The 144179-nt window shown below is 32.7% G+C and overlaps 7 protein-coding genes and 2 pseudogenes across 12 annotated transcripts; 3 read left to right on the top strand and 6 right to left on the bottom strand.

Moving 5' to 3' along the window:
- Positions 1–970: 970 nt before the first annotated feature.
- LOC114189119 (uncharacterized) lies at positions 971–1878 on the bottom strand. The gene has a single exon (XM_028077824.2). The coding sequence runs from the start codon at positions 1759–1761 to the stop codon at positions 1228–1230; it is 534 nt and encodes a 177-aa protein (XP_027933625.1). The 5' UTR covers positions 1762–1878; the 3' UTR covers positions 971–1227.
- A 3804-nt stretch (positions 1879–5682) lies between these two features.
- Positions 5683–13545, bottom strand: LOC114188431 (putative disease resistance protein At4g19050; annotated as a pseudogene). Its single transcript, XR_014995892.1, has 7 exons — positions 13406–13545; positions 13174–13291; positions 10104–10148; positions 9150–9448; positions 7210–8515; positions 6089–6841; positions 5683–5910 (listed from the first exon to the last, which is right to left on the bottom strand). The product of XR_014995892.1 is annotated as a putative disease resistance protein At4g19050 (transcript).
- Positions 13546–35508: 21963 nt separating this feature from the next.
- Positions 35509–42910, bottom strand: LOC114188246 (DEAD-box ATP-dependent RNA helicase 53, mitochondrial-like). 3 transcript variants are annotated; one of them, XR_003605392.2, is made up of 8 exons: positions 42428–42910; positions 41316–41443; positions 40781–41192; positions 38544–38642; positions 38134–38358; positions 37557–37718; positions 36030–36518; positions 35509–35848 (listed from the first exon to the last, which is right to left on the bottom strand). XR_003605392.2 is itself a non-coding variant. In XM_028076818.2 (7 exons), the coding sequence occupies exons 1-7, from the start codon at positions 42779–42781 to the stop codon at positions 36129–36131; spliced, it is 1770 nt and encodes a 589-aa protein (XP_027932619.2). In that variant the 5' UTR covers positions 42782–42910; the 3' UTR covers positions 35509–36128. The 3 variants fall into 3 exon arrangements, 1 of the variants encoding a protein (XP_027932619.2); XR_003605393.2 differs by having other exon boundaries at positions 35509–35841; XM_028076818.2 differs by having other exon boundaries at positions 35509–36518.
- Positions 42911–62699: 19789 nt separating this feature from the next.
- On the top strand, positions 62700–67891 carry LOC114188230 (uncharacterized). The gene is made up of 2 exons (XM_028076797.2): positions 62700–65874; positions 67263–67891. Exons 1-2 carry the CDS (start codon positions 63243–63245, stop codon positions 67598–67600), a joined length of 2970 nt encoding a protein of 989 aa, XP_027932598.2. The 5' UTR covers positions 62700–63242; the 3' UTR covers positions 67601–67891.
- Positions 67892–71977: 4086 nt separating this feature from the next.
- AGT (alanine:glyoxylate aminotransferase) lies at positions 71978–77477 on the top strand. 2 transcript variants are annotated; one of them, XM_028074633.2, is made up of 6 exons: positions 71978–72129; positions 72979–73238; positions 74372–74656; positions 75565–75931; positions 76192–76402; positions 77193–77477. In XM_028074633.2, exons 2-6 carry the CDS (start codon positions 73034–73036, stop codon positions 77328–77330), a joined length of 1206 nt encoding a protein of 401 aa, XP_027930434.1. In that variant the 5' UTR covers positions 71978–72129; positions 72979–73033; the 3' UTR covers positions 77331–77477. The 2 variants fall into 2 exon arrangements, with proteins under 2 accessions (XP_027930434.1, XP_027930432.1); XM_028074631.2 differs by having other exon boundaries at positions 71994–72152.
- A 2381-nt stretch (positions 77478–79858) lies between these two features.
- On the bottom strand, positions 79859–83830 carry LOC114186703 (cellulose synthase A catalytic subunit 1 [UDP-forming]-like). Its single transcript, XM_028074678.2, has 7 exons — positions 83660–83830; positions 82692–82887; positions 82425–82609; positions 81857–81941; positions 81189–81369; positions 80948–81104; positions 79859–80257 (listed from the first exon to the last, which is right to left on the bottom strand). Exons 1-7 carry the CDS (start codon positions 83813–83815, stop codon positions 80195–80197), a joined length of 1023 nt encoding a protein of 340 aa, XP_027930479.1. The 5' UTR covers positions 83816–83830; the 3' UTR covers positions 79859–80194.
- Positions 83831–97950: 14120 nt separating this feature from the next.
- Positions 97951–99777, bottom strand: LOC114188762 (uncharacterized). The gene is made up of 4 exons (XM_028077397.2): positions 99599–99777; positions 98546–99521; positions 98266–98457; positions 97951–98135 (listed from the first exon to the last, which is right to left on the bottom strand). The coding sequence occupies exons 1-4, from the start codon at positions 99775–99777 to the stop codon at positions 97971–97973; spliced, it is 1512 nt and encodes a 503-aa protein (XP_027933198.2). The 3' UTR covers positions 97951–97970.
- Positions 99778–103428: 3651 nt separating this feature from the next.
- LOC114187671 (MIF4G domain-containing protein / MA3 domain-containing protein) lies at positions 103429–108459 on the bottom strand. 2 transcript variants are annotated; one of them, XM_028075979.2, is made up of 8 exons: positions 108251–108459; positions 106691–108036; positions 106391–106580; positions 105519–105622; positions 105301–105403; positions 104902–105200; positions 104093–104398; positions 103429–103914 (listed from the first exon to the last, which is right to left on the bottom strand). In XM_028075979.2, the coding sequence occupies exons 2-8, from the start codon at positions 108026–108028 to the stop codon at positions 103570–103572; spliced, it is 2685 nt and encodes an 894-aa protein (XP_027931780.1). In that variant the 5' UTR covers positions 108029–108036; positions 108251–108459; the 3' UTR covers positions 103429–103569. The 2 variants fall into 2 exon arrangements, with proteins under 2 accessions (XP_027931780.1, XP_027931779.1); XM_028075978.2 differs by having other exon boundaries at positions 106691–108062; positions 108251–108453.
- Positions 108460–115541: 7082 nt separating this feature from the next.
- On the top strand, positions 115542–118865 carry LOC146885721 (uncharacterized; annotated as a pseudogene).
- The last annotated feature ends 25314 nt before the right edge of the window (positions 118866–144179 follow it).

Genomic DNA, 144179 nt, shown 5'->3' with positions numbered 1-144179 from the left:
TGTTTGCTCTTTCTCGCATATAGACCTAACCTCATACATTCATCGAGTTTATAGCCTCTACAACATCAACAAACTGGCCTCCTGCCTGACGTCGTCCTCCCCTGACGACATGACCCAATTTTACAAATAAATTTTTAACCAACCTAATTTTACAAATTATTGGTCAAAATGACCCAGAAATACAAAAAAGCCGTATTCATCCCTACTGATTGATTACCTATGCCGATCACGTTGGCAAAACATCGTGCAGTGATAAGGTAAGAAAATAATTTTATTTAATTAACACTAGTGTAACACAGGCGCGATAGGGCCTGTGTGTATACATTTTTTAAATATGTGTGATATTATATTAGTAGATGATAATATTATAATGTTATTAAGTTAATATATATATTAAAATTATATTTATTAAAAATAAAGTGAAATATATCAGAACAGATAAAAAAATAATTATTGATAAATAAAGAAGAAGAGAAGAAACAAAGACATCTGATTTTATAAAAAATTTGTAAAAATAAATACAAAAAGGGGAATCCCTCTATATATTGTTATATATTGTTATAGATGTTCATTCTGTATCTTTTGGATGGACGTTAATAAATTCGAGACACTAGACAACAAGTTATTGTTTGCGTTGGTAAAGTGGTGATGTAAAACAAACTAACAACTTTAATTTACTGACAACCATTACTAGATTATGTGTCTAGATTTTTACACATCCCTAATGGAACAATATATATATATATATATATATGATAAAATGTTAATGATAGTTTTAAGATTAATCAAATAACGCATTCTGATTCGAACTGAACCTTTTCCATTCTGATTTCAAAAGTAAACTTCTAATTGCACGTTTAAGAAAGATGATTCTCAATCCATTATACCACAGTATCAATACAAAGAAAGTTCTAATTAAATTCATTGAAATGTGTAATATAAATTAAAACTTATATCAGTTCTATTAGTATTAGCAAGTAACATTTCTTACTCATTCTTCATCATTCAACACAAGTGTTACAAAGAACCTATTATTCTATCAAAAACTCATAAATATCATCATAAAAGTAAAAAACTTAGTAGATCATAGTATGATACATCATCATACATGTTTTCCACACCTATATAACAGATGCAAGTTTATTTACATACATACATATATTTGCATATAATTACGATATATGCGTCATTATAATCACTCACACAAATTCAGTTACGTCGTGAAAATCAGAAGAGGTTCAGGAACTTGCGAATCTTCTTGGCGAACGAATTTTCCTCGCGGTGCTGGTGGTGGTGCTGATTCTCGCCGCGGTGATGGTGTTCGTGAGCGGAATCGACGTGCTCCTCGGTCGCCAGAACCCGCGGCTCGGAATCGGCGTGAACCGTGACCCAGCGCGGATGGATCCGGCGAGCGGCGGCGTTGTCAAGGACGATCGCGTCGTTGCCGTAAGGGATCTGGAGGCGGTGGCCGTGGTGGAAGCGGCGGCGGCTGGAGCGGAGTGACAGCGGCAGCGTCGACTCACGGAAATGGTGGAAGTGGCGGTTGATCGGACGGAAGCGGAGGAACGTCAGGGGAACGGGATCGATGGTGTCGACGGTGAAGGCAACGGTGCCGTGATGAGTTTTAGGTTCGGGAAGGTTCACAGGTTCGGAGTGAGGTTGGGGTTCGGAAAACGGGTTTTGGAGATCGCGGGCTACTGTGAGGGTGAGAAAGAAGAGAAAGGAGAAGAAAACGGTAAGGGAAGGTACTATTCTTGCCATGGTGAAGGGCGTGTTTGGGTGTAAATGTGAAACGGGAAATGGAGGGAGATAAAAGGGGTTGGGGGAAGGAGAATTTTCTTGCTTATGTCGTAAGAATCACGTTGCAGCACGACTTGACTTTGTTCGAGGTAAAATCATCAACACTATATCATACTTTATTTTATTTTATATATTTTATTTTTAGTGGGTTTTATGGGTGTTGATGTATATAGGTAAATAAAATAATGAGCCGTATGAGAGAAGGTTATGTAGTTTAATATATTTTTTACTATTTATAATTTTTAACAAATAAAAAACAGTATTAGGAAGCGTGGGTTGCTGACCCATTCTAAAAATATGTAAAGATTTTTTAAGTAATGTAATAAAAAAAAAATATTTGAAAAGGAAGTAAAAGATAAATAACTGTACGTGAATAATAACTCAATTGAAATTAGTAAGGTTATCATCGAGTGTAATAGTTAATTAGCATTGACTTCTCTCAATTTAATTACTGATCATAAATTATATTTTCTAGTTGGTGAAAAAGTTACATTGTAAGTATAATGCAGATTTTTAATATTATAATTTATAATTTTAACAAATAAAAGTATTTTTCATCTTAGAGAATTATATTTGAGAGAATTATATTGTAACATGTGTAAGAAATAAAGAAATTTTGGGACGAGATTCATATAGTAGAGAAGGACACGTGGTTCATGAGTTGCAACAAATGGGTTAGACAAAGCATAAGGTTCAGGAGAGAGAATATAATGTTGAAGGATTAGACGTGTTGAAGTTGGTGGGGGGTGAACCTTCTCTTTGAATTCATTCTTTCTGAATTTCTTTGATTTGCTTCCATTCCTAAACATTTTCTGGTGTTTCATTGCTGACATTGATCGCAACGTGAAGTGCCAGTTTTTTTTATAATCATTTCTGGAATTTCCTTATGTTGTTCGTTGTAAATGCAATACTATTCTTCCATAAAGTGTTTGGCTCACTTATCTCACCAGGATAGATTCTTCTTTCTTTCCTTGCATTCTCAATTTTCATAAACAATTTCAAGAGTGTGTTTTTCTTTTTCTGCTTAGTTCCTAATCCAACCATATCCAAATACTAATTTACCTAAGACATGCATAATTGATTATCAAACAACTAATTTAAAACAAAATTTAAAAACTAAAATTGAAATTAAAGTGCAAAAAAAAAACTATTTTATTGGTTGACGATGGTGGTGGCTCCTTCGCTTCTCTTCTAGCTGATCATTTGCTAAATTTTCAATTTTAGGAATTGTCTCATCATTTCCCTTTCTAACATTTACCCCATTTACCTCAATTTATATTGTCTCCTCCTTTTTTCTTCTCCTCTTTGTTTCATATTCTTTATGAATGGTGAAATAGTCTTTAAGGTCGGCAACAATGTCGTTGGTGTTATCAAATTAACGCTACTCAACTAAAGTAATTTTAATATTGTCGAGCTAGTAGCCAACGAATTAGAAAAGGTAAAATCCACTCTAAGTCGTCTCCCAACAAAATTGATTTTTACAAATTAGTTTATATAAAATAAAATAAAATCAATAGTAGAAGATTAAGATAAACAAAATAAATAAAAAGATTGGATAACAAAATAATAAATGAAAGAAAGAAATAAAATTTTAAGAAGATTAAAAAAAATAAAAATAATAACAAAGGAAATAGGTTGATTTCACTCATTTTAAAAAATAGGATTCATCATTAGTTTTCTAAATATTATTGTTATTGATATCTAATCTAAGATTTCAATTTAATCATGGTAACTTAATTAATTTGTTGGCATCTTCACTTTTAATCATATAGCTTCTCATTAAAAAGCAAGAACTTTTTAGATTAATCATAACAAATTTAACCAAAGTAACTTCTCAATTAAATAGTATTATACCTAATCATGTCTATTCATTTACTTCTTATATCAAGTGAAAAGTTAATTACCAAAGTAACTTCTCAATTATTAGATAAAACTAATTCAATCACATGAAAATTTCTAACTTTAATGAAACTAACTTCTCTATTAAAATTAAAAATCCTTGGATTCATATGATTGTTATGTTATGTAGATTTAACATAATTCTAACTTGCTACAATGTAAAAAACATTACCTTTACTTGATTGAGAGACAAAAGACATGGATAAAAATAAATCACAACAGGAATGAAAAGAACAAACAAATTTATTCCATCTAACCTCAAAATCTAGTTAAGAAATTATAGCAGAATCAACCTCAGAAGTTTAACATCCCATGAATGGTAAACATAACATATAAATAGAAGAAAAGAGAGCGAAGGACGTGGAAGATGATGAAGAGGTCAAAATTAGGCCCCCTAAAGCGTTCTTAAGCTTCCTTAATGAATTTCCTTAAATTTCTTTGTATAGAAATTGAACTGAGCTTTTTTTCTAGCCCTTTTGTTGTTGAAATCTCCTTTCTGATAATGTAATTTCCTTTAATTATCTTCTAAATAAAGTCAATATCCTCAAGATATATTTGGTTGTTATGGAGATTGAAAATTTATAAGATCTTACTAGATTTTAAAAAGATTTGGTAATTATTATCTTATTATATTTTTAGATATAATTAAATGAGATAGTTATTCAAATATATCAAATAAAATGGCTAAAGATATTTGCCCCGAATTATCTATTATCATAAATATTATTGAATTATCAAAGGCCTTTTTGTGGAAAAAATAAAGAAAACTACAATGTCCAATTTGTATTGCTTGTTCCCTCTTCTTAGCTTAGCCAAATTCAATTTGGCTTAGTCAAACTTTTTCACTTTTCATGCTTTTCTTGCATTCTTCATGCAATGCTTGCCTTGAATTTTTGTGGTTTTTATTATTTGATATACTTGGCTTTATCTTTAAGGTGTTATGAAGCTTTAATCAATTTATTTCCATATCTCCATGAGCTTAATTTAGCTGCAACTGAACTAACACACCTCAAAATATCCAAAGAATATTTATGCAACTAAAAAGTTATTTTTAACATGTTTTTGTATTACATGCTCAATAAATCAAATTAAAAAAATCCTAATTTAAATAATCTATTAGCATAAAAACAATGAAGAATCCAAGATTAAAGGCTAGATGAGGGCATAAATTTGCAATCATCAATCACTTTATGGAATCAAGATTGAACAAGTTGAATTGAGTTTTGTACTGATCATTTAAAGTTTCAAATTTGTTATTCTCTTCTTTAATCTCAGTTTTACACTTGATGACTACAATTTGTGTTTTTTATTTTATAAATAAAAATAGGAACCGATTGAATATTGATTTGATGACTAAATGCGAACTAGATTGAATGATATTTTTATTTGATTTGTATAATCAGTTTAATTATTTAATTGATTTGGTTATTTGTTCAAATTTTGATATAATTCTTTAAAGAACTTATAAGAATAATTGTTTAATTTTAAAAAATACGAACTGACATTTTCATTATTTTTTCATTATATTTTGTTTTAATTTTTTATTTGTTTTGTATTTTAATTATGATTCAATTCATATGTTTTCTTTTTGAATCTCTAAATCCCAACTTTAATTTGTATGGAAGCAATAGTAAAGATTGAATTCTTAGCATCTTTGATTTTAAGAACAAAATTGAAAATCAATTTTCATACCTAATTTAAAATGTAAAATATTACTCATACTTGTATTTATACTCAATCAATCAAAATCAGAAAGAATTTGAATAATCTCTTCAAAATTAAATGTATTTGTTATCCTATTTTAAGTTCATGTTATATGATCAAACATTCCATGTAAGTTAAATCTCTATTATTTTTTTCATGTCTTCACATCCTATAATAACCAACCTACATGGTCAAATTCACATTTGAAGCATGACTTGAGTATGTAAATATAAAAATTAAGTTATTAAGGAAACATCCATTTATATTGGGAACTTTTTCCAACACATAATATATTATGTTCTGTAACATCATTCATTACCAATCTTTGTACAACATGTGTTCCTCCTAATCCTTAAAGTCACATGAACAAACTTTCCAAAGATGTGTTCAATGAAGAGGATGACAAACTCCATTTCATTTCAGGAGCATGTACTTGAGTTTATTGATAATGTCATTCTCACGACGCTCATGAAGGAAAACCAAACAATTCTGCAAAATGAAATTTTCCTGTACAAATAAAGAGAAAACATAAATTTAAAAAAAAATCTTATTGGAATAGATTTAAAATAATAAACAAATAGTTAAATAACGTGTTTGAAAGTTCCTAAAAGAATGTTATTAATTAAATTAACCACATAGTAAAATACTTTTCTATGTTTTGTGTATAATATCTAAATTTACATACCTGGATTGTTGCTTATATATGATAAGGTCTTGTTTAAATTTCCTAGCCAAAGTTTCTTGGCAAATGTTACATGTATTGATCTCAGCAATGGGGTGATAACTATACCTTCTGAAAAAAATTTTATACTTGGAATATTTCTTGCCTGCACAATTTGTATGTTAGGTAAATGAATTGTTCCATTTTGTTGATGGAAACTGAGCAACTTTGGAAGATCCTTGAGTACAAGACACTCCATTTTTGGAAAACTAATTGTCATGTCTTCACGATTATCAATAAATATTACCTCCTCTAATTTGTCACAATTGCACAATTTCAATGATTTGAGATTCTGAAGATTTTTTGTAGAAGAAATCGAAAATAGACTTTGGAGGGTTCCACAATGAACAATGTGAAGTGACATTAAATTTGGGAAAAATGAAACTGAAGGTTTGATGTTCCAAACACAAGTGAAACTTCTTAGATAACTCAATGCCAATTCCTGCAATCGAGGAAGAAGTTCTTGGATATTACCCGTTGACTTATCATCTTCAAGATAAAATATCTCAGTCAATACTTCGCATTGTTCCAAAGTCAATTTTTTCAACTTGTTAAGTCTTATGATAATGTTAAAAGAGATGACATTCAATAATTTGTTGTTGTTACTCAAAGTTAGATATTCCAATTCACAAAATGATTTGGAAGGACAATTGTCTGCCAAAGCTTCTCAAAATCTTGATTTTTCATGTACAACATCTTTAATGTTTCCAATGATAACTGCAAGGAAGTAATGAACAAACAATAAGTTTCAATGGTATGAACAAAGATTATTAACACTATACACCTCCCTATATATAGAAAATCGTTCTTTTATATATATATATATATATATATATATATATATGTATATATGTATACATATATACATATATACATATATATATATACATATATACATACATATATATGTATATACATATATATATATATATATATATATATATATATATATATATATATATATATGTATATACATATATATATATATATGTATGTATAATCATCTTCTCTATATATACACATATGATCATGAGTATCATTTATAACTTTAAATCTAAACTTGCTGAATTTAGGAAGAAACTTACTGAATCTGGGAAGAAAATATTTGAAGTAGTGGGTTTTGCAAGATCTTTTAGCTCCTTAGACTCTTCAACAAAAGTGGTCAAATTGGGGCAATTTGTTATTTTCAATTCTTCTAAGGAGGGAAATTCAGATGTAAAAGGGAAAAGACTATACAAGTTTGTCAAGTTTTTGAGACAAACAAACTTTAACTTAAGAAATGTGTTTTTTCCTCTTGTTCCTTCATCTTTATTAGTGATCATAATTTTCTCCAAGGCTTCACAATTTGAAATTTCTATACTTATCAACATTAAAGACACTGGTAGCCATTTAAGTAACTTACATTGCTTCACTTGTAAGCTTTGCATGCTTTCACAAAACCTAACAAACTTTTTGTTGATGACATAACTTAATTTAGGTAGATCAATCAAAATCAATTCATCTAGATGTTGTAGGAGATTTGTATGATAAGATATTTCATCATGAATGTTGAATACCATTTCCAATGTGTTGCAATGGCTCACAATGAGTTTCTTCAGATTCTTCAACTCTTGCAATGCCCTAGAAGAGACTGCACATACTAACTTGTGGCATTTATCTAACTTGAGATCATTCAACTCAAAAAATGACTTGTCATTAGTTATTTGTGAAGCATTTATAGTTGCAAACCCAGTTGTAAATTCTTCTAGCTCAGGACATTTTTCTATTATCAAAGATCTTAGTTGTGGGAATTCTAGAGGATACAAGTAAAAGTGAATCAATCTTGAGAGAGACTTGAACTCCACCTTATTTAATGTTGGGAATTTAATTGTTTCAGTGATACCAATATCAATAACTTTTTGTAACATTTGACATGCCTCTAACTTTAGTTCATTTAGTTGGCTGAGTTTCTTGGCTGTAGAAGGAGTGAACAACTTATGCAGAGAGGAACAACTTATGCAGAGAGGAACAACTTATTATGTGTACCATTTGCAAATTTTCAAAGCCAAGAATTCCCACTGGATCCTTGTTCCATATGCATTTTAGCTGATGTAGTTCTATCAATATTAATGCTTTTATTTGTGTAAAATATTTTCCATGTCCATCATTGTCAGGGGTAAACTCATTGAGATCAAACAAATGTTCTAAAGTTTTGCATTGCACAATGCTTATATCTTGAAGCTTGTTTGCTCTCTTCATCAAAATAGACAAAAAATTGTTTAGCCTTTGATCACAATATTTTATCGAAAGTCTTAGCAAGTTCCTAAAATGTGAAGGTCGAATGTTATCTATTGCCTTTCTTAATTCCTCGTTGTCATCAATAGGGTACTCCTCCATTGTTGAGAATCGATCCTGTAAAATTTTGCATTCAATTTTTATAATATTGACTTATTTTTATACTCGATCATTCATGTAATATATATATATATATATATATATATATATATATATATATATATTAATAATAATTATTGTTATCATTTTAACATGAATATAAATTTTGGCTTTCTGGATTTTCTTTATAACTTTTAAAGTAAGTAAATTTAGTTTTGATATAGGCTAATTTTCTTTCACATATTCAAAATAATTTACTTTTTATTTTTATGTTTAAATGTGTGAAAGTTTACTAGTTGTAGTTATAAAGTATTTCTAAATTTTTTTTCAAGAGAAAGCTAGGGATAAATTAATAAAATTTGAAGTAGTTTGTGGATTATTAAGATATGATTTGAAGAAGGAAAATTTTAGCGTTTTTATTTATTTATTTAAAATTAAATTTGTTGTTTTAAGGTCAGTGAGTTTTCGATAAAGGTGTGAAATTATTTTGAATTCCTATAAAGATTTTTTGGTAGGAAACGAAGTTTTGGGTAGAAGAAAATTAATGGAGACAAAATTTTTAAAATTTTCAAAGTTAAAAGCTTAAAAATCATGCATAATTTAAAGTAGAGACCAAATATATAACTAATTAGTATTTTGAGGGAGAACTAACCGATAATTCAAAAAGATGGAGAATCTTGGTATCAATGCCAACTTGTTCTTGATTTTCTAAGATGAATCTCTTTAATTGCAATTCTTTTATTGTTCCCAACCCAAATTTCTTCAAGTTAGGACATTTGTTCAGAATCACATGCTTCAAAATTGGCCATTCAACCATATCTCCACATGAAAAGCCCCTTAAATTATGTAATTCCTCAAAATGTAATTTGCTTATTTCAGAAAATTCAATAGGAATTGTAGTTTCTTTTGCATCTCCAAGTTGTCTTGATGCTAATCGTAGTGGTGCAAAAACTAATGATTGTTGGATGCAAAAAATAAGTTAACATTAAAGGGGCAAGGGAATAAATAAAATAGAAAACTATTCAAAAAAAAAAAGTAAACAACACTTACTTATATTATTAAATCACAAGTGTGTATTTGTTAATAAAAGAATGTTACTCATACCATTCTACTATTAAATAAGTAAACAACACTTACTTATACTATTAAATCACAAGTGTGTATTACTAATGTTCATGGACTGATTTCTTATAACACTCATTTAGATTGCATCTATAATGGTCCTAATATCAACCCTAATGTCTTTTTGTAACGGTGTAACCATAGTGGTGGAATACGAATAAATTTATTTATCTAATGCTAGATGTCACAAATAATACTAACAAGACATAATCTTTAATATATTTTGCATAAACTAATGATATAATCAAATGATAATATATAAGTTATGGGTAAATATTACTTTACAAAAAATGATTTTATAAGATTAAGTAAAATATAAGTTCATTAACTAGATGATACTAAAAACATATTATGTAGATAAGTTATGTGTAAATATAAGTAAAATATTTATTTATTTATTTTTGCTTTTTTCATTTGATTCACATGTAAGAGACATAGAAAAGAAGATATAAACTTGCATGGTATTAAATGAGTATTCCCTTACTTGAATAAAGGTGTATGTTGGACGCCGAATACTCTGGTGGCCAGACTGCATATTAAAAGAGGACTTTGAAAATGTATACACACAAATTTCCTAAAAAATATAAATTTAATTTTCAAATTGCAATGTTATTAAATTTGATTAAGCTGACTTTAATATGACATAAAAATTATTTTTTAAAATTTGTTAAAAATATAAAATTATTTTTAACTTTTCCAGTAAATAAATATTTATATTGATATTATTTAGAAAAAAAGTGTAAGACCCTTTTTTTTCTTTCTGCCTTATAAGTTTAGGGCTTGGCCTTTTTAGTGGGCCTAAAATCAGCCCACTTAGGGACTTGAGAACCTTAAACATCCTTCCACTTCCCATTCTACTCTCACTTTGCCAACAACTCACTCCTCAAGCACTCTCTTCTCTATTTACAGAAGCTCTGGTAGGGTTTGGCTCTCGTTCCTCGTTGAGCTAGAGAAAACTCCATTCTACTCCATGTAAGTTGGTTCTCGACTCATGCTTTCTATTCTTCCGCTTGTCTTTCGTGGTTCCAGCTAGGGCTCATCGTAGTAACCTAGTCTCTGTTCTGGTGTTCGTGTTTTCAGCTCACAAAGTTGTTCGTAGAGCTGTGGTGCTCACTGTTGGGTGTTTACTATTGTTCAATAGCCTTTGTCCAAGTAAGGGAAGCTAGGGTTTCACGTTTTTATATTATTTTTCCGTTGTTGGACTGTTTTGTGTTCCTAAATGCTTGTATGGTATTGTTGATGGTGTGAAAAATGTATGGTGTGTGCTTCTCGTTTGAATCTAGCTTGCATGCGTGAAACAATGGCGAGAACTAATATTCTCACCCAAGTGAGCCTATCTCGCCTAGGCGAGAATAGCAGAAGCTAGTCCAGGTTTCTGCTTGAGCTCTCGCTCAGGCGGAGATCTTTCAGTTTTAGCGATGAAGTATCTCGCTCAGGCGAGAGGGTCTCGCCTAAGCGAGAACTCATGGGAAGCTTGTTGTGGTTCGCTTGGTTGTAGCTTAGGCGAGAGACCTCACCTTTGGGCGAAGAGTAGTGTCGCTCAAGAGAGGAGGTCTCGCTCAAGCGAGAACTCGCGAACACTACAGTGCTCTATGTTGGCAGTCTCTTCTAAGCGAGGACTTGTAGCTTGAGTGAAAGACCTCTTTCACCTGATCGAAGGTCCATAGCTTGAGCGAGACTAGTGCAGGAATTTGTGTTCTTTTCCACGTTTTTGGTTGTTGGTTGTATGCTTGGTTGGAGTACCCTATTTAAAGTATGAAGTATGTGAATATGCATGTAATATCTGATTGTATGGGCTAGAATTGATGAGTTTGGTATGATCTTTTGTATGGAATATGATTAGATGGTTGGTTATAAATATTGGCATGAGATTGGTATGCATGATAACTCTATGTTTGGTTGGTGAGACATGATTTTGGTATGGTTTAGGACATAATTCCATGAATCTCACGGTGAGATCTCATGGTGGTGTCTCATGGTTAGGATGTAATTCTATGACCCTCTTGGTGAGAGCTCATGGTGGTGCCTCATGGTTAGGACATAATTCCATGACCCTTTTAGTGGGAGGTCATGGTGGTGCCTCATGGTTGGAACGTAATTCCATGAACTTGTTAATAAGGTTTCGTGGTGGTGCCTCAGTATATAATTAAGTAAGGATTGCATCCTGAAACTCTAAAAAGTTAGTTAGTCTCATGTAGAGCGTACTGACTCGAGTGGTGAGAGTAATAAGAGGCCCTAGTCTTTGGCAGGATAATGGCCTTAGATGTTTGAAGGCTAACCTTGTGCGTGGTAGGGTGAAACGCATTGGCAATGGCTCTGCAGAGTAGTAGAAGCCATCACAAGTGCAAGCATCCAATGATTCCGATTGATTATATGTATTCGAATAATTGAGTCTTAAAGTCTTACTTTTTGGTCATCACATGCTTGGTTGATTTATGTATTCTTGACTTTTAAATTGTATGTTCAATTGTATGATAAAAACCTTTTTACTTTAGCTTACCCTTTCTGTTTGCTTGTGTGTTCTATGTGTGGTTTTCTCCCTTTGCGATGATCATCTATTTATTGGCGTGAGCAGATGTGAGAACCCCTAATGGTCGTCAAGGTGATGGAAACTTCGCTGCGTAGCTATTCTTGGGTTGGATTCCCTGCTCCGAGTACTCTTAGGGCACTATGGCCCATATACTGTCTTTGCTCTATGAGCCTATATTTTGGATAACTGTCAACCGTTTATTTTTATTCTTCTGTTTTGTTAATGACATCATGGTGTGCCTTAATTTTCTCTCCGAATATTTTGGACAATTGTAAGGAGTGATACTTATACTCCATAGTTTCGTTCTTTTTGGTATATCCCATATGATGTTTCATTTAATTAAACGTATTTATTAAATGGGACGTTTACAAAAAGAAACTAAAATAAATATAATGGATGTTAAGTAAAATAAATATTAAAAGTAGACTAGCTAAAATAAATATTAAAAATAAATTAATTAATGACTGTTTAATAGACACTAACTAAAATAGTTATTAAAAATATATAAGTCAGTGGTAATGTAAACTAAAATAAAGATTAAAAATAAATAAATTAAAAGACATAAATATAATTTATTTTTAATATTTATATTTTATAAATTTGTATATATTTATCAATTTATCTTAGAGATATGTTATACTTAGTACTTAATCTTAGGATGAACTGATACTTATAATCAGTGATTAATTAATGCAACATTTTTTTGCAAAATAATAAATGTAACTCATGTTTGAAATGAATCCATATAAACCAATGTTTTCATTGTTGTTGCCTAAGTATCATTTGATAACAAACATTTTGCTGTAGCTTTCAGTTATTTATGCGACGCTAACATTTTATTAAATTCCAGCTTTTAATAATATTTAAATTATCTATCATATATTTATATTATTTATTTTTAATATTTATCTTAAATATTTTTATTTTTCACCACTTTTTTACCCAATATAACTAATTAAAATAACTATAATAGGTGAATCAATAAATTTTAAAAGCAAAGATAAGGAGGCGAATGAGTTCTCACGATTTTCATAATAATTCATTCTCCTTTTCGCTGAAGAAACATCATCCTCAGGGCTACTTGAATAAGCAAAGCGATGATGTTTGATAAACCGTGGCATTTTGAGGAAATTTGGATGATGCTGAAAGTAACACCAAAATCATATATCAAATCAATTCCAAATATACATTTTCTCAGTGTAAAAATATACATAATTCTAATCAAATTTATTTACATGTTCTATTGCAATGGTTACCTTAAGAAATTGAACTGGCTGATCCAATTAAATTCTGAAAACAGAGACAGAGAGCCGAATAAATTGTGACCAATTAAACGCGATTGAAGTGGTTGTTTTATGGTGAAAGTAGCAGCACCACAATTGTATATATAATAACATGACCATTGACAAATGTGGTTTCTATTCCGATGCTCTACTTCAAATGGAAGAAAAAGAAAGTAGATGATGATGAGCTTTGTGTAGTGCCAAGGCAAGCACATGATCCATTTCTTCATCCCTATTTCGATTATTACTTCATTTTTAGGTCTACTCTTCCATATCTCACATCTAAATAATACTTTCATCCTAAACTTCTCATACACTTACTCAATATATATGAAGCTATACATTGTAAATTAATGAGCGCTTTGCTACAAAAATAATTATTTTTAATTAAAGTTTAAATTTGGTGTTTTTAGAGGTTTTAACCCATGTTAAGGCTTTTTGTGTGATTTATCATTTTCCTGTTAATAAAATACCTAAGATTTTTAGCAATCGTTAAAATAGTACAATCTACCAGCAGTTTACAAAACCTCTAATACTGTCTAAGGTTTGAAACTCCTAATTCTACTTGTGATTTAAAATCCCTTGATTTGCCTGGGATTTGAAAGTCGTGATTGATACTGGTTGGGGTTTGAAATCCCTATCATATCAAAAGTCGGCCTAATCTTTTTCATTAAGATTTCTTGTTTTGTTGATTTCATATTTATTAATAACACATAAATCCTGAAATAAAAGAAAAATTGTAAAAGGTCAAGATTTTAGATTTTTTATATTTATAATTTGCATATAATATTAATAAAAGGAACAAAGAACAAAGTCTACAATTTTAATATTAAATAATGCAAATGACAAAGAGTAAAAATTAAAATTAGTAAGTCATTATAGTATCATTTGTTCTAAATTAGAAGAATAGACATCGCAAAAAATTAAATAACATTCTTTTAATTGGGTGGTTGATGTTAATAATTTGTTTCTTCATTAGGACAACGTCCATGATCAAATACTTAACATATAACAAAATAATGATAATTGATAATTTTCTAAATAATAACATAAAACATATATTAATATAATCAAGATTTAAATATTATTATTGATGCATAACAAGTAATAATATCACAAGAAAACTTTCCTTGATAATTTTGTACCAAAATATTAATCATTATCTTCATTTCATTGAAATTGAATATCATTATAGAAACCTATTTTAAAATACAAATTATCAATAAGAGTAAAAATAAGTCCTCTTTTCTACCCTTAAAAAAAGTGGAGATGTTTTGACAATCTTAAAATTTACATAGACAATCGGACTTACAAAAAAAGAAATTTGTTTGTTTATTTAGTTACTTGTTTCATACGTGTTGATTCATTTGGATGATTATCTTTGATCTCAAGTTCACACTTTAAGAAAACTAAGAACATATCAATCGCAAAAGTAATAAAAACTTCGCTCAACAAATACAAAATTAAAGAAAATGGAAAGTTATGTGCTTCATTCTTCCATACACCCAAGTCAAAATAGGCCAAATTTGCCATATGTGCTTTTTCTAACATTTGATTTCTCTTAATTTCGTATCTGCATAAGACTAAACTAAAGCGATTAGGCTTTCTGCTTTTCGTTTTTATTTTTTAAATTTCTACTAAGATAATTATTATTATATTTCTAAAATTTAATTATGTAATTGTATTTAAATGTTGTAATTATGTATACTTATGGATATAATATTGAAAAGAAGAATTTAATAATATGAAAAAAATAATAATAATTTTTTTTGTAATATATATTAAAATATTTCATTATATATAAATTTTTTAATAGTAAAATTTATAATAATAATTAAATCGATACATATTCATGAATTTATATAATTATTTTTTTTGTAATATTGAAATAAATGGTTAAATAAAATGAATGCTTGTTATAATTAAAATTTATATGTTCTTGAAATTTAATATTTAAATATTCAGTATAATATTTATATTTAAGAATTTAATGTTTTTAAAAAATGTAGATGGTAAAATTTGATAAAATAAATATTATTTGATGTTGTAAAGTTTATTAGATTCAGTAGTTATATATATATATATATATATATATATATATATATATATATATATATATATATAAACAAATCATCAGCGGCATAAATCGGTCGATATATGGTCAATATATTAGGTATTTTATTCATACAATATATGTTTGTCTAGTACAATTCATCGCCATAAACAAATTTTAAATATTTGAGGTAAAGTATCTATAATTTAACTATAATGGATGACGTATCTACTTAAATATTAAAAAAATAATTCCCCAAATATCTCAATTTAGTATTTTGACATCTATCCATTATTGAGGTTTTTATGTCTTGCAGCTAGGGATGGCAACGGGGCGGGACGGGGACGGGTTTCACTATCTCATACCCATCTCCGCATAAAAAATTCATCCCCATCCCCATACCCAAACCCAACGGGTATCAAACTTTTTTCCCATCCCCATCCCCACCGGGTAACGGGTATAATCTCGTACCCATACCCGTACCCATGTTCTAACTACTTCAATATTAATTTTTATAAAAGAAAAAAAATTACGGTAAAGAAAACATAATATTATGAAATATTCAATATTATGAGGATTTTCTTCGATGCCAAATACAATAAAATAAATTATAATTGTTTATATTTTATATTAGAATACCAAATAAAATTTTATGTGAACCAAAACATTTATTAAATTTGCAAATTACAACATTGATGAACTTAGTTGATAAAATTAAAGAATAGTTCAAAAAAATATAAAAGGAAAACAAATATTCAAATTAAAATATATTTTAAATGTTTGTTTACTTCAATTTTTTAAATTCTAATGAATCTCTTTTTTATACACTAATAAAAGTTATAATATATCACTTGATCAAAATGATACAAAGAACAAATATTCAAATTAAAATATATTTTAAATATTTGTTTACTTCAATTTTTTAAATTATAATGAATCTCTTTTTTATACACTAATAAAAAGTTATAATACATCACTTGATCAAAATAACACAAAAAACAAATAATAAACATAATAATAAAATTTTGACATAGATTTTGTATCTTTTGAACTTCAATATATGTTGCATAGTGACAAAAAAATATTCATAGAAATTACATTAAATTTTTATATTGTAGTAAATAAAAGTTATTTATACAATTAAATTAAAAAAAATTACAGTATGATTAATAGTGAGTTATAAAATAACAAATAATTAGATAGAATATATCGAAATATTTTATTCTACATGATGAAAATAAACAATAAATAAAAATATTAAAAAACTAACAAATGTGTGTTTTAGAAATAATTTGAGAAACTATCGAAAGAAATCGCACAAAGGAAATCAAATGTATAATTAAGGTATGATAAAATGAAAAAAACCTTAGAGAACTAATTATTAAATTATGTTTGAAGTGGTTAAAAATAAATAGAAATATCATTATGACCAAAAAATTTGTCATTAAATTACAAATAAATTAGTAATTAAATTGGTCACTAAATCAAGTACCGATTCGATCATTGAATCAGTCACTAATTTAGACAATAAATCAACTACTACCACCAATGACGAAAAATAGTGACTGATATGGGTTACTGACTAAATCAGTCACCATTTCATTTTTTCTTGTAGTGAATTATCATATACTATTCCTAAATATCATTATATATATATATATATATATATATATAAAAAATTTTAACCACTTCAAACAGGATTTAAAGTGAAACAATTACATTATGATATATTATTCTACATGATGAAAATAAAAACAATAAATAAAAATATTAAAAAACTAACAAATGTTTGTTTTAGAAATAATTTGAGAGACTATCGAAAAAAATCACACAAAGGAAATCAAATGTATAACTAAGATATGATAAGACGAAAAATATCTCAGAGAACTAAGAAAACTTTTCAAATATCAACATATATACTTAATGGTTGAAAAATAACGAAAATTATTTTAATGAAACAAAAGAGTTCTTCAAATTAAATAAAAATTAATGATAATAATAATAAGTAAAGAATTTTTTTTATATTACCTTAAATTGAGAGTATAAACATTCTCATGTGAAAGGAAAATTTATAATAAATAAAAATATTAAAAAATAATATAAATATTCAAATGTAAGGCATAATTTTTTTTATTAACATACATTATTTTAACATAATTACATAAAGGTTATGATAAGATAAAAAATATATTGGAGATGAGAATGAGTTTAATGACAAATGAAATAATTAAAAGAAATAAAAAATAGAATATATATATATATATATATATATATATATATATATATATATATATATATATATATATATATATATATATGGGTTACTTGATTAATTGTGAATGTTTTAATAATTTAAACGAGAATGAAGATATGGCGGGGACGGGTATTATGGCGGGTATATGTACATCCCCATACCCATCCCCATACCCAATTGAAAAAGTCGGGGATTCCCCATACCCATACCCATACCCAGTCAATGCGGGGATTCCCCGTCAAAACGGGGACGAGTTCGGGCAATACCCACGGGGACGAGTTTATTTGCCATCTCTACTTGCAACTTTTATTCTTCATATTATTATTATTATGCCTTTCATTGCCTTTTAAATCAAGAGCACGTGAAGCTTGGTTTTTGTATATTTGCGTCTCCCGCCTCTGCACTCATCCATTCAACTCTTCCATCTCTATAATTACTCACCTATCAACACCCCATTTAAAAAAAAAAATCATCACAACCCTTTTTCGATCTTCTCCATTTTCAACTCGAAAATTCTCAACACGAAAAAACACTCCTTTATATCAACATTTCTATTCTAAAATGACTTCCAGAACTCTTTTCTTGCAATTTTTTTGTTTTCTTTTAATTAACCTTGAAGAAAGGTAATAACTTTTGAGTGGTTTTTGGTTTGTTCTTTTTTTTTTGCATATGTATTGTTATCCGTGTTGTTATTTGAAGGTTTATTTTGATGTTTCGGGTTCATTTTCATAAATCTTTTTAGGTTTCTCAAGTGTTTCGTAAACCTATTCTTGGGATGAAGAGAAGTTAATAATGTTTGATTTTGTATATCTTTGTTTTTTGGGTTTTAGGAATTTTTTTTACAAAAATTATATTTACAATTTTTTGTTTTGTAGTGTGTGGTGTTGTTCATCAAACACAAATAACGGGTACTCTGAAAATGTGAGTTTTTAGTTTTTTAGATTTTGTTTGGTTAATTTATTTTATGGTATATTATTCAGCTCCATCCAGTAACCAAAATAATCTAATTCGTCTTTCAAAAAAAATTTGATGATCTTACGATACTTTATTATTGGTAAGATCACATATCTTCAATAATTTTACGGATATAATAATATTTTTTGCCTTTATTTGAAGTAACAGGTGAGATTTTAGATCTTCAATAATTGTACTAATATAATAATATTTTTTGTCTTTATTTGAATTGTTGCAGTGGTAGCAAGAAAAAAAGAAAGGAAAAAACTGTGTTTTGCTTATATTGTATTATGGTTGCAACCATACTGGTCTCATGTTAGTTAAATATTTGTTTTCCTTATCGTGGTTGTCATTTGTTCTATGATGTTTGGTTTGTAACATGTGTATGGAGTAAAATTTCTTGTATTTTTACTCTCTTCAATTGTGATTATTGCAGTTCAATTGTGATTATTGCAGGTATCTACTTTACAAGATTTTCCTACACCAATCTTGTTTTGTTCGCTACAAAAATTATATTTGGCATTTTTGTACATATTTAACATTTTGGGTTCTAAAAATGTTTTACTTGAAGTTAGTTTTTCCTTTAATATTATTGGCATTGACATTATTGTATGTTCCGCAGGTGTTGGTTATTCTTCTTCAAAGTTAAATGTCTTTTGAATAGTAGAAGTTTGTATTTTTTGTTTAAATATAATATGATTTGTGAATTGATGGATGGTGGTGAACAGTGATGATATGAGTAGGGAGGTTCATATCCTGTTACTCTCGTGTGGGGATATAATCGAGGTAGGTTCGTATGTTTCGTGCTCACACTTGAGAGATGCTGCGTGCGGGGAGGTACGTAGCTGGTGGATCACGTGTGTTAGACTACGGGCGGGTAGGTCCGTAGAGCAGGACTACGAGCGGGGAGGTTCATAGAGGCAAGACCATGAGCGGGCAAGTTCGTGTGAGCATCATAAATCCTGAGTTCATGGCTAACTGTTTGTGTGAATTGAAGGTTGAAAAGCCTTGGGATATTAAGGTCTTGGCCAAGAACTAACTAGATGAATTAGATGGGTGTATTTTTTTTATCCGGTTATATTATATGTTATTAATTATTTATAAGCTCACCCTTTCTGTTTGTGATTGGCGATGTTCGTGTAATTCTTTATACGGGAGCAGATGATGCTACAGGTAATGATGGTGATGCATAGAGACAAAGAGAAGGCTAGCTTGGGGGCTCTTGAGATAGGGATTTTTATGATGTTATTTCATTATGTTGGATTTTAAAAACTTGTAATACAATTGTTATTTAGTTATGTTTAAATTATGTCGCATTGAAAAATATTTTAAAATTTTCCGCATTTGGGAATAATAAAAGTGACGATGTTGATTTCAATTTCTTATTTATTTATTTTTAATTAAGTCATTTCCAGTAGGGATGTTACATTTGGTATCAGAGCGAAAGTTTTAAGTTTTTGGGAAACTTGGGGAGTGAGCTTGTCGCGTTTTGTCTGTGAATATGTGTTGTGTTATTGATTGATAGGAATTGATTATTTTGTTATAATTTAAGTTGTTTATGTTAACAGCTGAAAAATGTGGCGTGCACAGGCAATGGCAAATATGAGGCGCAGAAATACCGTTGGGGATGACGAGATTGCGAATGCAATCCATAGGATGGTGGACACGATGCAGCCTGTTATAGCGCAGCCGAGGGCGATGATTCCACCAGTCAGACCGGTGACGATGGAAGATTTCATGCGTCATAAGCCAACGAAATTCAGTGGCAAGGCCACCCCGGATGAGGCAGATGCATGGTTGCGTGAATGTGAGAAGATATTTTGGGTGATTGAGTGTATAAAGGCCCAAAAGCTTACTTTTGCCACCTTTTTGCTGGTGACTAATGCAGAGTATTGGTGGATGGGGATGCAGCAACAGATGCAGACCCGCGAGGAGGAGGTGAATTGGGTCAACTTCAAGAAAAGGTTACAGGAGAAGTATTTCCCCGACAGCGCTAAACATGAGCGCAAAGCTGAGTTCCTCACCCTGCAACAGGGGACTATGTCAGTACAGGCATACATGGAGCGGATTGAGTATCTGGCGAGGTTTTACTCACATGCAGTTATTGAGGAGTGGCGCTGCAAGAAATTTGAAGGCGGCTTAAAGCATGAACTGAGGCACTTCATTGTACCGTTGAGGGTCAGGGAGTTTCCTGTCTTGGTCGAGCAGGCCAAGAGCGTTGAGCAGCTGGAGATGGGGCCCAGCAGGGTCAATCGACCCCAAAAGACCAACACTAAGGCAGACAACAGAAGAAGCCCTAGAGTCAACCCCAGTCAGCTTCGCAAAAGTTACGGTGCTATAACTGTGGAGGAGAGCACTTGAGGAGAGATTGTACTCAGTCGACGGACAGTGGGGAAGCAGTACTAGCACTCACAAGTGTTATGCTTGTGATCAGTCGGGGTACTTTGCTAACAAGTGTCTTAATAAGAAGACTACTACCGGAGCACGACCTCAGCTACCCTCGTTAGAGAGGCCTAGAGCAGCAGGCCAAGTCTTTGCCATGACCAGCATAGAGGCCACCCAATCAGGTAGTCTTATACTCGACTATTGTATATTGTTGGGTAATCAGGTTTTGGTCTTATTTGATTCAGGAGCTTCACACTCCTTCATATCTCACGACTGCGTGAAGAAGCTGGGATTGTCGACTCGTGACTTGGGATGCGAGTTAATAGTCTCGACACCAGCATTTGGACAGGTTTCAACAAATTATACCTGTGTTTGATGCTCGGTAGAAGTAGAGGGTAGGCGATTCAAGGTGAACCTTATATGCTTGCCTTTGGAGGGACTGGACGTCATATTGGGAATGGACTGGTTGTCAAGCAATCACATAGTCATTAATTATGGACGGCACAGAGTGGTGTTCCCAGAATTGGAGGGGATTGAGTTGATCTCAACTCACAGAGTCTTGAAGGAGATGGAAGATGGAGCTACTTGTTTCATGATAGTGGCTCAAGGAGAAAAGAAGAGTACCACCGAGTTGATCAGAAGTATTCTAGTAGTGGAGGAATATGTCGACATATTTCTTGATGAAATACCCGAGTTGCCACCAAGCAAGGACATAAATTTCTCTATTGATCTAATCCCTAGAGCGGGTCCAGTGTCGGCGGCTCCGTATAGAATGGCACCAGCAGAGCTAGCGGAGTTGAAAAAGCAGATCAAGTGCATCGTCATGGGGAGCTCTTGTGTTATTGGTGAAGAAGAAGGATGGGAGTTCGCGGCTATGTGTAGACTACCGGCAGTTGAATAAACTGACGATAAAGAACAAGTACCCATTATCGAGGATCGATGATTTGCTAGATCAGTTGAGAGGGGCAAGTGTGTTCTCTAAGATCCACTTAAGGTCTGGATACCATCAGATCTTAGTCAAACCAGATGACGTCCAAAAGACAGCATTTCGATCGAGATATGGACATTACGAGTATGTAGTAATGCCATTTGGAGTAAATAGTGCTCCAACAGTCTTTATGGATTACATGAATCGGATTTTCTGCCCCTATCTGGACAAGTTTGTGGTGATGTTCATGGATGATATTCTCATCTACTCCAAGAATAGGGAGGAGCATGTGGATCATCTGAGAGTTGTTTTGGAGGTACTTAGAGAACATCAGCTCTATGGCAAGTTATCCAAGTGTGAGTTCTAGTTAGAAGATGTACATTTTCTAGGGCATGTCATCTCTGCACATGAAATTGCGGTGGACCTAAGCAAGATTGATGCAGTGTTGAAATGGGAAAGACCGTGGACTGTGACAGAGGTACGAAGTTTCTTGGGATTGGCTGGATACTACAGGAGGTTTGTAGAGGGATTCTCTAAAATGGTGAATCCTCTGACTCCACACACTAGAAAAGACCAACCATTCTCCTGGACAGAGAAGTGTGAAAAGTGTTTTGAGGAGATGAAGAAGAGATTGACTACAACTTCAGTGCTAGCTATACCAGACACAAGTAAGAAATTTGAGGTGTATTGCGATGCATCCTATCAGGGTTTGGGGTATGTACTGATGCAAAAGAAGAGGTCAGTAGTCTTGCTTCTAAGCACTTGAAAGTGCATGAGAAGAACTACCCCACGCATGATTTAGAATTGGTTGCGGTAGTGTTCACTCTTAAGATTTGGAGGCACTACTTGTATGGCTCTCAATTGCAGGTTTTCAGCGATCACAAAAGCATGAAATACATGTTTGACCAGATGGAGCTAATATGATGCAGAGACGATGGATGGAATATCTCAAGGATTACGATTTTGAGCCACTTTACCATCCTGATAAAGCAAATGTAGTGGCGGATGCCATGAGTCGGAAGAGGATGCACATGTCGGCAATGATGGTGAAAGAGCTGGAATTGATTGACAAGCTCGGGGATATGAATTTGGGTATACAATTGGGAGAGGATTCTATCAGGTGTAGTGCACTAACATTGACCAGTGACATCTTAGGGATGATCCGAGATGAGCAGAAGAATGACGCTGAGTTGCAGCAATTTGTGAGTTGCCTGGGTACTCAGAAGGGGAAGGATTACAGGATCGTATCAGATGGCATCCTGTGATTCCGAGACAGAGTATGTGTACCGGGCAATTGGAGGTTGAGGAAGCAGATTCTAGAAGAGAGTCATAAGACACATTATCAGGTTCATCATCAACACGATACAATCAATTGAATACAGTCTCAATTCCATCTAAATATCTAGAACAAAATGTTAAAGACTCTTCAATCATGTATCCTTTAGCTATTGACCCTTCTACTTGTGCTTTATTACGAACATATGACTTCAATTTTCCTAGATACCTCTCAATGGGATACATCCACTGGTATTGGACGGGTCCTCCAAGCTTAGCATCTTCCACTAAATGCACAATTAAATGAACTGTGACTATAAAAAGGAAAGAGAAAATAACATCTCCATGTGACACAATGTGAGAACAATTCTACCTTGTAGTTGGTCAAGTTCATCCATTTTCAAAACTTTATTACACAATTGTCTAAAAAACAAACACATCAATCAAAATTGAGCAAACTTCATTAGGAAGTTTCTTTCTCATTGCCAAAGGTAGAAGTTGCTCCATCAAAACATGTGAGTCATGACTTTTTAATCCTCCAAGCTTATGTTGTTTGACATCAACATCTACTAATGTTACTAGAGTAGCCATTTGGAACTATTATGTTCTTCAAAGTTTTGAGAAAGATACCTTTATTTGCATTTGTTAATGTATATATATTAGGGAGATATCTACCATTCTCATCAGGCCAAAGATCAGGTCTAATATCCCAAAGTTGTAAATACTTTCATGCTTTTAGATTGTCTTTACATTTATTTGAACTATCATTCAACAATGTAAACACAACATTATCACATACATTTTTTTCAATGTGCATAACATCCGAATTGTGATGCAATAAGTTGTCTACCCAATAAGGAAGTTAAAAAAATATACTCTTTTTTCGCCATTGTTGAGTGTCTAACTTAGCATGATTAACTCCCTGGTGTCTTTTGGCCCGTTCTTCAAGTAATGGTTCTTTCCCAAATTCAACATTAAGATTTTGAACTTGTTGTAACACATCGTATCCTGAGACCGCCAAACGTGGATTTCTATTTTCTATAGTTCCGTCAAATCTAATTCTAGCTAGTCTAAATCTATGTCTTCCATCTAACCAACGACGATGACTCATGAAACAAAATTTACCACCTTTAATAAGTTTCTTAGGAGTTGTGTCAAAACTACATCTAGGACATGCCAACCCAGTATGTGTGTTCCATCCAAATAAGGTTTCAAGACCCGGAAAATCACTAATGGTCCACAATATAGCTGCATGCATATCAAACACTTCATTTCCATATGAATCAAGTTTTGATACCAATGCTCCATAGCTCTTTCAACTCTTCTATTAATGGTTGTAAATATACATCAATATCATTTCCTGGAGCTCACTTTTCAGGAATGATCATGAGAGAATGAATGAACTTTGTTCCATACACATCCAAGGCGGAAGGTTGTACGATATGAGTACAATTGGCCAAATATTGTGGCTAGTGCTTAGATTACCATATGGATTAAACCCATCTGTAGCCAAACCAAGTCTCACATTTCGAGGGTCTGAGGCAAATTGAGGATGCTTAAAGTAAAATGTCTTCCATGCTTTAGAATCTCTTGGATGCCTTAAGATGACTTCATTTGTACTTCCCGATGAATGCCATCGCATATGCTCAGCTATTTTGGAGGACATAAACATCCTCTGTAAGCGTGGCTTCAAAGGAAAATACCTCAACACCTTTGCATGAATCTTTTTTCTTTTATTACTTGTAGCACCAATTGTACCTTTTCTTTTTGCCTTCCATCTAGATGTTTTACATTTCTTACAAAAGTCCCTATTTATGTCTTCTCCAAAGTACAACATGCAATCATTCGGACAAGCATCAATTTTGGTGTAATGAAGACCAAGCTTGTTAATGATTTTCTTTGCCTCATAGAATGAGCGTGGAATTTTAGCATGTTCAAAGACATTTGCCAACAACTCTAGTATCATGGACATTCCCTTGTCACTTATTTTGCAAAGACATTTGATGTGATACAACTTGATCAAGAATGAAAGTTTAGAATATTTATCACACCCTTCATATAAACTTTCTTGACCATCTTGCATTAACTCAACAAAATCTCCAATATCATCATTCTCGACATGGCTTGACTCTGGACCTATTTCCTTATTATCCACTGTGTCATTGCTATATTGATGATACCCAAATGCATCATTAACCATGTCACATTCATTATCTTCTTGTGGCATTACACGTGTTTCATCAGTCACATTTACTCCTCTTCTCTCCCCATGTTGAAGTCACATTGTATATCCTTTTGAAAAAGGTTTAAGTATCAAGTGCTCATACACTAATTCACGATCCTGCCATTTGTTAAAGTTGCATTTTTGACATGGACATACTATTTTCCCCTTTACACCACTATAGCAAAAGAAAAGTCAAAAAATTTGTTTAAGCCATCCATATATTGAGGTGTGTTTCTTGGCATGTCTATCCAAGATTTATTCATTGGAAATAGGGTCTGTTCAAGCCAAAATAATTCATACATTATTTTAGGATAACAATAATGAATATAATAAAGGAGAATAATGAATTCTTCTTTCCTATCTAAAGTAGAAATTTGTTGAAAAAACCATATGTATATATTATTTCAGAGACTTCCTACTGACAACTAAGCATCAAGTAATATACATCCTAACAAAGTGTATATTTCTTACAAGTTTAATAATGTTTAAGTTTCTATCTACTAGTACAACTAGTCAACAGAAATGATTAAAAATATTTAATATATAATATCTAAAGCTAAGAAAATTACAAGACTAAAGTTATTTTTCTGCAGTTCACACAATATACATGAACATCAAAATCATAAAATCAATTGCTTTACTACTACTTTTTATGCATCCAGTATTATTTAAAACTTGTTAATAATTAACCAGAGGCAATGCAATTTGTGATTATTTGATATTTATAAAAAAAGTATTAACATAACAATAAACACTAAATCCTATCCAACCATTACATGGAGATGCCCTCTTTGAATCAATAAATGAATATGAAATGAGTAATGAATAGTTTAGCTTAAGCATATACTTATTTTTGTGTGAAGAAAGCAAAGGTGAGAGGCAGAAACCTGCAGAACTATTATTACTGGTGTTATTGTTAGTAAATATTAAGACCAAAATGGCTAACTAGTTGTACTGGTAGATAGAAACTTAAACATTATTACAAATATGGAATGAATTTGGAATATATAATAAAATAGAAGGATAAAACATAATGATTAAACTATAATACATAATATATAAGAATAAGAAATTCTTACATTAACTTTACTTGCAGAAACTGAATTAGTTAGTGAATTTGGAATGAACCTTGCCCATTGTCAATTAGTTGTGCAGCATTTTCTATACATCTTTATCTCACATACCAAACTTGGATTCAAAATAATTTATTTCCCCATGTAAATCATTCTTACTTGCTCATAAAGACAAACAGGAACCTAAATATAACCACATTTTAGGCATTCATAGATAGTTATCTATCTAGGCTAAGGTTTGGAGCATAATAAGAAGTGTTCTCTGTTTTTCTGTCTCTGAATTCTCTGTTTAGGTTAATGTTCACATAGGCTTTACATTTACAATTAATCAATCGAGTAGAATGTTTTACCCAAAGTGTGATAATTTAACCTTACATCTCACCACTGGCACTGGGAACGGAGAATGGGTAGGAGATAGGTGCTTTGTGCTGCTGGAAGCTCGAGTTTTCTTGGCAAGATATGGAAAACGAAATTGAATGAGATGAAAATGAAAGCATGTGATGAAATTGAAAGAGTAATGACACGAAATTGAAAGTAAAGAAGAAATTGAAAGCATCGAGAACGGTGAGGCACAATCGAAAGATCGATGACGAAATTGAAATCTAACCCTGAGCGAACACTAGGAGGAAGAAATCAGAGAAAAGAAAATCAGAGAGAAGAACAATTGCTTTGTCTTGATGAGAAAATTTGATGGCGAAGATGGCGGTGAGGCATTGCGTCTTGATAAGAGACACGCGAAGATGGCGATGAGGCATTATGTCTTGATGAGAGGCATGCAGAGATGATAGAATGAGAGGGAACGTGAGCCAAAGTTTCTAGGTTTTTGAGTGAAAATAAAAAATAAAAAAATTAGAAACTAAATTTTACTGGGGTTTCTTATAAAACCCCTAAAACTTAAAGAGGGTTTTTAAAACCCCCATTATGTTTATATCTTAGTAAGGGTTATTACAACCCCAAATAATAAACCCCTATTAAAATTATACTTTTTTGTAGTGACCTTTCTGTTTCAAAATAAAATTAAATTAAATTAAACTAAACTTAATATTAATGAACACTTAATTCAACTTGATGAGTTATTATTTCATGTTTTTATGACTAGATACAACGGATTTGTCCTCTATTGTTTATAAATTTCTACTAATTATTTATGGTAACTTTACCTTCCATGTCACATCTCAATATATACACACACAAAAAAACTAACTAAAATTAAATAAAATTCAATTAATTGACGTTGTTACTAGTCATGACGACTTCAGTTCAACTGCCATATACAAAAGAGGTCATGATTTGTGACGACTTTGCATTCTTAAAAAATTACAGACAAATTGTCCACACTTATAAGACTTCACTACAGAAGTCAACATCCATCATCCTTACGACTTCACCCCTTTTTGTAAATTAAAAGTCAACTAACCCTTTTAAAAAAAAAAAACCCAAAAAAAAAGAAAGAGAAAAAGCATGACATGGTTATGGACAATAACACTGTTCAACCACTATAAGAGCAACCACTGCAATTAGTACATCATCCACAATTTACCCAACGGTTGCACTTGCAGCATTTGCACATGCAAAGGTTGCACTCTACCATTCCTAACTCTGCTTTGCCATTCTTCTTTCTCTTTCTCTCTATTTTTTTTCTTCCTTTCCAACTAACTATAGAAATTATATTGTGATGCTTTCTAATTTTACCTTCTTTTCTGTAACGTCCCTACTGAAAATTACTTAATTGAAATAAATAAATAAATAAAGAATTGAAATTCAATCGTCGTAAATTTATTATTCCAACACGCACAAAAATTTAAATAAAAATTGAGTAATAAAGTGATACAAGTTCCAAATTATCCATTATACGAGGATAAAACATAAGAAATAAATCTCTAATGAAAGATCCCCTCTTATCTCTCTCTCCGGATCTACGCATCAACAGCATCATTTGGATTATCATCTACTCCCGTATGATAAATCACACGATCATCGCCAAACACAAACAGAAAGGGTGAGCTCATAATACATTAACACATAAGTTAATAAAATCAAAATACCCAACTAAATTATTCTAGTTAGTTCTTGGCCAACTTAATACCCCAAGGCTTTTCAACCTTCAAATCACACAAATAGTTAGCCTTGGATTCAGGATTTATAATGCTCACACGAACCTTCCCGCTCGTGGTCCTGCCTCTACAAGCCTCCCCGCTCGTAGTCTTGCTCTACGGAGCTACCCGCCTGTAGTCCAACGCACATGATTCACCAGCTACGTACCTCCTCGCACGCAGCATCTATCAAGTGTGAGCACGAAACATACGAACCTACCCGCTTGTATCCCCACACGAGAGTAACTGGATATGAACCTCCCCGCTCATATCATCATGTGTTCACCACCATCCATGAACCTACCCGCTCATGGCACAACATCTCCTGATCCAAGTCAGCATCAATGCGTACAAACAACACACGCGGCCAATACCTGCAGTATTATCGCTTGGCGCAGCCTAAGCGCCGTCAGGCGAAATGCCTGTGTAGACCGCCTAGCGGGACCTCCTCACCGCCAGGCGCCAGGCCTCTCACAAATCCATTGTTGTAGGGTCTATCGCTTGGTGGAGCACACCCTCCCGCCAGGCACCATGCGGTGCAGGGACTCCCTCACTGGTCATATCGCCTGGTGAGCATCAGCAGGCCGCCAAGCGCCACACCACTAGCACAGATTTTGCTGATTTTATGGCACCCATCAGACTGCCCTGCACTTTCGAAATACCTCTTAAGGTATTAACCTACTCTCATTCTTCAATGTCAAAATCGTGATAACATGTCACCATCATATAATTCAAGTACCTAAAATTCACAATTCTCAATCCCTTTATTCAAGGCCTCTAATTTACCAAGTATTTTAACATTTTCATAATCTCTAACTCTAGCTTATAGGAAAAGACTCCAAATTCAGTACATTAAAATTACACCGCCTACTTCTGCTGCACTGCAATGATACAAAATCCTTCACTCATTACCTTCCAATTAAGTTACACAATTTTTGGTGAATTCCCTAACCTGTCACATTAAAATTCTCCAACGTCTCTAAGTCTAGTATACACAGAAATCATATCTTCTCAGTTTCTACCGTTCCAATCATCAATATTCTTCATTCTGGTTTAAATTCTATATTCCTATCGACTTTCCCTTCACCTAATATGAACATTCTTCATACACTATCAATTTCTGGATTTTAATTCATTAAAACTTAAGCACAAAACTTTCATCCCTCCAAATTTCACTTCACGGACCAGATCCCAAAACCACAATATCCAGTGTTGCCCACTACCAAACTGGAAATCCCAGCTATCGCCTGGCGGCAGATCATGTGCTGCCAGGCAGCGTATCAAGTTTTGGAAAAATATCCCCTTTCCTTTCTTGCACGAATCCTCCCCCCTTTTCTCCTTCGTCATCTCGTCTCGCCATACACTAATTCGAATTCAAATGCATTCCCAGAAATACAAATGCATGAATAATGCCAAACTTAAATAACTCTTAGAAGTTGCAATCAATTTCCTAATTACCCTCTTTCTACCCTTCTCATAATCCCATGATCACCCATGCACCCTTGGTCCAAGGTTTCATCATACACTCAATCTCATTTGGATTAAAGCATAATTCATCACACACAATGTACATAAACAAATTTCCAGAAATCACAATGACTCATGAGCCAAACAACACAAAAAGAACCAGAACAGCTTCGCGTTGCTTGGCGGAAATTCATTGTCCGCCAGGCAGTTCATGACGCAACCCAATAACTGGGTCACTACTGACGCGTCGCCTGGCGGCATCATCATGCCCGCCAGGCAATTTCTAGGCGGAAAGCCAGAAACTTGCGAAAAATGACGTAAAATTGGGTAAACTCTCGTGCAATTATACATGGAAAAGCACATTTATTCATACACAAATCAAAACACAATAAACAACTCCCCTTACCTAGTAAATCCTTGCTCCTAATGGTCTTCTAGTCTTTGCTTTAAGATACCCAAGAGCCTCCTTTTTTCTACTCCCAAAAATTCAGCTATTCAAAGTCCATTATGGCTATTGTCTAGCTCTCTTGGCTGCCACTTTTTGCAACTAGGATTTTCTCTACCCTTTCATATTCATGTCAAAATAAAATTTGGCAAAAAGAGAGTTTAATTCGTTCTTAGCAAGGTTTGAACCCACAACCATTCAATCACAAAGCAAATGCACAACCAATTCAACCAATTCATGTTTTATGATAATTTTTATGATTTTAGGATTACAATATCACTAGTCACATATAAACATAACATTAAAATAATAAACATATTAAAATAACATACCATTGGCATACATAAGACTCAAATTCAAGTCCTCTCACACAATTAAGTACTCTCAACCATTTGAGCTAATACTTTTTCACGTCATAACAGTCTACATTAAATGTTATAAAGGCTCCTACTATCAGCATTTATTAAATAATTATTTATTAATTATTTAAATTTCCCTTGTCTTACATTTTCTCTCTTAACTTATATGTTTTTTTAGATAAAATAACAATAAATTATATATATATATATATATATATATATATATATATATATATATATATATAATGTATATATGGGTAGCTCAAGAGTTTGGGAGACCTAAAGCAAACTTAAAAAATGAAGTCTTTTATTTAAAATTTCTTTTTCAAACTTTTTATGTAAAATTATTTACTAAATTGTCATAATTAATTTCATTTGACGGTGTAGTACAACTCAACTTCTTAAGTCATTATCTCAGCTCCTACAGTCAAGATCCTAGCTTTTACAGTCCATACCTCAGTTGATGTACTCTATACCACATCTAGTGTCCGAGTGGATCCCTCTTCATCTCTCCTTCATATCATGATCTACCTACTGAGGAGGTTGTACTTTATGACAGTGGCAAGATCATTGTGACATCCATTTGTAAAGGATAAGTGTATACTATTATTTAATTTTTTTTGTAACTACTAATTCACTTATGTTCATTGATCTCTTTTCTTCTTTTTAGACGAGGCCTAACCACCATGCACCTAAGGCAATTGTGTGATTCTACATGAAATGAAATTTGGGTCAGAAATAAATAAATTGCACTAGTTATATCCAGTTGTTATTAGCATCGATGATGAGTGCTCATTTTATGTATTATCCATATGCATTTTAGCACTTATCTTGATTAATTACATTGCATTTATTGAGGATTTTACTCCATTTTGATTAGAATTTGGGAACATAATTCGGATATGAACATGTGTGGTTAATTCATGTTTTTTTTTTTTATGAATTTCTGCAGAATTAGAAGAAAGATAGCATAACAGATTAAGCCCTAGAATCAAAGCTTAAGCAACTCAAAGGTAGTTTCAAGAAGATCCAAATTCTACTTCCACAACTTGAGTAGAGAAGATAGTGACCAAGCCACACGAAGAAAACTTCACCATGAAACAGCCTCAAACTTCACCTTTGAAGAAAGCTCTGTGATTGAACAACACAAAACATGTTTAAGCTAAGAAGAAACCCTCAATTGAATGAAAGATCACAAGATTAGAAACCATGTTTGGAGCTGCAACCAACCCCCAATTTCATATAAATTAAGGGGAAGAACCCATGTTTTGTATCCAAAATTCCATTATAGATTATAGTTTCTCTCTCTAGAGTCTCTCTCTTTCCCACTTCATTTGTAATATCCTAAGTTAGAGGAGACATGATGAAGATGCAGTTTCTTCTATGATTGAATGTTAGAATCATCATAAGTTGTTGAACTTCCTTGTGTTGAGATTAGATGTAGTTATTCTGAATTATTGAACTAGTACTATTTTACTATTTTATTCACATATTCTTTCATGTGTTCGTGATTCAATTCGTATTTCATGTGTATTGAACTTATCAATCATTTGTTACATATATAACTTGAGTTAGGCGAAAGCTAATTCACCTTATAGATCCAATTGAATCATCTAAGGATGTTAAAAGTTAGACATGTCGCTATATGACTTAGCTGGCTAAAAGAGTCTTGATCTTAATGCAAAAGCCTCATCACTAGGACGTGGAGAATTCATCCTAAGTTAGAATGATTTTAGGTCCTAGTGTTGCAGAAAATGACCTAGGATTACATTAGTGTACTTCCATGAACAATAATTGTGCATATAAAAAGAGTAGTGAAATCCAATCCAAACACGTTTTATACACTTGAATTAATTTGTTCTTAGTTCTGGATCACCATTACTTTACAATCAAAAGTGAAAATCACAAATCCAAATAATAGCAGTTGACCAAATCCATATGGATATGACATTTGGTACTATAGTCGAACCAATGCACTTGATAGTGTGATTGGTTGCGAACTGGGATGTCATCATTCGACTAGCCCACGCATCATTTAATATATTAAATTATTTTTCCTACTTAGCATCGATTAGCCTACACTTCATTCGAATACTTAAAAATATTATTTGCTAATAGCGTTGTCCAACCCACATACATTTTAATATTTTAGCGTCATTAATAATTGGCATTATCATGTTTTTATTTTTGTTTATTTTTATATTTTATTGTTATTTTATTATGTTTTTGAATATTTCAAGTTTGGTTTAATAAAATTGGAAAAGATAATATTTGGTTTATATTTTGCAAGTAAGTAGAAATCTCAGAGATTTAAGAATATTATCAATAGAAATAGAATAATAGAAATAGAATCAGTAGATATTACTAAATATTAAAAGAATATATCAACAAAATAAGTTATACATCGAGTTGGTTACTTCAGTTACAAATCATAAGATTTGATTTATATATCAAACATATGAAATCTTCGAAGATATATATAAAGGATTATCTATTACAATTTATTCAAATACAATATGAAGTCCTAATTTTAGGCCTAGTGCAATTATTAAAGTCTATAACTTGAGGGCCTGACAGAGGTCAAAACACATTTTGGAGAGAAAGAAACTTGATCTATATACATTTGACCGATAGAAGGACATTCTAAAGGTTGGGGGCATTTAGTTTCAACATCAATCTAGTATTCAGTATGTCTAGAAATAGCCAACTCCCTCATTCATGGGGTTAGGTGTAATATATTCTTAATTCTTCGTGGATTCATCATCCAATATAATTATTTTCCATCATATCTTATGTTTTATTCTTGTTTTAACTACATAGTTTATGAATAGTTTGGGAAACATGATTATGATCTTCAACTACATATTCTAGATATGGTGCATATGTGGGAGTACTAGTTGATCCAAAAGATAGTTTAGGAAATCTGAGTAGCATAAAACAATTAATTGATTTCACAGGTTAGACATAGATGTGGTCATTGGTCATTCTTAACATAACATATAGTTCATTAATGAAAACTTAATAATAAAAATTGCTAAAGTTTTTATTACTCAAGTTTAGTTAGATGAGCCTAAATATACACATTAGATGAGTACATTCATACACTCATCAAACGAGTCTAACAACACATATTAGACAAATTTGTCAATACACTAATTACAAAAGTCTAACAATATACGTTAAATTATATGAGTCTTGTAACATACATTAGACAAGTTTGTTCATATACCAATTAGACAAATTTAACAATACGCATTAAACGAGTGTGTCCATATACTAATTACATGAGTCTAGCAATATATATTAAATAAGTTTGTCAATATATTGATTAGACGAATCTAACAATACACATTAGACTAATCTATTCATACATTTATTTGTATCTTTAACGAATTTAATCTACATATTTTTGAGTACCTTTTATATTTTTAAAGAATCTACTCCATTTTTGGCAAATGATTTATTCTTTTTTTTTTACACGTTCTACTTTTTAAATTTTTATAGACATGTTTATTTTCTAACTATAAATCATTTTTCAAGTTAATTTCGGTCAAAACTTAATATAAACTTAAATATTTATTATTTCTTTCAGCAAACTTTAAATATATTTTAATAAATATACAAATAAACATCAACCCATACATAAATACGAATTTAAAAATAATTTAAAATTTAAATATAAAATAAATACATTATGAGATGTTAAAATATTTTCATATCTAAAAGTATCTTTCAATACACCTTATTCACAAATTATATAATGTTTATACAATTCAAATGTTATTTTCAGATCTGAAAATATATTTCAAAATTAACATTTCAGAATATAGGTTTTAAATATATTTTAAAATATATAATCCAAAATATGTTTTCCAATCCGCAAATATCTTTCGAATTGCATGAGTGCAAGAATAGAGGTAATTTCGGATTTATGTATTTTATGAATTGCAGGAAAAAAAGGGAAGTGCGGAAGAAATAGCCTACAATAAGACATATATGTCGGTTAAATGTCTACTTTTCTTTATTTACAAAAAATACACGTAGAGTAATCAATTGTAACTTTCCACATTCTCTGTAATCTCTACTTCGATTTAGATGACTTTTCTTCAAACAAGAGATCTCATAATTATATTTATATAATTTTACAAAAGTAAAAGTATTACCCTTTTCCAAGCATATATTATCTTTCTGTCTCGAAGCAAATACAATTATTTTCGTGGAACATAAAATCTAGGTAACTTTCAAATCTACCATCAACTTCTTCACATCCTCAAACTTCAAATTTTATCCACCACAGACAACATAATAATAAAAATAGCTGTAAAAAACCATAAATTTAAGACGAATAATCATTAAAACAACAGGTCAGTCATTCTTAATTGGAACAATTCAATGGCAAATGGAAAACAAGAAATAGTACTGGCTATCAAGTTATAGGCAATTGTTGATCATCAAATTGGATCATCCATTTAGCAACATAGAGTTCATTATAATTCAATGCAGTTCAGCAATTTTTGTTCCTAATACACTAAATCACTTTTTCGGGTGTTCTTTAATCAAACAAGATGCTGTTGAATATTTCATACATTTCGGTAAGTGGCCCAGAATGCAACTAAAAGCATATGGTTGAAAATATATTAATATTACAGTAGTTATAATGAGTTATAATATGAGAAATTCCTTGTATCACAACATTGTGATAATATAAACAGGAGAACACCTACCTGTTTCGAAAATTTTCTATCTTTGACCATTATGAATTTTGAAGAACGCATTAAACAAATAGGAGCAGCTGCTACAAAATTTCCAAGGCCTTTGCTATGATAGGCAGAAGCTGGATCATGGAGATGATAAAGGCTTTTGCTATGGCAGGAGTGACCAAATAGAGCTGAGTTTTACCTGAAGACTAGTCACGAGAGAAAATACTGAAATGCCTCCCAAAATAGAATGTTATTCTTATTCCATATTACATTTTCCATCTCTAAGATACGGGGAAATTGGCAAGATACTGAACATTTAGATAAAGACGGTAAACTCACTTTACAAGAGCCAAAAACTAAATAAGAAATGAATACGGCTCTACTTACCAAGTTGATGAAGTGAAAAAAACCTTTCTTCTATTTGTAATTATCACTATTTAGGGTATTCCCAAAAGCACCGAAACCACGCCATGTGCTGTTCTGGCTTCACTTTCTATCACCAAAACCACCAGATTGAGCCCAACCAAAACCACCAGATCGATCTGAACTACCAAATCCACCAGATCTATCGGAGCTACCAAATCCACCGAAACCTCCTCCTGACAGACTTGAACCAGGGCTGCCAAAACGGCTAGAGCTTGGTCCTCCAAACCTTCCTGTCTCGCTGGAATTTCCATGGCTAGATCGGCCAAACCCGGAGTTACTGTAACTGCCAGAACTGGAATTTCCATAGCTAGATCGGCCATATCCAGGACTACGACCAAAACCTGTACCTCCAGACTGGCGATCCCTCATACCTCCTGAAGAACCAAATCGACCACCACTCCATCCACCAAACATGTCTGCTGATCCACTCTGAGCATTAATCTTTGCTAGCTGATAAACAAGAATATTGGAACAAGATATGAGCAGTTAATCACTATACAACGTAAAAGTAACCTATAATATAAAATCGTATGAAGGGTTAAAGAATTTCAAGGGCAAGATAAATAATTACAGCCGAAGAATTTGGCCTTTCACATCTTGAAGATCAAATAGGTGCATAGGTAGAATAAATTGTAACACGACAAACACAAAAACAAAATTCAAATAAAAGATTCAAGCACTATCAGTCTACAATGACTCAATTTTCTGTTAATCCGATTTAGTTAAAATGAAAATCCATAACAAAAGAACTCCTGCCACTCCGTTATTAGTTACTAAGAGTATGCCGGCAAAAGCTTTGAAAAATGTACATAAAGCGAGGACAGTTATTTCCACTACCAAAATTGACAAAAAATATTCACTTTCCTCTTACTCATAATTCAACAAACAAAGAACTTCAGGATTTCTCATCAAATATTTCCCATGAACTCAGTTCTAGATCAGAATCCATGTTGTAACATTTACTTTCACTTAACATTTTACCCTTCATGAACCAAGAACATACAACTAACAGGTTTAAAACAAACTTTAACTTATATTTCAATATTATTTACTAACTAAACCAAAGCTAGAGCCATGGACGTATATCGATAATTGAGAATGAAATTTGATAGAATCTTGTGATAAGGAAATGTGCAATCAGCATTGCAGTATCAAATACTAAAACTTAATGTCTTATCTAATTGTCATCACCCTTTAATGATTTGAGGTATTTTAGTCAGAATTTGCAGCTTTTCCCCTACCTGCTCGATGTTATGAACATCAAAGGTAAAATAGGTAGGTTAAAGACAGTCTTTCATAACTCAATCACAAACTAGGAAGATATTCACCACAAAGCTCCCTAACTTAGAGAGGTACCACATTCCAATGCCCCTTTAAGGTTAACTGGATTGGATCTATGGAAAGAGAATAGGCTACCCATCTTGGTGCCCCAAGGACTAGAACAATATAAGCAAAGAAAGCTACCATATGGAAAAAAAGAAAAATCACCTCAGTAAATTTGCATCCAACATCACGCTCAATAGTCCTCAAAGTCCTGAATTGATCTTCTGAGTAAATAAGAATAGCAGCTCCTTTCTTCCCAGCACGGCCTGTTCTTCCAGATCTGTGAACAAATATCTCTGATGAACTGGGAAGATCATAATGTATCACCTGTATGAGAAAACCAAGTACAAATGTATAAACAGATTGAACAACAGTGTATGTAAATGTGTTGGCATATACACAGAATATATTACAGTAACGCATAAAAGCTAAGAGTGAAAAAGATACACAAACAAGCAATTAATAGTGAAAATGAAAAAATAATACAAGACAGGTAATAGTGAAGACAAGCAGTTAGAAAGGAAACATCACCCAGTAATTTCCCTTCAAACTCAAAATTTAGGGGAATCCAACAATTAAAATATGATAAACATGATCATGTCCCCCCTCCCCTAATTTATTCGACAACAATAAAGGAAGAATTACCATGTAGAATGTATAAGTTTTTCTTGAACCTTAATCAACTATCAAAATCCAAGGGTAATACAACAATTTCAAACATGTTTAGTAAAATAAAACTTACGAGATCCACATTTGGAACATCAAGGCCACGTGATGCAACGTCAGTTGCCACTAAAACATTGAAATGGTTGTTTCTGAAACCAGCAAGAGTCCTTTCCCTCTGAGTTTGTGAAATATCTCCATGCAAAGGCTCACATTTAAGGCTTTTAGCCATTACATATGATAATCTATCAGCATCACGTTTGGTTTGAGTGAAAACAATACACTTTCCTCCATTTGCATGTTCCTACCAAAGTATATACAATTAGGAAAGGCATACAGAAGCCTGTCTAAGACCCAAACATACTGAGTTGCAATCATTTTAGTAAAAAATATAAAATATAAAATAGATTCTTATAATAAAATATCAATCATATCACTAATTACAGCTGATACAAACGTAAGGAGAAAAGATTGAATCTAAAGTCATACTGTTATCAGGGGTGCAAGAATCCCTGCTTTAGTGCGCATATCAGATGCAATAGAGTACAGTGAAATTCCATCTGCCAACTTCTGATCAGAATCTCCAACCTATGGCACCAAATAGTTCCCAAGTAGAGAATTACAAATCAGCAATAAGGATTCTGCAAGTTAATCTCAACCGTTCTTATTTCTTTTCCTCCTTACAAAGTAAAATTCATGAAAAAATGTGCAAAACTGAATAAAGATCTCATGCTGCCGTATGATTCCAAATTCTATATAATACCTTCTACAATCATATTTAAAGATAAAATTTATATAGAACCACTGCTTAATTTATATAAACATGTCATAGAAAAATAGTTATACAGGCACAAATATAGAAAGCTACAATTTCTTCTGAAGGTTACACATCTACTGCCACCTGCATATATACACACATTATATAATATTTATGAGATCTATATGCATAAAATTTCTTGCTCAAAAATTACCCTAGACAATCTACAACTTTTACAACAAGCCTGACTCTGCACTTTAATTTTAGGAACACAGAAGAGTTCATAGTCCAACTTGTGGAGTCCAGTAAATGTATTTATCCCAGTTGCAGTGAAAAGAATGTGATAGGAAACCTATTATGCCAGTTTCAGACTGACAGACATTATATAATATGATAAATTTGTCTGTAATTTCTAGGTATTTGCGTGCCTTAATGTCATTTTTTTTAAGATTTTGTATGCCCTTTGGTAAAAAAAAAAAAAGGTGGCGTCAGTAAATAGCCATGCTAGAATGATTCTTCATATGGGACATAAACTGCCTTAGTTCCCCAAAAAATTGATTCGTTTCGAATTTCCAAAATAATTTTAGGGCCTTTCTGCTATGCAAATTCCTAGGATAGGGAGATTCTTAGTTCTGTAACTCAAAGGGAATGGCAGCTAGCCTTAAAGATTATATCCTGTCTTTGTATTTCATTTCATCATAATCACAATTAGACACCACAAGTTGTAGCTCTTCTCATGAGAGTTTTCTGCATACAATAACTTTACCTTGAATCCTATCAGATAGTCTAATACATATAGATCATTTGATATAACAAACACTTTATGTGTTATTGAAATCGTATTATAAATATAAACCTTCTAACATGTGTTTTGTTCCAGCTAAAGAATTTACAAGATTTCTCACAACCTACAAAGAACACAATGAATACAATAAACCTTAGAAAGATATATTGTTGGTGTGTGTTCTTCAACCTTGACTGTTACTTCTATATAAGGCAATATTTGATCTTGCAATGAGTATGTGTAGAGACTAATGACATTAAGCACTTATGCTTGACTACACTTAAATAGCTATATATTATTTGAATTGTTTCCTTAAGCAGAATCAAAGATATAAATGTTGTGAAGAACATATCAAAACATTCCTTAACAATTGCTCACAATCATAAAGATAAAGATGGAGATACAACTCAAAGTCTCCACACATAATCGTTGCAATATCAAATATTGCCTTATATAGAAGCAACGGTAAAGTTTCAAGAAGCTATATAAAGAGATCAAGTTAAAAATTGAAGAACACACCAGCAATATATCTTTCTAAGCTTTATTGTATTCATTGTGTTATTTGTGCTTGTAAATTCTTTACACTATGATGTTTTCCCAAGTGGGCTTAAAATGTACTATCTGTGAGAATGATTTTCTTTAGGCTCGAGAGTTCTTATTCTTGGAGGGAGATTAAGAAGGTATAACCAAAAGAGGTTTGTGTATTCGTTGTAATTATTTAATTGATTAATGAAATCTCTTGAACAATGTATTTACGGGAGAACTGAACGTGGTTCGTGAGTTGGGGTGAACCAATAGAAAATCTTTTGGGTACTTGATTTATGTTTACTATATGGTCTAGTCTAGAATTGTGTGAAAAGAGTCTAAGGCTCTATTCAACCCTCCCTCTTCTAGAGCCAGTTGTTCTATCAGAAATCACTCCAGCCCTTATGTATTGAAATTTATTTCGCCATAGATCAAAAAATCCTAAGCTTCAGAAGATTTCATTGATTAAATTTGTTAGGTATCTTCTAATTTCTCCTCAAAACTCTCTTTGGCCCATGTCATACTAGATTCGACATAATTCCAACAGAAATTAAATTTGAAAAATTCATTAGCCTGACTTGGCATAATTCCAACAGAAATGACATTTGAAAAGTTGATTAACATTTCTTACTGGTGCCTAAAATAGATGTGTATACTTACGAGGTCAATGGTAAGGGGATTGTTTAGGTAATTTCGGGTGATACTCTTTATCCAAGATGGCATAGTTGCTGAGAACATAAGAGTCTGACGATTTGGAGACAAATTTTGCAAGATGTTCTCCACAGCTTCTTGAAATCCGACTTGAAGCATCTGATCAGCTTCATCAAGAACAACAAACTTCACATCCTTCAAATTCAGTGCCCTCCTATTGAGAAGATCAATAATTCTACCAGGTGTGCCTACTACAATATCTACACCATAATTAAGCTGCCTCATTTGTTGTTGGATAGGCATACCCCCATAAAGACAGATCGTGTCCAGTTTAGGTGCAGCTTCATTAAATTCCTTCTCAACCTGCCGTGCAAGTTCTCTAGTCGGAGCCAAAACCATAGCCAAAGGATCTTTTCCTCGCCTGCAATGATCAAGACAAAAATTTGTTTACTTGAAGAAACAAATAAGGTTTAGATAGGACCATTACCGAATCCTACTTCCAGCAGAAAACAAGTAAAATGTACGTGTAACTAATATAAAGTACCCATGCTTAGCATTTAGCTGAATAATCCTGTCTAAGATGGGTATCCCAAATGCAAGAGTTTTCCCAGTTCCTGTCCTAGCTCGACCAATCATATCACGTCCCTGCATTGCAGGTTCCAGCACAGCTCTCTACAACAACAATAAATAATTGAACACCTCAAGATCAGAGATAATAAATTTTGTAAACACGACGTATCTAAATATAAAATATATTATCCGAACTTAAATCAATTCTTTTCACCACAAGTTTCTAATAATAATACATGAACTCACGCCCAAAGTATAGCAACAAGGGACCTTTGTAAAATTTCTATTAACAAACACGTTTGTCTTCTGTTTAAACCAAACTAAGCCAAATTCAAACAAATTACCTCAATGTAAATCAAATCATTTCTCCATGTATAATGGCAATAATAATAATAATAATAATAATTATTATTATTATTATTATTATTATTATTATAAATTTGAGTGTTCAACTTCACTGTACAAGAAGTGCATGTTCAAGAGTCATTTGACATACCTACCAAATTAAATACATTTGTCTCTATATCAAATTCATATATCCAGAAATAAAATGTCTTCGTCTAAATAATTTATCATATAATGTCCTCCTCAATATCAAAAGTTTTATCACTCTAAATTTTATTAGATCTAATATATTACTCATTATTAGATAGTTTCGTACCATAACATGCAAGTACACAACGACTTCATAAATGACTGTTCCTTATTTATCAACACATGACCATGAGTCTTCTGTTTTAAGAGAAGATTCACTATTTATAATACTAAAAAAAACACTTCCGTGATGTGCTTAATTTCATCATTATTTAGTAAATATGATATTTTGTTTTACATATTTTTTTAAAATATTCAAACTTTAAAATGTCCTTACAATATACGAAAAACTTCTAGTTGCTACAACTAAACTAGTAAACTGATTTCGTAAAATTTTCAGACAACCAGTTTCAAGCTTTTTACCATTTCCCTTCTCCCAACTACAAATCAAATACGAACCTTACAACATTAATTAACGAAGCTAAAAAACTAAAACCAGAAAAAATTAAAAATTGTAAAGAAAAGTGAAAACAACAGTAAATCGACGTTTACCTGAATAGGAAACAGCTTTGCGATCCCTTTCTTGGCTAAGGCCTCCACGATCTCCGTCGAGATCCCGAGCTTCGCGATCTCGAGTCCTTCGTCGCAGTTCGTGCCAGAACCTACATCTTCGTTGGAGTAGTCGCGCTCCACTGCGAGCTGCGCTGCGCAAGAAACCGGCGACGAGCGGAAGTTCAATGGTCCTGATATCGCGTGCAAGAACCTGATTCCAACTCCGTCGTTGGAGCCACCGTGCCGGAGGGCGGCGAGCCCGCTTTGGCGCGAAAGCGGTTCGACGGTGGCGAGAGTGGCGAAGAAACGGCGCGAGATTACGGAGGAGGATCTTCTGAGGATCAAGCTCGTCATGTTGATGACACTGACTGGTGAAGAGATTGAGGTTTAGGGTTTTGTTCTTCCAATCGATGAAGAAGGCTTCGAGAGTGCGAGTGTGAAGTGGTTGAGAAGGGTTTTAAGTTTCAGGGTTTTAGGGTTGGAAATCCTGTGTGGACAAGTCTACACACCTTTTATACTTCACATTAATACTACAAAAAAACTTCACATTAAATTTAAAATTAGTATAACAGATAAATTACTTTGTAAGAAGAAAAAGGAAGAAAGATTCACATATATTAACAATTATTAGTTTATGGATAAATCAATAATTTGATTTATGTTAATTTAACTTTTAAAAGAATAAAATATTAATTTTAATATACAAACAAATCTTCACATTATATTTTATTGTTAAACCTTTTTTAGGATTATTTATTGATAAAAAGTTTAAAGGTTAAATATATTTTTTTCATATAATTTTTAAAAATTGTATTCTATTTCAAACTAATTATTTAAAATTTTAACAATTTTGTTTATGTAATAAGAGAAAGTTATGCAAAAGAAACAGCGTTTACAAGTTTGTTAGATGAGAATCTCATAATATTATATAGGCAAAAGCACTATTTTTATGTTTTTTTTTAAATTATCGAAATGGGATAAGTGCTAAAAAAATTGGGAAGGTGGATAAGTCGTATTAACGAGGTAAGATTTTAATGTGAACAAATCTTCTTAAGATGACACAATTTCATTGTGAATAAGTGAAATTGTGAATAAGTGAAACGTTATAATATTTCAAAAGATTGGAATGTTGCACCCGCTATAATTTTGTACCGGTGTAACTTTGGTTTTGGTGCAATATTATGTTTTCGTTTTGATTTAATGATTAATGCAAGAATTATGATTTATGACTATCTCAAGCACATTGCAAAATTGGTTTTGAACGTTGGTGAGCTTTATGGATTTCAGCCCATTTTTTCTCTACACATGTAAATAGGTGGTCTAGTGCTTTCCAGAGACACCCTCTCATTTTCTTTTTTCTTCTTTCTTCGAGCTCTCTTCTATCTCCTTTATTTTCCTTCTAGTATCCTGGGTTACTTACCCTTTCAAAAGTACTTTGTTGCTAATTTTTAGATCCTCGGAAAATCTGAAAAAGTTTTTATTGTATCCTAGGAGCTTGTGCAACACACTGTGAATAAGTCCTTAAGGATAATGAATATACACACCTCAAAAAGTGCTCTTTTATTCGTGATTTATTGGATAAACAACAATCTTAAGGCCTTATGGTTGACAACATCAACAACTCTACTCTGGAGAATTAAAACATTTTCGGAACTCAGATTATCTTTGCAAAACCATTTCCGGATGTATCAAAAATTGAAGTATTCTTTAGACAAAACTTCTGACGCTGACAAGAACGTGTATCTACCCTTTTAGACATGTATGGAGTAGCTATGACTCTCTCAACTTCAAAACCTGACGAATTCAGTAGTCTAGCAAAACAAATTGAAGATTAGACTCATGCAAACAAGGTATGCCGACAGACCTTACTTATTGTCACGTTTAATGATTTGTTCGATGTGTACTGCTCATATAAGAAATTTGGGATTCGTTGATTTTCAAATATATTACTGAAGACATTCGACAAAGATTCGTCATAGGGAATTACTACCGTTAGGAGATGATTGAAGGAAAAGACATTAAGATTCAAATCAACGAATATCACAAGCTACTTAAAGATATCAAAGTAAAGAACATACTTCTGTATGATGAGTTTGTTTCAGAACTTTTGATCAAGAAAGTGTTGTCATCTTGGACTGACTATAAACAACAACAGAAACACATGCACGAACAAATGATGCTTCAGGAGCTCATTACACACATCATAATTAAAGATACCAATAGGAAATAGTGTGCTATAGTAAGGGCCAAAGCATTATCTACAAAGGCAAACGTGGTAGAAGATAAACCTGTTTCAAAAAGGTACGAAAACAAATTTGATCACAAAAGGAAAAATAGTTTTTGAAATTCCCGTCCCAATGGATCTAACCACACCTTCAAGAAAAAAAGTAATTGCTTCGTATGTGGGAATTCAGACCATCATGCACCTCAGTGTAGGCATATAGCAAGAAACGACAATCCTCCTAGGGCAAATATAGTCCAAGAGGAAGATATTTTAGTTGCGGTCATTGCACAAGTAAATCTGATGACCAATGTGAGCAAGTGGGTGGTAGAATCTAGTGCTACCAAGCACATATGTGCAAACATAAGTGTTTTTACCTCCTACACTAGTGTATGAGATGGATAAGAACATGTTTATCTTGGTGATTCCATGAAAATTGTCCTAGGAAAAGGAAAGGTTCTTCTAAAACTCGTATCTGGGAAGACTCTGGCCTTGAGTGATGTGCTACATGTGCCCTCTATCAAAGTTAATCTAATCTTAGTAGCACTATTGGGAAAAGTGGGGGTTAAAATGTCATTCGAATCTGATAAGATTGTAATGACAAAAAATAATATTTTGTGAGGAAGGGATATTGTAATCAACGTCTCTTTGTACTCAATATTTTAAAAATTAGTAATGAATCATGTTCTTCTGCTTATATCGTTGACTCGTATGATATGTGGCATGCTAGATTAGGACATGTGAATTCCTCGTATAGTATGAAATTGCAACGACTAGGATTAATTGGTATGTATGATAAACAAAGTGGTAAATATGATGTATATGTAGAATATAAAATAACAAAGAAAACATGTTATCATGTAGAACGTCAAACTGATTTGTTAAGGTTAATTCATACTAATCTAGTTGATTTAAAACAAACCATGTCAAGAGGTGGTAAAAATTATTTTGTAACATTTATAGATGATTATTCTAGATACACCAAAGTGTACTTAATCAAACGTAAGGATGGGGCCTTTGATGTGTTTTTAACTTATAAAGCGGAAGTAGAAAATCAATTGAATAAGAAAATTAAGAGGATTAGATCAGATAGAGGTGGTGAATACGTATTATTTAATGACTTTTGTGTAAAAGAATGTATTATCCATGAAGTAACCCCACAATATTCACCTGAGTCTAATGGAATAGATGAGAGAAAAAAAAATAAAAGAATGATGTGCTTATTAGTTCTAGAGTACATGATAACCTTTTGAGAGAAGCCCTTTTTACTGCATGCTTTTTACAAAAGTATAATACCTCATAAGAAAAAGGGTAAAACTCCCTATGAGTTGTAGAGAGGTTATCAACCTAATCTTAAATATATGAAAGTATGGGGGTGCCTAGCTAAAGTAATAATACTTGATCCTAAGAAAAGGAAAATAGGCTCTAAAATCATTGATTGTATGTTCTTAGGTTATGTTGTTGAACATAGTGCTGCTTATAGGTTTCTTGTTCTTAAAAGTAATGTAATTGAACATAATACCATTGTGGAGACAAAAAATGTTGAGTTTTTTGAACATATATTTCCTTTAAAGGTTACTGATACATCTAAACAACTTATAGATAATAATAGTGATGCCATGTGTGAGGTTTTGAGAAGAAGTAAAAGACAAAGGAATGAAACTTCTTTTGGAGATGACTTTTATACATATCTAGTTGGAAATGATCCAACAAGTTTTTTAGAGGCTATTAGGGCTACTGATGCAAAACAGTGGGATAAGGCTATTAGGACTGAAATTGAATCAATTGAGAAAAATAATACTTGGACCTTAGTAGATTTGCCTAAAGGAGCAAAACCCATGGGTTGTAAGTGGATCTTTAAGAAAACGTATCATCCTGATGGATCCATAGACAAATATAAGGCAAGATTAGTAGTAAAAGGTTTTACTCAAAAACCCAACATAGATTACTTTGATACTTTTGCCTTTGTGACTATGATTTCCTCTATTCGAGTTTTGTTAACTCTAGCAACTATCCATAAGCTAGTGATACACAAGATGGATATTAAGACTGCTTTTTTGAATGATGAATTAGAGGAGGAAATTTATATGACTCAACCTGAAGGGTGTGTTGTCCTTGGTCGAGAAAACAAGGTGTGCAAACTTTTAAAATCTTTGTATGAGTTAAAACAAGCACCAAAACAATGGTAGAAAAACTAGATAATGTGTTACTTTGTGGTGGTTTTTGTAACGTCCCTACTGGAAATTACTTAAATAAAATAAATAATTGATACTTAAAAATTTCAAACGCCATAATTTATTATTCCCAAACGCGGGAAAATTTAAAATTCATACAATGCGCTTAAAATCCAAAATAACAAAATCCATAAAAACTATAATCGTTTACAAGTTCTCCAAATTTAAATAACTGAACTAAAATCATATATAAATGTAATTCAAATCCCATGCAAGCCCTCTTTCCGTCTCTAGGCATCATCAGCATCACTTGGAATATCATCTGCTCCCGTGTGACAAGTCACACGATCATCGCCAAACGTAAACATAAAGGATGAGCTCATAAACAAATATCACATAAATTGATAAATAAATATTCACCCAAGTTACTTTAGTCTAGTTAATTCTTGGCGAAGACCCTATTGCCCCAAGGTTTTCCAACCTTCAAGTCACACAAATAATTGACTATGGACCTAGGATATATGATGCTTCCACGAATCTGTCCGCTCGTGATTCTGCTAAGACCTGAGAAATTTAATTAATTAAATAAAAAATTAATTAATAAATGCGGGTAGTGGGAGCCTTTATGACATTAAATGTTGACTTGTATGATGTGGAATAGTACTAACTCAAATGGTTGAGAGTATTTGATTGTGTTGAGAGGACTTGGGTTTCAGTCTTATGTATGTCAAATTGTGTGATATTTTAATTGTGCATTTTTTTGATAATATAATTGATCGTGATGAGTGATAATAAAATTCTAGATTTATAAGAATTATCATCACTACTAAAAAAAACTCATATTTCTTACCAATTTTGTTTTGATTTTTTTTGTAGGAAATACTTATAAATTTTGTTATGAAAAAAAAAATTGCAGGAAATTCCTGCCAATTTTTTTTGCAAAATATTTTGTATAAAACACTTTTCGCAACAAATTTTGTAGGAAATATTTGTGAATTTTATAATTTTGTAGAAAATAATTACCCACGAAGGAATTACCTACCAATTAAAATTCTTAAAAAAAATAGCAGGAAAAAGTATTTTCTTGCAAATTTTTTAACAAATTTGCAAGAAAATTCTCATGTAATATGAGAATTTTTAGTAGTCATGAAACATGAATTGGTTGTGTATTGGTATAGATAATTGAATGGTTGTGTGTTCGAACCTTGGTCTACATAAAATAACTTTTTTTTGCCGAAATTCTTTTTGGCATGACTCTGAAGGAACAGAAACCCTAGCCGCCTAAGAGGGCAGCCGAAAGGAATTATAAAACCACCATAGAACCAATATTGAATAACCATTTAGCTAATTTTATTGGAATTTTCGTTTTACTATCATTAGGGTTTATCAAAGCATAGTTAAGTGACCAATTAAGGGTGAAAGAGTGGTTTGTTGGGGCTGCCATTGGTGCATACTGTGAGCAGAGAAGTTTGAGAGTAAACACAATGTTAGTGAGAGAGATAAGGAGCTTAACGGAGGTGAGAGCAAGGAAGGCTTCGTGGATCAAAGAGCTAGCTTAAGTGTTGCAATTGGAGCAAGGATTACCAGGTTATGGGAGTTGTTATTGGTTTTGATGTAATTAATATGTATTGCATGATATGTTGAGTATTGGTTATGTTTAAATTCTACAATTTCGTGATTCCTATTCGGGTTTCTGGAATTTTTCCAGAAACCGCCTGACAGTGTGGAAGGAACCGCCAGGCAACACATGTGTTTACATAGTTTTCTAGGTTTTTCCCAAAAACTGCCTGACAGTACAATTGGCCCGCCAGGTGACTCATCCTGCATAACCCAGTTTTCTGGGTTTTATATGAATGACCTGGTAGTGATGGACACCCGCCAGGCGACACGAGCTACATTGCTTTATTTTTTATGTTTTGCGCATTCTGGGAATGTAAAGGACTCATGAGAGTCTTTATGAATTGTGATATTAAGTACCTTGACAAATTGGGTGGGAGAACCTATGATTTCTACAAACGCGATGAATTCAAGATTTCATGGATATTAGGGTTGTGCCAATTGAGGAATTTTGGGTAGCATGATTTGTATTGCAATTGATGGAAAGTTCTTGGTATAATCGATTGGTAATTATCTATCTGTGGAACGGAACGCATTAAAGAGTAGTTATAAGGAAAAATTGATAGAATGATATGACTTTTGGAGAATAGACTTCGCACAAGTGCAAAACCAAATCTGGAATTTTCCAGAAAGTGATGCACCACCCGGCGGCTCGTAGGTTGCCGCCAAGCGATAGCGAGGAAAGTGATAGTTGAGGTTGATTTCTGTGTGGCTCGAGTAAGGGGTGCTGTTAGGGGTTCAAGTCGAATTAAATAGGAGGAAAACTAAGACTACGTGCATGAGAAATAATGGAAGTAGGTAATGGTGGGGAGTATGTATTGATCGTAAATGGTTAAGTAATAAGCATGAATGGGTTGTGTGATTGGTGTGCTTTGGGTATAGGCGCATTGAGGTCAAATGTAGGATTAGAAGGGGGGCACTTGATGCAAATACCTATAGATATGAAAGAGAGATAGGACTACTCGATAAGATAGCAGTAACATTAAGGATTACACTGTGGATACCTAGCTTTGCCATAAGTTAACAAAATTGCACACCTTTGGGTTATATGCTTAAATTATAAAACTAACAATTGATGTTTATAATATGAAGTATGATGAATGGATATGTGGTTGAAGGTAGCTAATGATGTTGTGGGAGATCTGGATGGGAATGGATAGGGATTGGCTGCCTTAGGATTCATTCAGGATTGACTAAAAACCAATACTACACAAGTATTGGTGTAGCACCTAACAGTGGTGTTTGACCCGCCAGGCGATAGTTACAATCACAGTGGGCTACTGGAACGTGTGGCGCTTAGCGGCGAGGATAGTCCCACCAAGCGATGTCTGCAAGGTTAGTGGCTCTTAGGACGTGCAGCGCCTAGCAGCACGAGGCTTCCTCTAGACGGCCTGAAACTGGATTTCCCCTGGCGGCTCTGGAGCAGCATAAGACGATAATGCAGGGGTAGCACGCTTGTTTGCTTTGGATGTTTGTGGTCTACAAGACTTTGGTGATACCTTAAAGATCGACTTGCTAGAGTGTTTCTTGAGTTGTGGCTCGTAATGTATCTCTTGAGTTGTGGCTCGGGATAGGGGTTAAACACGTGGCATTCCTTGAGTTGTGGCTTAAAATGACATCTCTTAAGTTGTGGCTCAGATTGGCGAGTGTTGTCAGTATGAGTGTGCAAGTTGTGGCTCGTACGGATGGGTTTAGAAGATTGCCCTCCTCAATAGTTAGCTGACGAGTTTGGTAGTCTTAGGACATTACGAACGATGTTCGTATTGGGAACTCCACCTGGTGTTACAGAGTGTGGTCCATAGCAGGTTTCCCGCACGTGTTCTACAAGTTGTCGCTTGTCGGTGTGGCAGCAAAAGTATCTTGAGGTATTCATCTAAAGACGTAAAACATGGATAACATGGTGGTGGCCATGTGGCTTTGTATCAAAGGATGGAGTTTCTTTGATGAATGTATGTTTATATATATTTGAATTATTATATGTTTCTGTTAGCTCACCCTATCTGCTTGTGTTTGACGATGATCGTGTAATCCTTTACACGGGAGCAGATGATGTTGCAGGCGGTTCTGGTGAGGCTTAGTATCGGAGAGGGGCTAAACGAGAAACATTTTCATGGAGTTTATGTTTTATGGATTTTAGTTATCGCTTATGGATTTAAATAATTTTTGTAAACCTTTTGATATTGTAAGCGAGTATTTTTAATTGTAGTTTTTCGCGCATTATTGATGTAATAAATGTTCTAAATTTTCCCACGTTTTTGGGAAATGAACTTTTAATAAATGAGGTATTATTCATATTTCTTTATTGTATTATTTAAATTCGTAATATCTGACCGAGATGTTATACTGCCTCTAAAAACCTCCTCGCTCGTAGCCCAATTCTACGGACCTCCCCGCTCGTAGTCCAACACACGTGATCCACCAGCTACGAACCTTCCCGCTCGCAGCAGCTCTTAGGTGTGAGCATGGAACATACGAACCTCCTTGCTCGTATCCCCACACGAGAGCATCATAAATAGGTGGTCTATCCAGAAACATACCTCTCCTTCTTTTCTCTTCTTTCTTCAAGCTCTCTCTCCTTTATTTTCCTTCTAGTATCTTGAGTCACTTACTCTTTCAAGAGTACTTTCTTGTTAGTTCTTAGATCCTCAGAAAATCTAGGAAGTTCCTGTTTCATCCTAGAGGGCTTGTGAAACACATCGCGGATAAGTCTTTAAGGGCAGTGAATATACATGCCTCAAGAAGGGCTCTTTTGTTCGTGATTTGTCAAATTAACAACAATAAGTCGTGTTAAGATGGCATGATTTTATTTCAAAGTATTTTTAAAGTTGAAGTTATGTCAAGTTGACACTAGTTGAGCTTAGAGCATTTTAATCTAAAGTTATGCCAACTTAGTACGTTTTTTACCAAAATTGATCTAAAGTCGTGTTACCTTGACATGACTTCAAGTTTAAAATACACTAAATTGAAGTCGTGTCAACTTAACATAACTTCTATCAAAACGGAACTAAGGTTGTGTCAACTTGACACATCTTCAATTTAAAATGCAATGAATTGGAGTTGTGTCAACTTTGCATGACTTCTATCAAAACTGAACTAAAGTTGTGCCAATTTGATATGACTTTAAGTTTTAAAATGCACTAGTCTAAAGTTCTGCCTACTCTTTGCATGACTTCAACATTAAAAATGTTTCGAACTAAAATCATATCACCTTGATATGACTTTTTTCACAGTGAAATTTTGTCACCTTCACACCACTTTCATAATTTTTTGAAAATCTCAATCATTTTGATAATTTTGAAAACAAAATTGCACCTTGTCTATATATTATAATATAGATTTTAAAGACAGAATATTATATATATATATATATATATATATATTTTATAATTTAAACAAAACATAAAATTTAAAAGTAAATTAGAAGAAAAGTAAATGTAAGTTAATTTCACAATAAATTAAGAATGATAATACAATAACAATAAGTTAAAAATACTGGTGTTAACGAAGTTGATTTTGTTTTATATTTAGAGATTAAAAATTAAATCATGAACAAATTCACTATACACAAATATATAAATATCAATATATTATTTATATAAATAATAAATTTTATTTTATTTTGAAGAAAAATAATATTATTTTATTTTAAAAAATTGAGATTCAATTAAATTATATATATATATATATATATATTTATTTATTTATTAAAAACTAAATTAAATACAAGACAATAATATTTAACACTAATCATAACCGGTGATATAACAATGTTATGTCTCATATCAAATGGCCTCACACATGGACATTAGTAAATTTTATACAAAGAATTAACAAAAATTTAAAAAAAAACATTATAAACTGACGCATGACATCTTTATTATCACTTGGAAAATACTAACAAAAATAGCTTAACCGGGTAAATTTAAAAAAAATTAAAACTTTGAGAAAACAAAAATAAAAATGAGAACCTTCTTGTAACTTTTTAACATATGAAGATAAAGAGTAATTAAATATTTAAAAATCTAGTTAAAAATATATATGAATAAAATGTTTATTTAACAAATATTCCAAAAGGAAATAATTATATATATATATATATATATATATATATATATATAATCACTTCTTTCATGATTTAAAATATTATTCCATATTATCTAATTTAAAACTATATTTTAAATTCTATAATTTGAAATCTGAATTGTACAACTTTTTAAATTGTATAATTTAGAAGTACATTTCAAATTGTTTTAAAGAGAAATGAGTGTTGATCCTAGGACAAAGGTTGATCATACAAACCGAGGAATTTATTTGTTCAGGATTCTTTCATGTTCAAATCAGTAAAAATATAAATTATAATAAGACAGAATAAGTATGAAAAGAAGTGCATACTCCTTGTAGTTAGGGATGGCAACGGGGCGGGGCGGGGACGGGTTTCGCTATCCCATACCCATCCCCGCATAAAAAATTCATCCCCATCCCCATACCCAAACCCAACGGGTATCAAACTTTTTTCCAATCCCCATCCCCATCGGGTAACGGGTATAATCTCGTACCCATACCCGTACCCGTGTTCTAACTACTTTAATATTAATTTTTATAAAGAAAAAAAATTACGGTAAAGAAAACATAATATTATGAAATATTAATATTATGAGGATTTTCTTCGATGCCAAATACCTTAAAATAAATTATAATTGTTTACATTTTATATTAGAATACCAAATAAAATTTTATGTGAACCAAAACATTTATTAAATTTGCAAACTACAACATTGATGAACTTAGTTGATAAAATTAAAAAATATTTCAAAAAAATATAAAAGGAAAACAAATATTCAAATTAAAATATATTTTAAATGTTTGTTTACTTCAATTTTTTAAATTCTAATGAATCTCTTTTTTATACATTAATAAAAGTTATAATATATCACTTGATCAAAATGACACAAAGAACAAATAATAAACATAATAATAAAAGGAAAACAAATATTCAAATTAAAATATATTTTAAATGTTTGTTTACTTCAATTTTTTAAATTATAATGAATCTCTTTTTTATACACTAATAAAATTTATAATACATCACTTGATCAAAATGACACAAAGAACAAATAATAAACATAATAATAAAATTTTGACATAAATTTTGTATCTTTTGAACTTCAATATATGTTGGATAGTGACAAAAAAATATTCATAGCAATTACATTAAATTTTTATATTGTAGTAAATAAAAGTTATTTATACAATTAAAGTGAAAAAAATTACAGTATGATTAATAGTGAGTTATAAAATAACAAATAATTAGATAGAATATATCGAAATATTATTCTACATGATGAAAATAAACAATAAATAAAAATATTAAAAAACTAACAAATGTGTGTTTTAGAAATAATTTGAGAGATTATCGAAAGAAATCGTACAAAGGAAATCAAATGTATAATTAAGGTATGATAAGATGAAAAATACCTTAGAGAAATAATTATTAAATTATGTTTGAAGTGGTTAAAATTAAATAGAAATATCATTAGTGACCAAAAAATTTGTCATTAAATTACAAATAAATTAGTAATTAAATTGGTCACTAAATTAAGTACCGATTCGATCATTGAATCGGTCACTAATTTAGTCATTGATTCAGACAATAAATCAACTACTACCACCAATGACGAAAAATCAGTCACCATTTCATGTTTTTCTTGTAGTGAATTATCATATACTATTCCTAAATATCATTATATATATATATATATATATATATATATAATTTTAACCACTTCAAACAGAATTTAAAGTGAAAAAATTACATTATGATTAATAATGAGTTATAAAACAAAAAATAATTAGATAGAATATATCGAAATATTATTCTACATGATGAAAATAAAAACAATAAATAAAAATATTAAAAAACTAACAAATGTGTGTTTTAGAAATAATTTGAGAGACTATCGAAAAAAAACAAATCAAATGCATAACTAAGGTATGATAAGACGAAAAATATCTTAGAGAATTAAGAAAACTTTTCAAATATCAACATATATACTTAATGGTTGAAAAATAACGAAAATTATTTTAATGAAAAAAAAGAGTTCTTCAAATTAAACAAAAATTAATAATAATAATAAGTAAATAATTTTTTTTATATTACCCTAAATTGAGAGTATAAACATTCTCATGTGAAAGAAAAATTTATAATAAATAAAAATATTAAAAAATAATATAAATATTCAAATGTGAGGCATAATTTTTTTTAATTAACATACATCATTTTAACATAATTACATAAAGGTTATGATAAGATAAAAAAATATATTGGAGATGAGAATGAGTTTCATGACAAATGAAATAATTAAAAGAAATAAAAAATAGAAAATATATATATATATATATATATATATATATATATATATATATATATATATATAGGGGTTACTTGATTAATTGTGAATATTTTAATAATTTAAACGAGAATGGAGATATGGCGGGGACGGGTATTATGGCGAGTATATGTACATCCCCATACCCATCCCCATACCCAACTGAAAAAGTCGGGGATTCCCCATACCCGTACCCATACCCAGTCAATGCGGGGATTCCCCGTCAAAACGGGGACGGGTTCGGGCAATACCCACGGGGACGAGTTTATTTGCCATCTCTACTTGTAGTATTGTGACATATTTATAAACTTTTTTGAACCTTACTAAAATATATAAAAAATAAATAAAACATATTATTTTATCACAAGATTTTTGCCTTTCTTTTATTATTATCATAAGTGTGTGAATAATTTCCTGAATTATGGGGTAGCAGCAGATTTGGTGAATATATTATATTATTTGACTAGATACTGTATTTATGGGTTATTATTGTCAAACTATATATTATATATTATTATTTGTTGGGTGTTAATTGGTAACACGGTCATGGGAATAAATCTCCAAACTCGGAATTCACGAATTAAAATATAATATAAATTTATCATGACAGTTATAGGTTGTTGATATTTTTCATATTATGGGAATGGAATAAAAAAAATGGAGTGAGGAAAAAAAACTAATTAAATTATTATAAGTTTTTGTTTGTTTGTTATACAATACATTATATTCTTTAGTTTTAGTTATTTACTCATAAAAGTAGAAAAAAGAAGCACAAGTTAATAACTAAAAAAAAAAAGTAAAAACTCAAACATTATCTAAAAGCTAAGATTTAAACATGATAAAAAGAATCATATAATTACCACTAACACAGAGACCATTAACCAATAAATCTTAGTAAAAAAGCACGTTGTCAGATTGAATTATGTTGATTCTTTCCTTATTTATCTTATGTAGGTTGCGTAAAACAAGTCAAAATAAGTTGGTAAGTGTTACTATATATACATTAGAAAATTAAAATAAAAAATAAAATGAATTATTTTATAAGATTAAATAAGTCATTTCATATAATTTTGTTAAATTCTTATTTTAAACTTAGGTAGATATTAATTTTAGCATAGCATATTAAACAGGTTTTTTTCTTTCCCAAAAATAATTTTAAAGAAACATGTCCAAACAAATCATAAATATACTAATTTGATAGGTATATTTAAAGTTTTTTCCATAAAAACATCTACAAGAAAAATATAAAGAATTGGTATTAGTTTTTTCAAAAATTAAAATTAACTTATACATTAACTAATTTACAGAAAATATATCATACAATTTATCTAAATTTTAATTCTTTTAATCGATACATATAGTAATTTTAACTTAAAAAATTATTTTATTTTTTCTCTTCTATAAATCCTTATAAAAATAAGTCATCCAAACCTAATCATCACCCCATTTTATCACTTTTTTCTTACTCCTTTACCAAACATAGATTTTTTTTTTTCATTTCTAAAACAAATGATGAAGTGTTTTTCACTCTCTACTTTTTTAGGTTTGCAAGGGAAAAATAAAAGAGGGAAGAGAATCATGTGTGCAAACTTGGAGAGTGCAAAACCCTAGAAAAAGACCAACAAAAAGTTGCTCCTATGTCTTTGGTGTGCAAACTATTATCCACTCAATGGACCATATTTTCATGAAAAACCAAAACATTTGTGAACAAAAACATGTTGAAAGGGCATGCGCATGCCAATCAAATATGATTAAAACTTTATGCACATATAGTTTCTCTTATCATTACCTATGATTCCCTAATTTGATTTTGAACTAACTAACCAAACATATCAACCCACTTAAAAGATGTGTTTTTTTACAACAAAAGAGCTAATAATCGAACCCTAATTTGTGAAGAAAGTTGTCTAAAGCTAATAATTAAGGTGATCCCATTTCCTTGTAAAGATATATATAACAAAGCAAAGACCTATAAACTATAGGATTATTGTAGGTTAGGAGAAACATGATTTCTATGCATTTCAATTTCAAACACTTCAATAATTTTATTCTCTGTGCCACCACCACCATGATCTTTCTCCCTCTCACAAAAACAAGAGGTGGATAAAGGGAAGCTCCATTATGCAATTTTCAATGTACACACACCTATATAGGGTGCTACCTAAACTTGATCCATGCAATGCATTGTTCTATTGCACACACACAACTTTATTCATTAGTTTTTGCCTTTTGCCACAAATTTTGAATTTATTATTATTTTGCTCTATTCTTGAAGTGAAGAGAAAGTGTATTTTTCTTAGGAAAAGAGACAATGCACCTAAAGTACTTATGTTGAGTGGCAGATGGCAGAAATGGGCCATAATATCCACCATCCAAAACAAAACAAAGAATTCACAGAGTGGGACCCTCTTTTGCAGCAATAAATCTTCCAACTATTATGCTTTGTCTTCAAGCATAGATCATGCCAAGCTCAGGTTACAGCCACGGTGGCATTCACCAGTTTTAGCAGGTAATAATGATGGAGAAACAATTGTGGTAAAATGAAGAAAAAGGGTAATTTTAATGTATGATCATTGCCAATTTTGACATTATTATCTAATTATGCATAATGTCTAAGTTAAAATTATGTTCAATGATGTGTGAACAAAGTATAAACACTTTACATTGACCATGGAAGAAATGAATTAAGCTTAAACATGTTTTTAATACTTGTAAAATGTAATTAAAATGTAATTAAAATGGGTGAATTTTAATTTTGAATCTAAAATTGAGAGGTTTAAGAAACATTGAGATGGAAAAAAGAAGAAGCAAAAGTGAGAGGGTAATTAAGAGAGAGATGCATGGGGTGTGTTCATTATTGTTGTTGTATAGGACACAGTGTCCTTTATTCATGTGCAAGGTGGTGAATAAGAAGAAGGAAAGAGGGTCCAAAAGGGGCCACATGAATCAACCTCAAAAGAAAATATTAAAATTTGTGGAGTTTATGGGATGACCTAGGTTGATTTCATGTATACTTATATCCACATTATTACACTTCCTGCCTTGTCCTTGTTGGTTGCTACTCCCAACTCAATGGATATGAGATCAACTTTAAAATTTTAAAATTTTAAAATATTAAAATAACTGTTTCATGTCATTTTTGTTTATTCTATAATGTTATATAATGTTATGATCTTTGATAATTGTAATATTCAAATTGTTGCCTACTTAACTAATAAAAAGTGGAATATAAATATTCTTTTTTTTCAAAAATAATATATTTTCATATTGTACAAGTATCACTGTAAACAAAATCATTAAATAATACCTAATTCAAAGACAAAAAATATTAATCACTATATTACTAAGTTATACACTATTTTATAAATTAAAAATTATTGATATCTAAAATAATTTTTATTATTAATAAAAATTAATTATTAGTTAGTGAATCAGAGTTTTATAAATTAAAAATTATTGATATCTAAAATAATTTTTATTACTAATAAAAATTAGTAATTAGTCAGTGAATCAGAGTTTAAGTCAGTTTCTAACATTAGTTATAATATAATTGTTTTAGTTCAATTTTGTCATTTTAGTCATAATATTTTTTTTTTCAAATAGGTCTTAATTTTCGTCAATTTTGTTCAATTTGATATTTTTTTTGCTAACGCCGTTTAAATGGTTACCAATAATAAATCATGACTACCACGTGTCATTTCGTATTTTTTTAAAAATTTTTTAATAAATGTCTACGTGTCAATCCAACAATGTGTCACATGTCAAAGTTAATGTTTTAATTCAATTTAATTCTTATATTCATTATTTTTGTTCAATTTAGTTCCAATTTTTTTAAAATGGAACAATTTTGTCTCTCTTCAAATTTAAATTGAGACCAAATTTAATTTTTATATAAATGTTTATAATCATGATTTTAATAAAATTCACATTTTATTAAATATTTTGTTTTAGGAATATAATTAGTTTAAAATTAGAATGAAAATGGTAAAGATGAGAACTAGGTAAGGAATAATAAGAGACACCAAGTGATGCTCTTAAAAATAATTTTGTAGACAATTTAAACTAATATTCCATTAACCAACAATAAAACTACAACTATTCAACAATTTAAAACTACTTCCATTGTACCAAATCATTTTAAATTTCACAACTTTCATATTCATATATTTCTACATTTCCAAAATACAATACAACAACTCACATCAATGAATTTTTCTTACATAAATTTACAGGTCGTAACCAAGTCACATCTTATATCCTAAGATCAGTGGCAAATCTAAGATCCTAAGTTAGTAGAGTCAAGTCAAGTGGTGTATTTGTATACTTTCAACTACACACAAATATATCATAGAGTAACAACCATCAGATTCAAATATATAAAATTAGGAGAAAGAAAATATTTTTTTTTTCTAAATATATAGTAGTAATTTAAACAAAACCAAAGAGTGTACCTACATATCCTATCGTGATGTATATCCATCACGACTTAAAATGTTATCAAATTTTAACTAACTTCTCTCACCCCAAACTTATAACTACTCAAAAAACTTAGTTTCACATAGGAAACTCAAACATACCTATCTTAGTCTAGGAGAGAGTCATGTTCGTCCATCAAACCACACATGCAACACAATTTCCTATGCATGCAACCATTCACATGCAATCAATCCCACACATAGAGATACTTACTCTAAACTATATTTTTTATATTATACCTGTTCTTCTGTGTGGTAGTTTTATTATGACAGATTCAAATCTTGAAAAGGATAAAGAAAGACGTTTTAGAGATAATAACTTGTATAAAATAAATTTGAATAATATTTTTTTATATATAAACCTTTTTTACTGTAATTTATTTTGTTTTATGGGTATAAATTATGTAATTTTCATTTTTTTTAAATTGAGTTCTAAATGATTTTTTTTTATCGAAACAAGTATGAAGACAACTTGTTACATGAATTGATAACAAGTCTGTTATGTAAATTAGTTAACTAATTCTTACAAATAGATGTAATTGATGGTTCAAATAATCTAATATTTTTGCTTTACAAGCTTTTAATGTTGGACTTTCTTATTTGTTTACTTTATGTTTGGATAGGAAATTTTATAATTTTTAAAATATTCAAATACATTGAATTTGAATTGATATCATTTAAAATTGTTTATTTTTTAAATGTTTTGTTTGAACAAGAGAATTCATATTTAGTGAATTTTAATTTTTTTTATTTAGATAAAGTAGTTTAATTACCATTAAATTCAAAACACTATTTAAATATCAAATACTTGTTAAAAAAAAAAACAAATATCAATATTGACAATATTTTGTAGTCAATCTTGATTATTGTTCTCAATTTTTGTTAAACAAGATTATTTTCAAGATATGAAATGTGATATTAAACTATATCCAAGTAAGATAGTATCAGGTTGGGCTCATGCAAGCTCGGTCGAGACAGTTCAAGCTAGAGTCAAGCCAAGTCAACCCAAGCTCAATATTTGAGTCTTGACAATATTGGCCCAACTTAGGCCAAGTAAGTCAGAGTTTCGATCGAGCCAAGTTGGTTTAGTTCTAAATCAAGTCGAGTTAGCCTAGGTCTAGGTTGAGATCATTCATCCTAGGTCTAAGTTGAACAGAGTTGGTTCAGACCTAAGTTGAGTCAAGTCTTTCTAGGCTTAAGTTGAGCCAAGTCAGGATAACCACATTCTGTTGAGTCGGGATAAGTCCACATTTATTTGAGTTAGGCTGACTCATGTTAGCCAAGTTGGAATAGGTTCAAATAAATTCTAGTTCGATCAAGATCAAATTGGACCTAGTCCGATCAATTTAGGTATTTAAAATTATTTAATTCTAAGTAAATCAATTACTCTAATAAAATTTTAGAATTTTATATTCATTTAAAATTATTTGTCCAAACAACATATTTTGTTATAGAAATTTTAAATTCTCTAAAATAATAAATTATTCTCTAAAATAATCCAAAATTTGCAATTTTTAATGGTATGAAATACAAAATAAATTTACAAATTGTAATGGACTGAAATACATAAAGGAATTGATTTGATGGTTTCACGATTGATTTATGAAATGATAGTGAAAATTGTATTCCACATTAGTTAGAATTTTGAAACCTTGTTTGGATGATGTCAATAAATAAAGTATAAAATTCAAAACCTCCATGTATATTGGACTTTTATGTTATTATATAATTTTTTTTATATTATGTTTTTAATACTATATATTTAAATATGTTCATAGATTTTATAAAATTAGTGTGTTTTTATAAAAAAATATTCTTTGTTTTTGATCCCTCTAGAAGCGTAAATAATTGTTTTTTAATTTCATGAACAGATGTAAATTTTAGTTTAATTTATATTAAATATTTTTGTGTACTTTTTATTTTTCCAAATTTTGAAATCTCTAAGTTTAATCTTTTAACATGCACATTGGGGTAAGTAAATAACATCACAAAATTTTCATTCTAGCCATTTTTGAGTTGTTGGTAATGCAGTAATCTTTAACCTAAAGTAAAAAAACACATAAGAAACGAAAGAGAGAAAAGTGGTAAGAAAAATGTTTGGAAAAGCTCAGTGTATACGAATCAAAATAAAAACTCATAGTATCACATTAAAAGACACATCGATTTTGAAGTTTAAATATTATTAGAAGATAGATATAAATTTAAAGATACTTGTAAAAAAGTGATTGCCTTAGTTGTTTAAAATTACGTTAGTTCATATTTTAAGGTGATTTTAGATCACTCATGTTAATGATTTTTCTCTTTACACTTTATTATTAAATGAACCTTGATTCGTCTGTAGCAATCAACTATTTAATTACATTGGATCAGGTTTTGAAAAAAAAAAAGGTGATTTTGATAGCTAAACACCAAACTTAAGAAATTGAAAATTATTTTAGAAAACTATTGTTTTAAAATTTTAATATTTAGAGACTACCATATGTATTTTTTTAATTTGAGGAAGTATAATTTTTATTTTAAAATTTGTGAAACTATAACCAGATTTATCATACGTTTCAAAAACCAAAAATGTAATTAACTCATAATAAATTATGAAAATTGAGAAAGTAAAATTATATGTAGTGTTGATTTAATTAAAGTAGGTCGAAAATCTAATTTACTTATACTCCATAATAAAATATACGTTACTTTTTATTTTATTTTACACATATCCCCATTTCAGAAGCAAAATCCCACAAAATCTATCCATTATATATACACCACACTAATCGACTTTTACCTTTTTATAATTAACATCTAATTATTAATTATGATGCTAATCATGTGCAAGATCCAAGAATTTGATTCCTCATGCACTTTAACTTATAGAGGGCAATTATGATTTCCATAATAGAAAACTAAAAACTGTGTGTGCAAGTTAAATATCCATCGCATTTAACAGATATATAAGGGGGTACTTTGTTTAGACAGAAAACAAGTGCTTTTAAAAAAAAGTGATTTTTATAAAAGTAGAAGTTGTTTTATGCTTATTTTGTTTATGTGTCTACTTATTTAGATAAACAGTTGAAAGTAACTTATCAGAATAAACAGGTTTTAATTTCTGCTTACTTTAAAAGATTTAAATAAATATATAAAAAATTGTAATAATAGATAAGTGAAAACAAAACATATCATAATGTCTCCAACTTTTGCATTAACTAACTCATTTGATTTTGTGACAAACACAACAGTGATTTGTTATGATTGAACCCCTTTCAATTTCTTCTCCATGTTCTTCTTTTTGCTTTTCCACGAAAAAGTTGAAGTGTGTTTCCAGACACACACCTTGAGCAGAAACAAAAAACGCTTAAATTTGTTGTAAAAGTTGTATTCTAGACCATGACGGGTACTTAAAGATGTCCATGGATGGTTTAATCATGTCACTAGAGCTGCATGAAAGAAGATTCCAAATCTGAATCAGCTGCCATGTTGGACCCTCTCATTCACAAATCAGAGAGAGGAAAATTATGTGAAATGAAAAAGCAAAGGAAAATGGTGAAACTGGTTTCAAAAACCGACACAAAGTGGAACACTAAACATTAATTGGGTGATGAATCTGTCTGTGGTTAATGGTTATCCATATACAATTTTTTTTTTCTCCTCCAACAACACTTTTGCTTTTGCTTTTTAAAAGCTAAAGATGACACCAAAGCAGTGTGTGTAAGTGTGTGCTGTGAATGTGAAGAAGAAAAAGTGTTGAGGGAAAGAAAGAGAACAACAACATTGGATGCTGGTAGTGTTGTTTGTGCTAGCTTTCTATGCTCTTCATTAGACAATTAATCTTATCATTCTGTTAGTGTATAACCAGATAAACCTTTTAAGGTCTATGAAATGTTGTAATTGCTGGTGTATTTGGTTTCTTTCATTCATATTCTACTCCTCTAAGCCACTTCTCTCTCACAAATGGCTACCCTTTCTTCTTTCAGTTTTGTACCCTTTTGCATGCTCTTGTTCCTTGTGTGTCTCGCTGGTCCTGTTTGTGTTTCTTCACTTCAACTTTCCCTGAGAAGGCAAGCTTCAATCCTTGTTTCCATGAAGCAAGATTTTGGAGCTGCTAACTCTTCTCTCAGAAGCTGGGACATGTCAAACTACTTGTCCCTTTGCAGTTGGTATGGCATTGAGTGTGACCATGAGAACAGGTCGGTGGTGTCAATTGACATATCAGATATGAATGTTTCAGGGTCAGTTTCAGCTGCCATCACAGGACTCTTGAGCCTTGAGAGTGTGTCACTCCAGGGAAATGGCTTCTCTGGGGAGTTTCCAAGTGAAATCCACAAGCTACCAAGGCTCAGGTTCCTCAACATGTCTGCAAACATGTTCAGTGGGAATTTGAGTTGGAAATTCTCCCAGCTAAAGGAGCTTGAAGTGGTGGATGCTTATGACAATTCTTTCAATGGCTCACTTCCTCTGGGTGTCACTCATCTCCCAAAGATCAAGCACTTGAACTTTGGAGGGAACTACTTCTCTGGGGAAATCCCTCCAAGCTATGGAAACATGTGGCAGCTCAAGTACCTGTCCCTTGCAGGGAATGATTTGAGAGGATTCATACCAAGTGGGCTTGGGAATCTCACCAACCTCACTCATCTTTTCTTGGGATACTACAATCAGTTTGATGGTGGAATCCCTCCAGAGTTTGGTAAGCTCACCAATCTGGTTCATCTAGACATTGCAAACTGCAGCTTGACAGGTCCAATTCCTGTTGAGTTGGGAAACCTGAAGAAGTTAGACACTCTCTACTTGCAAACCAATCAGCTGAGTGGTTCAATCCCTCCCCAGCTGGGAAACTTGACTAGATTAAAAGCTCTTGATCTATCATTCAACATGCTCACAGGAGGCATCCCTGATGAGTTCTCAGCTCTTCAAGAGCTTACCGTCTTGAACCTGTTCATAAACAAGCTGCATGGAGAAATTCCTCACTTCATTTCTGAGCTACCAAACTTGGAGAATCTCAAGCTTTGGCAGAACAACTTCACTGGAGTGATTCCTTCAAATCTTGGCCACAATGGCAGGTTGCTTGAGCTTGACTTGTCAACAAATAAGCTCACTGGTTTGGTGCCAAAATCTCTCTGCCTTGGAAAGAGGCTGAAAATTCTGATCCTGCTCAAGAACTTTCTCTTTGGATCTTTGCCTGAGGATCTTGGTCAATGCCACACACTCCAAAGAGTCCGTTTGGGTCAGAACTACTTAACCGGGCCATTGCCACATGGGTTTCTCTATTTGCCTGAACTTTCACTTGTGGAGCTTCAGAACAATTATCTCAGTGGTGGCTTCCCACAATCAACGAGCAGCACACCCTCCAAACTAGCACAGTTGAACCTATCAAACAACCGCTTCTCAGGGTTTCTTCCAGCCTCAATTTCAAATTTTCCAAACATGCAAATTCTTCTGCTTAGTGAAAACAGATTCTCCGGAGAAATTCCACCAGTTATAGGGAGGTTGAAAAGCATCCTCAAGTTTGATATAAGTATGAACAACTTTTCAGGTACTATTCCACCTGAGCTAGGTAACTGTGTCTTACTCACCTACTTAGATTTCAGCCAAAACCAGCTATCAGGTCCCATTCCTGTTCAAATTGCTGAAATCCACATATTAAACTATCTCAATGTCTCATGGAACCACCTAAACCAAAGCCTTCCCAAGGAACTTAGGACCATGAAGGGCTTAACTACAGCAGATTTCTCTCACAACAACTTCTCAGGTTCAATACCTGAGGGGGGACAATTCTCAATCTTTAATTCCACATCCTTTGTGGGTAATCCTCATCTATGTGGCTATGACTCCAAGCCATGCAACCTTTCTTCAACATCTACTTTGGAGTCTCAAGAAAAAAAGAGTGCAAAACATGGTGTCCCTGGGAAGTTCAAGTTCCTGTTTGCATTGGCATTGTTGGGGTGCTCATTGGTGTTTGCAACCTTGGCCATAATCAAGAGTAGAAAGACAAGGAGGCACTCCAATTCATGGAAGTTAACAGCATTCCAGAAGCTGGAGTATGGAAGTGAGGACATCATAGGGTGCATAAAGGAAAGCAATGTGATAGGAAGAGGAGGATCTGGGGTTGTGTACAGAGGAACCATGCCAAATGGAGAGGAAGTGGCAGTGAAGAAACTCTTAGGAATCAACAAAGGATCTTCCCATGACAATGGCCTCTCTGCAGAAATAAAAACATTGGGGAGAATCAGACACAGGTACATTGTGAGGTTGCTAGCATTTTGCTCAAACAGAGAGACCAATTTGCTTGTCTATGATTACATGCCAAATGGAAGCTTGGGGGAAGTGTTGCATGGGAAAAGAGGTGAGTTTCTCAAGTGGGACACTAGGCTCAAAATAGCCATAGAAGCTGCAAAAGGACTTTGTTATTTGCACCATGATTGTTCCCCTTTGATCATCCATAGAGATGTCAAGTCAAACAACATACTTCTGAACTCTGATTTTGAGGCTCATGTTGCTGATTTTGGGCTTGCCAAGTTCATGCAAGATAATGGTGCATCAGAGTGCATGTCTTCCATTGCTGGTTCCTATGGCTACATTGCTCCAGGTACTTATTTTAAATATTCAACTACATATAATTGGAGAATCATGATTGATAACTTCAAGTTATATCTTCTGCCTCAGTCAAATTTTCTAGCATCACTTCAAGTTGAAGACATTATTATTACCTAACCCCCTCCCTCCACTTAATAAAATATATTGCATACTATATTGCTAGCACACATCATCTGAACAATTTTTACCTGAACATGAAAAGTTTATTAGCTCTTCTTTTAAGCTGAAATTTTTTAGACCTAAATCTACTTTTGGTTCTCATCATGTCATTTTAATTCCTAAAAAATATATATAATTACGTGTTTAATCCTCAAATTACAGTACCATACTGACATAGAAATATGAGACCATGTAAGAGTTTTTCCCTCCAAAAAACTTTTGGAGAACATTGCTGTTGAGTAACTAAGTTTGGGCAAATGAAATGAGTGAAAATGCTAGCATGCAACGGGAAGAATGATTGTAGAGGCTCTTTTTCCCAAGGTTAAAATCAAATTTTTCATGTGTTAAATACACTTGTCATTTATTTTTTGGGTACAGAAATGTTTTTTCCCCTCCTTAGCCACTGTAGCATGATACTTGGTCTTTTTTATGGGACCACAGTGTCCAACACCATGTACGTGGATTCCTAGACTGAACAGTAAAGGCTCCACTAACACAGAGGAAATTCTTTTCACTTTTTTTTCCACGCTAACTGGGTGTGTGCTTGCTTTTTTGCATGCCTTGAAACTACAAACCCTTAAACCAGAACAAATCACAGCCCTCCCTTTTTGACCATCTTCATATCAGTAACAGTCACTCAATGCACATTAACCAAATGCATATATTTTACCCCCCACAAAGTTTCAGATCGAGATCCATGATTCACTTTCTCAAAACCCCAGATGAAAAAGAAACGTGAAGAGTTTAGGCACAAGACACAAGTTGGTCATCTTTTACAAATCTAACTTGTTACTTTGGAAAATTAAAATGAAGCTTTTCCCTTTATCTGTAAAATAATGTTGGACTAGTCTTCCTTTAACTCACCCACTTTTTCTTCATTTATTATCATGTTAAATTAATAATTTGATCCTTTTACATTGTACCATTCTATTGCAACATTTAATTCCTATTTCAAAGGACAACCACGCAAAATCTTACTTTCTGGTAATTTGGCAATTGACAATCACTGATTTATCAGTGTCTGTCATGTAAAATCTAAAATATAGTGTTTTCTTATGTAGGACTAAAATCAGTGACATGGATAATGACCATTTAACATTATTATATATCTGTTTGTGTAAACATTTAACATCATCATATATGTGTGTATTATAACAATCTAGGGCTATTTTAACTATTGAAATCCTGCATATTTTTTACTGGTTTTTCCTTATGTTGCAGAATATGCATACACATTGAAAGTGGATGAGAAAAGTGATGTTTACAGTTTTGGAGTGGTGCTGCTAGAACTCATAACAGGGAGAAGACCAGTGGGGAACTTTGGGGAAGATGGATTAGACATTGTGCAATGGATCATGATGCAAACAAATGGGAACAAAGAGATGGTGATGAAGATCATTGATGAGAGGCTACATCACATTCCTTTGGCTGAAGCAAAGCAGGTGTTTTTTGTGGCAAAGTTGTGTGTTCATGAACACAGTGTGGAGAGACCAACCATGAGAGAAGTGGTTGAAATGCTTGCACAAGCAAAACAACCAAACACATTTCAGATGCAGTGATCTAGAAAAGTAAAAAGAGAACAATTCAAAACAAAAGGATGAGTTCTTCCTTCATACATATGCTTTGTATTGGTTTCCAAACTAGTTTGTCAAATGAAATTTTCATGTTATTTTTCTTTGCCCTTTTACTTTACTAGCACCTCTTCAATGGGTGCAAGAGAGTCACTATAGTTTATATGTTATGCATGGGAAAGGTAGAATTAATGTTAAACTGTCCATAGCATGTTAAAAGTTTGTATAATACATAGGGATTTTGTTTGGAATGAGTAAACATTTTATATTTTTACTTAATTAGTTTCTTTATACTTTTACTTTTAATTGATACATAAAATTAATTTTAATGGGGAATATAAAAGTTGCAGCTTTTATACAGAAGATACTTTATAAAGCAGCACTATAGTGTACACATATACAGATATATTTAAAAAACTCTTGTAACTTTGTTGTTGCATGCAAATACTTAAAGGTCAAACAAAAGAATCTATGTGTCATTTTGTGTGATGCTTCTTTCCAAATAGACTATAAGAGAGTAGAGATATTCCTATGAAGAGAAAATTCAGGGAATGTGCATATATGCATAAATTATTGGTGACAAATATAGATATAAAATTTATAGTGAAATTCATCATATTAAACATTATTCAACCAAGTATGTTCAAATTGGATTTCTCATTATCCGAATATTTCTCAAAATAATTATTGTTCTGAAAAAAATAAGGGGAGGACAGAATTTTGCTAGTTGGTGGAGGCAGAGAAAGTATATGCCTTCATTGCTCTCAAACTTGGGGCAGTTTTGTTGACTTCATTTATGTGGAGTTTTTTGAATTTTCATAACATGTAGCTCAAAACTTTGACAAATATAAACAAAACTTGGGAGATTTCTTTTCACACCCATGCTTTCTTTCTACACCTCCATAAATATTAAAATTCCTACTTTACTCTTGTTATAGAGCCATGAAGGAGTTTAGGAAATGGGTGAATAATGAATGGGAATGGGAATGGAAAGTAAAATGGAGAAGAGAATGGTTTGAGTGAGAGTTGTCTCAAGTAAAAGAATTTGTACACCTAATACAACAAATAATAATAAAAAAGGATAAAGAGGATGAATGGAATTGAAAAGATAAGGAAGGTACATATACTGTCAAATCTGGATAATATACAAAACCCCTGTATTGGAGAAAACTCATATTTATACAAAATGTTATGGAGTGTAAAGGTAAAATCCCTATGTATGATTTTTTGCTTGGAAGGCAATTATGGATAAGGTACCAACAAAGACAAATCTTAAGAGGAGGGGAGTGCAATTAAGTGATGTAACTTGTGTATTGTGTGGGTTGGAAGAAGAGACTAATACACATCTATTTCTTACCTGTAATATAGCACATAAGATTTGGAACATTGTAGCGAACGGGTAAAAGTGAGTATAACGCATCATAATCAACTAAAGAATCACTTTGAACTTTTTGATTTACTAACCCTTAATAGTAAAGGAAATAAGTTATGGAAGGGTGTATGGTTTGCAATTATAAAGAATATATGGGATCATAGAAATAATAGTGTTTAGGCAAAGGAAAATGGATGCAAATGGAATCTTTTCTTTAGCACAACTAAATGCTTGAGTTTGGATGAAACATAAAATTGGTAATGTTAATTTTTTCTATTCTAACTGGATCCTTTGCCCAATTGAGTGCATTCAATTTGTCACATAGAAAATATAAACTCAACCACATATTGAGACCGAGAATGAACATAAATACCTATTAGAAAGCATGAATTTGGAAGTAAATATCTTTTCTTTGCAGTTTAACCTGGCTGGACCTTTAGTCTGGAGTTATATTTGTCTTTTGCAATAAATTTAGGATGAGTATGGCCTAAACAAATTCAACAAATATGAAATGCAACAAGGATGGTATAAACATAACATACAAATAGTAAAGAATTGCAATTAAGCAACAACATACTTCTTTCAAGGTTCATTAGGGAAGCAACAATTGGAGAAGCAAAAGTAATAATCAATTAAGACAATTTTACAAGTTGATCTACATCAAACTCACAAGTGAAACATCTGGATTTTGATAAATCTGGTTGTTGTACTTTAAGTGTATTATGTGGCTACTTTGTTTTGGCAAGTGGTATACATAGGTAGTTTCTAAGACTATATAGTTCTGATTTGGGAAGGTATAGTGAAACTTCTATTAAAGATGTGCTAAATCTTTCTAAGATATTTTGTAGTACTGTTTAATTACATATATTTTTATGTATATGGGTTACAACACCCCTAATATTCTATTATATATAAATATATTCATTGACTGCCGGTAAAAAAAAAAATAGAAAAGATTTGTGCAATTGATAATAGACTTTTTAAATGACTTTTAGATATGGAAGTCACTTCACATGGTTTAATCAAAAAATGATTATAAAAATTTTAAATTACACAATCCATAAGTTAAATTTTACAATCTAGAATAAGTTTTTAAGTTCGGAAGTTACTATTGAATTGTATGATTTCAAAATTTTACTTTAAAAATAAACATAAATTTTACAATAAGTAAAAATTTCTGGATCTCGTGTATATCAGAAGAGAGAAATACTTACACAAAAAGTGGGAGTCAAGGGGTTAATTTTATCGTGGGCATTTCTTTGTGTTCCCAATTTTTCTTGTTGCACCTCCAACTTTTACAAATTTTCTTTTATACTTTAATGTTTTATTTTGACTGAATTTAAAAATTTTAAGTTGATAATTATATTTTTTAAATTTAATTTCAAAATTTTATATATTAAAATAAATATCATAAAAGTAAAATTTTATTTTATAAAAAAAATTTAATTATTTTATCCAAACAAAAAATTAAGATATTAGATATTTTAATTATTTAATTCAAATAAATAATTTAAAAAACAAAAAAAATTAATTATAAAAAATTTAAATACAATATATTTTAATTTTTTAGAATTATTGAAACAATATTTACCGTCTATCGTTATTAAAGACCTCCCATCTTTTAATGATTTTACTAATACTTATGGCAGTGGATCGTCTATCTAGGGATAATCATTTTTCTCCATAAAAAATATTCTAAATCTAATAAGCAAGTGGTTGAACTATTCATGAAATCAGCATGAGTTCTTTGAAAGTGATAAGATTTTTAAAATCAATTTTGCAACATGTCTTTGAATGGAGTAATACGAAGTTGAATATGAGAACACCATATTATCCGCAACCTGATGTACAATCTAAAACATTAAATCAATGCTTAAAAATGTATTTGAGATGTTTGACCTATCACAATACTAAGAATTGAATTCAATTGCTTTATAATATTTGTTACCACAACCCTCTTCGCGTGAAACCATTTAAGGTTATTATTGGATAGTCTACGTCAACTCCTCAATTCTTAATTCTTAGTATGCCTTATTTATCTATTGAACAACTACTTAATACATGGACTTTACTCACAAATAACATAACTAACAACAGTAATTATACTTTTAGTAAAAAAATTCTTAATATTAAATGCAATTTGGATTCTCTATTAATATTTCGGTATTGGTCCTTCAAAATACACTTATTTACATTCATTGTAATAAATATATTTTAACAAGAAAAAAATTAGAAAAGATTTTGAACTCTATGAAATGAGTAACTCTGGTTGGTAATAATTTTTCATACATAAATAAAACCAAAAGCAAAACTAAAACTAAAACTTTGATCGAATACAAATTGAAAAAATGGTGATGAAGTGGTAAAATTGAAAAAACAGAGTGATTGCGGGAAAGGTCTTACGTGGAAACTTTGGACGCACGAAAACGATAGCTACCACCCTCATTTCCCACACCTCAGCTGTGGCTCATATTGTTTTATCTCTTTATCTTTCATCCTCCTTTCTTAGCCTCAACCTTCATCATTCTCATATTCATATTCTATGTTCTAGTAAAATACCCTCTTATTACCTATCTTTACACTCACATCAACTTCATTTCACATTCTAGATCAATCGTGTTATCATCAAATAAAATATTAATAACTAACACTGATAATTAGATATTATGCATCAAATGATACCATCAGTGCCTTTTATTAGAACCTCTGATTGTTTAAAAACCAAAGCAAAACTATTTCCACACTGATATCGTGTGAGATTGGTTGTCTTACAAATATATTATGTGAATGATGATGATAATGATAAAAATTAGAAGGCAATGAAGGAGCAAGAAACTTGGAATATGGATAACCTTTTGGCTTTTAGAGATGAAGCTAAATTGTTGATATGATGTGCCATTTCAGAGCAAATCCAAGCCAAAACTTAGAGGTTCCCTCTTCATCCATTCTCAGCCTCAAGGTTCAAAGTTTCTCCCTCTTATCTTCTACCTGTGACATGACCTGGCCCCACCTTAGCACTTCATTGCTTCACCACAGCTCTTCATCATAAAAAAAATAATTTTCCCATTTATACTTTTATATAATAACCTTCTAACAACACCAGACACAGCTCTTACTTGCTTCTGCCACATTCCACAAAAACTCTGTAAAGCTCCTCCTTCTTCCCACGTATACTCACTTTTTCTCATTCTCTCTTCATCATATACATACATATTATGTTGTGTGTGTGCGTGTGTTTAGTTGGCTCTTTCAGTTGAATTTTCTTAAGAACGATCTTAAACTCATGCTCTGTGTTATTATCTTTACTGTAAAATTGGCTTTGGAAGTGGAAAAACCAAGAGGGGTGATTGGTAATCACAGTTTCCTTCATGTGTTGATTTAGTTACTGGTGCTCAAGTTTCAACTCAGAGCATGTCTTTCCTCTTGTTCTGTCCACCGATATATTCTGCTGTGTTTTCTTCGATATACAGTTTGTTTTGTTACAATCTTTTTCTCAGTGAATTTTCTGAAAGCAGAATTCAGTTGTGTATCAGTTCTAATATTTTAAGCTGATGATTTCAGCTTTTCTTATTAATTGCAGAAAAGGGTGTCTGAAAGATAGACACACAAAGCATATTTTAAATGATAACTATAAAAGCACAACAAAGCTTTTGATGAAAAAGGATACTTTTTATTGTGTTTTTCTGATATTATGTTACTGTTAAAGGTCATCCATACAGTTGCATAATGATAACCAATAACATGTACACTTTAAGCAGTTTCTGTTCTGTCCTTGAGACCAACTTTGTGTAACTTACCTTCTGAACTAGGTTTTTTAGCAGTTAAACATGAATTTCCTGTGTTATTAGTTGGCAAACTCATTAAGGTTCATGTTTCTGTCACAAATCTCCTGAACCAAGGAACAATGAAACAGTAAATAGCAGTGCATGCAGAAAGTTTATGATAAAAGATTCAGAAGGTGGTTAAAGCTGACTTTTTGATGGATTTTGTTTAGAGGACTCTTTGTGGGAAAATCCAAAAGAAGTGGTTGAAATTTGAAGCAAGAGAAGATGGACTATTTCAATGCACCAGGAAGGAACCACCTCTTTGTTCCAGGGCCAGTTAACATCCCTGACCAGATCATTAGGGCCATGAACAGAAACAATGAGGACTACCGTTCTCCAGCTATTCCAGCTCTCACAAAAACTCTGCTTGAAGATGTCAAGAAGATTTTCAAGACCACTACTGGAACCCCATTTCTCATCCCTACAACTGGTATGCATAAACAAGCTATTATGATCTTAGTGTTCTTATGATAATACCTTTTTCAGTTTCCTAAACTCAAGGTATGAGTGACTTTGTCCTAACCTTTTAAAAGGGTGCATTTCAGTCCTTAACATTTTCTGTGTATGCTGAAAATTAATGAAGAATCTATCCTGTATGCTTTGAAAATGTTGAGGATGAAGTGCATGTTTTTCATATCAGGGATTAAGTTGTAAATAACAAAAATTTAAGGGTGTGTTTTGCAATTTTGAGAAAATCAGTTAGGTTATATTATTATCTTAATAATGAGGATTTAATGGTTATACTTTTAGGTTAAATTAACCAGCAAGTCCTTGAACTATTTGAAAATTTTAATTACCTTAGCAGAGTAAAAAGTATAATTAGATATTTGATAGTGATATTTTTTTTTTCAGTTTAGGCCATGGATTTGTAAAACCACCACAAATTGTCATTTTCTTGTAGTTCCAAACCTTCGTAAACTAATTCCAAAGATCCAACACAAAAATTCTTCCAAGATCAAGGACTCAGTTATAATAATTTTTTTGGAAAATAATACTTTGACAAAGTTTTTTTTACAATCTTTGACAAACAACCATTTTTGGTAAAAAAAATCCTAAAACTTTATTACTTTATTTTCTTAACTTCCATAAAAAGATAAAAAGTTACTCTATTTGGTAACTTTGTCATTGTCAAAAAAATATTTTTCAATTTTTTTAGTCAGGGACCTAAATAAAAATTTCCAAATGGCTTGAAGACCTACTAATTAATTTAACCTAATTTTTACATAGATATCTTAGATGCATCCAACTACAAACCTAATCAGCTCTGTTAATCATCCATGCTGAATTTACTCCTTATATTATATACTTTTTACATTTGATTTGAAGGTTTACATTATATATTCATGAAAATATTGGCAAAACTCCTATATGGTAATCTAGAATAATGATAGTATTAGATGTTCTTTTTCTTTTATATCTTTACTGTTCTTGTGTGTGTGTGTGTGGGAGTTATTACAAGCATAGAGAGTAAGGTGGTTTTACAAGAACAATTACTCTATTATTCACATGGTAATGGTTTTCTAGTTTTGTTGTTGTTGAGTAATGGTTTTGAATATGGTTCAGGTACTGGTGCTTGGGAGAGTGCTCTCACAAACACACTGTCTCCTGGGGATAGAATTGTATCATTTCTGATTGGCCAATTCAGCTTGCTTTGGATTGATCAGCAGCAACGTCTGAATTTCAATGTTGATGTTGTGGAAAGTGAATGGGGCCAGGGTGCTAAGCTTGATGTTCTGGAAACAAAGATTGCTTCAGACACTGCACACACTATAAAAGCAATTTGCATTGTTCACAATGAGACAGCAACTGGGGTCACCAACAACTTGGCCAAAGTGAGACAAATTCTCGGTGAGTGTTTCATTTAATGGACTAAAAATCATAACTTTTTTCTCATTGAATCTCCACATGTGTACCCTTTTATTCTCTGTACACTGAAACAGCCCAAAATCAACATTTTAGACTAGTTTCTCCCTAAGTACTTTAAAAGGGAAAGTTAAGAAGATAAAAATGAAATAGGTTACTCCACAGTACACGACAAAAAATTCTAAAACTTTTTCTCCTAGAAGTGTTTATCTATGATCAAAGATATTATTGTTCATGGCTGCTCTTGGTTCCATTGGACATATTTTGGTTGCAGTTTTAGCTGTTTTTTTTCTTTTGTCCTATAACATCTATTGTACTTTGAAGGACTACTTAGTTTAGTACTTTGTCCAAACACATAACTGCTCTGCATTCACTGAATGCAAGCGTAACTGTCAAACTGTTTCTGTCCAATCAGAATTCATAGTGAGACATCTGCTGCATAGATCATTAGTATTTAACTTGACTCTTGTGATCTAAGTATGCATCTGAAACTTTGCCAAATTATTCACATGCAACACCACAAGTGAACTCAAATACCATGTTTAGTGACAGATTTAAGACCCTGAGTCAGTGGTGACAAATCGAGTGTTGTATTTGTACACTCTCAATTACACACAGATCTATCATAAAGTAGTGATCACTGGGTTCAAATATAAAAGATTAGAAGGGGCAAAATAAAATTTTTTGAGATACTAAATAATAATTTTAACAAAACCAGGTGCATTGGTTTACACATAGTTCTACCATGGCTATATTGACATAAATTCTGTCATTATCTGATGAAAATGAGTTCCTAGTGTCTTTTCCAGGTCTGCAAATGCAAATGTATCAAATCATTTAATGTTATTTTCTTCTTCATGAAAAACTTCTCACATTTTTCTTTGGACACTCAGATTCCTACAGGCATCCAGCACTGTTAATTGTTGATGGAGTGTCTTCAATTTGTGCTCTTGATTTTCGCATGGATGAATGGGGAGTAGATGTGGCCATAACTGGCTCTCAGAAGGCCCTTTCCCTTCCCACTGGGATAGGTATTGTGGTTGCAGGACCTAGAGCTATTGAAGCCTCAAAAACTGCTAAATCACTCAGAGTTTTCTTTGACTGGAAAGACTACCTGAAATTCTACCAGTTAGGAACCTATTGGCCATACACTCCTTCCATACATCTGCTGTATGGTCTCAGAGCTGCTCTTGATCTGGTTTTTGAAGAAGGACTTGAAAATGTGATTGCAAGGCACAACCGTTTAGGCACAGCAACCAGGTAAGCCATGATGACATGCTAGTCAAAGAATGGTTGCTGTACCGTACAGTCGATCCGTCTATAAAGAACCGATTGGTACTCATGGTTCTTTGTAGACGGATCGACTAATACGGTATAGTTACAATGAAATCCAATGTATGTGTTAATTTATGATTGAATGATATCAGTGTTTAGTTGAAAAAGTTACTGGTTTGAGAAATGATCAAAGGTTATGTGTATAAGATAATGAATATGATAGGTGTTGAATATGGTGAATGCAGACTTGCTGTAGAGGCATGGGGTTTGAAGAATTGCACCCAAAAGGAAGAGTGGCACAGTGACACAGTGACTGCTGTTGTTGTCCCTTCTTACATTGATAGTGCTGAAATAGTTAGAAGGGCATGGAAGAGATACAATTTGAGCTTAGGTCTTGGACTCAACAAAGTTGCTGGCAAGGTTTTCAGAATTGGACATCTTGGCTACTTGAATGAGGTAATGTTGATTCCCAATTTGTATACAAAAATAAAGAATAATCATTGAATAATCAATATACATATTCTATACAAAATTTCATTGGTTAGCTACTCTGAATCGAGTATCTAAAGGTACATATGTTAAAAAAACCATAAGTGTTTTGTTTTTCTTGATCTTGGTTGTTGGATGTATTACATAAAATATTGCCATTTTAGCTTTGATGACTTTCTGTCCAACTTCAATCTTGAAAGCTTCAAAACTGTGATAGGGATAGTGCACAAAGAAACAATATCAAATTATGAATGTGGAACTGGCTTTTCTGAAATCAATGTAGTAAAATGTAGAAGACTTGTCTTTTCATTAACTTAAAGTTTCTTACTTGGACTTCTGATTCTTTACCCAATGTGATAAATGTTCATGTGATGGAAAATTATTCTTGAAGTTGTAGAGTACCAACTAAGTTGGTGAGAAGTTTTTGAAAGAAGATTTATTGGGAAAACACAATACCAATCAGAGATGAGTTTTTGTTTATATAAAAAATTGATACTGACTTTGATCCAAAACCTCTAAGACAATAGGTTTATAGATCTTCTTCTTTATATAATTGTTTGATTTTCTTGTATTTACTCAATGTAAAACTTTAACTCACGTTTAGATTTTCATATATATGCTTATATATGCTGAGATGCAAGAACTTGATCGTAATGTCTAACATGATTTATTAAAATAAGAAAAAACTTGTTTGCATTAGTTCTTAGTTCCAAGTTGCCTAGATTTAAATTTGATAATCGTTGTAATATATTTTCAGTTGCAACTGTTGGGATGTCTAGCTGGTGTGGAGATGATACTGCAAGATGTGGGTTACCCTGTAAAGCTTGGAAGTGGAGTTGCTGCTGCCAGTGCATACTTTAAGAACACTATTCCTCTCATTCCTTCAAGGATTTGAGTCACAACCTATTTATTCTCTTCACTTCCTTTTCTGCTCTTTCAAAAATTCTGTAAAATATATATATTATCCTCTTTTACACTCCTTTCAACATCAACATACTCTCTACTTTCAACTTTAATGCATTGTTTCTTTCATTCTCTTGTATATCACAAATAATTGCATCTTCTCACCTTATTTCTCACTCTCTCATCCTCATCAAATTCACCACAAACCTTTTTTTTTTTTTGAAAAAAAAAAAGACTACATATTCTATTAATCTTCTAAGTAAATTGTTAAGAATTTAAGATAGACACTTAACAGTATAAAAGTATTTAGGAACTGGGAATTGTTGTAATGGTTATATAATGTCCAAGAGGTGATTATTCTTAATAGTTTTGGAATTGACATACATCTTAGTAAGGTTGATTTCTATGTTCTTATTTTTTTTTTAGCTTCCTTCACCTTCTCATTGGTTTAAATGTAATATTGATGATGTTATTAATGGTTCTCTTGATGTATTTAGTTGTGAGGGTATTTTTATATATTATCATGTTTTTTCTTCATATCTTGTTGTTCTTAATGATCTATATGTCGAGGTGATAGGTGTGATATTTTTATCAAAGGAAAAAGTTAATAATGATATGATATGGTATGATAGAAAGAAAAAAAAAATTAAAAAAAGGTAACATGTGTATAATAAATGTTTGAAAAAAATAGCTGTTTAAAAATTATTATTCATTTTTTAAATTTACGAGAGAAAATTTTGAAAAACCTTTTTTTACACACTCTCGTGAGTTGAAATTTACTAGAATAATAAGAGTCACTTCTTATTATTGATTTTGTACTAATTTTTTAGTTTTAATAAATTCCAACACAGGCTTGTCTAAAACAATCGTTACAAAATGTATTCCTAACACTTCATATTTGTTAAACAAGGGATACTTTGAAAAAAAATTCTTAACAAATATTTCATTTCAAACTAACACCACAAGGATAGTCAAATTTAATATTTGAAGAGAAGAACAATGAATTGTATAATAATTTCAATTTTTGTGCTTTCATAAAGACTTTGTTTCACCAATTAATTGCTACAAGAGATTACTGTACCTATAAGCTATTTGTTGTAATTTATGTGTGGGGATAAGTTAGGTATTAGGCTTTTTGTGATTGTAGTTAGAATTGGAAGAATAGTTTGTTGAAATCATGAACCTATGACAATAAATATGCATCAATTTAAATTTATGTATGGTCCCTTTCACAAACCTAAATAGAAACCAAACAAAGCATAAATCTTCAACTCACATTTTACATCATATTAAATATCATACTTATTTTTTCTTAATTTTAGGGTTTAGGACTTTTTTTATCACTAATTTCTGTCAAAAAAAAAATGTCTGGTGTTTTTAACAGAATCTGGTCAACCAGTCACTTGAATTAGAATTTTTATTTTAGAGAGATAAGTATTATTTCTCAAATATTTACACTTACAATACTTAATAACCTTTTCTTTTTTCAAAATTCAAACATTGGATAAGTTTATTGCTTTATTACCTTACCTCCATCTCTTGTTTTATCATATTAATCTTTACTAAAGTACATTTTTTTTCCATGATATAATGTTATAAATATTGAAGTAGACTAAATATATAAAATAAGATTTTAATTCTTTCTCGTAATTTCAATAAGTGTTAGTCATTACTTTACTAAAAGGAAATTTCAAACTAAAATAATATATATTCAGAATAGACGTTAAATTAATTATTTTATTGGCAATACACCGGTAAAAGTTAAATTGAAAATCTAGAACCAAATTCCAAAAAGTAAAATCGAAGTGTCAACTTTTTAATGAAAATAATTGTCAGTTTCACCCCATCACAATCTTACTTGAAAAGAACAGAGTAAAATGATTACAAATACTCACCTTCTTCCTATGTAATAGTTAACACCGAAATGAAATATATTTTTATTTCTTAAATTTTATTAGTTTATTTTTGAAATTTTAAACCAAATTTTCATCTTTATATAAATTTAGTTATTTTAATTAAATGTCAGTAAGTTTATTTTATATTTCAAATAATTTTTTAATTAATATTAAAATTAAAATATGTCAAATAATATAAATAATATAAATATTATTATAAAATACATTTAAAACATCAAATAAATTTAATAAAATTTAATTAAAAAAATTAAATTTAAACATTTTTAAAATTTAAAATTTTGAAAAAAATTAATTTTAATTTTTTTTAAAAATTAAAGGACTAAAAATATATTTAATAATATATTTAATCCAGACACAATAACACTCATTCTTAAGATTTGAACTATAGGATATTGATTTAACTAAAAACCTTATATAGATATATTCACATTTTCAATGGCCATCCCCCATTAACTGATAGTTGCTAAGCCAATTAAGTAGTATAGTTACATTTTAACCAATTATCAAGCCAACTCAAGCACATATTTATGCTTCAAACAAGTAAATCAATATCAGTCTCTTTCAAAATTCATTACTGATTTAATTAGGTGTATATGACAATTGATTAATGAACCTCCTCACCAAATGGTGCATAACCATGATGAGTAATAGAGTAGTTTGATGATTATTTAAAATACAAGGAGACTAAAATTTTTTGTATGATAATTACATTACTCATAAACAGTGGAACATCAGATTACAATATTTTAGGATAAAACATGTCTTGAGGATCATCCTTTACTTCACTGTATTCCAAAAGCACACCTAGAAAAGAATCATCAAAACTAATGTTTAATTACTTCTTTTTGCTCTTTCTTGCTAATATACTCTTTTTCTTGCTAATATACTCTCTCTAAATCTACTCCAGCTATAAATTTTCTGTCATCGTTTGCCATTATGTTCATTCAGCATTATTGGTACCACTATTGCTCCCTCTTCTGCTTGCTGTTGTATTCTTCAATATCTACAAAGAGCAATTACATGATTCAGTAAAGGTAAAACCAAACAAAAATGACACAGCAATGCATGAACTTTTTTTTTCCTGCCACAGATTTCTCCCAACCAAAGACTACTGATCTCCCTTGGGATGTTGTGATTATCATTAAAGACAAGTTTTCACACACATTAGGGATAAACTATGCAAATTTGGTAGTGAATTCTAGTAAATAAGTACCAAAAGATGTCTGCTATGAGCACATAGGATAGGAGAAATTACAAGCTTATGAAACCTTGGTATTTTTTCCATGTGCATATAAAACAGGAATAAAAGGAACATGAGCATAAATTAGCTCATGCAAAGAATAATTTAAACTTGTGAAGAAATTAATTTCAGTTTTTTCTTCTTATTTATTCTCTCCAAAAGCTTTATGAAGAAACTCGTTCAATCAAATTGAAAGACTAAACTGATATTGATGGTTTCATAAACCATGCATAAGCTAACATGAATATCCCCTTTGTTCCTTTGTGAAATAAATTTTAGAGTACACAAGTCAAAAATGGGTAGAGCAAGTAATGAATCAATTTTATCAAATGTAACTTCACATAGCCCATTCAAAGAAGAATAACATCAGACATTGATGATAATGAGTTAGAGACATGTATATATTGTGATAATGTTGATCCCATGCTAACAAAATAAGCGAAATTAGCATACTTGTCTAAGCATTTGGTTCTCATTCTGCAAAGTAGAAAGTCTTTCCTTGAGCTCTGAATTCTTCTTCTCCAAGTCTTTGACTCTTGTTTCCAAATCAATCAAGTAAGCCTTCTTCCTCTCCCTTGCTTGTTGAGCCGAAACTCTGTTCCTCAATAGCCTATTTCCATTTCAAATTCCCTCAGTAAGTCATAGGAGAAAAGGTTTCGGTAGAGGCTAGACAGGACCAAGTTTATATGTATACCTCTTAAGCCGCTTGCTTTCTTTATCAGCTGGACTTCTCCCTCTCTTCTTCTGACCCTCTCCGGTCCCCTGAGCACGTTCTGCACCGGCATTTGAACCACCATCCGGCCGAGAAGCTGCAGTTCCAGCACTTTCACCTCCAATCTCCGGCACTCTCCTTATCTCTTCGTCACTTTCAGGACCTGGATTGTGCCAAACTCACAAGTTCAAACCCACAATAACCATTTTTGTCTGTTATCATGAAACCGACACAATAAGAATGGTATATTGAGTCATGAAACCTTTTCTAAACATTAATTATTTTCTTTAATTCATGTTTGCTCTTCAGTTTTAGAGAAAGAAAAACTCCACAAAAGGAAAACTCTTATACATAGTACAACATTTATAACAAAACTGAAAAGGATACTAGATATTGAAAAAGGATGTTTCATAATTTATTTTTAAAACGTTTAATCACATACAGTCGAGGTATTTTGCAAAACATAAAAGTTCACAGATTTTATAAAGAAAATTTTCTCTTATACAAATTTCAAGCAATCGAAGAATTTTGAATTTTTTTGCAAGATTTAAGACTCATAGGAACAGTTATAAAAAGACACTTTTCATTCAAAAATGTTGAGATAGCCATAAAATGTGATATGGTGCCAGCACTTCTGGTTAACTGCATACCCGGTTGCTTTGTTGTAGCCATAGGACCTGATGTAGTTTGCATAGATTGAGCCTCAGAAGTAGCACATGGAATATCACCAGACATCTAACCATAAAAGAAAAAATTAGTTTATATTAGTATTAGTATTCAGTGTATCATTGATGCATAATGATGTACCAACTATGATGTCAATGAAGTCTAAGTAAAATACATACATTATTTCATGAAATATAACATACAGAACACTTGTTACAGTAAATAATTACAAAGTTCAAACAAAATTAGTAGCATACTTGTCTATATCTAAACAACCTAAGCTACACAAGTGATACATACATAATTACAAGCTAGAAATAAATTGAGCATATAACTAAGCGTATCACAACATTAAAAGTGAAAAACATAAGAGCAATATCTTCGAGGTTTTCATAATTTTCAAACTTTACTCAAGCTTGTACAACTTCCAGTAATTGAGTCTGAGCATGCATAACTTCAACCAATGGGGCGTGTACAAGTTCACACATTTTTGCTGGTACACTTGTGATTTAACCCCAATTGAGAAATGACAGAATCAGGTAAATACTTTACCGGTTGCCCGTTTGGTAGATGGGGATTTGGTATTTGAGAATCATGTCCAGAAGATGAAGAGAAGTCAGCATCTTCTTCCCATTGCATCCCTGCCTTGGAATTGTTTTCTTGGCCATAGTTGATCTCATTATCTAGATCATCAGCATCTTCTTCATCATCATCATCACCTTCCACTCCAGCGCCCTCTGATATCCATATTCATCTTGTTCATTGTAAATTCTGATGTGGGAAAGACCAAAAACAAAAAGCATTTATGCACAGGCTAACCTTGCTGACTTGTGAATCTAGTCTTGCACTGGGGACAAGATTGGCTCACATTTTTCAGCTCATACTCGTAACAAGAATGACAAAGTGGGAAGCCACACTCGTGACAAGCAACAAAGACATCACCAGTAGCCGTTAATCCAATGGTATCACCACATATTTGACAAATCTTACCATTTAAATTCTTCAAGGGTTTAGACTGCAGAGTATAGAGATTATAAAAGTCAGAATTAGAATTCCATGACCAAAATTTAAGTCTATGCGGATCAATCTCTTGCAAGATCATATGCAAAAGCAACAAACCCAATCCATATAAGTTTAGAAGAACACAAACATGTAAGATTCCATCATGACAAGATTTTTCAATGAATTTGCATTGAAATCTTTTGTATGATCAGGATCCAACAATCAACTACAGTTAACAACCATTTTTCATTACCAACACCAGAAACCCGCAATCAAAATTCTTTCAAGTGCCAATGGCCTCATCATCCAAGAGATGATTAGGCAGTACTATTTCAAAGAAAAACTTCTCAGTTATCACCTGCCAGATGTTGATTCAAAACCACACACTACATGTAATTTAAAAATTCAAATTCAAATTCAAATTCAACTCCTAAACAACACCACCAATGGGGAATCACACTAGCAATCAAATACATCAAGATCCAACCATCCTACCAACACCACGAAACAATGTTTAGCTAACCGACCAAAAAAATGCAAAAAACAATCCAACCCAAACCTCCATGCAAGGAGAAGAAGAAAAACAAGCCACTCCAACACACTCTCAAGAAAGAACACAACTTGTAAGACCCATTTGCATTGCAAGCATATAAACTTAAACTATGAAGTCAATCGCACACAGTGAAAGAACAAAACTCTCAGACGCAAAAAGAGAAACAGGAAACACGGTCTTCATGAAAAGTCCAACGAAGAAAAAATGTCGAAACAGAGCCAGAAGAACGAACCCCACTATCGGAACCATGTCTAACTCTAACAAGTTCATTCCTTTCATGCGACCCTGTTACCATCCCACCACTTCGTTCCATCTTCTTGAAAACCTTCACCAACCCATCTCTCTCTCTCTCTCTCTCTCTTACTTCAGCTCTTGTTCCCGCTGCCATGTTCTGTGGTTCTAAACGCAACTATGGCCGTTGGATCTTGAAAGATCTGACGGTATACAAGGGGTAATCGTGGAGCAACGTGAACCATGTCGAATTCGTGTAATCAAAGGCTGGTGTGAGAGATCGTGGACGGTTTAAGACCGTTGGATATTCATGCATCGGAGGGATGAGAATTGGGATGAGGAAATTGAATGGGGACCACGTGGCATGTGGGGTGCTGTTATTCTCTTTCTGGAAGAAAAAACCTAATAAATAATGGGTTCTTGGTACCAATGGGTTCCTCCATTGTACCTTTTGGGAAGTTCTAGTTTCTCACTCACATTTTAATTAGTTAGAATTAAAGTTTAATTTGTTTTTAAAAAGTATTTCAACCATGGTATTTTAGTTCATTATTTATTAATTCAGTTTATGTGTAATTTTAGTTCTGATATTTGGGTCATTTAAGTATTATAATTGTCATTTTAGTTCCAAACATATCATAAATAATTATAATTATATATGCTATGATATTTCTAATTATGATTTTCAAAAATTCAATTAATAAAATTGAAATAATGGAAACTAGAATATGACATTCCAGACTCTTGAAGGATTCATGTGACAATTGGAACTTAAAATAATAAAATCAGATCTATACTTATACCTATATACTAAAGCCACTTGATAGATAGTAGAATTTTTTTTGTCATCCTTTTAGGATTTTTATTTCCATTCAAAACATTATTTTTCTTTTTAATCGGTCACATCACTTTCTAATAAATGATTTTTTTTTTCTAAATCAACTATGCTATTCCTTCCAGATTCCCTTAGGCTCTGTTCACTTAAGAAGATAAATTTGAAAGAGAGTATGAAGATGAATTTGTGTTGATTTGTGTAGATGAATATGTGTGTTTCTTTGAGTGGATTTAGAGGGTGAAGTGAATGGATTTGAAGATGAATTTTGTGAAAGTTAGTGAGTGATTTGAGTGATGTGAATGATAAAATAAAAAGTTATAATAGATAAAATTTGAAAATTACTAAAATATCTTGATGATAAAAATATATGAAATAATAAATTAGTTAAAAATATTAAATTTTAAAAAATATTATTAAAAAAATTTAAAAAAAAATATATTAAATTATTATTATTATTTTTATAATAACTACTATTATTTAAAATTATTATTAATTTTATATATATATATATATATATATATATATATATATATAAAAGAATCATATTTTAGCTGTTAAGAGGCGAGGATATAAAAGTAAATTTATTCCTCATTCTCTCAAATCTTCACTAAACCGAAGGATGTGTTTTGAATGGAATCCCGTAAATTCATCTTCATCCATCTGTGCAAATCCTCTAAAACGCACACAACTTTTTTTTATAATCCGTCGTCGTGAATCAGTGTATTAAATCAATCCTTTGATACGAATAGAGCCTTAAACTTAAACCCCCCATTACAGATTTTAATTAAATGACATTTATTGTAATTATTTAATATTTTTTGAGTTTCCTTTCTTTAATCCAATATTATTTTTATATTCTATGCATTGTTTACATTTGCACATTTTCTTAAACCTTCTCCTTTTATTATTTAACTTTTCCCTTACAGAATTAATATTTACTTACCATGAATGGATAATATAAAAAAAAAAAATCTTTCTTATATAATCTTATGTTAAGTTATGCTATGCAAGCAAATGAATTGCGTATAACCTGTTTCACTAATATTTTGTACAATATTTTTTTTCCTTTCAATGATTGGAAATAATATTTAATATGACTTGATTAAAGATGTAAATATTAATGCTGGTGACAAAATTCGGAGACTAAAAAGTAAAAGTTACGTGTTAGAGAAGATCTAAAAAATAATACACCTTTTTTATTATTTTCTTACTTTTGCAAGGGTTAAATATTTATTTTTAATAGTATCCGAAAAATCATTAATAAAAAGTAATATTTAATGTTGATCTTTTCATTACTAGGAAGGAAGGTGGTGGTGCTAAACTTATAAATAAGAAATAGGTTTTTTATTTTTTATATTAATTAAGATTTTATTTATAATAGAAAATATTTATCATAGCATTTGGATTTCTTTTTTCCTTTTTTCATTTTTATAGCATTTGATTTTTGAAAATGAGATATGCCACAAATTCTGAAGTTCAATGTTCAAAATGACATTTATATGTTTGACTTTTTTTTTCTTTCACAATAATGATGCATACATGCTTGATTGTCCAGCCTATTGAAAAGTATGAAGAATGAATTTGGAAAATTTTAGAGAATTGAGACAACCATGCACATGCAAGTATGTTGTTTCTCACAATTTCCTCTCAGGAGGTTAAAGTGAGACATTTGTGAGATACTCAAAGCTGCCCAGTTTGGCATGTTAGGAAAAATGAATGGAGAATATAAATCTATGAAAGTTAAGGACAAGAAATACATTACCCTAAAATTTGCCTAAATTAACCATTGTGAAAACTAAATTAGTCATTTTTCAATCAGAGTGGACTTTGCTGAACTTGTAACGTGACCAGGGGTTAAAATGGTTTAGAAAGAAAGGGTATAAAGGCTCAAATAAAATATTTGTGAGTTTTCATTTTTGGCACAAGAATTATCAACCTGATGTTATCTTGATTATCCTAAAAAATTTGATTATTTTTCTTCTTTTTTCATTTTTCTACTTTCTTTTTGTATATTTTCCTTCATTTTGCCACAACTTTATAACTCTTTTTTCATATTTTATCATCATCATCTTTCTTCTCTCCTTGATCAATTCGACTTCATATTTTTCTTATTCATTTGATCTTGAATCACATTCGCTTTTCAATCTTTCTTTTTGCATTTTGATCATTGTATCTTGAGGTGATCTCATCATGCTGTTAACCCTTGTATAGGGATAATATGAAAGAAAGTATTGCTTTTGGCCCAAAGAGGGTACAACGGATATCTTATTTTATTGGAGAAGGAAAACGACCACTCATCTATTTGAATCTTGACTGTTTATTTTTACAAAGATTAATCTTACAATGAAATTAAGGGTAACACAAATTACTTTTCTTTATTTCATCCACTTTTGCCTAAACCGTCCTTTCGGGTTTTTAGTCTAGCGAACTCTTCATTTTTCTTTTTCTTTTATTTCTTTTCTCTTTTTTTTATTTGCCTTGATGGATTCAGGGATAACCTTCCAACACAAGCAAGAAAAACTCAACAGATTTGCCCCAGTGTAAAACTCATGCTTATTTTTGGGCTAAGATAGTGTCATTAAGGCATATCCTTTATTATTTTAGGAATGGCAGAAGGAAAAGGTTATCAAGCAATGCATACACCACTGGTTTCAAAAAAGTCAACTACTTATTCTTGATTTAAACATTCAACCATAGAAAAAATGTGACATCCTTTATTATTCTCTTCCCTTTTATTCATTCATCTTTTGTTTTTTTTTTGAAAAAAAAAAAATTTGACAGTTTGCAATAAACAAACGACTCAAAACACCATGATCTTGTTTTTGCTTTTCTTTCATTTTTTATTAGCATGGACCTAATGATTGTAGAGACAAATGCATGGAGACTCACTATGTGTATATAAACAATATCAACCTACAAATGCATTATACAATAGTAATTCAATATGCATGTTATGTATATGAATTTATGTACATCGTATTTTGAATGAAAATTGAATGTTTAATGCAAATGCATATATGTGCCCTAAAAGGTACTTATTCACATGAAATGTTAATGAAAATTGTGATGCATTTATTAAAAACATGCATTATATGGGAATAACTTATGCAATGAGATGCAATGTATGTTTATGCCTTAAGAGGCATTCATCCACATGATATGTTGGTAAAACAGTCATGCACTCAATAAAACATGAATGATATGCAATGTTAATGACATGCCTAAGTCTAATGTAAGATGCAATGCATGTTTGCACCTTGAAAGGTGTTATTCATATAATATATTGATGCAAACATGATAAATTTGAAAATCAATTATATAGTATCATCAACAATAACAGGATTGAGAGATATGGAGTTCTAAAACATGCTCCCGTTTTGTGTCCTATTAGGTGTGGAGAAACCTATTTTGGGTCTATGGACTTTTATATGATTCTTCCATGGATAGCTCTAAATAATCTCAATGGCCTTTATTAGAGCTAAAGTCAACCTCATGACATAATCCACAATGATAAATGACTTAACAGATGTGGCATGTCAAGAGGAAGCAAACTCCAGATGAAGTCTTTACAATAGCCAAGTAGATCCGAGATCTAACATGACAATCGTTGGACCTCCACTCCCTATGGCTCACTCAGGCTCGGGTATAGGGCCTTAACATCTCAATGAATGAACTAGCCTAAACAATGTAGTGTATGTAGGGAGCAACCTAGCACTACCTAAACCCAGTACCTGCAAAATAACCTAAAAATTTCCCAGGCAGATATGGACATATTTAGTAGTTATCATCTATCCTAGGGTTCTATGATTTCACAAGATAATCAAGACGTCAGAGTAGAGTATGACATCAATGCCAATACAAACAAAGACACTTATTCACCATACACCTATTGACAATCACAATACACATGCTTCACAATCACTTGTTCACAATTTAATTGGAATATCGGATACCAAGGGATTATGGCATCAAAATATGAGTAAAGACACATGTATACAATGCACTTGTCCACAATATAATTAGGATACCAAGGGAGTAGAGCATCAATACAAATATGAATAATAATCCCGTTTACAATGCACATGTTCATAGTATAATTGGTATACCAAAGGGGTATGACATCAACACAAATATGAGTAAAGGCATTTGTATACGAAAGTCAATATAAAAAAATTGGGAAAAACAAATATTTAAAACAACAAATATTTTTCACACTCAACTAATAGGGTCGACTCTTGAAAGTTCCTAGTGGAGTCGCAATCTATCACAACCTCAGAAAAAATCGTGACGGGACGACAAACATAAAAGAAAAACATCTATTTAAAATATAATTTTTACAAAGGGGAATCGCCATCATAGTTTTTGGGAAACTATGAAAAACCTAAAAAAAATGGTTTGCGAAACCGGATCAAGTCTGGGAGTCGGTTACCTGTGGCGAAGGTATTAGCATCCAACACGTTCGTCCTAAGACGGTTCCCTTTAATCAAGTGTACAAAACTAATGTAATTTTAAAATATTTATTTTTCCAAAAAAAACAAACAAAACATACTAATATGAATGAATAAAACATTTTTAAAATTTTTATATTTGGGTCTGACAAGGTGTTCTACCTTCTTATACAAATACAAATGAGAAATCAAGGTTACGTAGTTCTCTTTTGAAAACAAATTATTAAAAACTTCAATTTGATTAATATCCTTTTTTATCATTATTATTTTTTATTTTAAATTTTAATGTATATGTATTATTTATCGAGTCAATCTAAGACTCAACATGTATTATTTATCAAGTCAATCTGAGACTCAACATGATAAAGATTTACCATCAAACAAGTCTGAGACCAGACATGATGATTAAAATATATTTAAGAAAAATATTTAATTATCAAGCAAGTCCGAGACTAGACATGATAATTAAAATTTATTGAAGAAAAATATTTAATTATCAAGCAAGTCTGAGACTATCAAACTTTATTTAAGAAAAATATTCAATTATCAAGCAAGTCTGAGACCAGACATGATAATCAAACTTTATTTAAAAAAAACATTTAATTATCAAGCAAGTCCGAAACTAGACATGATAATCAAACTTTATTTAGAAAAAAACATTTAATTATCAAGTAAGTCCGAGACTAGACATGATAATCAAACTTTATTTAATAAAAATATTCAATTATCAAGTAAGTCCGAGACTAGACATGATAATCAAACTTTATTTAAGAAAAATATTTAATTATCAAGCAAGTCCGAGACTAGACATGATAATCAAACTTTATTTAAAGAAAACATTTAATTATCAAGCAAGTCCAAGACTAGACATGATAATCAAACTTTATCTTTATTTAGTTATAAAAATTGGTTCAAAACTTACATGAAAGAAATTAGGAGCTAAAACTACTATAAGTATATAAAAAAAATCTAACAACGTTAAAAATAAAAAGGGTCCAAAGTTTTGGTAAAGAAAAACAATTAAAAACTTCGGGTACAAACAACATATTATTATGAGGTGCAAATATTAAGGTGTGAGGATGCATATCACATAAATCAAGAATAGGCTGAATCCATATCCAATTTTATTTTGATTTTCTTATTTTTCCTACTTATTACTTTTTTATTCTTCAAATGTATATTTTAAAACCTTTATACTCCTTTTAATTCTCATATGCAAAACATGAAAATGAAACCCTACCCAATAAAAGTCATAAAACACATCTTTACGTTCAACAATTTTCTAATAAAATAATATCCCAAACTAACTTTCACAACCCAAGAATCAAGATAACTCCAAATACAACTAAAACAAACATTAAAGACGTAAAATACAAAAACACCCATAAATGACGTAAAATACAAACATAATTCCCAACTTAATTAATTGACCCTTATTTAGTATCACCAAAATTGAATTCAACTCCTTTGCCATCCCCACCAATCTCCAGAACAATCCATGATTAAACAAAACCTAAACAACTCGAACTAAGCATTTATCACCTGTTAAATCCATCCAAAAACAAAAATACCTCTACAAAATGAATCATGAAATCCAACTTCTTATGGCAAAGATATTATATCACACATTCAAATCGAAAATAAACCCAGAAACAGTAGCAAGATAACACATTCATGGACTCGAAATGAACAGAAAAAAGTAATGCACAAACAATCACAAATGGCACCATCAAATAGAAGGAACAAAGCAAATCTTGAAACTATGAATTCAATTACATTTTAACTAAATGAATAAAAAATAACGAGATGGTTACATACCCAAATGTATACATGGTTAAAATCCAATTCCCAAACAATCATCAAAATTATTTAGACAAATCACACAATTTCATTCAAGAACCGGTATCACCATAAGCTCTATTTGAGGTATCATAATTCCTCTGCAAGTTCAGTCACAATGCCCACTTCTAAAGGAGACGCAAATCAGCGACAAAAAACCTAAAAATCATAAAACACAAACACACCATTTATCGATTTCTAACCATAGCAACAACACACACCCTAAACAAATTTGTGGGCTTATCAACTCAGATAGGTGTAAACACACATAATCTGAAATGAATTACAATTAATATTTAAATTTATGGGTCTAGAAATAACCCAAACGGACACAAAGGAGAGAAACAAGACTGAAATATTTTATGCATTATATATATATATATATATATATATATATATATATATATATATATATATATTTGTACGTACTATAAGATTTTGTACGTTATATATGTCTTTGTACGTACTATAAAGTTTTTGTACGTTATATATGTTTTTTTACGTACTATAAGGTTTTCTGCATTATATATATTTTTATACGTAATATATGTTAATATAAATTATATGTTCAGTATAAAAACTCATGTATATAATGACGTTTTTAATATGATAGTTCTTTAAAAATGTCGTTTTTTACATTATAATACGATATTTTAAGAACCGTCATACATTATTTTTAAAACACCACATTTTTAAATGTCATACTATTATTGTAAAATATGTCATTTAGAAATGTCTTTTCTTAATTAATTTTTTGTCTATTATGAAAAATTTTTATGAATTTAATTTTTGTCTCCCTTTTTTTTCTTTTGGTGATTAGAAACTTCCTCCATTTTCCAAAATCTCTTCTAGCACATTCACTTCACCTATAAACCCCCTTTTTCTCTCTTCTGGTTCGAAGTTCATTTCCCACCATATTCAAAATCTCCTTTACTATTTAGTCATTCCACATCGATTTATTCATTCCAAAGTAGCGGTCCACTTCAATTTTCATCCATTCCCTTACCGTCCCCAAATCTATTCATTTCCCTTGCCAATTTGGAATTCGTGGCCTCCCCAAATCGTGTTGTTCCCTAGTATTCCCCAAATTGTTCCCTGCTGATTTCGTTGAAGGTAAGTTCTTCACGCAAGGTAAGATGACATAAGGTTCAATATTTGAGTGGTTCCCTTAAGGTCGCGTGTTAGGGTTTTAAGGGTTTTAGCCTTTTATAACCATTAAAGTTGTTTTTGATGTAGGGAAAACTAGAGACGTTCTACCATCAAGAATTAGTAAGTAGACCACAACCTTTTTATTCTAGTTGTCTTGTTATGGCTCTATGTCGCTGGGCGAGTGCCTTTGTCGTTGGGCGACTATGTCTTTTTTCTGATATGCAATTTTAGTAAAATTAACTTTCCTGACTCGTTAACAGTTGAATCGAGCTGAAATTTTAACAGCTGATCCTTAACACCTAGTTCTTGACTTTGACCGGTCAGATCGTGAATCAGAGCTCTGTAGTGAGAGCAGTTTTTATCGCAAGGTCCCTGTAGTTTGGTTGTTGACAGCATTGACCTTCGTTGCTTGTTTGGTGCATAAATATCTCTATAGTTATTCAATTAAGTTGGTTCTTGTTGCATTTGGTTCTTGATTCAATCATCTTTAATTTGAATATAAATACAAAATTTTTGGAGCTTTACACAAGCTGCAGTTTTATTTCTAAAATCCCAAATCGTTTGCATAATATGTTGTTATGTAATGAGCCATGACTTGGTTGGGTTGGACATTGGTATGCATTTATAAAGCATGAGATTGAATGGAATCTTCTTATGTTGTGTATGAAATGGAAAACATGATTTTATGGTTGGTGGTGGTTTGGCATGAGAATTGAATGCTTGATATGGCATGTGGATTTTGTTGGTAAAAGAGTTTCAATGGAAACTCTTAGTGATGGTGGTTAGTGTATACCTTGATATAGGAGATGTCTAGATAAAGGAAGGTACGCTGAACTCTAAAAATTATTCACGCTCACATAGAGTAGAATAATTTATGTGGTGAGAGTGACAAGAGGTCCTAGTCTTGGGACATATTGGGCCCAAGACATTAGAGGATTAACCTTGTGTGTGTTGGGTGATAACCCATTGCGTCTAGACTCTGCAGAGTTTAGAAGGCAGCACAGGCGCATACTTCCTTTAGAATTATGTATCAAGAGTATGATTCGGATATTGAGTCATAGAGTCTTCAAATTGTTTGCTTTCACATGATTTGTGTGCCTACTGTTTTGTTTATGCATAATATGATCTGACTATTGATTTGCTCTATAACATGATTAAAATAATTTTTGCTTTAGCTTACCCTTTCTCTTGGTGTGTGTTTCTTTGCTTGGTTTTCCTTTTTACAATGATTACTAATACTATTGGTGTGAGCAGATGTGGAAACCCCTGGAGGTTCTCAGGGTGGTGACGATGTTGCGGTGTAGGGTGGTTCCCATGGTCTGGGTTATGACTCACTGTCGAGTCCCTTTTGAAGAACTTTGTGTTCAGTTTTAAATTCCTTGCTCTATGAGCAGTATTTTGCAAGACAATAGTACTTTTGTGTTCTTTATGGCATCGTGGTGTGCCTAAACTTTCTTTCCGAGTATATGATGGATAACTGTAATAGTTAGTACATGTATGTTTCATGTCGTGTGCTCTTTTATATTATAATTATGTGATGCAAAATTTTAATACATTACTCTATTAGAAATGGGATGTCACATGTAACACTTTTATAACAAGTTTCAAATTTGATAGATGTGGTTGGATCATATTTGGTGTATGAAAAAGAAATTATTACAAATGGTCAAACTAAAAGAGGATTATACTTGAGTAAATGGTGATATTATAATAAAATATCAAATTTTACAGTTTTTCTTTTTCATTATGTTGTCTTTGCGTTTTTAGTACATTGTAGATTTATGAAAGAATGTATAATTTTCATGGCTATGATGATGAAGTAAAATTTTGTTTACTCCTCAAGAAGTGGATAATGAGTTGGTTATTCAGTTTATTAAAAGGTGGTAGCAAGTGGTTCTTTAACCATCAACTTTCTAAATTATTGAAATCAAGAAATGGTTAACATGCATTTTGGTTTGTGTTTTAAATTTGTTAGTCACACTTTATATTTTACTCTTTATTATTATATTTTTTAGGTATATTGAGTCATTGAAATCTTCATTTCAATGTATTAAAGATTTCAAATTGACTAGAGGTGAAGTTAACTTCTAGTACATAGGGTCTTGGAAGTCTCACATCGACTAGAAATAAGGTAATTTCATAGTATATAAGTTGAGTGTAAACCTCACTTTACAAGTCAGTTTTGTGGGGTTGAATTAAGCTTAAAGTTCACTCCTAACATGCTTGTCTTAACAAGATTTCTTGGATATTTTGTTCCATCCGTTACAGATCACCATAAGTGAGGTGCAAACCTTAACTTACAAGTTGATAAATTTATTTGTTTTAAGAGTAATCAAGCACATTTTTAGAGTATAAGCTAATGGTATCTTGGTATTTTGTATGTATCAAAATATGAATCCTTAGAAGATCATTTATAGATTTTTTTTTTCTGTTAATTTTGAATTCTATTACTCCATTTTAAATTGCATATACTTATGTTGCTTTCTTTTTATCCGATACATAGGTAATGAATTGTCACATATTGAATGATGATAACTTAGTTTCTTTCTAATAGTGTTTCTAAGTGGTCTTTTGATCGAAAAAGTTTTTTTTTTCTCAACAAAATACTGTATAAGTTTTTTATTTCTCAATTTATACTGACTTCACATATAAAATATGGTCTCACTATTTTTAAAACATGTTTTCTTTTATACGTAGCTTTAGTTTGAGAAAGGACTTGCAGCAATGGAGACTCTTGGGGAGATTTTTTCTTTTTTTTCTGAAGATGTAGTGAGGGAATCAAGGCTGTTTCTTCCTGCACCTATATATTTTTTTCCTGCACCCCATCATTTTGGATTATTTTTTTGGAACACACTAAGGGGGCTTCTCCCTGCACCTCCAAACAAATCTCCTGTACCCCCAAAACATACTTTATTTCCAACGTTGCCCCTGGTTAAAAAAAACTTTACTGTGCTTTTCTCAATTTTACCGCACTGCACCCCCAAACCTGCACCCCTCACAACCAGTTAATGCACTGCACCCCCAAACCTGCACCCCTCACAACCAGTTAATGCACTGCACCCCCATAAAAAGCAGATTCCCTCTGCACGCACTGCACCACTTTTTAGAATCTTTGACCTAGCCTCCCACAAAGCATTATTCTCCCATTCTCCCCCACTGCAACACACTCAATCTTCTCCCCACTGCAGCAGCCCTTCTCCCCACAGCGCACTCATTCCTCTTCCCTTCTCCTCCGCGCACTCATTCTCCCTGTTCTCCCACAAACCATCTTTCATCCTTTCTCGCGGCTTCCCAATTTTTGCAGGTAAGTATTACTGCTTTTTTAATATTAGACATCGTATATTCTTATGCATGTGTATATTTTTATTTTAATTGATTTTATAAGTAGGTTTTTATATGTAGGTTTTTATTAATTTTTGTTAATCCTGGAAAGGTGGGTTGTGTTGATGAGTGGTGTGCGTTTGAGAGGAAGGGTTGTGGTGTTATTTTTTTCTTTTCTGAAACGGAATGTTTAATCCGTTTCATTTTTTTTTTAAGAAACGGATTGTGTAATCCGTTTCTGATTTTTTTTTTCTTGAAACGGATTGTGTAATCCGTTTCATTTTTTTTTTTAGAAACGGATTGTGTAATCCGTTTCTGAATTTTTTTTTTTTGAAACGGATTGTGTAATCCGTTTCTGTATTTATTTATTTTTTTTTTTTGAAACGGATTGTGAAATTCGTTTCTGATTTTTTTTTTCTGAAACGGATTGTGTAATCCGTTTCTGTATTTTTTTTTTTTTAAACGGATTGTGTAATCCATTTCTGTTTTTTTTTTTTTTGAAACAGATTGTGTAATGACGTATTATGTATTAACTTGTATTTTATTTTATTACAAATATGGTTAGGACCGGAGGAAATATATCTAGATGTGGTTCAAATGATGCACCCGAGAGTTCTAGACACGGTGCGGCACGAAAGAGACCGACAGCATCGGCTCGTAGAAGGGGTCAGCATGAGGCTAATGTTGTTGAGGATGACATTGTTGAGAATGAGGTTCCTGACGTTCCTCGCGAGGACGAGCAGGTCATTGATAACGATGGTGGAGGATTTCCTGGTGGGCCGTATGATACATCTTTATTGACGTAGTACCAGGATCATGTTGCACGCATGATATGGGATGGCCAGGTGAGTAAGAAGTTTTTATATAGGTTTAATTTTTTGTTGTTGTTAAGTATTTTTATTGTTGTTTGTTTCTTCTGATAGGATCGAGTTGTGAAAGTGGTCTCCCATATTAAAAAAGTTAAGAAATTATGACGTCCTCACCCTGCTGTTGCACCTTTTGTGTTAGCTTCGGGATTATCGCCTTTGTGCGACATATTATATGAATATATCGACCTTGGGTTAGTATTGGGTTTCGTGGAGAGATGGCATCCCGAGACTAACAGTTTTTATTTACCCATTGGGGAGATGACTATCACTTTGGATGACGTATCGTCACTTCTCCATCTTTCCATCAGTGGAAACTTTTGCTCCATTGAAAATCTGGAATATGAAGATTCTGTTCAGATTTTGACGACACTTCTCGGTGTTGACCGGGCCATGGCATGTGTGGAGCTGAATCAAAGTCGGGGTGCACAGGTCCGACTGAGCTGGTTGAGAGACTTGTATCACAGCTGTTGTGAAAACGAGCTATGGGAGTTTGCTGCACGTGCATATCTTTTGCACCTTGTAGGGTGCACCATATTTGCTAACAAAAGCGCCACGTATGTTCGTACACATTATCTGGACCTATTTAGAGATCTTTCCACATGTCGTACATATGGTTGGGGAGTTGCTGCTCTTGTCCACTTATATGAGCAGCTAGGAGATGCCAGCTTTGCAAATACAAAGCAATTAGCTGGATATCTACCTCTTCTGCAGGTACCCATTTATATAACATTTTATTTTTTATTTCACTTGTTTTTAGTTTTATATGATAATGGTTAAATGAAATATTATTTGATACAGGCTTGGATATACGAGCACTTCCCTACATTGGGAAGGAAGCAAGTACGGGATACATATGTGGAGACCGAACCCCGTGCTCTACGTTATGTCACTGGACGCGCCATTTCCGCTATAGCTGATGTTAGAGTCCAGTTGGATGGCTTGACATATGATGGGATGATTTGGAACCCATATGTAGCACACAGAGCTGCACGACAACTGGTAACACATAGCATGTTTTCTGGCTTCTTGAGGGTTGGGACCGTCGTACAACGTCATTTGCCTGAGCGTGTGTTGCGACAATTTGGGTTCATCCAGCCTATTCCACGACCGCCTAGTTCGGTTCCCATGATGGACTTTGAGGCTATTGATGATCGGTGGAAAAAGCACGAGCAGTTTGTTGTACATCAAGTGGTCCAAGCACCAGCTCCCTTTTCATGTTCGGATGGATATTTGCAGTGGTTTAGGAGAGTCTCCCATCCATACATTTTACGTGGAGCTGAGGCCGACCGACCTAGCCTTGTGCTTGTGCCCCGACTTCGTCGGAATTTGCCAGATGACATAACAGTTCAGAGGACGTCACCATCATCATCTTCCAGTGGTTTATTGGTATGTCACACATTTAGTTGTTAATATTATTAGTAACTATTAATATTTGACATTAACTTGTTATTATGACAGGGTCTCGTGAAACGCATTGTAGGTGGTCTTCAGCGCATGATAGACTGCAGAGATGTTACTGAGGGCACAGTTGCCTGGGATCGCACTCATGAGTTATTGCAGATGGCTCAAGATGGACTTGAAGAGGAAGAGACTAGAGGAGGACGTAGAGTTCGAGGTCGACGACCATCTACGTCTGGATAGTTGATTTATTTGTATTTGATGTTAGAGTTGACATTTGTATTGGATTTTATGTTAAGATATTTCATCTATATATGGTATTTTATATTAAGTTATTTAATGTTAGCAATGAGGCCAAAATATATTCGTCCCTTGGCCAAAGGAGTTAGAATTTTATATATTGGTAAAATTATTACAAACTACAACAGTGAAATACTTAAATACAATCAACAAATATCAGTCTTCCATGAGATCTACATAACTACGATCCACTATGTGTAAATCTAGGAATGCTTGCATCCTATCTCTATAAAATGATGCCCACCCTTTTGCCTTTGGGTAACAATTGCTAGATGATATGATATCCACTGTCGGTAATGGACAGCCTTCTTGTAGACGAACCTGTAAATACGCAATTAGTCAATAGAGAAATAAAGTTATTTATAAAAATAATATATATATATATATATATATATATATATATATATATATATATATATATATATATATATATATATATAAACATATATACCTGAACAAAATGAGAATTGTAAACATGTCCGATACAAATTAGTCGATGTTGACTTTGCGAAGTAGGTGGGGATGTACGAAGTGGGAATATAGTCAAATTCTGAACTGATGACAAGCACACGAGAATTACATTATACCGATTAGCAATCGCATACCCAATGTCTGGTATAGTCATCCACTTGTCTCGATTAGCCTGTATATAATTAATTAGATTATAATAAAACAAAATCATAAAAAACTTGTAATAAATAAATTTCAACAGTGGTGTATAGAAGTTATACCCCTGATGGTGATTGAACTAGCAAAGACTTTCTCAGTTCTTCCAGACGATCATAGCCTCCAACTAACGTTGCATATTCATCTCGCCATTGGCTAAGTTCTTTGTATAGATCATGTCTGATTAGAGGCCACGACTCCTCACCCATACCCAACAATGCAGCAATGCATCTATATCCACAATGACCGTCCGCCACAACATCGACAACATCGAGTATATATGGATGAAAAACAGGATTGAACTGTTCTAGCATGGGTATTACTTTCTCTTCAATTACACGTTTGCTCTTCACCTTGTTTTCTGTTTTTGCAACAAATGTGTCTTGTCTTGAGGACTCTATGAAGGCGTCCACATGCTCAAAATAGGAGGGATCACGTTTGGTTGACTTCTTTGATCTATGACTCTTAGCTGCACCTTTCGTCTTAACTTTACTCGGTGGTGGTAACATCGATGTCATGGAAGGGCTAACTATGTCAAGTAATTTATGTTTTATGGTCACTTTTCCTGCAATATCAACTTCTTTGAAAAGATTAAGCAGTAGATCAACCTCCCTCTGAATAGATAATTGCCCTTCAGATTGTGAAGACGAGACATTGGAGAAGCTCAACCTAGTCCACATGACATGAATTTCTTGGAGAGGAATAATCCCAGGATCATATCGTGCTAATTCACACGCACATGGTAGACCATAAGTTTGTCTGAGAATGCAGCCACAACGACTACTATCGAATCCAATCTTCTTTACTCTTTCCAACTCTGGAGCAAGGAGTTCTAAGGCACATCTAGAAATATTACCCACTAATCTTCTATAACTCAATGCCTTGTAAGAGTCACTGATCAGATTTATACTTCTTTCAAAAGACGCCTTAATTTCGTTGTGTTGCAAGATAATAACGTTGTGAATTCCATCCCAACACGAACAAAGGTCTCCCATACTACTTCCAAGAACTTTCTTCAGACTCCAGTGAGCAGACTCAACCCTAGTACAATTTATACAAGGAAATCATATAAACCATTAATAAAAAAAAATTTAATTAATAGCAAAATACAAACATACCTGTTTGATGTTGTATTCCCCAAATGCATAACTTTGTTCGTCCATGCCTTCACAAAGAATTTCTTATAAGGAATGATCCACGAGTCGTTAACATATTCAAAGAATATAGGCCATGGCTGGCTAACAAGCTCAAGACGATGAACACACTCGTTGAACTTTAATTCATCTTCACAGTCCATGACATTCTCCTAGGCTTGAAGTACAACATCCCATGCGTCAACAGAATTTACTAACATTTTGCACTTTGCCTGCACATTTTTTTGAATGTGGAAACGGCATAAAAGATGATAACACTGAGGGAACACCATGCCAACAACATTCATTAGAGCAAGATCCCTATCAGTTACAATGACTTGTGGACCACCCTCGGACGTCATAAATAGACCTCTTAGCCTTTCAAGAGCCCAAATGAAATTGTTTTGCTTTTCACTAGATAAAAATGCAAAAGCGGCCGAGAAAGTTAATCCCGTTGAGGTCACACCAACAATCTCAAGTAATGGCAACCGATATTTGTTGGTTTTATAGGTACTATCCATTAAGAACACAATGTTGAATGAATTTAACAACTTCACAGCATCAGGATGGGTCCAGAACAAATCGCTTACCACATCAGATTCATCAAGACATCTACTAAAATGGATGTAGTGATCACGTTCCAACATCAACATTAACTGTTGTAACTCAGTTCTTGAACCTCTTATTGAACGTTTGTACCTATATCTCGCATTATACACTTGCTTCAGAGTTGTAACATTACAATCATCTTTTTCTTTCAAAGTGAGAAGTATATTTGCAGGTTTGACTTGACTTTTGGTCATATCAACAAGCAACGACTGTTCAGTAGACTTCAACCTACCCGCATAGGGGTGACCAACTAGAGTAGAAGAGACATCGTGATTATGGTAACCACGTTTTACGTTCAACACCCATCCCTCCCCTTGAGAGATGGGTCTCCCTCTCAATCTAAAGGGACAATCACGTTTTCTTGTCCCAGATAAACTGGGTTCTGCATCAGACTTGTATTTTCTATATTTTCCACCTCTTTCACAACCTAATAATACATGGGTCTTTCTTCCTGGTTGTCCATTGTATTTATCCGATCTTAGAATAATAACGACAAACCCAAGATTATAAGCAACCCCTCTAACCCATTTAATTAATTCTTCACGTGTTGAGAAAATATCATCGGTTGTAAAATGAGATGTATAATCTTGTTCGCAGATATCATGAACAAAATCAGAAAACTCTGACAGGAGACTACAATTTTGTTGAGAATCCGCTTGAGAATCCAAGAAACTCAAATAACTAAATTCATGCTCTTCCATAATGAACTATAATAAAAAAAGAAATTTTAATAAGTAAATAACCTATCTAAATGCATAAAGAATGCAACACGTATCACAGAAAACGACTGAATATAACACGTATCAAAAATTGAAAACTAATTGCATGTTCATATTCAAAAATTGAAAACTAATTGCATGTTCATATTCATTGCATAATTTAAGTTAGAAAATTCACTAATCACACAGACTCAGATTAAAAATTCACCAATAACACAATATACAAACCAACACACAAAATCAAACGGAATACCTTGAAACGGAATAGGTATTCCGTTTCACATCTTTAACACACGGATTATGTAATCCGTTTAGAAAAACAAAATTTTGGTTTCTCTTTCATGTTCAAGTGTGTGGACTTCAAGTGTTTCATGTGTTGGACAAAACATCCATAACATAATAAGGAGCAGAAATTTCAACGAAATAAGTTATTATACATATGCAATGATAACGAAAATCATAATTTATACGAAACACAGAATCCGTTTCAAAAATGTATGAAACGGATTCTGTACTCCGCTTTTAAAAAAATTAGCAAATTTTTTTATAAACGGAATACAAAATCCGTTTCAAAACTGTATGAAACGGATTCTGTACTCCGTTTCATAAAAAAATTTGCAAATTTTTTTATGAAACGGAATACAGAATCCGTTTCATACTGTATGAAACGGATTCTGTATTCCGTTTCAAAAAATTTGCAATTTTTTTTGTGAAACGGAATACAGAATCCGTTTCATACTGTATGAAACGGATTCTGTATTCCGTTTCATAAAAAAAATTTTTTTGAAACGGAATACAGAATCTGTTTCATACAGTATGAAACGGATTCTGTATTCCGTTTCATAAAAAAATTTGCAAATTTTTTTATGAAACGGAATACAGAATCCGTTTCATACTGTATGAAACGGATTCCGTATTCCGTTTCCCATACATTTTGAATCCCAAACAATGCCTTCAAACAAATTCAATTTAAAAAACTTATGCTGGTATGAAGGCTAACCTGACTGACGGAAATACCACTTCGACGAGCTAACGTAGTTACTTAGAAGAACTTCCTTCAAAGAATGAACCTTCAATCACAATAATAATCAATAGTGTGACAGAATAAACAAAACAGCATGAATAAAGAAATGAGGATACAAACCTCCAGGGACCACCACGAACGAGCAAAGATACGAGGGACCACACTGCAAAGAATGAAGGGCTGAAGCACTGCAGAGAATGAAAGGCTGAAGGATGCAGAGAATGAAGGGCTGAAGGACGAGAGGGACCACACAGAATGAACTGAAGAAGCAAGAATGAATTGATGATGGAGAACAGAGGGAGTTCACGTTTTGGGGATGCAGCGAGGTTGACGCAGTAAATTTCATTTACTGCGTCCGTACCATTTTCAACCGTTCTCAACCATTCTCACACGATATTAAATAAGGACAGAAATGTAAATTTGGGGGGTACAGGAGATTTATTGGAGGTGCAGGGAGAAGGCCCCACACACTAAATTTGAAACATTTTTCCATTGGGCTAAAAGAGAAGAATCCAAGTTGATTGCTTTCCACATTTGAGTTTAAATGTGTTTTACTCTAAATATATGGTTACCTTTTTTTCCTTTAAAAAATGAAAATAAGATTATTTGTGATACCTCAACCTATATATAAAATATATAAAAAAAGTGATTACTGTATATTTATCTTAAATTACTCTCAATTAAAATCTTCCAAAAAGTTACAAATTGCCTACACACGTCACAAGTGTGTCTTAGGTACTAGTAAGTGTATTTATTTTTCATATACTTTTCTCCGCCTGCATTAATATTTTCTTAGCAAATGGATCATTAATAGGGTTAAATATATCTTTGGTGTCTTAACTTTAGGTGAAATTTGAAATTAGTCACTCTTCAAAATTTTGATCAAATTTAATCTTCCAACTTAGTTCTTTTAACTAAATGCGTTTTAAACATTAAATAAACTTAACAAAATTTAGTTAAAAGAACTAAATTTAAACATTTCTAAAATTGAAAGACTACATTGAATCAGTTTTAAAAAGAGACTAATTCTAAATTTCACTTAAAAACATATCGTAAATTAATGACCCTCTGGAACAAGTGATGCATAAGTAACTTCTTATATTACCTTCATATATAGATGCTCCTCCAAAAGCTAGGACATTGAAATTCAGTTCTCAAAAATCACTAGTCAATCTTTATTTTGTTTCCCATCATATTTTACCAAATCACTCCTATTCAAAGATGCATAAACAATAGGAAAAATAAGACCCTTAAATCACCTCCACCAAACCCAAACATTCAAACTCGGTCTAAGTCATTTGAAATAAATCTATGGCCTTGAAGCAAGTCACAGCCCCTGTATGAAATGCTTATTAAACAAGCGGCATATTATGTTAAGGTATTTGAAAATCGGCTTGCGTTGTGATCGCGACAGCTCACGAGCCCATTATTAAAAAAAAAATGACATTATTTATAAGAAAAGGTTTCTTTAAAAAAAAATTGAAAGAAAATTTGATTACATTTCCTAGTACATATTTTTCCACTTCTAAAATTGATTACATTCATTTTGTCTCGCCAAAGTATCTCCATACAAGCAAAATTATGAAATTAAAAATCAAATAACTTCACTTTCTCCTCCGCTTTCTCTGTCTGTCACTCTCATCAGAACTACTTGAATCTGAGTCTGAACTAGCTGTTCCAGAATCAGATGAATCAGAACTCTCCGACTCATCATCTGATTCAGATTCTGAAACTTGTTTTTGTTGTTGCATGATAAGACGTGGCATATTCTTCAAATACTCACGTAGGTTCTCCGTAAGACCACCAAGACCAATGGATGTAAAGAAATTAATGCAGAACCGTGTGTTTTTTGGATTATCTTTCGGAAATATGGATTCGAAAGATTCCTGCATAGTTGGATCGTTTAACCGTTCATTTAGCAGCCGGATTCCAAGATGCTCTGATAATTCCTGCAACATCATAAACAGAAATCAACATCTTCCACATACCATACATGAGTGCATAATTTACACAGTCAGAAGACAAGAAGCCCAAATAAGTATATTTCTAAAGCTGGCAATTCAAACTTCGAGAAATAATACTGCAGGTGCATAAGCAAGAGAAATATTTGATTTTGATTATGAATACCTGGAAGAGAATCTTAATAAATATACGTGAAGAAGAAGTTGTGTCCTCTTCAGTCAGGCGTATATACGATAAAACATGCCAAGGTAAAGCATCTGTGCCAAGTAAATGAGCAAAAAATTTTGCCACATTACGCAGTTTGTTTGTTTCAAGTCGGTGAATCATGGAGTACTGCTGCACAAAGCACTTCTCAAAATTTTCTTGGTGTACTTTGTTGATCATGCAGAAACGCTGCCCCAGAAGACCATAATATCGGAGATAGGTTCTCTCTTGGCTGCAACATTCCAGAAGCATAATGCACAATTCCATCTGCCACCAATTATAAAAATACAAAATTATAATTAGTTCAAATAAGCAAAAGGCATAACTTAAAGAAATGGAGAACAATACATTCTATTCTGGAAATGAATGTTCGATCTGAGTAACTACGTATAGATACAGAGTCTATGCTTGGAATAGTTAAAAGCTTATAACAGCTAGGCATTGATGCACCGGTTATATAAAAGAGCATCAAATCAGATAAAAATAAACGAACAAATAACCTTGATCCGAAGAGATAATAAGTTAAATTCAGTTCTAAATTCTAAAAGACCAAGTAGTGCCAAGATACAAATTGGCAAATTAGTGAGTTTATACAAGGGATACATAAAGAAAGAGAGCATTCAATTTTTCAATATATTGAACTAGATTCTAATGTTCTTCCATGTTCATAAAATATAAATTTGACATACTAAAAAATTTAAATAAGAAAAAGGCAGCAAGTAGATAATTTAGCAAAAGAAAATGAATTCTAGCAATGATTCCGATCTCACCTCTTGACCTGGCTCAAGCTTAATTTTCAGAAGCTTATGACCAGCTTCCTCAAAATCAACACTAGACATAATTGTTAGGTATATTGTCCTTCGAAGATTGACAAGATTTGTCTCTGTTTCATCTTTTATTTGCATCTGTTCTTCATCCTCTTCATCAGACTCATCTTCTTCATCTTCATCATCTGACTCAGCATCCACACCTTCCTCTTCATCCTCGGATTCCTCACCCAGCATTGATTTCTTCAACTCTTCATAACGCTTTTCATTCTCCAGGAAATTGGGATCTGGCTTGAATATATCTGAGAAAAAACAAAAATAGAATATAAAGAAATCAAAATGACCAATGACCACAATCAATCAAATAAGAAACATATACAAACTTCTCAAAACAAAATATACCAAGGGAAATCTCAGGATTTATCTCTTCATCCAAGGAAACTTCATGAGTTAACTGATCTTCCTGCTCCACCAGATCTAGCTCAGGACGAACAGCTGGATAGCCCTGTTAATCATTGCAACACATTCTTTAAACTACTCCTTTAAATTTTTTTACAAATGAGTTAAATTATGTCTTATTATGTTAATGTGTCATTCCTATCACAAACCATAAAAAGTACCTGAAACTTCGCTTTTCTTATTGCAAACAAGCCTTCAATCAAAAACTGAACACGTTTGTCAATTTCTCCTTCATGAAGAATCCCACGAAAACGCTCAAAGATACCTGCAAATTATAAAATCTTATTTGCCAGAAAATTTAAGGACAGAAGATTATCTCAAGCATCATTTGCCCATATACACAATGTCTTGCAAGACCAGAACAAAACCTGAAGCGTGGAGCACTTGGATAGGGCAATAACTAGAGGAACGGTTATGTACACTAGCATATTTGCTTTTGTTTGGGTATTATAATCAGTTAGAAAACTTAATTATCATAATCAAACGAGGGAGAAAATTCACATGGAGGCTTTTGATATTTTAAACAAGAACTGCATGCCCTACACCAAGGACTCAAGCTCATATTTTAACAACTCACGACACCAGACAAATTAATTTTTATTTTTTGTAATGATATATTATCTAATACTCCTTCAAGTCACCTTTGATCTAACTTGTTTCTTGTTTCCTAAATCTTTTAATCTTTCCAGCCTCTTTCCTAAGTCCTTACTCTCTCCGGCCTCCTTAATCCTTAATCTCTCCGGCCTCTCCTTAATCCTTAATCTCTCCGGCCTCTCCTTAATCCTTAATCTCTACAGCCTCTCCTTAATCCTTATCTTTACAGCCTCAATGAAACAATTTCATACAACTCGAATCTTAAACATCATTTATTTATCTCTAACCTGCTATCGTAGGTTAGTTAATACATCAAGCATACGAAGACGAAAATAGGGTCTATGATGTGAAAGGAAGTGCAATAGAAAATAAGACAAATGCCAAAGTCATTATCACATTTGAAAATAAAACCCTAAGCAATAGGTGAGGGAATACTCACCATGAAGACCCTTGGGTGAGAGATCCTGCAGTATTGAACCACATTCTGTCACAAAACCAACTGCTACTTCAACACTATCGTCAGTAGGTTTCTCGAGTAACACAGTTAGTAACTCAAGAGCAATGATCTCATGAGCTACTTGCTGATTCACCAGATGCCCTATAAATTTAACAGCTGCTAGTAATTGAGGCTATAAATGATGAAAAACAAACAAAAAACACATCAGAAGCATAACAAAGACAAATAAAAGAAAATTAGAAGAAAAAAATTGATCTCAAGTTAAGAAGAATAACCACATACCTTGTCATTCCTCTTATAAGCCCTCTTAAGCTGCAAAACAATCCTTCTTAGCAAAAGATCTCCCACCTCAGGAAACTTTGTATTAACGACAGCAACCAAGGCAGCAAAAACATCTGTAAATCCCGGGGATGCCATCTGTGACTTCATACATGACCGACAAAAAAGTCCCCTTCCCCTGATCAGGTTTTCCGAAAACAATTCAGGAATTATATTTTTTATGTTTGTAGCATTAACCTTATTTACAAGCCCGTTTATGCTCTTTCTAAGAGCATCCCACGTTAACCTTTGATATTCGACACTACTTTTATCTTGAACTTCTTTCATCATCATCGCCATCTTAAAGGGGGGAATGTAAACACCACCACTCCTGCCCAGATTAGATGCATCACCATTCAGGTTACCTCCTGGGATACTTGTCTGTCGTTGAGGATTTGCATCTCCAACAGTTCTCCCATTTCCATTCTCTTTCTTCCTACTTTCTTCTTGATACTTGCTCACACCCTTATCCCTGTGGTTGCGCTCATTGTCATCATCCCTTTCAGCTCTTCGTCTCCTATCCCTGTCATCATCCCTTTCAGCTCTTTGTCTCCTATCCCTGTCATCATCCCTTTCAGCTCTTTGTCTCCTATCCCGGTCATCATCCCTTTCCACTCTTCGTCTCCTATCCCTATCCCTCTCTGATTTCCTCGCCAACTCCCTATCATCTTCCTCCGAATCATAACGTGAGCGTCTATCCCTGTCACTGTTACCACCCTTTTCCAATGTTCGCCTCTTATCCCTATCACTGTACCCACCTGATTTCCTGGTCAGCTCCCTGTGATCTTCTTCTGAATCATGCTGTCCGCGGCGATCCACAATTCTACTTTTGTCTTCCTCCCCTCCGCGCCATCTATCGCTGTGATGCAATCTATGACTTTCTTTCTCCACTTGCCTTTCACTCTGACCATTCACTCGACGAGAATCCCTATCACCCCGGCTATCTCCTTCAGCATCCCTCCCTCCACGTCTATCATAATCCTGCGGCAGCCTCTCATTCTCTTCACTAACTCTCTTTTTATTCACAATCTGACCCTCCTCCTCTGAGCTCTCCGACCTCTCCTTTCTCTCCCTACTCCTACTTTTCTTATCACTCCCCATTCCACCATCCCTCTCAGCCCCCTTTCTCTCTTCCCCCGAATCACTTCTATCACTATCATCCCTGCGGTGACCAGAACTCTTCCTACCACTCCTACCACCACGCTTATACTCATCCCTCTCGTCATCCTCAGATTCGCTGCCACTGCGTCTCCTCACATCATCTTCACTCGACTCGCTACTACTGCTACGTCTTCTCGCCATATCAAACCCTAATTCAATCCAACATAAGTTAAATCTACAATCAAAGAACACGGGTATTACACAAAAATTTCAAAATTGTTGTAATATCACCGCCAAACTACTTAAAATTGTAAAAATGAAGTGTGAATGGAAAAATGAAACAAAAATCACAATAGAAAACCCTAAGTAATACAGTGTCAAAGAAGAGAACAATTGAACAAACCACAAAACGAAAATGGATACCTTAGGTCGTGACAGAGAACCGAAAAGTTGCGTGAAAGAACTCGATGAAGTCTTCGCAGAGTGTATTAGGTTTAGGTATCGAAAGAAGGGTGAGAAACGGAGAGAGATGACGGTTGTTTTGCAGAGGTTCTTAGGTTTAGGTTTTCAGAAAGGAGGGTGTTTATGCAATGATTTGAAAAATTATCGATTTCAGATGAATTAAACTGTAGTATATCTAAATCACGTTATTTCACGCATATTATTTAAATATATAGATATTATTAAGTTAATATATAAAATAAAATTATATTTATTAAAAATAAAATAAAATAAATTAAAAAATAAGATAATAATGATTAATAAATATAAAAAAAATAAAAATAGATAATTTTATAAAAAATTAATAAAAGTAATGGATAATTTTAAAAAATTTAATAAATAATTATATTTTAAAGAATAAAAATAGAATTTTGAAATGAGAACATAAATGAAGGAATCATCTTTATATATTATTATAGACTAACATAAACACATGCACTATCACAATCTTCTTTCAACTTACATACACATAGTATTTATCTTTTGTTTTCTGTTGATTTGTAAGCATCATTATATTTGGCTAGCTGAATCTAAATGTGTTGATATTATTTACTTTGTTAACTACACTATCGTGCTATCTAAAATTTGTTTTGTTCTTTAGTTGTTTTAATTTTTAAAACATTCATTTCAAATTTCTTTTTATTTATTTCTGAAGTATTTTACTTATTGCTCAAGTTGAATTCATAATTATTTTTTCAGTGAGACTTATTTTATATTGTCAACACTATAATCGTGGTACCTATATGAAAGCAAGTTTATTGTATGTGTACTTTTTTTTAAAAGATTTTTGTCTTTCAGCATTTGTTTACATTTCAATCTTAGCAATCAATAATTCGTAAAAATATATTTCATGTTACATGCATGTACTATTATTTTTTGTTGTTTGTGTTGATATGTTGCTAGCTTAAATTCAATGTGTTGATATTATTTTTTTGTGTCAATTACACTATCATGCTAACTACATCAAAGAGATTAAGTTTTGCTCCATAGTGCATGTTTTGACTACATTTTTTGTTGCACAACATATATAACTTATTTCTGGTTTTCAAATGATAATAAAATGATCATTTTTTTATTAACATTGTAACAAAATGATATTTTTTTTAATTTATAAGTTATTTTTTTTATTAACATTGTAATAAAATGATAATTTTTTTATTTATCTTTTATTATTTGAAAATAATTTCTGAACACAATAAATTTTTGAATTCTAATTCTAATTAACCAAAACAAGATGCGACATTTGTTGAAAATTTACACCATCAATTAATTTATTTTATTTTTTGGAAGGAATTTATTTGTAATATTTTTTTTTGTATTCACTGAATACAAAAACTGGCATTTATTGATTATTTTTATTTATTGATTATTTTCTATTTCTATTGCTGTTTGAATTTCTAATTTTTACTTTTGTTTTGAAATTTGAATTTGAATTTTGATTCTTTAATGACTAATTAACCAAGACAAAAGATGAAATTCATTTAGACTTTTTATGCCTTTTATTTGTATAATTATTTTTTATATTTTGTATTAGTAGTTGAATTTCTAATTTTTATTTTTATTTTAATGATTTGTAATATTTGTATTTTTTTAAAAAAAATTTAAAAAAAAGATTTATTTTTAATAATGTGTAATATTTGAAATTTTTAATAAATATAATTTATTTATTATTTTATGTGTTTAAATTTTTTGTATTATTCTTTCCAACTATTAATTTGAATTTTTTTTTCTATAAATTTCTAATATTTTTAATCTTTTTATTTTTTTTAAAATTTACATTATATATTTTTTAATATTTTATTTTACTCAATTTTTTATATTACTCTTTAAACTTCCAAATTGTATTTTTTTTAAATTTGTAATCTTTTTATTCTTTAAAAAAGTTACATTATATTATTTTTAATATTTTATTTTTCTCAATTTTTGATATGACTCTTTAAACTTCCAATTTGTATTTTTTTTTTAATTTCTAACTTTTAATAAACATTTTATGTTCTATATTTATTCTTAAATTTTAATTCTTAATTTATAATTCTTTTATATATTTAATTTGTAATAAATAGATACGAAAGCATTAAAGAAGTATATTTTATTAGTAAAGTAATTAGAATTTGAAACAGTGTTTTGCTATGTATAAAACTGTTGAGTATCCATCAAATTTTGTTTATTATCAATCAACACAACAGAACGGTCACTTCCCTTCACCCTCCATGGATACCTTTGTCCCTGTGCCTGCCAGAATAACCTTAGGAAGGTTCACTATAATGCATTTTGTTCATAATCAGGTATGTTTTGTTTACAAAAACTTGAAATATATGTTCGTTCTTCAAAATTAGCCCTTCAAATGTACTGTAAATGTTTTTTCTTCCTTAAGCCATTCATTTTTGAAAACAGTGTTCGAACCCTTATTTTTTTTTTTACATAAAAATCAAAACTTTATTTTATAATGGTTTAAATCTTTGGTTTTTCTTTTTCTTCTTCACTTTTCATCTTTGTCTAACTGTTTCTTCTTTCATCAGACATGCATATCTTTGTCACTATGTTTTTTAATGTTTAAAATCTTATATTTCTTCAACAATCGTTTAAATATACGACATTTGGATGATTTCAAAATTTTTTTTCTTCATTTGTTCTTCTTCATTACAAATCTTTTTTGTCTTAAAAAAAATGTTAACTTTCCAATAATAGTTTAAATTTACAAAATTCTGCTTCCGTAAGCAAAGATTTTTCTTTTACTTTGATGTATATCTGACGTATTAATTAATTTTGCTTCCAATGTCAACTTTCTTCAATAATCCATAAAATCTTATTGTTTACATCACTCATGTTGTATATCTTATTACATTGGATTAAATCTTATTTATTCTCTGTCTTTCTTTCATTATCAGTTTAATGTTTGCTTAGTTTCAGTTTATTACAATCATTTTTTCAATTTTTTTTGACCCTGCTTTTTCTTTGTTGACCACTGGAATTTTAGGAGTTCGGTCATGTTGATCGTATGTTTGTTGCTATGTTTGCTAAAGAATTAGGACATGTTTGGCAGTTGGAAGATATTAAAGGAAATCGCCATCAGTTAACTTATAATATGGATGTCAATAATCCATTGTTGACTGATGGTTGGTCTAGCCTAAGGGTTTTTTTATAAATTGCAGCATATCCATCAAATCTTATTCAGATATGTTGGAAACTTAACATTCCAAATTACTGTATTCTCCGGCATGACTGCAATATCAACTGCTGCCAAATTTCTCTCAAACATACATCGATTGCGATCAAAACAGTTTTTTAGAGTGAAATTGACAAAATCTCAAAGCCAAGCTAGTCATCTGGTGAACAATGTACTTTTATATTGTTTTTTATATGCTATCCTCTTCATAGAAGTTTTTATTTATTTAACTGTTAATTTTTTGCAGGACCTACCAACTGACTTTGCAGCTTATGTTCGCAAACGTAGATTCAAGAGGTTGGAATTGCAGGGATCGACCAACACATGCATTGTTCAGTGTAAGCTTTTGGTGCGTAATTCACCTAAGAAGTCCACTAAGATTGGAAAGGGATGGAAGGACTTTTGCATATTCAATCGGTTGAAAGAAGGGGATGTTATTGTGTTTGCAGCTCACAACCAAATGAGAAATAAGAAGATAAAAGTCTATGTCAAAAAAGAGTTTAGCTTTTAATATTTTACTTTTCTTTTATGAACTTTAGCTGGTATTTATTTTTTTGTTTTCACTTTGAAGCAAGTTTGCTTTGTTTTTGTTTGTAAGACTATCCATCGTCATTTTGTTGCTTCTAATAAGTAGAAGCTATATCTAAAAGTATTATCCGTATGTTAATTTTGGTGAACTTTAATATTTTACTTACTTTGATTTTACTTATTTTCATGTTTCAAATTATTTTTTATAGTTATGTATTACTTTTATATATATTTCTTAAAAAACATCATTAGAACTAAGATTTATTTTAATATTAATGTTATACAAAGAATATTCATTTGTGATAATAAAAATTATTAACAAATTTAATTTTTTTTCAAAAATTTTAACACAGGATTGAAGTTATAAATATTTCTAACATTATAATTCTGTTATCTTTGTATTGTAATACTATCTCAGTACATTATTTGTTTTATAAAAACAATGCAATAAAATAAATTTAATTTGTTACTCTCAAACACACGTGTATTCAAAGTTGTAGTGTATTTATGTTTTAAAAAGTTAAACAACACGTGTATTCATTTTTTATCAAAGGACAATTGAAATTACATTAAGTTGTCATTCTTTTTCTTTCATGAATGATTTAAAAATTATTTCCATTAGTTTCATTGTAAAGTAAATGTAGAAACAAATTTCTACTTTTATGGTTGACTATTATCAAGCATAGTACTTATATGTTGGTCCAAAAAGGTATTATAGCACAAATGCAAAGTTTGAACAGAAGCATATCAGTGTCTACAAATCATGAATTTGGACATTGCATATCAAAAGGTACGTTGTTCCAGATATTGATCAAAAGTTACAGTTTCCATATTAGTGACTTGGTTGTTCTTTTTTATAAAAAGATTGTACTTACATTATCTACCTTAGGAATATTCAGCGTGGAAAACTGACTATGTCCCTTTATATTCAACACATCCTCCAACAAAATGTTTATTTTATTGAACTTCTCTTCATTGTGTAAACAAACAAAACAACAAGTGTATGTATAAACTTCTGGAAACATAACAGTGTATGCATAACAACAATTGTATACATAAACAAACAAAAACAAATGGCTGCAAATCTATCAACAAATGCAAGAAGAAAAAGGAAGAGCATTGTGTCAACAAAGATTTCAAATATGATGATGAAATCCTCAGGTAAAATAATCTTTTTGAGGTATTCATTTGTTCTTAAAACTTCTTGCCAATAAATACATTTACTTATCTCCAATACAATAACATAAACATTCAGATGTACATTTACCAACACAGTTTTTTATTTTGTTTTGTTCACTGCAGATACCAATCATCACAAATCCATTCACAGTGAAGCATTTTGTTCTGGAAATACTACACCTTTTTCTCATTATACAGATTTTGGTAATCATTTTTTCATTCAATACAAATTGTTGTAATCACTGTCTATTCAGTGACATTGTAGAATTTTGACATTATTACTTAATACATCTCTTACAGATAAGTTGTGTTCTTAATATTTTTTTAGGTATTCATAAAAAAAATGCAACTGATGCAATTATTTTATTACTTGGATTGCATACTAGACTGCTTTTAGTGATAAAGTTTAACAGTTTGGATTACATTGTTTAACAATTTTATTTCAAATGAACTTTATCTATTATGCTCTCTACTTATTTTTGAACCATTTTTGCAGTATGGAATGAATATATTACCCTAAATTCAACTATCAACAACTCCTTTACTGTTAGTGAAGATAGAAACCTCCATGCTCAAGCAATTCAATCTTCAAATAGAAATCCATTGTTGGAGTTGACATGTCGTGGTAAGTTTGTTCACTGAATTCAAATTTCATTCAAATTCCCAACAATGAAATTGAAATGCACAATGTGTCATTCATCTTTATATTTAATGTAATCTTTGTATTTTAAAGTGGATACATTTTTTTTTAATTTTGCAGACATTGACCAACTTAATTGTAAGAATGCATGAGTCAGAAGGAAAGTTATTAGGAATCAGAAGATTGCAGAAAAAAGTAATATCATGCCTGATAAATCTAATATTATTTTATCTTTATTTCAATTCCTTTAATAGTTTTTGTATTACTAATATTTACTAACATTTCATGTAAAGAAATTCATGGTTCTACCTCCATTGGATCTGGAATTGTTTGTAATTCAATTGAAATCACCAATGGTCCAATTTTGCACAAGACCAACATTAACAACAAAGGTAACAATCCATGTTGTATTCCAAATTTCTGCTAATTCAATCCAAGTTTCAAACTAATATATCATCATTTTATATTTCATGTCTATACTTGCATATATGGTTCAAAGTGACTGTCATAATACACAACCACTGTTGGATAAAATTACTAACAGGTTGATCAAGAATTTGATGGTAGCAGCTTCATTCCTGCTTCTGTGGATTCTTCTTCTTCTTCTGAAGTTGTTAATCTTTTTGATGTGGAAGAGAACCAAAGTCATGGTAATTTGTACTATTAACAAAATTATTTTGAATACTTTAATTACTTTTATTGTTACAAATTCATGTTGCTAATGTTTAAATGAATATTTAGACATATGTAAGCTGCAATCCTATACCAGTGCAAGATTAAGTCAATCATCTCAATATTTAGAAGCTGTAAAATTGGGGCAGCCTTCTCTTCAGGATGCTATTACACCTATTTCAAAGATATTGGATTTTGACAATAATTCTGATGAAGATGAGAATCATGGTAATCAATAATGCTTGACTATAAAAAATAAATTAATATTTTTTTATTTACCTTTATTATTAATTGTTTATTTATTTTATATCAAATTATCTTATTGAGCATTTCTCCTTTGATTTATATTCAACAACTGAAGTTTAAGGTTGAATACAACTTTTTAGCCAATTTATATTATTATACTGTACATATAAATATAAAAATCTTTTAATTAATAACATATTGTTTTTTATGTACTTAGCACATGTTGATGTAGGGGACTGTTCCATTGAGTGTCCCTATTGTCAAGCTCAATTGTGGTACGAAGAAAGATCTGATAAATGCAAAAGATTAAAACAAGTTGATTTTTCTCTTTGTTGTCAAAAGGGAAAAGTCCAACTTTCATTGTTGAAGAAACCTCCTCAATTGCTTCTAAAGTTGTTGAAAGGTGAAGACACTACAAGCCAACATTTATTACATACATAAGAAGCTACAATAACATGTTCTCATTTACATCAATTGGTGCGAAGATTCATTCCTCAATCAGTGATGGATATGGTCCTCCTCAGTTTATTCTTAGTGGTCAAAATTACCACCGCATTGGAAGTTTATTGCCCGATAAAGGATCAAGTCCAAAATTTGCACAATTATATATTTATGACACAGAAAATGAAACAACAAACAAAGTTAGTCACTTTGGGTATGCCTACATACTTTATTATTTTTTTTATGAATCATTCTGTATATTATTTATCCTTTTGTAATTTTACAGGTCTGATATACAACAATCCATATTTGATAAATCATTGATAGAAGAGTTGAAAAGCATGATTGACAAACACAATGTTCTTGCTCAATCATTCAGAAGAGTAAGAGATTTGATACATGATGATAATCGATCAGATTTTGGATTGAGGTTATTTAGACATCGCTGTAAGGATCCTAGAGTATACAATACCCAAATAGCAGATGAAGTCGTAGCATTGATAGTTGGTGATTTGAGCACTTTAGATGTAGGAAGAGACATCATTGTCAAGAAAGTTTGTGGTCAGTTGACGAGACTACATGAAACTCATACATGTTTCATTCCTCTGCAATATCCTTTGATTTTTCCATATGGAGAAGATGGTTATCAAGAGGATATTCCAATTAGAGATTGTCAAAGATATGGTCAAAGTAGAAAGAGAGTTCGAATTTCTTTACGAGAATTCATTGCTTTCAGAATACAAGATAGAAAGGTTGAATTTGGTAACGTTGTACACTCACGTAGATTGTTTCAACAATTTTTAGTGGATACCTACATGATGATTGAAGCTCAAAGGTTTTCTTTTATAAGAAATAATCAAAAACTCATTCGTTCTGATATTTTAAATGGGTTACAAGAAGTTGTTAACAAAGGTGAAACTGATCCTTCTTCCATTGGAAAGCGTATAGTTTTGCCATGGCATGAGATACATGTTCAATAATTGCCAAGATGCTATGGCCATTTGTAAGAGGTATGGCTATCCAGATTTTTTTATAACAATCACATGTAATGTCAATTGGCCTGAAATTCTTGATTTTGTAAAATCAAGAGGTTTAACTACTTCAGATAGGCCAGACATTGTTTGCAGAGTTTTTAAAATGAAATTAGACCAAATGATGACAGATTTCAAGAAGAATAATTTCTTTGGCAAAGTCAATGCAGGTACACAAACTACATTTCCATCATTCTGATTTTTTACCGCCAATTGTTTTGTATAATTATTATCTTCAAATTATAGGTATGTATACAGTTGAATTTCAGAAGAGAGGTCTGCCACATGCTCATATATTATTATGGTTGAGTGACTCAAACAAGTTAGAAAATGCAAAGCTCATAGATAAAGTAATCTCTGCTGAACTTCCTCATCTAGATCTGTATCCAAAACTTTCAAAGGCTGTTAAAACATATATGATACATGGTCCATGCGAAGCTGCTAGATTCAACTCACCATGCATGAAAGAAGGTCGATGTTCTAAATTTTTTCCTAAAAAGTTTAGACATAAAACTACAATTGATGAGGATGGATATCCTGTATATAAGCGTAGAGATACATGTTTCATTCCTTTGCAATATCTTGTGTTGAAAAATGGACATAAATTAGGTAATGGAAATGTTGTGCCTTATAGTCCTCTTCTCTTAATGCGATATCAAGCTCATGTTAATACAAAATATTGCAACAAATCAAACTCAATCAAGTATTTGTTCAAATATGTCAACAAAGGTCCTAATAGAGCCACAATGAAAATTACAGACAAAGAGAATGATTCTACAGAAGTCCGTATTGTTGATGAGATTAAAAGATATTATGATTGTAGATATTTATCTCCATGTGAAGCAGTTTGGAGAATTTATGGATTTGATATCCATCATAGATGGCCTGCTGTTCAGCGTTGAACTTTTCACCTACAAGATCAACAAACAATTTTGTTTAAAGATGATGATAGAATTGATGATGTATTGGAGAGGAATGGCAACATCAATACCATGTTTCTAGCTTGGTTTGAAGCTAACAAAAAATATGAGGAAGGAAGGAACTTGACCTATGTTGAATTTCCAACAAAGTTTGTTTGGATGTCTCAACAAAGGCAATGGAAACCAAGAAAGCAGGGTTATAGTATTGGAAGACTGACATATGTTCCTCCAGTATCGGGTGAATGCTATTACATGAGAATCTTACTAACAAAACAAAAAGGTTGTATTAATCATGATAGTATAAAGACAATTAATGGTAAAACATTCTCTACATACCAAGAGGCTTGCCAAGAATTGGGATTATTGGCAGATGACAAAGAATTCATTGATGCTATTAAAGAGGCTAGCCATCTTGCATTTGGAAATCAACTTAGAAGGTTATTTGTTTCTTTGTTAATCATGGATACAATGTCAAAGCCAAAAGTTGTTTGGGATGCAACTTGGAATCAATGATGAATCAATGTGCAACATTAATCAAGGAAGTCTTCGTGCTAAACTATTGACGGAAACAAAACTTATCATATGGGATGAAGCTCCTATGATGAATAAGTTATGTTTCCAAGCTTTTGATAGAACATTGAGAGACATTATGAGAGCTACAAATGAAGATAATGCTGAAAAACCATTTGGTGGAAAGGTTATTGTCTTGGGCGGTGATTTTAGACAAATCTTGCCAGTAGTAAGAAAGGGATCAAGGTATGATATTGTGAATTCATCAATTAATTACTCTAATTTGTGGCAATATTGCACAGTTCTTAGGCTATCACAAAACATGAGGTTAAAATGTGTTGTTTCAAATGAAAGTGCAATACATATAAAAGAATTTGCTGATTGGATTCTTAAAATTGGAGATGGAAATATGAATTTCAATGAAAGTGGTGAAGCCAACATTTCAATACCAACAAATCTTCTAATTCCAGAAAGTGAAACACCTTTACTTTCTTTAGTGAAATTTGTTTATGGTGGTCTAATTGAAAATATCATGAATCCTGGCTTCTTTGATGACGGTGCTATACTTTGCCCTACAATTGATAGTGTTGAACAAGTAAATGACTTCATTTTATCTTTGATTCCTGGTGAAGAACAAATTTATTTAAGTTCAGACACTCCTTGCCAATCTGATGATGATCAAGAAATTCAAGGTGAGTGGTTTACTCAAGAGTTTCTAAATGATATCAGATGTTCAGGAATTTCAAATCATAGGATTAAATTGAAAGTTGGCGTACCAATTATGCTTTTAAGAAACATTGATCAAGCAAATGGTCTTTGCAATGGTACATGGTTGCAAGTTAATGATTTGGGAAAGAATGTTATCTCTGCTACTGTCATAACAGGGAAAAATGTTGGTGACAAAATTTTCATTCCAAGAATGAACTTGACACCTTCTGATTCCAGCATCCCATTTAAATTTCAAAGGAGGAAATTTCCAATATCCTTATGCTTTGCAATGACAATAAACAAAAGTCAAGGACAAACTCTTTCTAAAGTTGGACTTTATCTTCCTCGCCTAGTTTTTACTCATGGACAATTGTACGTAGCAATTTCTAGAGTCACAACAAAGCAAGGACTCAAAGTTTTAATTCTGGATGAAGATGGAAAAGTAAGCAATACAACTACCAATGTGGTTTACAAAGAAATATTTGAAAATCTTTGATAAGAGGTATACATCTTACTTTACAAAATTATTATAATTTGTCAATTATTGTATCTTTAACTGTAATTCCTTTGTTTTGTTACAGATTATAATTCTGGATAAAGATGAAAAAGTAAGCAATACAACTACAAATGTGGTTTACAAAGAAATATTTGTAAATCTTTGATAAGAGGTATACAACTTACTTAAGAAAATTATTATAATTTGTCAAGTATTGTATTTTTAACTGTAATTCCTTTGTTTTCTTGCAGATTATAATATGCCATAGTGTATAGTATGCACTTTCAGGATTTTATTCATAGTTGCAGCCATATTGAAAAGTACATGGTCATTGATACATCTTTGAATTGCATTATTGCATTGTCCAGTCATAGATTGATATTTTGAACACCATGTTTGCTGTAGTACAAATATTATAACAGTTATAAAGATTCCCAATTGTTGTTATTTTTATTTTTGTTTGACTTTAATGTATTGTGAAGAAAAAATATCTACCTAGATGTTCTTATTCCTTACTACAGTACAGGTGGCTTTATTGTTATAAATGCTTTATGTTTTATGTTTCTACAGTACAGTTGTAAATTGTTTTTTTTAAGTTTCTTTATATATTAAAATATCTGCAAAAAACACTTACAACATATATTTCAGTTACTGTACAATTACAGCCACTGTTTGCACATGAAACTGAATTTTTGCTGCCACTTTCAGGTAAGATTCCTTTTCCACGTGATAATATTTGCTCTTCCATTCTCAACTTCAACTTTACCATTCATTCACACTCCTTTTCAGTTACCCATATATTTAAACCTTCACTTTTTTCTGCAATTACATGAATGGAGATGGAGCAAACCAGTACAGATGGAGCAAACAACAGAACAATTCTTTGGAACTTCAACACTATCTACATATGCTCTCAGGTATGCTGTAAATTTAACAACAGAAATAAAGGTTTGGAAAGCATTGATATTTGTTGTTGTTTGTGTTTTCTGGTGTGAACTGTATCATCCTGATTCATATTGTATCAACCACATTAAGATTTCCAGATTTTTCCCTCATATAATTGTTTGAGTGTATGTTTTCATTTCGTTGCAAAGATAAATTTGTTCCTTTTTTTACCGTGTTTATTAATTTGTAGCCGTTTAGATTTGTCGATCGACATTTTGCTGTTGCTTATGAACACGAATTAGTTCCACAATGACACTTGGTAGATGTAAATGGTAAGAGCACGACAGTTACCTATAACATGGATTCAAATAACCCAAAAATCATAGAAGGTTGGAGTAATATGAGAGATTTTGTATGACATCAAAAGTGACTCTTACATGCGGTTTCAGTATTTGGGAAATTCTTTATTTTACATAATTATGTTTAAAAGTGGTTGTACACCAAGGAGTTTGTCAACATTTATGTGCCGTATCAGTCATCAAGAAACAAGATCTATATTTTCAGTCAAATTGACAAAGTATCAAAGCAAAGCAAGTCACTTGGTATATGTCTTACGAATTCTTTTGATCATTTCAATTATTATCATATCAATTTACATATAATTAAATGACAATAATTAATGCACTAACAATAAAATTTGAATCATACAGGACTTGTTATCAAAGTTTGTCAACTTCATTCGGGACGAGAATGTAGAAGATGTGTTTCTTATAGGGCCCAAAACTATAGTCAATTGCAAAATCCTATTATCAAATAGGAATAGAAGTCCAACAAAGATAGGTCAAGGTTGGAGGTTATTTTGTTGTGAAAATGAGTTAAAAGAAGGTGATATTGTTGTCTTCCAAACAGACAATGATTTTATCGAACCAAATATTGAGGTCTTTGTTAATGGTTGTTGTTGTGATTAGATTAAGCATATTTCTATAATGTTGTTGTTCTAAATGATGTATTTCATGACTTATGTTTATTATCATTTCAATAATATCATTATCTAAGTTTAACATTTTATAAATTTATATTTCATTAAATTCTTAAAACAAATTGTTACACATTTATAATTTATTATCAATAATAAAAAAATCCCGTGCATTGCACGGGTCAAAAACTAGTTATCTAAATATAGATGTTATTAACTTTAATATATAAAATAAAATTATATTTATTAAAAATAAAATAAAATATATTAAAAAGATAAGAGAATAATTATTAATAAATATAAAAAAAATAAAAATAGATAATTTTATAAAAAGTTAATAAAAGTAATGGATAATTTTAAAAATTTTAATAAATAATTATATTTTAAAAAATAAAAATAGAATTTTGAAATGAGAACATAAATGAGGAAATCCTCTTTATATATTGTTATAGACTAACATAAACACATGCACTATCACAATTGTGTATACGCAATTTTTAAATATGTGTGATAATATATTATATCGTTAATATTATAATTTTATTAAATTAATATATCAAAAAAGATAGGAAAATAACGATTGATAAATAGAAAAAAAAAAGAGAAGAAACATATATAGACAGTTTTATAAAAAACTTGTAAAAATAACAGTCAAATTTAAAAAAATTAATAAATAATTATATTTTATAGGGTAAAATTGAAATTTTGAAATATGAACACAAAGGAGAAAATCATCTTTATATATTGATTGATGATATATTGATGATGATATTGATGATATTGTTTAAATATGTATGTTATTAAGTTAATATATAAAATAAAATTATATTTATTAAAAATAAAATGAAATATATTAGAAAATTGAGAGAATAATTATTAATAAATATAAAAAAAATAAAAAAAGATAATTTTATAAAAAGCTTATAAAAGTGATGGATAATTTTAAAAAATTTAATAAATAATTATATTTTAAAGAATAAAAGTAGAATTTTGAAATGTAAACATAAATGAGGAAATCTTCTTTATATATTGTTATAGCCTAACATAAACATACATGCACTATCGCGATTGTGTATACGCATTTTCTAAATATATGTGATATTATATTATATTGTTAATATTATAATTTTATTAAATTAGTATATCAAAAAAGATAGGAAAATGGCGGTTGATAAATAGAAAAATATGGAAGAAGCAGAAATAGAAAATTTTATAAAAAATTTGTAAAAATAACAGTCAACTTTTAAAAGTTTAATAAATAATTATATTTTACAGAATAAAATTGAATTTTGAAATGTGGACACAAAAAAGGAAATCCTCTTTATTAGAGAGAATCCTCTTTATATATTGATGATATATATATATATATATATATATATATATATATATATATATATATATATATATATATATATATATATATTATCTAATCTTACTATTATCGATTTCTTTGTTTGTTATTTTATTTTTTATATAATAATATAATATTTTTTTAATTAATTTATTTATATACCATTATAAAGAGATTTCCGTCTTTTAATTTTACATTTTATATAATAATTTTAAATTAATTGTTTTACTATTTTATATTTTAACTGGACACTTTTTTTAAATTTAACTATTTCTTTTATTTGATTGTCTTTTTTTAATTCAATTAGTTTTTTTAAACCAAATTAATAATTTATAATAAAAATATTGGAAATATTTATATTTATTATTAAAATTACAATAATAATAAATTTATGAATTTATATTATTATAAAAATAATAAATACACGTACATAATATATTGTGTTTTCATTGTTTACGAATACAAAATTTCATTTATATATTAAGAAACTTAATTTTAATATGATAACACAATTTTATTTATTTAAATATATATATATATATATATATATATATATATATATATATATATATATATATATATATATATATATATATTATAGATTTTGGTATGCTTTTAGAAACAATCTCTTTATTTCGTTAAGTATCATTTTATATGTGAGATATTGATTCATTTTATATCATTTTATCATTGAAATGTTTATGTGTATCCTTTTATAGTTCATTTTTTTATTCAATTCTTATCTTATTAATTAAAATGAACCATATCTCACTGTGTTTCTTTTAAATGGGAATTACTTACGGTGAATTCATGAATGATAAAAAATATATGTCAAAATAAGAATAACTATTAGATTTTGAATGAACAAGGTGTTTTTATAATTAAAAATAATTCTTTTACTATTTTTTTAGTTCATATGGTTTTATTTGGGAATAAATATTAACGAATGTATTTGTATAGTTTGGTTTTTGTAGGTATTTTTGAATCTGTAATGCTTTCAACAATTGTAATTTTGTAGGTAATAAGTACAAATTTATGTCTTTATTTAAGTTCTTAACGTGTTTTCAATTTGGATTTCTGATTTTAGGACTCTAAAATGTTATAATAATTAAAAAAGTAAATAAGTGAGATTGATTAGATATTTTAAGTAAAGATGAAAGAGTTTCAAAATTATTTAATTAAATATTAGATATTATGAGATAATTTTAGATATAGTTAGATATTAAAAAGTGATAATTAATTATTTAAAAAAATTAATTTGTTATAAGAGATATAATGATTTATTATTATTTATTGATGGGGAAAACAATAACACAAATAATATATCAGAGAATGCAGCGGATATAATTTCTCCTAACTTGCAAGAATCTATGAGGAGCAATAATCAAATAGCAGCAATAATAAATCACCAAAAGCACAAAAAGGTACCAAGATTTTTAACGTGGAAAACCCCGCAAATCAAGGGTAAAAACCACGAGTCGTCCAGGCCAAAGAAATAGCTCCACTAGGTTAAGTGAGACATGGGCTTCTCAAATTTTGGGCCTTTTCTCCACATAGGAAGGGAGCCCAATACCCAACAAATCTCCCCCTCACAACTATGTGGAGATAACCGCCAAACCGGCGATCTCAAAACAAACTTCAAACTTCCCTCTTGACAATGCTTTAGTCATCATTTCAGCACCATTATCATCTGTATGAACCTTTTCCAACTCCAACAACTTAGCATCCAAAGCATCACGTATCCAATGATACCTCACATCAATATGTTTGGATCTAGAATGAAAAGTTGGATTCTTACCAAGATGGATAACACTTTGGCTATCAACGAACAATGAATAGTTATCTTGCCTAAAACCAAGCTCTTGCAAGAATTTCTTCAACCATAACAACTCCTTGCATGCTTCAGTAATAGCAATGAACTTTGCCTCTTCAAAACACTCAGGTTCTCCACCGTTTGTCAAGGTTATGTACTCATCATAAGAATACCTTGTAGAAGGTTGTTTCTGTCTATTAGACCTCCTGAGTTGGACTTGAGGTGATTCAGGTATACCACCAAGATCATCATCAACATCATATTCCTCTTTAGCATCATCAATTGGAACCTCTACTCCACTTCCAAACTGTTGATCATCAACATCACCATGTTGCTCATTGCCTTGAGCTTCCATTTCAACATTCTCCAAATTGTGAGCGGGCAACCTCATCGGATTACCATCAGTGAGATTACTATCTTTCTCGGGTGTGGTCTTCTCCACCTTATTAATGTCTTCAATGGTCTGGTCTTCCATGAATTGTACATCACAGCTTCTAACAAGCTTCTTCTCAATAGGATCATAAAACCTGTAGCCAAATTCATCCTCACCATAGCCAATAAAGATACATTGCCTTGTCTTTTTATCTAACTTGGATCTTTCATCCTTAGGAACATGAACAAATGCCATGCAACCAAAGACACGCAAATAATCATAGCTAACATTCTTACCAAACCAAATTTTGTCTGGCACCTCAGTATTCAAAGCAACTACGGGACTGAGATTAATAACATGCACAACTGCAAGCAATGCCTCTCCCCAAAAGTGCTTAGGCAACTTTGCTTCTGAAAGCATCCATGTAACCCTTTCAACCAAGGTCATGTTCATCCTCTCTGCTAGACCATTCAACTGAGGAGTTTTAGGAGAAGTCTTCTCGTGTCTAATACCATGCCGCCTGCAATAAACATCAAAAGGTCCACGATACTCACCACCATTATCACTACGGATGCATTTCATCTTCTTGCCTTATTGCCTTTCAACCATAGCATGAAATTCCTTGAACTTTTCAAGTACTTGACCTTTCCGCTGAATAGCATAGACCCACAGCTTCCTGGAACAATCATCAATAAAAGTAACAATGTAAAGTGCACCACTAAATGACTTTACCTTTAATGGGCCACAAACATCAGAATGCACCAATTCAAGCAATTCTGACTTCCTTGAGGGAGGATGCTTCTTAAAAGATACTCTGGTTTATTTACCAGCCATGCAATGAGAACATTTCTCCAATTCTGCATTTCTCAATCCCATAAGCACACCCTTTTTAGCTAAGTAGTTAAGCCTTTTCTCACTTATATGACCAAGCCTCCGGTGCCACAAAGATGCCTCCACATACATAACATTCACACTCTCTTTAGCAACCAAAGCTTTAGTCCAGTACAATTTAGATTGTTTCTCCCCTCTAGCCATAACCAAGTTACCTTTAGTGAGCTTCCATTTACTAGAACCAAAGTGATTGTCATAACCACAATCATCAAGCAACTGCACAGAGATTAAATTAAAATGGACATCTGAAGCATGTTTGACTCCTTTAAGCAACAACTGCACTCCCATGTTGGTTTGCAGGCAAACATAACCAACACCAATCACTTTAGACTCACCATCATTACCCATCTTCAACACTCCAAAATCACCAGAAGTGTAAGATGTGAAGAACTCCTTCCTAGGTGTAACATGCAGTGTAACACCACTATCAATAATCCACATGCTCTCATCAGATACAAGATTAACGGACTCAAAGTCACGAAGAAGAACAAGATCACCATCTGTAGCAGTAGTGACACGATCATCATCATCATCATGGTCATTCTCTCTTTGTTTGCCCTTCTTGTCTTTGTTCTCCTTTTTCCACTTAAAATAATATTTCTAAATGTGCCCAGTTTTATAACAAAAATGACACCTAAATTCTTGTATCTTGACTTGGACTTGCTCCTACTCTTCTCTCTACCACTTTTATGTTCCTTTTTCTGACTTCTCCCCCTAGCTTCTGTAACAAGCATCTCAGATTGAGATGAAGAACCATGTGCCTTCCTTCTCATCTCTTCATTAAGAGCACTGCTTTTTGCCATCTGAAAAGAAACAACACCAATCGAGGCAGAGTTTGTAATTGAAACCCGAAATACCTCCCAAGACTCTAGTAGAGTATTAAGCAACCATAATCCCATAACTTCGTCATCAAACTTTATGCCCATTCCTGACAATTGATCTAGGAGCCCTTGAAACTCATTTAAGTGATCAAAAATAGAAGAATTCTCCATGTACCTCAAATTCATCAAGCAATTTAACAAATACAATTTATTATTGCCCGACTTTGAAGCATACAAAGACTCAATCTTCTCCCACAAAGCTCTGGCATGTGTCTCATTAGCAATATGATTATAAACATTATCTTCAACATATTGCCGAATAAAACCACATACATGTTGGTGCTCAAAGTCCCATTCTTCTTCAGACATAGAATCTGGCTTCTGTGTAGTAAAGACCGGAAGATGCAATTTCTTGACAAATAATAAATCTTTCATCTTGCCCTTCCACAAATGATAATTTGTACCGTTCAACGCAACCATCTTTGCATTTGCCTCCATCATTCAAGCAAGTAAATATAGCCCAACCAAGAGCTCTGATGCCATTCTGATGGGGAAAACAATAACACAAACAATATACCAGAGAATGCAATGGATATAATTTCCCCTAACTTGCAAGAATCTATGAGGAGCAATAATCAAAGAGCAGCAATAATAAATCACCAAAAGCACAAATAAAGGCACCAAGATTTTTAACGTGGAAAACCCCTCAAATCAAGGGTAAAAACCACGAGTCGTCCAGACCAAAGAAATAGCTCCACTATGATCAACAAGAGTACAAATTAATAGCACAAATTAGTGCCAACACCCAACCAAATAACAAAGCAACAAAGCTTTCAAATAGAGAAGAACAAGAGAGGAAAACCTCTAAAAATCACTGTTGCAGTGCGAAATTAATATCTCCCAACTCAGACCTTGTATCAACGATCCAACCGGTCAGAATGAAGAGCAATGAGTCTCGAACTTGCTGTAAAAATTTCAGCGCGATCCAACTGTGAACGAACCCGCAATTCCAAATTTACGGCGACAGCTCTATGAAAAACAAACACGCAATGTTCTGACTCTATTGTTCTGCCTCTCTCTTTATTTTATAGCCCCCTCTCCACTAGGTTAAGTGAGACATGGGCTTCTAAAATTTTGGGCCTTTTCTCCACATAGGAAAGGATTCCAATACCCAACATTTATTTTAGGTTAAATCATTCCATAGGTCCCCATTTTTGTAGCGAAATCTCAAGTAGGTCCCCCCATTTTTATTTGACTCAATTGAGTCCCTATTTTCGAAAATTCGTTGCAATTGGTTCCTTTCCGTTAGTTGACCAGTAACGGTGCTAATTATGTGCCACGTGTCAGCACGTGGTTTTTTTGACTTTTTTTTTAAATTTTTTATTTTTTTTTAAAATTTTTTTAAAATTTTTATTTTTTTAAAAAAAAAATAAAATTTCCACGTGTCAATTTGACATTGTGCCACGTGGCAGAGACAGTGTGATGTGGCAGTGGCAGTGCCATGTGTCAAGATTGGATGTGAAAAGTCTCAATGTAGTCCCTGTATTTGTTATTTTGTCTCAATTTGGTCCAATTTTTTTAAAACTGAATTAATTTTATCCCTATATCAGATTTAATTTTTATATAAATTTACAATGGTATTTTTATTATAATTGATATTTTTAACAAAATTAAGTTTATTTAAATGTATATTTTGCATTGAACTTTATTTAAATGTTGTTTCAAATATTTATATATCAATAATTTATAGACAAATGTTAGAATTGTTATAATTTTTTTTTAATTTTATATTTGCATTTATAAAGTTTTTATTTTTAAAGCAACTCTAACATTTATCTATAAATTATGGATATATAAATATTTAAAATAAAATTTAAATAAATATTAGTGCAAAATATACATTTAAATAAATTTAATTTTGTTAAAAATATCAACTATAATAAAAATACCATTATAAAATTTATATAAAATTTAAATTTGATACAGGATGAAATTGATTCAGTTTTAATAAAATTGGGACCAAATTGAGACAAAATAACCAATATAGGGACTACATTGAGACTTTTCACATCTAATAGTGACACGTGGCACTGTCACTGCCACATCACACTGTCTCTACCACGTGGCACAATGTCAGATTGACACGTGGCAATTTTAATTTTTTTAAAAAAATTATAAAAAAAAATTAAAAATTAAAAAAAAAAAATTAAAAAAAAAGTCAAAAAAATCACGTGCTGACACGTGGCACATAATTAGCACCGTTACTGGTCAACTAACGGAAAGGAACCATTTGCAACGATTTTTCGAAAATAGGGACTCAATTGAGTCAAATAAAAATGGGGGGACCTACTTGAGATTTCGCTACAAAAATGGGGACCTATGGAATGACTTAACCTTTATTTTATTTAAAAGATTATCTTTCATAGAATTATCAAAGAGGATATTTAAAATATACTAATCATGTGAATTGTTATTATAAGAAATATTTGACCGTTAAAGATATATTATGTAGGATATAAGGTGAATATTGACGTATAATTTGAATATTGTTACGCGAATAATTTAAAAAAAATTATCTTTAAGGTCTGACATTTTATTTGAGAGATCTAATAAGTTTTTTTTTCTAAGAAACAAAAATAGAAAGGTAGGAAAAAATATATTTGATATTTTGTGGCCTAGAAGATCATGTAAATTCTCTTTAAGTGTATATAGGATTTTAAGGGTGAGAGTGAAACTTACAAATACGCATAGTAAACGAGTGAGTGAGTGAGTGTTACACATGGGTGAGAAATAGTGTGACAGTGTAGATTGAAGGAAAAGTAAGAGTAAGATTCGGACATAGGGAGAAACTTTGAAGGTTATGTACTAAATCCAGGTAAGGGAAGTTAATATTTCATGTGATTGTATGATAAGTATCGATATGCATTGTGACGAGCAAGCTGGATTGTTACCCACTATGACAGGTCAATGAGATCCAAAAGACACATTTAAAGAGTTGTGGGAACCTACATTGACTAGTTGTATGAAGGGTTGACTTGCTACTTAGGTGTTATGTTAAAGTATCTAAGTTAGTGAATATAGTTAGTTTAATTTGTAGTAGTTTAGGATAGTTATAATTACCTCTAATAGCTAGTAGCATAGGATTATTTTTTTCTTGTATATAAGGTTGAACGTTGTATATAAGGTTGAACGAAGCTTGTTGAACACACCACGAACAACACTACACAACTTAAGCACAAAATTTTCAATTTTCTACTTTTCATATATTTTTCTCTTCGAAGCTACTCTAGGGAGCCAGATTCTGGTTGGGAAGCTTGGTGCCTCGGGTAAACTTTGATCACCATTGTAAATATCCCATTCTTGTTTCAATTTTCAATTCAACTTTTCTCTTCATCTCTATTCATGATTCACTATTTTTCCACCGATTAATTTTCAATTTCTCTATTCTTCTCGTCTAAATTGATTTTGATTCACTATATTTGATTAATTAAATAAAACCTACATTTCAATACTAGATTTGGTGTAGGAACATGTTGAATTCAGAAGATACACCATGTATCTTTTTCGAATGTCTTTCGATTAGTAGGAACAAACTTCAATCATATTAGTTTCTAGTGAATGAAAATCTTATTTAGTGACCTATTTCCACTATTCAATTGTGATTTCCCATTTCTACATGTCAAAAACTGTATAGAATTGGTTTACATTCAATGTTATTGGTTGAATTGTTGATCTCTTTATTTTTCATTGTTTGTTTCATCTCAATTTTGCTTTTCTCACTAAAAATTAGATGACAATAGTTTAGTTTGCTTAAATTAGATTGGTTCTTACTTCTCAACATTGGATTAGGTATGGAACCATGGTTAATTCTACAAAGTACAAAGTAACAAATTTAGATCAAGAGGCTACATAGTGACTTGATCAAGTGAAAGCAAAACTGATTTAATAAAGCTAAATCATTGTCTATAGTTTTCGTGAGATGCTCATACCAGATTTTTTTTCTTCAATTCTCATTTTTTGTATGTTAGAATGTGTTGTTTTTGTCTCTCGTATGTTTCTTCCACTTAGGAGAACTTGTTTGTGCTTTCAATTTGAGAATTAATCACATAAAATATAAAAATCAAATTTTACAGTCTTTTTAGTTACGTAACAGTTTTTCTTATTATTTTAGGTTGTATATTTTCAAATTAAGTGTTTTACTCAATTGTTTTGTATCATTTTAGTTTTTATTTTCAATTGATGTTAATTAAAAATGTTCTGCATTTCCGATTCATCCATTGAACCATTTCATGAGCATATGTGAACTTGTCTTGCACTTTTATATAATAGTTTTTCACTATTTGCATCAGTTTTATGATTTTCTTGGTTTAACTCATGATTTTTAGTTTTAGTAGTTTCCATTTAATTTTAAATACATATTTGAGGTAGTTTAAACGTTTAGGTCATGTTTAGGAGAGCTACAGTGCATAGTTCATATCCATGGCTTGTTGTGACATTTTTACAAACACCTTGTGTGTATTCTATTTTCAGTGGAGCATTTATACAAACATTTTAGTTTTATGCATATTTACAACGTTTTGCTTAGCTTTAAAGTTGAAGATAAGTTATATATCATTCATTCATGTATTATAGATATTCATATTGCATCCTTAGGTGTTATAATTCAATTTGAGATGTTGATTCATTATTTTAAACCATTCATTGTGCAGTTTTGTGTTTGCAGTAAGAATTAGGTTCAATAATCATTTTCCACTACATTCTTAGTACATTTTAGTTAGTTTAAATCGTACCATTATGGCTTCAATCAATTGGAAATTCTCTTGCAATCTTTGATATGCAAAGTCTTTTCTTCACGAGGCTTACTAAAAGTGAGGTACGAGTCACATGCCTTATCTAGACACATAGGAAAGGAATGATTAAATTAGTCCAGGGTTGGTTAAATAGGCCATCTAACCTATGACAAAGTGCACCATGTAACACTATATTCTAATGTTATATTTTGTTCAACATCATCCTTAGTAATTGTTTTCAATTATTTTAAAGACTATGAAATCAAGTTTATCAAGTAATTAAGATAATTTAGGATAGTATTAGAAAAATACGTAGATTAACAATAGTAATAAAAAAATTATTTGTTGGATCGCATCATATATAAATTTTTATTTGGCATAGGAGACAAATACATATAATGTTATTGTAAGGCCTCATTTCTTTTCTGCTCTAGAGTTGGTGGGCTGCCCTTGTAAGTGGGCCTAAAGGCTGGCCCAACGTATATAAACCCTGCTATGTTGCCCTAATCCCATCTCACACTCACTCTTTCAGAAACCAGCCGTCAACCCTCTCACCAAAAGAGCTCTGCTAGGGTTCCTTTCTTCATCTCGAACAAGTCTGCTCAAACTCCGTTTTTGTTTTCTGCTCCTTGTAAGTGATCCCCAATCTCATGCCTTTTCCACGTAAGAACTATTTTTTTTTTTGTATTCCTTCACTTAAGATTCCATAATAACGTTGTTCTGCTACTGTTCCGTCGTTCCGCCAGTTTTCCAGCCCGTCTCTCGAACTGCTGTGCTCCAAGGTCCCGCGTCGAAGTTCTGTTAAGCCGCTTTCTAGGTACGGGAAGTTAGGGTTTTAGTTTCGAGTCATTATTCTGAACCGTGTGTGAGTTGGTTGCTGATTTTATGGTGTGATATTTCGTTCTGATGTGTAAGAGTGTATTGCATGTGTTGTTTGGCCGGAAAACATGGCTGTGCAGTGAAAAACAGTGGCGAGACCTGTTAAACTCGTCCAGGCGAGTCAGTCTCGCCTAAGCGAGATGAAACAGGGAGCTCACCTAGAGCTTCTGCGCGAAAAGTCGCCCAGGCGGCTCGCTCAACTTTTGAGCGAGCAGGCAACTCGCCCAGGCGAGAGGGATCTCGCTTAAGCGAGATCCCGCGTTGCCCACACACTTGTTTTTGTGCTCTCGCCTAGGCGAGGGGGAGGCTCGCCTGAGCGAGCACGTCTCGCTTGAGCGAGACCCCTCAGCCTGAGCGAGGTGCTGGGCGAGACAGTGCCGTGGTTTTGGATGTTTGATGGTTCCCGAGGAATTTATCTTGTTTGAGTATGATTGTATGATGATGGACATGTATATAATGGAGTATGAAGTATATTTTTGGCATGATTCATGAATTGTGGATGAATGGGTTGGTATGAGACTTAGCATGTGGAATGAATGTGTGGTTTGAAATTAAAAGAACGTGGTATTGACATGAGATGAGACCCTAGACTCATTGGGGTGGTGATGATCAGAGGTATGGATTTGGGATGTGATTGATATGAGGATTAAACTTCGAGGGTTGATATGGGATTGAAAAATATAATTTAATATTCTCTTATTGCTGAATTATGAATGTTGGTCCGTGTCAGCGTGTAATTCCTTGGGGCCTCTAGGTGAGACCTCCGGGGTCGCGCTTCAGTGGTCGGGACGTAATTCCACGGCCCCTGCTAGTGGGTGTCCATGGTGGTGCCCCATCTGTATAACTAGGTAAGGATTCAAGGTAAGGTTGCATCCTGACGCTTCGAGGAGCCAGTTAGTCTCACTTAGAGCGGACTGACTCTTGTGGTGGGAGTAGCAGGAGGCCTGAAACTCATTAAGGGCTAACCTTGTGGTGGGAGAGATTTTGATTCATCATAACACTTGTATTACATAGCTCAGGGATCGAGCAGCTCAGGTTCGAGCAGAGGTATCCACACAAGTGCAAGCATCCGCTGAATCCGACCGAGTTATACGTATCCGGATGAGTCGAGTCGAGTCGTAGTGTATTGAATGAAGAGTCATAACATGTTTGGTTGCTATGTGGATGAGATGATGAAAATATATTTGATTGCATGTTGAATATGTTGATTGGCTCTAGCTTACCCGTTTTGTTGCATGGTTGTGATGTATGTGGCTGTTCTTTCTTGCGATGATCATCAACTTGGTTGATGGGAGCAGATGGGCGAGGTTCTCGTGGTCAGCAAGGGAACGATGATCCAGCAGCTTAGCCATCTGGGCTAGACCTCATGCTTCTTTCTTTCATGTTTTCTTTAGGGCTATGGCTCCTGTACTCGTTGTCTTTGGACTGTAAACTCTTAAGTAAACAGTTATCCTGCTTTTGTTGGCATCGTGGTGTGCCTGGTTTTGTAGGGGTGACGTTATGAACCCCAGGACTGCATAGTTGATTATCTCTGTGTGACGTTTCCTTTAATTTTATGTATTAAATTAAATGGGGCGTTACATTTATGGTATCAGAGCAGTTCGTCCTTAGGATGACCTGAGGTTGTGGGTTTGTCGTGCTTTGCGGGCGTAAGTAGTCATGTCTAGTCGAGTTTGTCAGTGAAACCAAAAGTTTAGGAACAGAAAACGCCTTGATAGAGTAATGAGGGTGCACACTCATGACTAGATTAAAGGTTGTTTTCCTTTCTTAATTCTGATGGTTCGGGAATTAGGGGCGACAGACAAAAAGGGGTTCGTTGTCTGTAAGTGATAGATTGTTGCTGGGTATGATCTAGTTTGTCTTGCTGCGCCTCTGTGCTTTGTGTCTAGTGTTTACGGAGATAAGGGAATTGAGATTTAATGTCTTGGACTAATAAGCTGGAGAATATGCTAGAGTTCCCAAAATAAAGATACTACAAGTTTTCTAAAGAGAGTGAATCAAAAGGGTAATAACACTAAGGAGTATCAGTGCATGCAAGTGCCACGTCGTTTGAGGAAATCAAGCTGATTCTACACCCCGACGATGGTGGGGTTCCGAATTATGAAAATGCATACGGTGTTAGATGGAGTGTCATTGAATATAGTCATATGGTCACATCTAGTGCTTCTTGGAGTGGTGTAAGAGGAACAATTGGCAAATCTGAGGTTGCTAAAAGTGGAGGAATTGCTTAGCGACAAGAAAGGTAAGAGAGGAGGAGACTGAGAAGTGCAAAAGATGGCAAACCTCTAGTGAGAGGCTGAGATGGATAAGGGTTACTGGTCAGTCAGGAAAGATGACGTTCCTAAGTAGGGGAAGGAACGATTGATGGATAGGGAGGAAGTGGCATAAGGGATTCATACCAGGATTAATAGTCAGCAGGTAATGAGGGGTATTTCCAAATTTGTGAGTGGGATGCTTCAAGGGGAAAGTAGTTCCCATGAGTAGGACATCTGACCCTGGGTATAAAGTGAAAGGTTTCACGTACTAGAAGAAAGGGCAAGCCTTTAAAGGATTATTCTCGTATGGAAGGACAACCCAACTGGTGTCATAACACAATGATGGGGGAAATGAAGAGGGAAGTTCTGAGTGGTTGGCATGGTGTCTACGATGGTTGATGCTAAAGTGGTTAGCACGAATAAATCTCATACAAGAGATGTGCCTTACGAAGAGATGCTTGGACTAAGGGCCGATTTTCTTGGGATCGTGTACTCCTTGATGTCGTCGGTATGGTAGAGGAGTGATGGTTGTCCTTAAGAAAGGACTCAAGTTGAGACGATGGTTTTGCCAAAATTGCGACCAAGTGGAGACCCGCTCAAAGGTATGGTGTTTTCAGGATAATCAAAGTATTTAAATTTAAATCCGATCTGAATTATGCGATGTTGGGACGTAGTCTCAAGGGTGAATCAGTTGTTTTCTCAATCTCATCCTGATGAGCTGGACAACCCACGAGGTGGTGTTCTTGGATTAAAAAGAGATGATTCAATGGTGGCGTGTGAGGTATGGACCAAGCTAAATAGTGGGGACAAAGCTTCACGTGAATCAAAGACGTCTGACGAGGGAAAGTGGATGGTAGACGAAGAGGATCTCAGTGGTAAAGGGAGTTATAGACGTGCTGTGGGACAAGTACCAGAGTTTTGACCTTGGTGTGATAAAGTTTCCTTTGCATTGGTGCCTGAAGAGGAAACTTGAGACAATAGTCCCAAATGGAATGGTTTCTACAGCGAGTCTGAAATAAATACGGAGGTGGAGGAGATGTCGGAGAAGTAGTGGCTTATACTAAGTATGACCACAAGGATGGCAGCAAATTTGGTGAACATCAGAGGAAAGGTAGTGGTGGAATAGATTGTTCAAGGGAAAACGTTAAATAAGGAAGAACTGGCTTTTCGGACCTATGGTTGTATAGAGTGGAAAACATGATGAGGGTAAGGCAATCTCAAACATGTTAGCTGTGTCGTCAAGGTTTAACGGCGAGTATCCAAGTGCGAACAGAGTCTTTAAAATGTGCAAGAAAGGGTATTGACAAAGGATGAAGTGCCTAACAGGACGCATAGTTAGGAAGGGTGGATGCAATGTTGCGAAAATGAGACGCTAAGACTATAAAGAGGTGAGTCCAAAGGATTTTACAAGTTGCATAGAAGTTTTGGAAGAAGGTTTCTCGGCGATGGTTGATTCCTTGTCACGATAGACATGAAAGGGGCATCATTTTGAGTAAATAAATGAGTGGCTTTTTGTGGTGATCAGAGTAGCGCAGCGGGATGATGGCAAGTGATACTTATGAGGGGTAAAAGGTGTGTGGAAAGAACTATCTTACTTGTGAACAACAAATGTGTCGTTCTTATGAGTATCAGTTAAGGATGTTCAGTTACCAGTTAAAGTTGGAATTATGAAGTTGCTCAAAGAAAGTTGTGCAAGAGAAGTAGGGGATGGTTTGAGTTATGATTTCAAGTTAGGGTGCCAACTTGGAAGTGAGGAAGTGAGAGTAGATGTTTAGCCAGGGAAGGGAATTGAAGATCCTTGATTTGACGAAGTAAGAGTGAGAGTTGGTTGAGAACCATAAGTGTTTGGGTTGGGAAGAGAATGTGTGAGGGGGTTTCATTAGTCTCGTCATCTTGCTAGCACTAATGAACCTCTCAACAAGGTTGAGAAAAGCCAAATCGGAATATCTTAGTTTGAGGTGTACCGTGGGGTTGAGTGGTACAAACCAGACTAGAAATTTGAAGTCAATGGAAGTTATGATTCTGAGGTTTTGTGGAATGTTGCCTATAAGTTAGGGGGGGATTAAAGATGAAGATAGGATGCCGATGCGATATGGTGAAGAAAGCAGTTGAAGGTTTAAATGAGAAGAAGATGTAGGAGTCTCAATATACATAAAAGTGGTCAGAAGTGTTGATGGTGTGGCAGTAGGCCAACACTCAAGAGTGATCAAGTCAGTGGAGTGATGCATAAAGGAGTGAACAAGGTGATGTGAAGTGATAACGAGCGTGCCTTGGTTGGAGACTTAAGGTCATCTGAGAAGTTGATAAAAACCTACAAGAGGTAGCGGAGAACATATAGAAAGTGAGTCAGTGTGTTAGATACAAGTTAGTGGGGCATGCATGGAGGAGCATTCGGATTTTTAGGTTGGAGGATTTGGAGCGCTTCGAGAGTAGTGACTAATTTAATCTACATAGTTGGACGTATGTCGCTTAGCACAGAGGCAAAGTTTCCAATGACTATAGGTGTGAGAGTCGTTGTATATGTCGTGTTTGAGTAGTGGTTCCCAGAGGAGATAAGGAAGAACATAGCTCCTTCCTATCTCATCGATGAATTTTCGAGGACGAAAATTTTCTTGTTGGGGAGAATGTAAGGCCTCATTTCTTTTCTGCTCTAGAGTTGGTGGGCTGCCCTTGTAAGTGGGCCTAAAGGCTGGCCCAACGTATATAAACCCTGCTATGTTGCCCTAATCCCATCTCACACTCACTCTTTCAGAAACCAGCCGTCAACCCTCTCACCAAAAGAGCTCTGCTAGGGTTCCTTTCTTCATCTCGAACAAGTCCGCTCAAACTCCGTTTTTGTTTTCTGCTCCTTGTAAGTGATCCCCAATCTCATGCCTTTTCCACGTAAGAACTATTTTTTTTTTGTATTCCTTCACTTAAGATTCCATAATAACGTTGTTCTGCTACTGTTCCGTCGTTCCGCCAGTTTTCCAGCCCGTCTCTCGAACTGTCGTGCTCCAAGGTCCCGCGTCGAAGTTCTGTTAAGCCGCTTTCCAGGTACGGGAAGTTAGGGTTTTAGTTTCGAGTCATTATTCTGAACCGTGTGTGAGTTGGTTGCTGATTTTATGGTGTGATATTTCGTTCTGATGTGTAAGAGTGTATTGCATGTGTTGTTTGGCCGGAAAACATGGCTGTGCAGTGAAAAACAGTGGCGAGACCTGTTAAACTCGTCCAGGCGAGTCAGTCTCGCCTAAGCGAGATGAAACAGGGAGCTCACCTAGAGCTTCTGCGCGAAAAGTCGCCCAGGCGGCTCGCTCAACTTTTGAGCGAGCAGGCAACTCGCCCAGGCGAGAGGGATCTCGCTTAAGCGAGATCCCGCGTTGCCCACACACTTGTTTTTGTGCTCTCGCCTAGGCGAGGGGGAGGCTCGCCTGAGCGAGCACGTCTCGCTTGAGCGAGACCCCTCAGCCTGAGCGAGGTGCTGGGCGAGACAGTGCCGTGGTTTTGGATGTTTGATGGTTCCCGAGGAATTTATCTTGTTTGAGTATGATTGTATGATGATGGACATGTATATAATGGAGTATGAAGTATATTTTTGGCATGATTCATGAATTGTGGATGAATGGGTTGGTATGAGACTTAGCATGTGGAATGAATGTGTGGTTTGAAATTAAAAGAACGTGGTATTGACATGAGATGAGACCCTAGACTCATTGGGGTGGTGATGATCAGAGGTATGGATTTGGGATGTGATTGATATGAGGATTAAACTTCGAGGGTTGATATGGGATTGAAAAATATAATTTAATATTCTCTTATTGCTGAATTATGAATGTTGGTCCGTGTCAGCGTGTAATTCCTTGGGGCCTCTAGGTGAGACCTCCGGGGTCGCGCTTCAGTGGTCGGGACGTAATTCCACGGCCCCTGCTAGTGGGTGTCCATGGTGGTGCCCCATCTGTATAACTAGGTAAGGATTCAAGGTAAGGTTGCATCCTGACGCTTCGAGGAGCCAGTTAGTCTCACTTAGAGCGGACTGACTCTTGTGGTGGGAGTAGCAGGAGGCCTGAAACTCATTAAGGGCTAACCTTGTGGTGGGAGAGATTTTGATTCATCATAACACTTGTATTACATAGCTCAGGGATCGAGCAGCTCAGGTTCGAGCAGAGGTATCCACACAAGTGCAAGCATCCGCTGAATCCGACCGAGTTATACGTATCCGGATGAGTCGAGTCGAGTCGTAGTGTATTGAATGAAGAGTCATAACATGTTTGGTTGCTATGTGGATGAGATGATGAAAATATATTTGATTGCATGTTGAATATGTTGATTGGCTCTAGCTTACCCGTTTTGTTGCATGGTTGTGATGTATGTGGCTGTTCTTTCTTGCGATGATCATCAACTTGGTTGATGGGAGCAGATGGGCGAGGTTCTCGTGGTCAGCAAGGGAACGATGATCCAGCAGCTTAGCCATCTGGGCTAGACCTCATGCTTCTTTCTTTCATGTTTTCTTTAGGGCTATGGCTCCTGTACTCGTTGTCTTTGGACTGTAAACTCTTAAGTAAACAGTTATCCTGCTTTTGTTGGCATCGTGGTGTGCCTGGTTTTGTAGGGGTGACGTTATGAACCCCAGGACTGCATAGTTGATTATCTCTGTGTGACGTTTCCTTTAATTTTATGTATTAAATTAAATGGGGCGTTACATTTATGGTATCAGAGCAGTTCGTCCTTAGGATGACCTGAGGTTGTGGGTTTGTCGTGCTTTGCGGGCGTAAGTAGTCATGTCTAGTCGAGTTTGTCAGTGAAACCAAAAGTTTAGGAACAGAAAACGCCTTGATAGAGTAATGAGGGTGCACACTCATGACTAGATTAAAGGTTGTTTTCCTTTCTTAATTCTGATGGTTCGGGAATTAGGGGCGACAGACAAAAAGGGGTTCGTTGTCTGTAAGTGATAGATTGTTGCTGGGTATGATCTAGTTTGTCTTGCTGCGCCTCTGTGCTTTGTGTCTAGTGTTTACGGAGATAAGGGAATTGAGATTTAATGTCTTGGACTAATAAGCTGGAGAATATGCTAGAGTTCCCAAAATAAAGATACTACAAGTTTTCTAAAGAGAGTGAATCAAAAGGGTAATAACACTAAGGAGTATCAGTGCATGCAAGTGCCACGTCGTTTGAGGAAATCAAGCTGATTCTACACCCCGACGATGGTGGGGTTCCGAATTATGAAAATGCATACGGTGTTAGATGGAGTGTCATTGAATATAGTCATATGGTCACATCTAGTGCTTCTTGGAGTGGTGTAAGAGGAACAATTGGCAAATCTGAGGTTGCTAAAAGTGGAGGAATTGCTTAGCGACAAGAAAGGTAAGAGAGGAGGAGACTGAGAAGTGCAAAAGATGGCAAACCTCTAGTGAGAGGCTGAGATGGATAAGGGTTACTGGTCAGTCAGGAAAGATGACGTTCCTAAGTAGGGGAAGGAACGATTGATGGATAGGGAGGAAGTGGCATAAGGGATTCATACCAGGATTAATAGTCAGCAGGTAATGAGGGGTATTTCCAAATTTGTGAGTGGGATGCTTCAAGGGGAAAGTAGTTCCCATGAGTAGGACATCTGACCCTGGGTATAAAGTGAAAGGTTTCACGTACTAGAAGAAAGGGCAAGCCTTTAAAGGATTATTCTCGTATGGAAGGACAACCCAACTGGTGTCATAACACAATGATGGGGGAAATGAAGAGGGAAGTTCTGAGTGGTTGGCATGGTGTCTACGATGGTTGATGCTAAAGTGGTTAGCACGAATAAATCTCATACAAGAGATGTGCCTTACGAAGAGATGCTTGGACTAAGGGCCGATTTTCTTGGGATCGTGTACTCCTTGATGTCGTCGGTATGGTAGAGGAGTGATGGTTGTCCTTAAGAAAGGACTCAAGTTGAGACGATGGTTTTGCCAAAATTGCGACCAAGTGGAGACCCGCTCAAAGGTATGGTGTTTTCAGGATAATCAAAGTATTTAAATTTAAATCCGATCTGAATTATGCGATGTTGGGACGTAGTCTCAAGGGTGAATCAGTTGTTTTCTCAATCTCATCCTGATGAGCTGGACAACCCACGAGGTGGTGTTCTTGGATTAAAAAGAGATGATTCAATGGTGGCGTGTGAGGTATGGACCAAGCTAAATAGTGGGGACAAAGCTTCACGTGAATCAAAGACGTCTGACGAGGGAAAGTGGATGGTAGACGAAGAGGATCTCAGTGGTAAAGGGAGTTATAGACGTGCTGTGGGACAAGTACCAGAGTTTTGACCTTGGTGTGATAAAGTTTCCTTTGCATTGGTGCCTGAAGAGGAAACTTGAGACAATAGTCCCAAATGGAATGGTTTCTACAGCGAGTCTGAAATAAATACGGAGGTGGAGGAGATGTCGGAGAAGTAGTGGCTTATACTAAGTATGACCACAAGGATGGCAGCAAATTTGGTGAACATCAGAGGAAAGGTAGTGGTGGAATAGATTGTTCAAGGGAAAACGTTAAATAAGGAAGAACTGGCTTTTCGGACCTATGGTTGTATAGAGTGGAAAACATGATGAGGGTAAGGCAATCTCAAACATGTTAGCTGTGTCGTCAAGGTTTAACGGCGAGTATCCAAGTGCGAACAGAGTCTTTAAAATGTGCAAGAAAGGGTATTGACAAAGGATGAAGTGCCTAACAGGACGCATAGTTAGGAAGGGTGGATGCAATGTTGCGAAAATGAGACGCTAAGACTATAAAGAGGTGAGTCCAAAGGATTTTACAAGTTGCATAGAAGTTTTGGAAGAAGGTTTCTCGGCGATGGTTGATTCCTTGTCACGATAGACATGAAAGGGGCATCATTTTGAGTAAATAAATGAGTGGCTTTTTGTGGTGATCAGAGTAGCGCAGCGGGATGATGGCAAGTGATACTTATGAGGGGTAAAAGGTGTGTGGAAAGAACTATCTTACTTGTGAACAACAAATGTGTCGTTCTTATGAGTATCAGTTAAGGATGTTCAGTTACCAGTTAAAGTTGGAATTATGAAGTTGCTCAAAGAAAGTTGTGCAAGAGAAGTAGGGGATGGTTTGAGTTATGATTTCAAGTTAGGGTGCCAACTTGGAAGTGAGGAAGTGAGAGTAGATGTTTAGCCAGGGAAGGGAATTGAAGATCCTTGATTTGACGAAGTAAGAGTGAGAGTTGGTTGAGAACCATAAGTGTTTGGGTTGGGAAGAGAATGTGTGAGGGGGTTTCATTAGTCTCGTCATCTTGCTAGCACTAATGAACCTCTCAACAAGGTTGAGAAAAGCCAAATCGGAATATCTTAGTTTGAGGTGTACCGTGGGGTTGAGTGGTACAAACCAGACTAGAAATTTGAAGTCAATGGAAGTTATGATTCTGAGGTTTTGTGGAATGTTGCCTATAAGTTAGGGGGGGATTAAAGATGAAGATAGGATGCCGATGCGATATGGTGAAGAAAGCAGTTGAAGGTTTAAATGAGAAGAAGATGTAGGAGTCTCAATATACATAAAAGTGGTCAGAAGTGTTGATGGTGTGGCAGTAGGCCAACACTCAAGAGTGATCAAGTCAGTGGAGTGATGCATAAAGGAGTGAACAAGGTGATGTGAAGTGATAACGAGCGTGCCTTGGTTGGAGACTTAAGGTCATCTGAGAAGTTGATAAAAACCTACAAGAGGTAGCGGAGAACATATAGAAAGTGAGTCAGTGTGTTAGATACAAGTTAGTGGGGCATGCATGGAGGAGCATTCGGATTTTTAGGTTGGAGGATTTGGAGCGCTTCGAGAGTAGTGACTAATTTAATCTACATAGTTGGACGTATGTCGCTTAGCACAGAGGCAAAGTTTCCAATGACTATAGGTGTGAGAGTCGTTGTATATGTCGTGTTTGAGTAGTGGTTCCCAGAGGAGATAAGGAAGAACATAGCTCCTTCCTATCTCATCGATGAATTTTCGAGGACGAAAATTTTCTTGTTGGGGAGAATGTAAGGCCTCATTTCTTTTCTGCTCTAGAGTTGGTGGGCTGCCCTTGTAAGTGGGCCTAAAGGCTGGCCCAACGTATATAAACCCTGCTATGTTGCCCTAATCCCATCTCACACTCACTCTTTCAGAAACCAGCCGTCAACCCTCTCACCAAAAGAGCTCTGCTAGGGTTCCTTTCTTCATCTCGAACAAGTCCGCTCAAACTCCGTTTTTGTTTTCTGCTCCTTGTAAGTGATCCCCAATCTCATGCCTTTTCCACGTAAGAACTATTTTTTTTTTTGTATTCCTTCACTTAAGATTCCATAATAACGTTGTTCTGCTACTGTTCCGTCGTTCCGCCAGTTTTCCAGCCCGTCTCTCGAACTGTCGTGCTCCAAGGTCCCGCGTCGAAGTTCTGTTAAGCCGCTTTCCAGGTACGGGAAGTTAGGGTTTTAGTTTCGAGTCATTATTCTGAACCGTGTGTGAGTTGGTTGCTGATTTTATGGTGTGATATTTCGTTCTGATGTGTAAGAGTGTATTGCATGTGTTGTTTGGCCGGAAAACATGGCTGTGCAGTGAAAAACAGTGGCGAGACCTGTTAAACTCGTCCAGGCGAGTCAGTCTCGCCTAAGCGAGATGAAACAGGGAGCTCACCTAGAGCTTCTGCGCGAAAAGTCGCCCAGGCGGCTCGCTCAACTTTTGAGCGAGCAGGCAACTCGCCCAGGCGAGAGGGATCTCGCTTAAGCGAGATCCCGCGTTGCCCACACACTTGTTTTTGTGCTCTCGCCTAGGCGAGGGGGAGGCTCGCCTGAGCGAGCACGTCTCGCTTGAGCGAGACCCCTCAGCCTGAGCGAGGTGCTGGGCGAGACAGTGCCGTGGTTTTGGATGTTTGATGGTTCCCGAGGAATTTATCTTGTTTGAGTATGATTGTATGATGATGGACATGTATATAATGGAGTATGAAGTATATTTTTGGCATGATTCATGAATTATGGATGAATGGGTTGGTATGAGACTTAGCATGTGGAATGAATGTGTGGTTTGAAATTAAAAGAACGTGGTATTGACATGAGATGAGACCCTAGACTCATTGGGGTGGTGATGATCAGAGGTATGGATTTGGGATGTGATTGATATGAGGATTAAACTTCGAGGGTTGATATGGGATTGAAAAATATAATTTAATATTCTCTTATTGCTGAATTATGAATGTTGGTCCGTGTCAGCGTGTAATTCCTTGGGGCCTCTAGGTGAGACCTCCGGGGTCGCGCTTCAGTGGTCGGGACGTAATTCCACGGCCCCTGCTAGTGGGTGTCCATGGTGGTGCCCCATCTGTATAACTAGGTAAGGATTCAAGGTAAGGTTGCATCCTGACGCTTCGAGGAGCCAGTTAGTCTCACTTAGAGCGGACTGACTCTTGTGGTGGGAGTAGCAGGAGGCCTGAAACTCATTAAGGGCTAACCTTGTGGTGGGAGAGATTTTGATTCATCATAACACTTGTATTACATAGCTCAGGGATCGAGCAGCTCAGGTTCGAGCAGAGGTATCCACACAAGTGCAAGCATCCGCTGAATCCGACCGAGTTATACGTATCCGGATGAGTCGAGTCGAGTCGTAGTGTATTGAATGAAGAGTCATAACATGTTTGGTTGCTATGTGGATGAGATGATGAAAATATATTTGATTGCATGTTGAATATGTTGATTGGCTCTAGCTTACCCGTTTTGTTGCATGGTTGTGATGTATGTGGCTGTTCTTTCTTGCGATGATCATCAACTTGGTTGATGGGAGCAGATGGGCGAGGTTCTCGTGGTCAGCAAGGGAACGATGATCCAGCAGCTTAGCCATCTGGGCTAGACCTCATGCTTCTTTCTTTCATGTTTTCTTTAGGGCTATGGCTCCTGTACTCGTTGTCTTTGGACTGTAAACTCTTAAGTAAACGGTTATCCTGCTTTTGTTGGCATCGTGGTGTGCCTGGTTTTGTAGGGGTGACGTTATGAACCCCAAGACTGCATAGTTGATTATCTCTGTGTGACATTTCCTTTAATTTTATGTATTAAATTAAATGGGGCGTTACAGTTATAATTTCATTTAATCGATCATGCTTAAGCTCACAACTTTCTCTAACGGAATAAATGCAAGGTCCTTTGCTTTACATTTTTGCAATTTAAACATACATCATATTAATGTGGTTAAAATGTTAAATATACGTATATATTTATGTCAAAGAAGTTTACTTATACTTTTGCAACAAAAATAAAGATAGTCTTACTTTAAAACACATTACAAAATAAGCTAAATTTTATCAACTACAAATTTAACAA

This window comes from Vigna unguiculata, chromosome 6 (assembly GCF_037176805.1).
Source record: "Vigna unguiculata cultivar grain cowpea cultivar isolate G323 ecotype 2 chromosome 6, ASM3717680v1, whole genome shotgun sequence".
Lineage (NCBI taxonomy): Eukaryota > Viridiplantae > Streptophyta > Magnoliopsida > Fabales > Fabaceae > Vigna > Vigna unguiculata.
The sequence above is the reverse complement of the archived record's forward strand: the minus strand, read 5'-3'. Positions and strand labels throughout refer to the sequence as shown.

Bases quoted from the DNA above. Each gene is read 5' to 3' on its own strand.
- LOC114187671 (XM_028075979.2), bottom strand. From the start codon at position 108,028: ATGGCGAGAAGACGTAGCAGTAGTAGCGAGTCGAGTGAAGATGATGTG. The intron at 105,404-105,518 runs GTACTTTTTATG...AATGATTAACAG, and splicing joins TAAGAAAAGCGAAGTTTCAG to GGCTATCCAGCTGTTCGTCC. The intron at 103,915-104,092 runs GTATTCATAATC...ATGATGTTGCAG, and splicing joins TTATTAAGATTCTCTTCCAG to GAATTATCAGAGCATCTTGG.
- LOC114188230 (XM_028076797.2), top strand. From the start codon at position 63,243: ATGGCTACCCTTTCTTCTTTCAGTTTTGTACCCTTTTGCATGCTCTTG. The intron at 65,875-67,262 runs GTACTTATTTTA...CTTATGTTGCAG, and splicing joins CTATGGCTACATTGCTCCAG to AATATGCATACACATTGAAA.
- LOC114186703 (XM_028074678.2), bottom strand. From the start codon at position 83,815: ATGGCAGCGGGAACAAGAGCTGAAGTAAGAGAGAGAGAGAGAGAGAGA. The intron at 81,105-81,188 runs GTATACATATAA...AAATGGAAATAG, and splicing joins GAAAGCAAGCGGCTTAAGAG to GCTATTGAGGAACAGAGTTT. The intron at 80,258-80,947 runs GTATGCTAATTT...TGCTCTTTGTAG, and splicing joins AGAACCAAATGCTTAGACAA to ATATTGAAGAATACAACAGC.
- AGT (XM_028074633.2), top strand. From the start codon at position 73,034: ATGGACTATTTCAATGCACCAGGAAGGAACCACCTCTTTGTTCCAGGG. The intron at 75,932-76,191 runs GTAAGCCATGAT...TGGTGAATGCAG, and splicing joins CGTTTAGGCACAGCAACCAG to ACTTGCTGTAGAGGCATGGG. The intron at 76,403-77,192 runs GTAATGTTGATT...ATATATTTTCAG, and splicing joins ATCTTGGCTACTTGAATGAG to TTGCAACTGTTGGGATGTCT.
- LOC114188246 (XM_028076818.2), bottom strand. From the start codon at position 42,781: ATGACGAGCTTGATCCTCAGAAGATCCTCCTCCGTAATCTCGCGCCGT. The intron at 41,193-41,315 runs GTACTTTATATT...TGATCATTGCAG, and splicing joins CAGCTAAATGCTAAGCATGG to GCGAGGAAAAGATCCTTTGG. The intron at 38,643-40,780 runs GTAAGTATACAC...TTGGTGCCATAG, and splicing joins ATCCCCTTACCATTGACCTC to GTTGGAGATTCTGATCAGAA.
- LOC114188762 (XM_028077397.2), bottom strand. From the start codon at position 99,777: ATGGACTGTGAAGATGAATTAAAGTTCAACGAGTGTGTTCATCGTCTT. The intron at 99,522-99,598 runs GTATGTTTGTAT...AAATTGTACTAG, and splicing joins GGGAATACAACATCAAACAG to GGTTGAGTCTGCTCACTGGA. The intron at 98,136-98,265 runs GTATATATGTTT...GCGTATTTACAG, and splicing joins ACAATTCTCATTTTGTTCAG to GTTCGTCTACAAGAAGGCTG.
- LOC114189119 (XM_028077824.2), bottom strand. From the start codon at position 1,761: ATGGCAAGAATAGTACCTTCCCTTACCGTTTTCTTCTCCTTTCTCTTC.